At 35.5% G+C, this 144,179-nt stretch overlaps 6 protein-coding genes across 6 annotated transcripts; 5 read left to right on the forward strand and 1 right to left on the reverse strand.

The window, feature by feature from the left end:
• The first annotated feature begins 10,374 nt into the window (after positions 1-10,374).
• On the forward strand, positions 10,375-20,704 carry LOC123530897 (uncharacterized). The gene is made up of 9 exons (XM_053517177.1): positions 10,375-12,945; positions 13,210-16,350; positions 16,538-16,747; positions 17,003-17,230; positions 17,638-17,838; positions 18,215-18,427; positions 18,873-19,079; positions 19,420-19,623; positions 20,034-20,704. Exons 2-9 carry the CDS (start codon positions 13,464-13,466, stop codon positions 20,693-20,695), a joined length of 4,812 nt encoding a protein of 1,603 aa, XP_053373152.1. The 5' UTR covers positions 10,375-12,945; positions 13,210-13,463; the 3' UTR covers positions 20,696-20,704.
• An 8,278-nt stretch (positions 20,705-28,982) lies between these two features.
• LOC123532638 (uncharacterized) lies at positions 28,983-31,707 on the forward strand. Its single transcript, XM_045314109.2, has 2 exons — positions 28,983-30,016; positions 30,910-31,707. The coding sequence occupies exons 1-2, from the start codon at positions 29,809-29,811 to the stop codon at positions 31,548-31,550; spliced, it is 849 nt and encodes a 282-aa protein (XP_045170044.2). The 5' UTR covers positions 28,983-29,808; the 3' UTR covers positions 31,551-31,707.
• A 2,116-nt stretch (positions 31,708-33,823) lies between these two features.
• LOC123531570 (vesicle-trafficking protein SEC22a-like) lies at positions 33,824-59,275 on the reverse strand. The gene is made up of 7 exons (XM_045312649.2): positions 59,106-59,275; positions 53,956-54,161; positions 52,200-52,363; positions 51,399-51,578; positions 50,876-51,009; positions 42,310-42,378; positions 33,824-40,013 (listed from the first exon to the last, which is right to left on the reverse strand). Exons 2-7 carry the CDS (start codon positions 54,138-54,140, stop codon positions 39,813-39,815), a joined length of 933 nt encoding a protein of 310 aa, XP_045168584.2. The 5' UTR covers positions 54,141-54,161; positions 59,106-59,275; the 3' UTR covers positions 33,824-39,812.
• Positions 59,276-59,385: 110 nt separating this feature from the next.
• LOC123531571 (hydroxyacylglutathione hydrolase, mitochondrial-like) lies at positions 59,386-78,964 on the forward strand. Its single transcript, XM_053518036.1, has 5 exons — positions 59,386-59,473; positions 62,660-62,995; positions 70,469-70,533; positions 76,449-76,606; positions 77,958-78,964. Exons 1-5 carry the CDS (start codon positions 59,416-59,418, stop codon positions 78,049-78,051), a joined length of 711 nt encoding a protein of 236 aa, XP_053374011.1. The 5' UTR covers positions 59,386-59,415; the 3' UTR covers positions 78,052-78,964.
• Positions 78,965-94,702: 15,738 nt separating this feature from the next.
• On the forward strand, positions 94,703-134,736 carry LOC123531925 (uncharacterized). The gene is made up of 5 exons (XM_045313230.2): positions 94,703-94,979; positions 129,082-129,638; positions 131,264-131,551; positions 133,544-133,975; positions 134,126-134,736. The coding sequence occupies exons 2-5, from the start codon at positions 129,569-129,571 to the stop codon at positions 134,734-134,736; spliced, it is 1,401 nt and encodes a 466-aa protein (XP_045169165.2). The 5' UTR covers positions 94,703-94,979; positions 129,082-129,568.
• Positions 134,737-134,765: 29 nt separating this feature from the next.
• On the forward strand, positions 134,766-140,917 carry LOC128546531 (uncharacterized). The gene is made up of 3 exons (XM_053517178.1): positions 134,766-135,410; positions 135,987-136,299; positions 136,583-140,917. Exons 1-3 carry the CDS (start codon positions 134,766-134,768, stop codon positions 136,894-136,896), a joined length of 1,272 nt encoding a protein of 423 aa, XP_053373153.1. The 3' UTR covers positions 136,897-140,917.
• The last annotated feature ends 3,262 nt before the right edge of the window (positions 140,918-144,179 follow it).

Below are 144,179 nucleotides of genomic sequence, written 5' to 3' on the forward strand. Positions count from 1 at the left end.
TAAAACATTTACATCAATATTTTCAACATATGATATTAATTAGTTGTTTGCCTAAGCCTGATCTTTGGGGTACTAGTAGCTAGAAACAAGTCTGACTCTTAACATGCAGACTTTGTTCCTTCAAAAATGTTTTGATTTTCTTGTATGCTAAAACCAACCACGGAATTGTTACACATTTAAAACTGGTCACAGAACTAGTCTGATTGTTAAATTGGCCATTGTTAAATGACAATCGTACACATTTATTTCTTACAAACTGTTTTAGTAGGTTTCGTGGAGTTCATCAAATGTATATCAAAAAATAATCTATAGGTCATGTGCTTTTTCCTAGTGTCTTAATTCAGGTATACATGTAGTTCCAAACGTTTGACCAAACAGGAAGTTCGGTTTTTCTCGTCTTTTAATTCACATGTATCAATAACAAAACTCAATACATTTATCATATTACTTTCTACAACCACCAAATAGAATGTCAGATAGTTCCATCTCCTGGACGATGTGGAGAAACGGAAAAGAAACGAATGTGGAGCTACAGTATTAAAATTGGTGCGTGCGCAGAACTCTATGGTTGCTATGGTATCCGGGATCGAAACGTATTCAGAACAAGGATCGGATGTGAACGAAGTTGTTTCATAACTGATACGAATGATCCATCTGCAAATTCGTATCTCGGTAAATAAACGTCATCATGCTTGTAAAAATACAAATTAATTCGTTAAATTTAAATATCTTATCCCTTTGAAAATTTATTATTTATAGCGGCCATTTTCATAATACAGTTTACATTGCTACTGAACGTAAAACTAATTGAATGGAGGAGAGCCGCAACTGATGTCAGAATTGTTTGCCTTAGGTTAGTTAATCACTTCATCTACTTTCAAAACTTTCAGATTGTGAGGTGAACCCTTCCCCCGGGTTGTGCCAGGACAGCGAGAAACGAACTTACTACAGCTACAGCAGTAAAACAAGCAGCTGCATGCAGGTAAAAGTGTAGTTTATGCAGTCCATCAGTATTTATGTATGGTTATATATGTATTTTGACCAGGCAATCTGTACTTACGTTTCATTTTAGTGACAAGTCCGTCTGTTTTTGAATATCGTTAAATTGACGAATTTGTCTGTATCTATATATCATGATATCGGTAGATTGACCAGTCTGTCTGCGAGGTCTTGCAGCAAACATATTTCAGTCGTGCATGTGGAAGGCCGCCTTAAGTTATAAAACAACTGTAATTGTGAATTTGGGAAACAGATTTCTTTAGAATATGTCTTTTTCGTTTTTTTTTCGTTCAGAATCGTCATAATTAATCACTCAGGCCTTCGACCTTCGTGATTAGATTACTACGCATCTGAACCCAAAACCGTGTTTTATTTGCCAACAAAGCACGCAAAACTAAAATCTATTTCCATTCTAACACGTTCGAATTACACCAGGAAGGGATACTAAAATGGAACAAAATGCGGGTTTAAATACGAGGAAGTAAACCGGAATACCCAAAGTAGGTCATTTTGCGAAGCGCGTTCTAGTCGACAAGTCAATACACGGTAAAATCCTTTTTTGTTTATATAAAAGAAAATCTTACAAGTGTTAGAATTATATGGTGGCTGATTTCTGCCATCTCGTTCTGGCGTGTTGGCGCGTTTGCAGGGCGCCAGAACGCCAAGACGCCAGGACGACAAATTATACGCGCCAAGACGACAAACAAGGTATTTGTCGTTCTGGCGGGGGCGCCAACACGCTAAATTGGGAAGTTGTCATCCTGGCGTTCTGGCGTCTTAGCACGTTTGCAGGGAACCAAGACGCCAAGACGCCAGGACGACAATTATAAGCGCCAAGACGACAAAATCCATATTTGTCGTTTTGGCGCGTTCACTTGTCGTCTTGGCGTGTTGGCGCGAACGCGCCAAGACGCCAGAACGCCATGACGACAACTTCCCAATTTAGCGTGTTGGCGCCCCCGCCAGAACGACAAATGCCTTCTTTGTCGTCTTGGCGCGTATAATTGTCGTCCTGGCGTCCTGGCGTTCTGGCGCCCTGCAAACGCGCCAGAACGAGATGGCAGAAATCAGCCACCATAGAATTATGAATAAAACATACGCCTCTAATTAAAGCGCTTAAATTGCTTTACTCATCCGTTAACATGCTGTTAGACTTTACTCACCCCCATTGTCTCATGACTGATTACAGATCAACGGCTGTTACAGTCTAAGTGATAGGAACATATTCTTGACACGTGCTGGTTGTAGAAGAAATTGCATCCTTAATCGGCCTTCGGGAGGATCGCTTCCAAATATTATACTAGGAATACCGGAAACACTACCCGCCAATATTGACAATGCGACTACACTTCCGGCGGAAGTAGGGTATCAGATAGCAACTGGTAAGTAGAGAACATCGTTTAGAGTGAATAAATAGCATACATCTTAAAAAATTACATAATGGTAGTATGTAGATGTCATTTCATATTTTCCCAGACACAAAGATTCGTTTTCTTTTACCTTTCGCGTTTTATTTTTGTTTCTTTTTTTTTTTTTTGCAGGATGCACTGTAAATCCATCTGCTGGTGTTTGTTTGCCTGCGCAGAAACGGAACTACTTCACGTTTTCCAGTAAATCGGGCTCATGTGTACAAATATACGGTTGTTACAGTGTCCGTGATCGTAACGTGTTCCTGTCACGTGACTCGTGTCGTTCCAACTGTCTCATTAGAGACACAACTGGTGATTGGAGGAGAGATTCGCGTAAGTATGTTGGTGTTAATAATGGAATGTTTTATATTTGAATCTTACTTTTGATTGTGCATTGAACATATGATACAAATCGTTTTATATAAATATTAAACACAGTACCAGTGTTAAGGTAGTTCTACGCGTTTGATAAACCGGAAGTAATAGTGTAACATCATTTATCGGGATAACGTAGAATAAACCCTGGACCCGGCATACGGATACGGAAATCATTATATAAATTAATGGCAACCTGGATCCAGTTGTTCGAAACTTAACACCACTGTTAAATTCTGATTAAAAATATTTGTCTTGGTGGGAAAAACTTGCATGATAATTTGTTTTACTGCAAAGACGACTTTTTAGTGTTCATTATCCTCAACTCATACATTTGTTTTTCTTAGTCTTCTTAAATATCGAAATATAACTCTAAAATTTAACCAACGTTAGCTTAATCGCCTGTTAAAGTTTCGAACAGCTGGGTCCTGTATGTAAATGTATTAAAACGGCAACGTTACTATCTTTTTAAAGATAACATATGATACTAAAAAGTCTGACACGTTAAATAATTCCCAAAAAAATCAGCATAAAAAGTGCATATCTATTTAATTATTGGACAATATCTCTCAACCAAGCACATGGACCCATATATTTTATTTCATCATATTAAATACGATGTGTTTATTTACGACTTTGAGAAATTTCATTAAAATCTACACGGTAGAAAAAAAATCTATTCGCGAAAATGTCATTGAAATTCTGATTTTCCTACATATTTCCATTATGAAAACTTGTGTGAGATCCAAATTTTTCAACTCAGTCTAGCAAAAAATCAAGCGCACAATCCTGTCTTTTTAATAGCAGAATTTTCTAAGTACACTGTTAATCAAAATCTACATTGTAGAAAAACATTTGATCCGAACGTGCAGAACTACCTTAAAGTAATACTTACTTATAGAAACAGTGATCCATCTGAAAATGGTCTGTTAGAGTACAACTGCTTTTCTAGCAGTAAATAAAGTATCTTTTAACGCAATTTTCCCACTGCTATTGGCAACCGATATATTTTAGATCACTTGAATTGTGAATTGTGAATTTACTGTGGGTTCCTTATCAGGAAATGAATAAGAAATACTAGGATATTCGGTAAAGTTTGTTAGTTTGTTTTTAGTCTGTTCTAAGCATTCTAGATCAAAGTGTATTTCAATGGAATTTTTGCTTCATACTGAAGAGAGGGCTGTTAAAAATGTAACAGTATCGTAAGGCAGCCTTTAAATACATTCTTTAAGATTTTTAGGAAATAGTTACATTTTGTATATCTAATGACTTCATACAGATAGACATGACACATCGTTTTACAAATAAGTAATTTACTGTAAGCGATAAAATGTACATTAAATCTGCATACCGTTACAGGCAATAAGATTTAATCAACTGACGCCTTATTGTCACGTTTATCATCCGTTTACTGCCAAAGTACGCGTATTTTACGTTCGTTCGCGGACATTCATTGATTGGGAGGATATCGGAATAACAAATAAACACTTTATTTATCGTAAACATATCGTAAGCATATGATTTTGTAACCTATATCAAGTCTTGGATTGTTGGACTTGTAAACACAATAAAAATCTAATTATTTTAAACTTGTTTATGTTCAATGTAGGATTTTTTTCTGGTTTCCGGGGCTTTACGCATGCACGAACACCAGAAAAATACCGTATTCCTTTAAAGTAATCATGTTTCCGCACCTACTTTTATTTTTAAATGATTTCGCTCTCCGCATTAAAACTTTTGAAAACAACTTGTTATCAAATTTTGAAATGAAACCATGGGCATGGCCATCGGATAAGAAATGATGCAAAATGTACAAGAAAAAATACTCTGACTTAGGCCTACGCGTGTTTTTGGTCAGAAATAAGGAAGTTATCGCCGTTTTCCGAATATTAATGCTGTCAGTTTCTGCGTAGACACAACACTGAAATACGCGCATGAATATATAAAAATGACAAACAAGGGGTTCATCAATGTATGAACGTTTCGGCTAAACCAGGCAAATTGCTTGAATAAATAGACATTTGAACCACAGGCAGGTAAACTAAGTTTAAACATACAGTTGAGTGTCGGCAATATTTTCACGTGACTCAACAGTTCCTCTGTTACTTTTAAAGTTACCTTCCCTGGAACTGATTCTCAATTTGCAGTGTCCAAGTAAGACAAAAGCACTTGATTGACCTATGCGTAGCGTTGATATAAGATGATTTTAATCAGACTGGCAGTGTCCGGCGTTATCATGCATAACCCATAATCTATAAAATGCCATTGCTTTGCTTCTGAATTTTAGAATGCTTTATAAATCCATCGCCTGGACGATGCAATGCGAATGAGAGGCAGTCGATGTGGAGCTTCAGTTCAAAAACAAACGACTGTCAGCAAATTTTTGGTTGTTACAGTGTCCGGGATAGGAACGTATTCCGTACTTTAAGCAACTGCCGACAGGAATGCGTTGGCAATGGAGATGCTGTTACACTTCCATCTATTGATCTAAATATAAAAATAGCCTTAGGTAAGTTCGGTTTGGGACTCTGGTAATGGTTCGGTAACTTTTATACATGTCAGCACTGTACAGGCGGTATTTTTCCATCCGGAGAACTCACCACCACAGATCTGTACGGTACAAAATAGTTTAGAATTGAGTGACTTTGGGCGTTAAAAGAAATCGAGTAAAGAAAAATTAGAAATTTATACAAAAAATATACTAAATGTTCGTTGTACTAGCGGTAAAGATAAATTACAATATAGGCGACAAGAATACTAGTAGTCGAAATCCTATCCTGGTCAAATTTAAATCCAATCAGTATCAATTTCCAATTTTCAAATAGAATCCAAACTGAATTTAGTATACCCAAAGAATATAAATCCTCTATTTACAGATAAATGTTAATGTAAACCCATCGAATTTGTATTTTGTTATTAAGAAATACAGGAAAGTTTTTCAGTAAGATCTTACTTAGGTTCTGTCCTGTCCTCAGACAGCTCCCTACTCAAAGCGTCATGGAAGATTACAGGACGTTCATGTATCACCAAGAATAAAAAAGATTCTGAAAAAAAAAGCCAGAATTAATTAAATAATGTTAACACTCTGTTAATGAGTATTCAGTGTGATGGAACATTCTGGAAAACCATAGAATATAAATAAATTATTGACATATATGATGTCTCAAAACTAGGACAGGCTTACAGTAAAAAATTAGACATCATTATATAAAAATAATAAGTGAATCATCTTGCAGTAATTTATCTTATTGATTGTTATATCTCTGCACTTTTGACAGAATGTCGTATCAACCCGTCCCCCGGAGTATGTGCGGACAGAGAAAAGCAGCGATTTTTCAGCTATTCCAGTAAAACCGGAGATTGTGACGAGATATACGGCTGTTATTCTATCCGGGACCGTAACGTGTATCTAACAAAGCCCGGATGTCGCCGTAGCTGCTTCCTCAGTGAAGGCAGTACACAGTCCGGAATAATGGAGTCTCGTATGTGATGCCATATGTTTATAATACAACTGAAAATTTTTAAAAATATCTAAATAAAATCACAGGGGTACAGGGGCCTGTATCGAACTTATTTACCGCCATGTAGAACATTATGTTTTGTGTTGTTTTGAGATGTTATTTGTTAACCTAGATCTAGATCTACATAATGGAGTATAAAATATAGAATTTTGAGTGGAGTTGTAAACAAATGTTGGATTTAAAGATGGGAATAAATTCGAAATGATATAGTATATATCAGACCGTTTTCCCCACAAAAAGAGTTTGTTACTGGCCCGAACGTTTCAAATGCCACCGAACCAGTATATATAAGCATCGAACCATTCAGCGATTTTAATCGCACCAGCGATGGAAATGTCTTTAGACATGGAATCGCCATTTTTGGCATCCAAAGCAATCTCGCGTTAGATATCTGGTCTCAATTTAAGGTTATAACACAAAATTTGGAGACCAGTCTCAAACCCCAGCTTCTGATTGACAGAGTCTGAACTTAGTCTTGAAATTGACTAATGATGACAAGACTGCATTCCAACACTGATCTGCAACCTCAGTTTTAAAAACACAAACCTAGGAACCCTGGAAGTTGTAAATCTGTATATTTCATTGGAATTCGAATGAAATATCTGTGCAATCGAACTAACTCGAGAGTTTGTCTATTCAGAGACCACCTGCATTACGAAACAACTTTTATATGTTCTTTTCGTGTTGTTAAAGAACAAATTGTATTGTATTACGAGACCATATATGTTTAGAGACCACCTTTTGATCCGTTCCCTTAGGTGGGCGCTTAATGCAGGCTGTATCGTACACAACTTCAGTGAAGGAAACGCATGTGTAAATATTTAGCAAGTAAAAATGTTGTAATAATATTTTACAAAAGTTGTTTTTATTTATTCATAGAATGTTACATAGTTCCGTCACAAGGAGTTTGTCGTCCGGAGGAAAGAAGAAATTACTATACGTACACAACAAAAACAAATACATGCGTGCGCATCTTTGGTTGCTACGGGATACGTGACAGAAATGTATTTCTGACACGTGCTGGATGTACGCAGGCATGTTCTGGTGACATACCGGTACAACCAGTCACGCCATCTGTGGATTTTGGATCTGTTGATATAGTTCCTCTGCCAGACAGTGCCGATTATTCCATTGCACTAGGTCAGTTGTCATCCAGAAATTAAGATGAATGGTAAAATTCTTTAGTGTTTCGCTGTACACATGCCAGCGGTTTCAAGAATTCACACAAATTACCATTCGGCTAGAAATTGTATTTATCAGCAAACAGTTTAGTACCGTTTTTGAGGCGGATTGTCCGCCTCAGTGCTAACATAATCTTATACAGACTTTCAAAAAGCAGTAATTCTTTCACGAATGTAAAAAGCCTAACAAAATAGTGCTTAAAAGTAGTCCTACCTCCTTCACCAGACAATCTTTTTGCATAATCACACTGTCATTCTTAACCTAGCTGACATATCTAACAAAGTGTGTATCATATAAATTCAACAATATTTGTTAAAGAGCGCAATAATATATAACCTTTATGTGCTAAAATAAACTTGTGGGCTAAAAATAAACATTACGGAGAATAACGATTCATCGTGTAGGAAAATAGTACGGAACGTAGAGAAGGCTTGCAATGGAAACTACTGCTCTTCTTTTTGACCGAATTACTGTTCTATCATACCTTGAAACTATGTATCATTAGCGTGCATGAGTAACGCAAACTTTGCGTTCAGGCAATACGAATTCAACAAATCCGACTGGAATTGGATAATTATATAGATCTTATTATATGCTGTTGGTGAACCGCTGAAATGTTTCTCTGTACGTATACCCCCACAGGACAAGCCTGAAGAAAGCTGTACTTCAGGAGCGACGTTAAGCCTTAACTATACAATAAATTTGTCTTTAGATAAAAACAATAAGAGATATTTGTAAAATAATAAAGCCATGTAAATTCGCCAGTGTTCAAATCAGGTTGCAAAAAACCACGAATGTAATGTTTATAAAACAATTTCCCCGCCCCATCAATTTTCTGAAAGCTTTGATTTTTTAGTATGAACCAAAGTCTTTCTAACAGCATCGCCCTTCAAACATTTGTTTATTTTAGAATGTAGAATCAACCCATCGCCTGGTGTGTGCCAAGAGAGACAAAAACGTCAGTATTACACATACAGTAGCAAGTCTTCAACCTGTGTTCGAATCTACGGCTGCTATAATATCCGAGACAGAAACGTGTTTCTGCGCAGAGAGGGATGTAGACGTAATTGCTATATTTCCGGCACAGCGACGCCATCTGGTGTCATGGATAGACGTTAGTATGATATATTCACGACTGAACTATATTGTTTCTTAACCCTTGACCTGCTAAACATTTCTATAATGAACGTGTACGGCTTTCACTTTGGACAGTACCATTAACTGTTAAAAAGGTGCTTATCAAAAAGATACTGACTAAATGGCGAACATTGCAGATCATGACCAGACTGCACGGATATACAGGCTGATCATGATCTACACTGGTCGCAAAGGCAGAAACAATCGTGTCCAGCATGATAAGGATTAAAAGTAATATAACAATGTCCAAAGCAATTAAGTTGCTGGGACTGATCGTTAGGCTATTAGGGAGGGAAAAGGGTACAATAAATTAAATGCCGAAGAAATAAAGGCACATACAGTTACGATTCTCTTTAGATCATTTTTCTCTTCATAACATTGCTGTGCATGGGCAACATTACAATACAGCTTGCAAGATATTAAGAGACCCTCTAAGTGGAATCCTTATACAACATTATTTGTTCTTTATCAGCACAAAAAGAACAGAAAAAAGTAGTTCCTCATTGCAGTGGTCTCTTAATGGATGTAGTCCGTCGAGCAAGTTTATATTATATCTCTATATCTCTATGAATTCTCAAACAGGCAATTACTAAACTTAATAATGTCAAATTTTCTTATAAATCTAGGATATGATCTCAGTTGTACATTTGCTGTTACAGAATGTTACCTGAATCCGGCCCCGGGGAGGTGCCGGGACAGCGATAAGCGGACTTACTGGAGTTACAGTTCTAAGACAATGTCATGTAGACAGTTGTATGGTTGCTATAGTATACGGGATAGGAACGTTTTTCTAAGAAAAGACAGCTGTGATAGATCTTGCACTCCCGGGGTGGCCCCTGTAACCTCCACTATGCCCCCAGTTCCTGTCAGAGACGTAAACGTTGGTGAGGGATCAATTACTTGTACAGTGTAACTTCCGAAAACCGGACCTTCTGAAAACTGGAAACCTTTAAAAACCGCACGAAACTCAGGGTCCCGATTTTTTCTGTTCTTATTTATATTTATTTTTAACTTCTGAAAACCGGAACTTCCGAATTCTGAAAACCGGACGATTTTTGAAGGACTGTTTATATCTTAACACTAAAATTGACTTCCGAAAACCGAACAGCAAAATTTTTGCAGGATTAAATATGTCACCTGTTTATCCAAAAACGCTGTCAACATGTTCTTTTGTCTATTGGTCAGCAGCCCCTGTTTATTTTGACACGCTAGATAATCACAATGATCATTTGATGCAAAAGTAAGCAAGTAATCAGTGATTACTTTTATTTGTATTCATATTATGAAAACGTGATAAATTAAATATCTTAGTGTGAAAAACTTTTTTAATGTTTGAACGAAAGAAAGATAGGTGTTTTAGTTCATTTAGTTACATCGATTATACTATGCATTGTCAACATTAATGAAATGTTGACGAACTCCGAACTCCAAAAATGGTAAATGTAAGTGGAAAATATTTGGGTAAATGCTATTAATTAAGATATGTTTTTTTTTTTTTATATTTGTTATTTATGTATTTATCATCCTTAATGTTTGTAATTAATTAATAAATTAATTATTTACTTTTAATTAAACTGTAAAATTAAAAAGGATAATAATCTCCTTCATCCTACGTGTAAGAAAACAGAACTCTTGTGCACCAAGTCCACTTCGCCTACAAACTTTCAAACTTCTGAATTCCGGAAACTTCCAAAAACCGAACTTTTAGGCTGGTCCGGAGGTCGTTCGGTTTTCGGAAGTTACACTGTATATAGATATCTTAATATAATTAATATTATAGGTAAATGTTTTATTAAAACATTTTCAATCATTCTATCTACACCTTCATTCAATTATGGATTGTTTTATAAAAAAAGGGAATAAACAAAAACGAAACTACCTAGAATATCAGATATAGTATACTGGTTTTATTTAACTGTTATATATGTACTTTTATTACATACCTACAAATTTTCTGTCTTATATACTTCATGTATGCCACTAACGAATACAAAACCATGTCACGGTTTCTCTCTCATCGGATACGGAAAACGTTCTATTGGAAATCACGTAATGATGACGTCCCGGCGTTCCATGCGTCAAACTGTTCACCATTTCAAACGAGTTTTTATTCTTATTTATCTAAAACTTATAGAACGTTGATGTCAGTCCTTCATACATAACATAAGAACGATGATGTCAGTCCTTCATACGTAACATAAGAACGATGATGTCAGTCCTTCACACGTAACGTAAGAACGATGATGTCATTCCTTCACACATAACATAGTAAAGATTACGTCATTCCTTCACACATAACAGAAGAACAATGATGTCAGACCTTCATACGTAACATAAGAACGATGATGTTTAGTCCTTCATACGTAACATAAAAATGATCGGATGTCATTCCTTCACACGTAACATAAGAACAATGATGTCATTCATTCAACGTAACATAAGAATGATGATGTCAGTCCTTCACACGTAACGTAAGGACGATGATGACATTCCTTCTCACATAATATAAAATGATATCATTCCTTCAACGTAACATAAGAACGATGATGTCATTCATTCAAGGTAACATAAGAAGGTTGTCATTCCTTCACACATAACATAGTAAAGATTACGTCATTCCTTCACACATAACAGAAGAACAATGATGTCAGTCCTTCATACGTAACATAAGAACGATGATGTTAAGTCCTTCATATGTAACATAAAAATGATCGGATGTCATTCCTTCACACGTAACATAAGAACAATGTTGTCATTCATTCAACGTAACATAAGAATGATGATGTTAGTCCTTCACACGTAACGTAAGGACGATGATGACATTCCTTCTCACATAATATAAAATGATATCATTCCTTCAACGTAACATAAGAACGATGATGTCATTCATTCAAGGTGACATAAGAAGGATGTCATTCCTTCACACATAACATAGTAAAGATTACGTCATTCCTTCACACATAACAGAAGAACAATGATGTCAGTCCTTCATACGTAACATAAGAACGATGATGTTTAGTCCTTCATACGTAACATAAAAATGATCGGATGTCATTCCTTCACACGTAACATAAGAACAATGATGTCATTCATTCAACGTAACATAAGAATGATGATGTCAGTCCTTCACACGTAACGTAAGGACGATGATGACATTCCTTCTCACATTATATAAAACGATATCATTCCTTCAACGTAACATAAGAACGATGATGTCATTCATTCAAGGTAACATAAGAAGGTTGTCATTCCTTCACACATAACATAGTAAAGATTACGTCATTCCTTCACACATAACAGAAGAACAATGATGTCAGTCCTTCATACGTAACATAAGAACGATGATGTTTAGTCCTTCATACGTAACATAAAAATGATCGGATGTCATTCCTTCACACGTAACATAAGAACAATGATGTCATTCATTCAACGTAACATAAGAATGATGATGTCAGTCCTTCACACGTAACGTAAGGACGATGATGACATTCCTTCTCACATAATATAAAATGATATCATTCCTTCAACGTAACATAAGAACGATGATGTCATTCATTCAAGGTAACATAAGAAGGATGTCATTCCTTCACACATAACATAGTAAAGATTACGTCATTCCTTCACACATAACAGAAGAACAATGATGTCAGTCCTTCACACTTACGAAAAGAACGATGATGTCAGTTCTTCATACGTAACATAAGAACGATGATGTTTAGTGCTTCATACGTAACATAAAAATGATAGGATGTCATTCCTTCACACGTAACAGAAGGACGATGATGCCATTACTTCAAACGTAACGTAATAACAGTGATGTCATTCCTTCTCACATAATACAAGAACGATGATATGATTCCTTCACAGTTGTAATTTCTGCGACAGTTTATTCAGCCAGTGTTTAATTCAATGACGGTCTGCACACCCATTCAGACACAGTAATCTCGATATATAGATCAAACAAGTCGTGCCCGTCTTTCACGGTTCTTCATGTTTTTCACTTTTGCTTCTGTATTACCAGAAACTGCAATATAATATAGTCTGTGTGTTTAATTAATTGACGAACAACTCCTCTTAATACTTTTTGTGGCTCTCACTTAGACCATCACTGTACAATGTAATTTCAGAATGCCGTATCAATCCGTCACCAGGCCGTTGCCGGGAACAAGACCGCAGGACTTATTTCACCTACAGCGCAAAGACACATAGATGTACGCAGATCTACGGGTGCTATAGTATTAGAGATCGTAACGTATTCCTGACACGTGACCGGTGCAGACAAGGATGTTTCAAAAGTGACAAACCCCCGGATGTAGATGCCCGTATGTTTTGTTTAACTTTTAAGACTACAAATGGCCATTTCTTTCTTTATAACCCTTCTTTTTGATACGGGAAACTTGGAATAGACATCGCCTGCTCTCTTTGTGTGTCTGCAATGGGTGTTATTCGGTAAGGGTATGGACATAAAGTTACAAAGCATTTACATTTATGTGCATGAATTTCGCTAACCTCGTTCATTCAGTCAATTTATACAAAATTAATGCATTTTAAGAGGATGGTCTATTGTTTATAATCAAATATTTCAGAATGTGCGATAAATCCGTCACCAGGTAATTGTGCCGCGAACCAGCGAAGAAATTACTACAGTTATAGCTCAAAAACTTCAACATGTGTACAAATATACGGCTGTTATAGTGTCCGAGATAGGAATGTATTCTTTACACGAGCTGGTTGTCGGCGTCATTGTGTAACTCCGAGGATTAAGCCACCGGTAGAAACTAATTCTCAGACAAAGACTGAAACCAATTTTGTCGATGTTCGAAATACTGATATAACTAACATGATTGATGTCAGAAATAGCGGGAAAACGAACATGGTCGATGTCAGAAATGGCGGAAGTACGAATATGGTAGATGTTAGAAATGGCGGTAGAACGAATATGGTCGATGTCAGAAATGGAAGAACAAATATGGTCGATGTCAGAAATGGTGGAAGTACAAAGATGGTCGATGTCAGGAATGGCGGAAGAACGAATATGGTCGATGTCAGGAATGGCGGAAGTACGAATATGGTAGATGTTAGAAATGGCGGTAGAACGAATATGGTCGATGTCAGAAATGGAAGAACGAATATGGTTGATGTCAGAAATGGTGGAAGTACAAAGATGGTCGATGTCAGAACGAATATGGTCGATGTCAGGAATGGCGGAAGTACGAATATGGTAGATGTTAGAAATGGCGGTAGAACGAATATGGTCGATGTCAGAAATGGAAGAACGAATATGGTCGATGTCAGAAATGGTGGAAGTACAAAGATGGTCGATGTCAGGAATGGGGGTAGAACAAACATGGTGGATGTTAGAAATGGCGGTAAAACTAACATGGTCGATATCAGAAATGGCGGAAGAACAAATATGGTAGATGTAAGAAATGGCGGGAGAACGAATATGGTCGATGTCAGAAATGGTGGGAAAACTAACATGGTAGATGTAAGAAATAATGGGAGATCAAACATGGTGGATGTCAGAAATGGTGGGAACACTAACATGGTCGATGTCAGAAATGGCGGGAGAACGAATATGGTAGATGTCAGAAATGGAGGGAAAACTAGCATGGTAGATGTAAGAAATAATGGGAGATCAAACATGGTGAATGTCAGAAATGGCGAGAAAACTAACATGGTCGATGTCAGAAATGGCGGGAGAACGAATATGGTAGATGTCAGAAATGGAGGAAAAACTAGCATGGTAGATGTAAGAAATGGTGGGAGAACAAACATGGTCGATGTCAGAAATAACGGGAGAAAGGATATGGTCGATGTCAGAAATGGTGGAAGAACGAAAATGGTAGATGTTAGAAATGGCGGAAGAACGAGTATGGTTGATGTAAGAAATACAGGGAGTAGCGGTAATATGGTTGATATAAGAAGAGGTGGTGGCTTGACAATGACTGATATTAGAAATGGCAAGACGTCCAATATGAATGATATCAGAAATAGCGGACGTACAAATATGGTCGATGTGAGAACCAGCGGTACTTCAAATATGGTAGACGTCAGAAAGCCGGGAACAAACATGGTTGATATTAGAAGTGATGCCCCAATATCTAATATGATTGATATCCGAGGAAAGGGTAATATGGTGGATGTTAGAGGTAATGGTGGCTCTTCCATGGTCGACCTAAGGAATGGTGGTTCTCAAAATATGGTTGACGTGCGAAACTCTCGAACAACGAATATGGTAGATGTTAGAGGCACAGGAGGTTCTAACATGGTAGATGTGAGACAAGGAACGTCTGGATCATCAATGGTTGATGTTAGAAACGTTGCCGGAAGTCAGACTGGTACAAGGTTTGTTGATGTACGTGGCGGTCAGACCGGTACAAATTTAATTGATATCCGAGGAAGGAAGATTAATGCCGGAATGGTCGACATCCGTGGTGGACAAACTAGACCCGGAATGACTGACATTCGAGGTGGACAGGCCAATGGTGGAATGGTTGACATCCGTGGTGGGCAGGTTAGTGGCGGAATGGTTGACATCCGTGGTGGACAGGCTAATGCAGGAATGGTTGACATCCGTGGCGGACAAACGGGTAGTGGAATGGTTGACATCCGTGGCGGACAGGCGGGTAGTGGAATGGTTGACATCCGTGGCGGACAAACGGGTAGTGGAATGGTTGACATCCGTGGCGGACAAACGGGCAGTGGAATGGTTGACATCCGTGGTGGACAGACTAATACTGGGATAGTTGACATACGAGGGGGTCAGACTGGCAACAGAATGGTGGACATCCGTGGGGGACAAACTGGAAGTGGCATGACTGACATACGTGGCACACAGACAAGTAATAGAATGGTTGACATCCGTGGCGGACAGACTGGTAATGGCATGGTTGACATTCGTGGGGGACAGACAAGTAATGGAATGGTTGACATCCGTAGTGGACAGACCGGTAGTGGCATGGTTGACATCCGTGGTGGACAGACTGCTGGCGGCATGGTTGACATTCGTGGTGGACAGACTGGTGGTGGTATGGTTGACATTCGTGGTGGACAAGCTGGTGGCGGCATGGTTGACATCCGTGGTGGACAGACTGGTGGTGGTATGGTTGACATCCGTGGTGGACAGACTGATGGCGGCATGGTTGACATCCGTGGTGGACAGACTGGTGGTGGTATGGTTGACATCCGCGGGAGACAGACTGATGGCGGCATGGTTGACATCCGTGGTGGACAGACTGGTGGTGGTATGGTTGACATCCGCGGGGGACAAACGGGTAGCGGAATGGTTGACATCCGTAGTGGACAGGTTACTACTGGAATGGTTGATATCCGTGGGGGACAGACTGGAATTGGCATGGTTGACATTCGCGGGGGACAGTCCGGAAGTGGCATGGTTGACATCCGAGGCGGACAGACCGGAAGTGGCATGGTTGACATTCGTGGTGGACAGACCGGAAGTGGCATGGTTGACATCCGTGGTGGTCAGACCAGTTCCGGGATGGTCGACATCCGCGGTGGACAGACCGGCAGTGGCATGGTTGACATCCGCGATGGACAGACTGGGACTGGAATGGTTGACGTCAGAGACAAACAGCAAAACATGATTGATATCAGAAAAGGATCTGCTACAACAGACACCCGGCCTCAGGTTAACCCGTTAGATCCGCAGTCATTAACGGATTTACCAATTATCAACATAGAGCCAGGAATTAGAATCGCTAGAGGTATGAACTTCATTATAAAGTTTTTGAACTAAACCTTAACATTTTGTTTTACAGATGAGTGACTTTTTTAACTGTCTAACATAATCTGCGCTGATCAGCAAGTCTAAATTTAATGATATTTGACGGTATTAAATGGACGCCAAGAACAAAAGACTCATGTAGATGATACGTTTATCATTTCTTTCAGAGTGCATGATCAACCCAACTCCAGGATTCTGTCTTGAGAATCAACGAAAGACATTCTGGACATTCAGCACGAAGACAAACAGCTGCACGAGAATCATGGGTTGTTTCGATATTCACGATAGAAACACGTGGTTAACGTTACAGGGATGTAGAAGAAATTGTTTCAAGAATGACAGCGCGGTTGAAGACAACAGCGGAGTACTGCCACTAGGTATTTTTTATATTTTTTTTCATGTTTTGTTTACAGTTCATCTTAGCACCTATTTTGTTTTATTTTAAGCTAATGTCTTTGTAATACAGTAGTATTGACCATACTGTGATGTAAAATCGGTCAACTAAACTTCAAAGAGCTTGAAGCGTTGGTTCTGTCGTCCCAAGAAAATTTTGATAATGCCTCCAAATGAACATGTCGGAATGTCACGACATGGCTGACATAATATAACGATAAAATACATATTTTATTCAGAATGTCAGCTAAATCCTACGCCTGGGCGCTGCCTTCCCAGTGACGAACATACTGTATGGGTATACAACACAAAGCTTGGAGCGTGCACACAGATAACGGGATGTTACGACTTCCACGACCGGAACGTCTGGTCCTCACGTGATAGATGCAGGACCAAATGTCGGGTCAGCTCGTCTATCATTGCACCGGAAATGCCACAAGACCTTGAAGGGCTTCGTATTCATCCAGGTATAAAGATAATCTTAAACAGTTTAGTAATGAATATAAGTGTCCGGCCCTAGCAGCTTGAAAATTAGATAAAACATGAAACAATTAAACCGATTTATTAGATCTATTATATGTGTACACGGACTTACCCTTAACCCTTACCCTGCTGGGGTCAAGTGATTATGCCTTTGAGACCAGTGCAGACCAAGATCAGCCTGCACTTCCGTGCAGGCTGATCATGGTCTGCACTGTTCGCTATTCAGTCAGTAAATTTTCAGTGAACACCCGTTCAAATAATAAGTGGTAATGCCCAAATTGAATGATGGACCAGTCTATTAAAGAAATTTAGCAAGCTAAGGGTTAATGAAACTTATCTACATATGTCTTCACTGTTGTTGCATTGCCGGTTCCATCGTATTAATTTTTAGAATGTCACATAAACCCGTCTCCTGGAAGATGTCTGGAGAATCAGCAGAAGACATTCTGGACGTTCAGTAGTAAAACAAGCGCATGCACGAGAATCACGGGCTGTTACAACATCCGAGACAGGAACACGTGGAGAACTCGTAAAGAATGCAGAGGGAGCTGTTACGTTAACGCAAGTGACGTCTCGTTTGCAAAACCATTAGGTACACACCTTGTCTATAAATATAGCCATTTTCTTTCCCTCTGTACTAGTTTTTAGTTAAAGTTAACAGAGATGCATCTCTGTATAAACATTTCTTAGATTTTAGCAGGATGTTCTCTTCCGAGGTTGTGCTTGTAAAACAAAACCACTAAAACCACGAATCTGTAAAAATATATATATTTCTTTATAGAGAGTTTCTTGACTTTTACATATATCTGAATTATCCGGAAATAGGTGAGACTTTTCACGGATGCGAAATTAGCGAAAATTGGTCTGTTTTGAATACTGGTACTGTTACAGTTTGTAGGTCCAGTATATAATTAAGACAAAAGAAAGCATAGATTTTACAGAAATCAAAATCATGTTTCTATCAACAGAATGCAAACTTGTTCCGTCTCCTGGCCGATGTCTGGACAGTCAGAAGAAATCTGTCTATACATACAGCGATAAACTAGGTGTTTGTGTCGAGATCACAGGTTGCTACGATTTCCACGATAGAAATGTATGGAGGACCGTTGAGGCTTGCAATGAACGATGCCATGTCAATGTTTCTGTGCTTCTAGATCTGTCTAATTACGATATAGCACAGGGTAAGACCTTTTCTTCTTATTTTCCGGCAAGATGTGCAATTTAAATTAGGTTTAGATTTTTTCTCGTTAAAATGCCAGTCGTAAAAATAAGAACGATAAAACATATTTGAAACAGTCGCACTTTTTTTATTTCACTGATAAATTATTGAAAAGAGTTTTCTGGAATATAGAGCGTATTAAGTATTTCTTGTTATAGCAGTTCGTAGTTCGTAATTGCCTAATGGACAAAACAAACTGGTATCTTACAATAATTTTGAAAATACGTGTATCGCCATAACAAAATATTATCAAGAACATGCATCATCTGCATTAGAAATTATGTGCCAAATGAACACAAATTTGCAAAAATTAGTTTAGATATAATATAGCTGAAATACCCATAGACAAATTGACGAACGCAGTCATCACGTGATCGATAATTTTTAACGTCTGATTTTTTTTTCAGGATGCCAGCTAAATCCCACCCCTGGTCGCTGTATGGAGAGTCAGAAAAGGTCGTTTTATACCTTCAGTAAGAAGGCGGGTGGGTGTGTAGAGATATACGGCTGTTACACCATCAATGACCGAAATGTTTGGTATACCAGAAACGGTTGCAGAAATAGTTGCCTTTTACCAAAAACAGGCTCTGGAACACTTCCGGATGTCTCAAGAAGTAAGATTGTCTGGTCTATTTCTTATAGATCATTAGTTAATTTCAGTTGATTCTCGTTTCAGATCAAAAGCAGACGACTAGAGACTTTATTCTGACGTCTAACTGCAGTCAAATCTTTGCCGACGAAATCAGAGCAGTATAAGTTAACTGAACCCTAATGTTGATTTGAGCCTATCTACAAATACGTTGGCTGATGAACACCGTTATCCTAATTTTCATTAATTTTATTCTTGTGACAACTTTGTAATGATGCTAGCACTACTCATTGTTTTAAAATAAAACACTTTTACTAACATGCCAAGTTTGTTTCGATAGAAATATAATTCTGTTCATATTTTAGCGTGTTTGCGACCACCAATTCAAAGACCTTGCTTGCCGAACCAGCGACAGGAATGGTATAGCTATGATATAAACACGGGCGCGTGTGAAAGAATACAAGGTTGCTATCGAATAGCAGACCAGAATGTTTTCATGAGCCGTCGACAGTGCGAGTTGGGCTGTCACAACAGACAACCAGAGTACACCATCGGAGGTATAGCTAGAGGTAGGATAGTAAAGCATTATTAAAAATCTCACTTTCCAGGGAACCGCATACATTGTGACGTCAGGAGTAAACTGCACTGACAAGCATTGCCGTTTTTAAGAGAGTGCATACTGCTTTATTCTCGTTGTTGTTTAATTAAATCCGTTTCACTTATTGTAATTAAGCAAATAATTTAAAAATGAATATGTGCATTAATTATTATTTTCATTATATGAGCAATAAAAAAATGAATGTAGTCAAACCTGCATTAAGCGGCCAGCCGAAGGAGAGCCAAGTTGAAACTAGACCAAAAATTCAATTTGGTAAGTTGCTTAACGTAATTGTTTGTTTAATATAGGTGGTCGCTAAGGCAGGTTCAACTATATTCAGAATCAAAATATTCAAATAAAAAATATTTGTATCTTTTACAGAGTGTCGTCTTAATCCCACACCGGGTGTATGCCGACAAGACGAACGAAGATCGTACTGGAGCTATAGCCAGAAGACCGGAACCTGCGTGGAGTTGACCGGATGTTACACTATTCGCGACAGAAATGTCTGGTTAAGCAGAGAAATGTGTAGAAACAATTGCATAAAGAGGGAAATCGAACCTCGTAGTAATGTAATTCCTAATTTCTTAGCCGGTGGTTCGAATGGAATTAATGGGATTGAAATAAATGGCTTTCGTAGAGGTAGGCGTGGGCGTATTCTTACACGCAACATGAATCGCAACGCTCCACTTCTAAACCAGGTCCGAGACGTAACTGTTTCTGAAGAAAACCAGTCACGTGATATCACAGCTACCGGAAGTGGAACAACATTTGAATCAAACCCGACGACACGTGACTCAACTGCGGCCGGAAGCGGAAATACACCACGTGACGTAACGGTTACACGCGACAGTCAAGGTCGGGAGATTGTTGTGTCGGATGTAGTTGTTACAAAAGTAGACACTTTCGATATCAGTGTACAGAATGCTGGTGCACCGCAGACCCCTCCCTCACCACCGCCTATACCCCCTGCACAAGATGCAGGAAGAATGCCTTCTAGTAGAGTAGTGGCTAACCTGTTCATGCTAAATGCTATAGAATAATAAAACATTTTCATAGGTTTTAGAGTGCAGTAAGTCACATTAATGGCAACAGTAAACAGTACTGAAGTTTTCCAGATTTTTGCGTTGTTGCGTAACTGATAGATTTTTTGTTTGTTTCTAATGTTATTTACTAGACCTGCTTTAACATGTGTGATTATTATAAAATACAACAAAGGGCGAGGAGGTCGGGTGTGCAAATGAACGTTGTAAATACACAAATGTTTAATAAAAATTGGCGAATGTCGACATTTTCAGCTTCTGATAGTGGTATAACTTGCGATGCCTGAAAGTAATGCTTTTAAAACACAAAAATATAAAAATACATTTAAATTCTCCAAACCTCTTACAGTTTTCAAAAGATCAAATCTTAAAGAAAAGTCCCATTATGGAGAGAATTTGCACACATTGTCGGGACAAGAATTTACCGTGTCCGGTTTAGGAGTTATGGTCCTTTGAAATTTTACAAGTGAAAGGCTGGTTTGAACAACTCCTCCGGCAGTTTTCAAGGGATCTGACCCAACCTTACAGCAGTGTATTACTATGAACTCTAAAGTGAACTTTAGTGCATGTTTTCAGAATATACATAAACCATACCCGTTTTAAGAGTTATCGCCCTTTATATGTTTACAAAATGCTATTATCTGCTATACGGACGACTCCTGTAATAGGGTTCTAGGCCAAACAAATTGAATTGCATTGTTATTTAGTTAACTTGCGCATATTTTCATGATGTCCATGTACTACCGTATATCCGAAAATAAACGGCCCATAATAAACGCACACCAATCAATTTTTCTGCAATAATCTTAACCAGCGAATTTCCGCATGTTGTAAGGATTTACACGTTCTACCGTCACGGTGTAACTTATTTTAACAACCAAATAAGCGTACCTCCTTCTAATTACCAAAAATAAATCTTTTAGTTCTGTCATACTCTTTTAAATTTTTGTTTTGTTTTGATAAACGTTAAGATACATTTAAACCATAACTTACCAGTATGACTTGCCAAACTCATCCCCGTTCATTATTTTTGCCACCGGTGTCAAAGTCCTTCAGGCCGTCCGTTACTTCGTCCGTCACACTCTCTTACAGTTTCCATCCAATTCCAATGAAACTTGGTATTCTTCTTCAACATTTTGATGCACGCTCTGTTTCCAGGATATATTCAAGGGGGTTATATTTCAGTTTACTGATAGCTCTTGTATTCATTTGCTAATGGATATACAGGCGATCATGTAAACCGAGAGTAGTGTCTCATATTCAAAGATATGACTTGATTCCAATGATTTCGTTTTCATAACTGTATTGATGTCTGTAAATACAATGTACCCAGCACGTTAATGGTGCTTTAGATTTGTGAAACGTGTTTGTATGTGAATTTATTATAAAAAAAATACGTGCTAACTGGTTTTGTATTTGTATTTATCTGTTCCTTCGTTGCACCTTTTTTCAAAGTTTTAGAACGGGAAGCATTTAGTCACCGCTTCGTCCGCCCATCTGTCCCACCATTCTTGTCCGCACTATTCCTCAGCAACCACTAGCTTGATTTAAACGACACTTCATGGAAAGCTTCACTATCAATACTGCCAGGTCGGATTATTTATATGAAAACTTTTCGCTTCTTGGATCCATGTTACGTTTATGATACTATTCTGAAAAATCGGCGTATCTAAGGAACCTAAAATATTTTCTTGAGCGTTAATATTACGTTACAAAACATTAATTCGGTACGTGGGAGACACCTAGCTAGCTCTGCAATACCTACACGGACCTAGGAAAGCCCTCCTAGAACATATTCGTTAAATGATTAGATGAGGCGTTTTAAATTGCTTTAGTGTATAATAACAATAATTATGATAATAATAATATCTTCAGCCTTATTATCAATATTACATTTTTGTGTTATCATTATAATTTATTTAAAATTATGTTGTTGTTCTTATTATTACTATTATTATTGTCATCATTTTTATTACGAGTCATAATATCATTATCATCATTATTAAGATTATCCTTATAATTTATCATTGTTTTGCTATTATTATTATTATTTTTGCATCATCATCATCGTCATCACTATCATTATTGTTATTATTATCATCATTATAATATTCGTTTATTTATTTATTATTATTATCATTTGCATCATCGTCATCACTATCATTTTTGTTATTATTATCATTATTATAATTATTTTTTATTTATTTGTTATTATGATTGTTATCATTATAATAAAACTCTTAGCAAAACACATATAGATCTATATGCTTCCATAAACGTTGTGTGTAATTCCTATGTTCAAGTGTGCTGTTATCTTAGATCACATTAAGACCTTCAACAATCGTGCTATAAAGTTTGATGATCAACAAGCGATCATTATGTATCGATCGGAAACCACATTTAGTCTCAGGATGACTGTAACCTTGACCTTTAACCTAGGGACCGTAACCAATTTGTATTTTCTTCTGACAGAGTGCAAGCATTCCTATGAAGTTTGATCACTGCCGGCCAATGTGTTCTCAGTTATTTCCAGTATTAAGGTCGTTGTGAACTAGACCATCAACTGTCTGACTTCGAAACGATAGGGTGATGTAAGGATCACAATCATTGGTTAACGGTAAGCCGAAGCGTTCACCAGTTATTGAATGGAAACCATTTCAGACAAACAACATGTTATATGAAGGTATCCTGTTTTGTACCCTCACACTCTCTAGTGATTGGTCGAGTAGAAACCGTGTTCAGTCTCAAAACCAGTCTGTCCGTGATCTTTAACCTTCAGGGTCCTAAAATATTGCGGGTCATCTACATCATCCTATGGAATTAGGCCATTGTATGCCGAAACGTTCTCGAATTATCTAAAGAAGTCTTTGTGACCTTTAACCTACTAACTCAAAATGTACTGAATTAACGTGTTTTTTTTCTTTCTATACAAAACATACAGAGAATGTAAAAATAATATTTTTTAGGGATGGGAACGAATGTTCGAATATTCGAATATTCGAAAATCAGTCGAATATTCGAATATGAAAATCAAATTCGAATATTCGTAAATTATTGTATTTTTTTTTCAAAATAAGTATCATTGATTTTGGACAATATGAGCATGCTAATTTCACAGAATAAAACCATGTCATGTTAGTTTATCACGTATCAAAAGATGTCCAATTAACAAGAAAATAGCAATGCATAATTGGCAGGGGCCATCGTTACTTATTAACAGTTTGCAACAGGCGTCAATGTGTCAGATGCATGTCAAAAGATGTCCAATTAACAAGAAAATTGCAATGCATAATTACTTGGGGTCATCGCTACGGATTAACAGTTTGTGTTAGGCGTAAATGTGATATCTTTTTATCTTTTGTTCATTTTTATTGGCGCCTGTTTTATGTAACAAGTTGTAGAATTTTTTTTTTCGAAAACAATACCAAACGTATAGATATTGTCGATTTTTTTCACAATATTTTGTACGACGTTTCAGGCTATCCGCAGAATCGGTTTTCACCCGCAATCGGCCGTATTCTAATTAAATTTTGAAGTAGTTAATAATAAAATCAAGAAAAACGTATAATTGATGCACAAGTTCATGTTGAAGGAGCTTTTAAGTCTGCCTTACTTGCATTTTACACGACGATTTTTACACGCCGATTGAAATTTTTCAAAATGGCGGCGGTAATACAACAGCGCGTCACGTGTTTAAATGGGACGACCTGCTATTTTTAGATAAAATTGTGACGGTCTAAATTATAATCGTTTTGATTTTTTGTATCATTTTGAAGCTAAAACACTGAATTAGTTAAATATGTTCATGATTATACTGACAGAATCGTGAAGTAAAACGCTAGGATCGGCGGGTTTCCCTATGTAGGATCGGGTTACCCGAAACAAACATTTTTTCGGCCTTATTTACGATGATCCACGCTTTAAACAAATGAATACGTTGTGTATATGCCAATCACTTAATAAGAATTTAAAGCTTCCATTAAAACTAACCGAATATTCGAATATATTCGAATATGGCAAACCGAATATTCGAATATTGATTTCAGTATTCGTTCCCATCCCTAAAAAATATATAACTAAACAAATAAAACGGGAATGGGTGACCTAGCCACTAAATACAATGAAGTAAGAAAAAAATACATAATAACAAATACAATAAAAAGATGAAAAATATCGATAAAAATAATATTTATATGAGCCGTGCCATGAGAAAACCAACATAGTGGCTTTGCGCGGATGCGCAGGCTGGTCTGGATCCATGCTGGTCGCAAAGCCACTATGTTGGTTTTCTCATGGCACGGCTAAATTATGGAAAATTCAATGTGTATAAGTCACGATTATGAAGGATGCACTGTATACGTATTTCAGCAATGGTATTGTGTGTGCTGGTGGACAGGAAACTGAAATGCGTAGATCAGTATATTTTAAAGATGTATCTGCATTAGAAACATATTTCAAACCATTTCACTTCTACTTAAATACTGAATAATAAGAAACAAAAAGCGTCAGTAAAATACGTACTTGTATTTCTGTAAACTACAGTTGTCCTTATCAACGTAACGTTGTTGCACCGATGTTACTAACGTTATAACGCTCATTACGTAAGACGTAACGTTCGACAAGAAAAAAACAGAGTTGAATTTTTCGACACATCTTATAACAGTTTTTAATTTGTATAGATTAAGACATTGTCAGATCATGTTAATAACCTGGTTATCTAGTTGAGTTTCTTATAAGTTATTTGGATAAATGGAGGCGGACATACTCCATCATAGATCAGAGAACGCTTTTATTTTCATTTCATACCATCTTGATAATGGATCTTTTTTTTTGTAGAAAAATAAACCTAAAAGAAACATTCCTGTGAAATTATTTCAGAATCTGTCCAGACGTTTAGGATATCTCACAAGATTGTTTTCTATCTTTAGCTCTGATACCCTTATTGCAGACAAACGAAATTATTTGAATAAGTTTGTCACAGGACCATCCTAGGAGCTTCTATGCTATGGTTCATAAATTTTCTGTAAATGGTTTCAGACGGAATGTTCGAAGAAAAAGGGAATTGTCGGATGAGGCTGAACAATGAGTCATCGAAAAGCTGTTTTGAATTGTAGAGGGACATACCCAATAATTATTTAGATTATAAATAAATGCTATAACTCTTTTTTTTTTATGTAATTTATATTTTCTTTTTCAGTAGAAAATGCACGTTCAAATGATACCGAAATTTATGAGCTTACAAAGCATCAATATTTGATATATTTTGATAGTAATCTGAAATAAAGAACTTGCTTACTTTTCGACCCGATGCAAAGGTTCTGCTTCAAGCAGAGAAGTTCAGGTCTTTTCAAGACCATCCCATGAAAGCCAAGCTAGATGGCTACACAAAAAATCGGCTCAAACGTAGCAGCTTCGTACATGAGGCAAAGAAACTCAACCGAGAGTTCAAAACTGAGCTGAGCATACCAACGACTCCCCTAGGTAGTGAAGACATTATAAACCCCCTAGCGAATGATCTGTCCTCAGTGACTGCGAGACTTGCTGTTCCTCGTCTTGACCGCGGGAAGCAAGAGGATGAAGGCATTCGGAAGAGCCTCACACTTGCTATGACCAATGAAGACTATCCTCCGGAATCATGGACTCATGTCTATACAGACGAATCAGCCACATGCGCCGTCAAAGATGGAGGAGGAGGAGTTTTCATTCAATACCCATCTGGCAAGAGAGAAACACTACATGCAGCCACAGGAAAACACTGCAGCAATTTCAAGGAAGAGATTGAAGCACTCATGAAGGCCGTCTCAATGGTTGAAGACTCGGCCGAAGAAAGCTCCTCAATCGTCTTTCTCACAGATGCGCTGTCTGTCATGGAAGCTCTGATCAACAATAAAGCTCCGCAGCTAGCCAGGAGAATGCAGAGCCTGAGTATAACCTGCAAAGTAGCACTTCAGTGGATTCCATCCCATTGTTGACTTGCAGGCAATGAAGAGGCAGACAAGCTGGCTAAGCTAGGAGCTCAGTCAGAACAACCAACAGAACCTGTGATTTACAAGGAGAAAGTCACCATCATCAAGGCACTAACGAGACCAAGGATGGAGGAAGATGCTTTTCATCTTCTTGATCGGTCTGAACAAGTGATGATGGTCAGGCTCCGCTCAGGGCACAACAAGCTCAATGCTCACATGTACAAGAAATACAGACTGGCATCATCGCCAACTTGTCCATGTGGTGAGGAAGATCAGACTGCGGAGCATATACTTCAGAGATGTAAAAGGCATGACCAGGAGCGAGCTGCGACTTGGTCGATAGATACCTCAATTCACCAGAAACTGTATGGAGGCAGAGGATCTGCGGCAAACCACAAGTTTCATCGAGGCTACTGGTCTGACAGTGTAGTCGCAAACGACAAGAAGAAGAAGGACCCGATACCTTAAAACAAATTGAGCCGCGCCATCAGAAAACCAACATAGTGCGTTTCCGACCAACCGCGCAGTCTGGTCAGGATCCATGCTGTTCGCTAATGCTTTCTTTCATTGTAATAAGCTTTGAAAGCGAACAGTATGGATCCTGACCAGACTGCACGGATGCGCAGGCTGGTCTGGATCCATGCTGGTGGCAAACTTACTATGTTGGTTTTCTCATGGCGCGGCTCAATTAATGAAATAGATCAATCTCACATTTTCCTAAATTAATGATATTACATGTACACATGTTATAAATAATTAACACGTTATATGTAGAACACGAAAGCTTTAAGCAAAACAATCCAAGCTTAATTTTCTTTTTTTTTCAAGTAACAATTCTCCTTTTATAAAAAATGTCCTTTTATAAATTAAAATGATATTTATTGCTATAAACAAAACAAGATAATATTTATTGAATTAGCCATCTCCACAAGATGAGGAAGGTACATTCTCTCAATAAACAATGAAAACAATCAGCGTTGTTACACCTCAGAATGGTAGCATCGCATTTTGGTAGTTACTACCAAATTGGTATCGACAAAATGCAATGCAAGGGTACATATCATGTATTAAGAAATGGAACGTATTTTTGTAGTTTTTTCTACATCAGGGATTGTGCTCATTTTTACATTACGCACAAAAGAACGAGATAAATGGAGGGAATGTCTCCTGTTACACCTCAAAATGGTAGAAACGCATTTTGGTAGTTGCTACCATATTGGTATCGACAAAATGCGTTGCAAGGGTACACATGATGTATTAAGGAATGGAACGTATTTTGTTAGTTTTGTTTTCTACATCAGGGACTGTGCTCATTTCTACATTGCACACACAAGAAAGAGAAAAAAGAAGTAATGTCTCCTGTTACACCTCAAAATGGTAGAAACGCATTTTGGTAGTTGCTATCAAATTGGTATCGACAAAATGCGTTGCAAGGGTACATATGATGTATTAAGGAATGGAACGTATTTTGGTAGTTTTTTCTACATCAGGGATTGTGCTCGTTTAAAAAATACTTCCCTTTAGCTTTGGGATAGATTTAATCAGTGTATTTGTGACGAGCATATTATGTGACAATGTTGCACTCTTTTTTGATTCTGTGAAAACTGACAAGCCTGTTTCATTTGTCCATTCGTCACAAAATATTCTTTTTGTTAATCATGAGATTATTAATAATACCGTTTTGCGTTGCATGTGTACATATCCAACGCATCTTGGTATATACTACATTTTTGTAAACTATCAAATTGCGTTGAGTGTAATGCATTTTGGTAGTGACTGCCAAAAATGCGTTGCTACTATTTTGAGGTGCAACACAACGTAAACAAACTAAAACAAGATATTATGAATGTGGAATATATGTGTTTTGAAAAAAAACCCGGCCATGTGATATGATGAATCTTGGCAATATTCTTAGACTGTATGCGAAAACTTTATCAGATATTATATCAATACTATAGAGAGTTATATATCAATACCATATGTTGCAATTTAATAATGTTGTCTAACTGTCCTAGAGGCAAAACGCTTGTTTTCATTTTACACTACAGCCACGTTTTAATTAAGGAAATGAATATTGTAATATAACTATTCGTGTACAATTATAAATATTATTAGTATGGAAATATATAGAAAAATATATTAGTTTTGGGGGATTATTTCCTGATAATCCGCTTACTTGGATCAATATTCATATATAAGAGAATGCCGTACAGATTTCGTATAGTATCAGGTCAAACTAAGGAGATAATGTTTTATGAGTCTACATCTGCCACCATGAGGTCATATTCTGACAAAAACCTTACAGTCTGTTTCCTTTGACGCATTTATGAAAACCTTGTACAAGTATAAAATATTTCATTACAAATGCACTAGTATATAATTTACAATAAATTTAACACATGTCGTTTTATCAAAAGAAAGAAAGCAGAATGAACGAACGAACGAATGTTGGAACGAAGAAATTAACGTGTGCACAAATCAAATGCTTGGAAACGCACATTCGATACCAAAAGAAATTAACCTTCAGTCTGCTATCGGCAAGTGTTTAATGCCTTTGCGACCAGTGCAGACCAAGACCAGCCTGCATTGTTCGCTATCCAGTCAGTTAAATTTCAGTGAACACCCCTCCGAATAATAAATGGTACTGCCCAAATTGAATGGACAAGTTCATTTTAGAAATATAGCACGGTAAAGGTTAAGCCAGTAATTAAACACTGTTACTGTCTCTGTCATTTTAAATGACCAATTAAATATGCAAATTAACACAAGGCGACAATTGATCGCACTGCAATAGATACGTTTAAAACGAATACATTCAGAAAACGTGTACTTTTATTGATTAATAAACAGATGTTGGAAATATGCGGCATAATTAGATATTGACTTGTAACGGTATTTAAAAATAACTATCAATAGGCCCTACAGTTCTGTTTGTTTAAAATGATATATTATTTTCACGGTCGGGTAATTTAAGGTAATTCGTACTTCATGTTTACAGAATAATTATATACGTGTAATTAATTATTAACTGTTTAAGAGAAAGTGGATACGTTAGAACAATTCAGTCACAACTAAATGGTTAAACAAGTGGAATACAAGTGGTTGAATAAAAACGGACCCTTAACAAATTTCGAACGCACGTGAGAAATGTGCAATGCGACCGTGTACCAGTTTTTATCAGGATTTATTGTGGGAGTGGCGCTCTGTTTCTATATTGTTGGTGTAAAGATGAGAAATGCAGACGACACAAAAGAACTCATCGGCGTTCCGCTGGAAGTGGCAGAAAGCTCAATTTTGTTAAAGGTGTTCCGTAACTGGATTAAATTAAATGAAAAAGATTGGTACAAGTACGAAGGTAAAGTAATCTTTTACTACACAGACAGTATAAATAGGGTGACCTAAATGTATTCTTGCTGACAGTTTATATCTTACAAAAGTCAAATTAAGTTAAATTATTCATTTAAATGCATAACTTTAGGCAATGTTGACATGTAAGTACACTTAAAAGGCATGAAGTAACGTCGTTTGTCTTAATGAAACAGTCTATGTAATGTGCAAATTGTCAATGAACGCTTTCCTACGTTAATATTCAAAACTCAAAAATCGCAGTATTTACTTTGATTTCATTTAAATATTGTATACATGACATATTTTTATAAAAATCTTTGAGTTTTAACATTTTTCATTTTACATAAAACTTATAAAAGATCTTAATTTGTACATTTTGTACTTCATTTATTTCTATTTATCATTCATTAAATTTATCTGTCCCTTATATCCCTGTGGCGTTTAGTCTTATTTTACGATACACTTCCTTATTGCAGTATAGTGTATCTGTACTCTATGTTTTTTCACCACACACCATTATTTCTCCCCATATTATAACTATAGTGATGCATACAAACTGCTTTTAGTTCAAAACGACCAGAGTTCATGAATACATTTCATCTTATCTCATTATGAAATACTTTTGTATTGTGCTTATGTAAAAACCCATATGGGCGCCTCCTCTAGAACACTGTTAGTAATGTTAGTGGGAGGATAGTGCAATATGCACCCACACACACCCATAAACTTCCCCGGTCCTTTAGCATGTTAGGTGTAAAGCACCCATACACAGGACTCTTATCCCAATGTCATTAATTTTTAGTTGGAGGAGCGAGGGCTTGAACTACCGGCCCCTGATTTTGTAGTCAGACATTGTCTGTCTTAAATAGTTTCCAACATCAGTTTTGCTTTAACTTTCAGGTAACAAATTACCGGAAGTCTTCTTGGATTCGAACAACAGAACAGTAATCACGTGCCTGGTACCGTTTCTGGGAGAGCACAAAGAACTCGATCAAACAGAATCTGAAATCATTGTCACGTGGGTTGAAACATGTGATCACGTGGTATTCCTAAGAAATAGACACACACCTGCTATTCAGAAAACATTAGAGAAACTACTGTTCAAAAGACACACGTCGAAGAAAATGTCTGTTGGTTATTTTTATGTTGCTGGAAACATGTCTACAGCAGACGACAACACGACCCAAGCTGAGCAATGGATAAAGTCTCAATACAAAGCTGTCGAATTTGCATATAAGAAATATGCGGACTCAAGTTTATATATCATTACACCCAACACATCAGATACTATAAATTATTTCTCTAAAATTTTAAGCGAAAGCTCAAGGGACGAAGTATTTGGCAGCTTGCAAAATCTTTTGTCAACCAACAGTTCTATAAATAGTAATGCAGTATTGAAACTGGACAAAAGTTTGCTTATTGGGAAAAAGGCCGTCTCTAAATTAATAAAAATGACAAATTCAAATAGATGCACTTTCAAAAGTCAACGTGTGTTCGGCGAGTGGGCATATCAGTGCATAAAAACAAGTAACGAAAAATAATGTTTCGTACCTTGATTTACAAGAAAGCAATCGCTAGGTTTTAGAACAATCCAAGTAAATCTTATATTGTTACATTTTATTGAAATTATATTTATTTTAATAAAACAAAATCACTAGTACATGTAGTACATGTGAACAAAAAATCTCGATTCAACAATACAGTATTCATGGTTGCTAAATGCTCTGTTTCACCATGGTAAAAGGGGAATATCTCAATACACATGTGACACAACACCCAACTTTTTTTAAAACAGACACCAATGCCAATAAGTAACAGAAAAAGAGATCAATTTCTATTGTTAGTTTTTGGGGTATAACGCCCTTTTTCAAGTGTTCCGGAATTTTGAACCAGTGCAGATTTTCTTCCCTGCAAGTAACTGCCAACTTCCCCACATGAATCAGAGGTGGAGGAGAAATGATTTCTGACACAATGTCATTTATCAAATCGTCACGGAGAATATATTCTTCGCTCAAATAACGAATTCACCACCCATCAATCTGTAGATCTGCACTGTCCCTGTGGGCTAGATCAGTTATTTCTATTCGATATTCTACCAATAACAAATGCTCCCAACTACTAACGGTGTAATAAATCAACCCCTTCCCTAATTTTTAAAATACTTTTTGGCTGTCTAAAATGAACTAAATTATAGCATTATTTTAGTAAACATTGTTGAAATTCATTCATAGAAAGGTTCATATATCTTTTTTAACTGGGCCCCTCGGGTTGTTTATTCTCTAATATTTTCAATATTATTCAAGTAAGTGTTTTTTTCAAGCATTTACTGATCAGTGCTATTATTAAACCAAACTAAAAGCTATAGCTATCACAGAAGGTGATTAACACCTTGTAACAGGGGAAGTAAAATGTTGTAATCATAGACCTTGACCTTGCATCCACTGACCTGGGTTGTAAACTGTACATGTTGTCTAGACAAGGTTAGCAATCCATGCTAAATTTATGAATATCTTTCCAGTGGTTAAGACAATATGGAGCAGACAGATTTAAGTTATTTGATCTTTGACCTCTAAGTGTGACCTTGACCTTCAACCTTGTAACTTTGGTTTATACACTGCGCAAGTCTTTTGGATGAGGTTTAAAATTAATGCTTATGTAACAAAAATCTTTTGAGATAAAGAAGACTCGGAGCAAAAATTTAAGCTATTTTGATCTTTGACCTCTTGCGTGTGACCTTGACCTTACAGACATGGGTCATATGTTCCACAGGTTGTCCTGGTAAGGTTAACAATTAATATTAATTTTATGAATTTTTTTCAAGCAGTTTTAACTGTATGGTGCAGACACAAGCTATCTGACCTTTGACCTCCAATATGTCATATGTTGTCAACTCTCTAAACAGAAGTCCATCTTTGGCTTTGCTTAATAGGAGATATAGTTTCTCAGGTTGATGATATAATAATTTTCAGCTTTACTTGTGTTTGATATATAAACTTATAAAGCTTACTTAATTAAAAACAAGAGCTGTCCGTAAGACAGCCAAGCTCGACTATTCAAAATATTGTCCCAGAAGCGGGAAAATATTACCAAAAATGTTAAATATCATAACAGTTTTAAGTTCAAAAGGGGACATAATCTGACCAAAATGCATATCAGAGTTATGGGACTTGATGCTATCAGCTAGTTTTATAACCCCGAAGGCACAAGTGGTTTCAATTCAATATCTGCATTATTTTTGGAGATAGTAACTCGCATGTAAAACTATATGCCTTTTGGTAATAGCTGTATGTACTTGCATGCAAAACTTTAATCAGGATTTTCTAAGTCCTTAAAGGTGGCATAATTTGGCTAAAATGCAGGAGTTATGGGACTTGATGCTATCAACTAGTTTTATAACACCGAAGATGGATATTAAGTTTCAATTCAATATCTGCATTAGTTTTGGAGAAAATAACTTGCATGTAAAACTTAACCAGGATTTTCTAAGTCTAAAAGGGGGCATAATTTGCTCAAAATACATTTCAGAGTTATGGAACTTGATCCAGTGAGGTTGGTTATTAACCTAGGAAAAGAAAAATAAGTTTCAAAGCTATATGCCTTTAAATGATAGCTGTATGTACTTGCATGCAAAAACTTAACCAAGGTGTGATGCCGACGCCGACGCCAACGCCAGATTGAGTAGAATAGCTAGACTATTCTTCAAATAATCGGGCAAAAAATACACAACCACACACAAATGTGGACAGGTGCCCCTTTAAGCTAGCTGAATCACAGCATTCAGCAAAGTTTTGGCATAAAGCAGAACGTAACAACCTTCTTGATTTAGTATCTTATTCAAATTTACAAGCTACAGATTCTCTTTTAACTACAAAAGAACATTTCGTTTCCTTATAACATACAATATAACGATCTTGGTTACACGAAAACAGCTGTCTTGATTTAAGAAAAAACAAACATGTTCCAATTAAAACTCATTTGCACATACATAGAAATAAAATCTGTAAAAAAAAAGTCCCTTGGAAGCACAAAATCCAAGCAAGCAACATAATAGCAGTCTTTGTTTGACTGAGTACATACAATAACCTCTTTGTCTGAATGACGAAAATATCTATCATAGGGTGATTGGCAAGCACTTTAGGCCAAGATAAGCCAATGGTAATGAACCATAAATTCTAACATTTGTTTGCTTAAACCATGTTGTACATGTCTACAACACTTTACTTCTGGACCAGATTAGATCCTCACCCCCTCAAATTCATATTTTGTGAAGAAAAAACAAAAGGCAAATCTATGACAGCTGACTAAAAGTGCCTAACTAAAATATAATATGCCTAACTAAATGAAAACATCTGACTAGATAACACTTCTGCATCAACTCTAGATGCAGCAAAAGCTGAAATAAATACATATTAAATCCTTGTCCAAATTCTCCTGTCAAGGCAGTGAGATTTTAAGAACGTTGTTGCTGTTTTTTTCATGTTCTCAACAAAAGGCTAATTCTACTTTTCATGTATTTTATAAAAAGGCTGTTATTATTTTTAATGTATTATGTAAAAAGGCTGTTATTTTTTTAATGTATTATGTAAAAAGGCTGTAATTATTTTTAATGTATTATGTAAAAAGGCTGTTATTATATTTCATGAATTCTATAAAAAAGACTTTAATGATTTGTTTTTTATAAAAAAAAGCTGTTAAGATTTGTTATATATTCTACAAAAAGGCTGTAAAATTCTGACAGTCAAAAGCCAGAAATCAGGACCTGAAAAATCACAGGCCTGATTTAACAGCAATGGTGTTCATTACATGATCACAAACACTCCTAGGCCTATACTGACACTTGAAGCTACCCAGGTTTTGTCATGCTAATAATCACTGAAGTAACACAACTGTTATTTAGTAAATGTACAGTATTGAACCAAACATTTCAAGATATAACAGATCTGTTAAATAATGCACATGCTGGTATAATCATGCAAAAGGCTGGAATCACTGTAACAAGTCTTATTCGTTGTAAACAAGTGATAAAATTAGAACAAGAGGACCATGATGGTCCTGAATCGCTCACCTCTTCCAACATGACCCAGTTTTGAGTATGACGTCGTTTTTTCTATTATTTGACATAGTGACCTAGTTTTTGAGCTCATGTGACCCAGTTTTGAACTTGACCTAGATATTATCAAGATAAAAATTCTGACCAATTTTCATGAAGATCAATTGAAAAATATGGTCTCTAGAGAGGTCACAAAATTTTTCTATTATCTGACCTATTGACCTATTTTTTATGGCATGTGACCCTGTTTCGAACTTGACCTAGATATCATCAAGATGAACATTCAGACCAATTTTCATACAGATCCCATGAAAAATATGGCCTTTAGAGAGGTCACAAGGTTTTTCTATTATTTGACCGACTGACCTAGTTTTTGACGGCACGTGACTTACTTTCGAACTTGACCTAGATATCATCAAGATGAACATTCAGACCAACTTTCATACAGATCCCATGAAAAATATGGCCTCTAGAGAGGTCACAAGGTTTTTCTATTATTTGACCTACTGACCTAGTTTCGACAACACATGACCCTTTTTCGATCTTGACCTAGATATCATCAAGATGAACATTCAGACCAATTTTCTTACAGATCCCATGAAAAATATGACCTTTAGAGAGGTCACAAGGTTTTTCTATTATTTGACCTACTGACCTAGTTTAGAAGGCAAGTGACCCAGTTTCGAACTTGACCTAGATATCATCAAGATGAACATTCAGACCAACTTTCATACAGATCCAATGAAAAAATATGGCCTCTAGAGAGGACACAAAGGTTTTTCTATTACTTGACCTACTGACCTAGTTTTTGATGGCAAGTGACCCACTTTCGAACCTGACCTAGATATCATCAAGGTGAACATTCTGACCAATTTTCATGAAGATCTCATGAAATATATGGCCTCTAGAGAGGTCACAAGGTTTTTCTATTTTTAGATCTACTGACCTAGTTTTTGATCGCACGTGACCCAGTTTCGAACCTGACCTAGATATATCATCAAGATGAACATTCAGACCAACTTTCATACAGATCCCATGAAAAATATAGCCTTTAGAGAGGTCACAAGGTTTTTCTATTATTTGACCTACTGACCTACTTTTTGAAGACACGTGACCCAGTTTTGAACTTGACCTAGATATCATCAAGGTGAACATTCTGACCAATTTTCATGAAGATCTTTTGAAATATATGGCCTCTAGAGAGGTCACAAGGTTTTTCTATTTTTAGACCTACTGACCTAGTTTTTGATGGCATGTGACCCAGTTTCGAACTTGACCTAGATATCATCAAGGTAAACATTCTGACCAATTTTCATGAAGATCCTGTGAAATATATGGCCTCTAGAGAGGTCACAAGGTTTTTCTATTTTTATACCTACTGACTTAGTTTTTGATTGCATGTGACCCAGTTTTGAACTTGACCTAGATATCATCAAGATGAACATTCTGACCCATTTTCATAAAGATCTCATGAAAAATGTGACCTCTAGAGTGGTCACAAGCAAAAGTTTACAGACGCACGGATGGACGACGGACACCGCGCGATCACAAAAGCTCACCTTGTCACTTTGTGCAAAGTGAGCTAAAAACATTTTCATTTCATATAAAGAAAGACAAAAAATGTGTCACAGACACAAATGCCCCCACAACATGAGAAAGGTCACAGGCATGGTACTACTCACAAACTAAAAGAAGGACCCTTGGTCCTATTTATTTACAAAAAAAGAAATATTGTAGGAAAATCAGAAAATTTAGTAATCTGTATACCGGGTATGTAGTGAAAATTGGCTAAGTTCAACCAAGGATTGTGACCTTGGCCTTTGAGCTAGTGAAATGGTTGTTGTGCATGACAAATTGTCTATCCATACTTATCATTTGTTTCAAATCATTCTGAAATGAAACCATGCATTTCAGAGTTATGGCCTGGACATGAACACCACCCTTTCCCAAACACACACTCGCACAGGGGTAACACTATATGCGCCCACCCCCATTATATAGCGGGGCATAAAAGAACATCTATTACAAAATTCTTTAGATAAAACATAAAAATATCTCATCATTTGTGATTTAAAAAACTCCTTAATATGCAGTTAAAACTAAACATGGTCACAAAACAACATATTAACAAGAAGCTGCATTCAATAAACGCTTGATGCCCCCGGTGGCATCCATGCGATACAAAGCAACCTAAGTCCAAAACGAGGTCAAGGTCAAACTGATGTCAGGTGATGTCTGAAGATGAGGAATGGTTACAGGTTACATCTGCATTAGTATCAAGTCATTCTAGTAAGGGGTATTGATGCTAGACGAAACGGTCCCATTTGGTTAACCAAGAGATGGCCCATATAAAGCAACCAAAGTCCAAAAAGAGGTCATGGTCAAACTGAGGTCAGGTGATGTTTGAAGATGAGGAATGGTCACAGGTTACATCTGCATCAGTATCAAGTCATTCTAGTAAGGGGTACTGATGCTAGACGAAACGGTCCCATTTGGTTAACCTCGTACGGATGGACGAACGAACGGACGGACGGACAGGACAATCACTATATGCCTCCCCATCAGTAGATGCGGGGGGCATAAAACTTTGAAATAACATTCATCACTGAATCATTGTTAAACAGGCATTAATTTATGAACAAAATCACACATTTCTGTACAAATTTGGTTACATGCTCGATACAAATAATATAATGCTGTTTTTTCCCCCCTTTAATCTTGCTGTTAGAAACATTCAAAATTACAGAAATCATAAATAATTTTCTTTTTAAAAGTTAATAGAGAGTGATTAAGAGACTACTCCTGATATAAGAACCATTATTCCAAGCCACTGTAAAATTATTTATATTTGCAGGGGATAATTTTTGTGGATTTTCTGGTTGCTTATATATATGGATGAAATTAAATCTAAAGGGAAATCAAAATTCCCATTCATTTTTTCTCTTTGAAAGATAAAATTTACAAATTCATGTCCTCAAGAAAAAGCCATAAATAATACTGATATACTTTACATATACACCAATATCAAGAGTAACATCATATTTAAGACAAAAAGACATTCCAGTTATCAGCGAACATCTACGATATTATTCCAGATAATAATGATCTCAATAGCATAAAGCCATTTAAAAGTTGATAAATAGTCAAAAATCAAAAGAAGAAAAAATTAATACAGATTCTAACATGATCTGATTCATTTTCCTATTAAACAAAGAAGGCTGAAAACTAGTGAATTATTATTCAACAATTCACTGCTCTGACATCACAATTATTAGGTCATAGTGTCAAACGGCATAGCGGCGCGCTGGAAAAAAACACGATTGAAAACAGGCAAATATTTAATGAATGCCGTCAAGGATGCACTTTAAAATCCTTGGTAACGTGTTAGAAACGAAATAATATATCTCATTTAGTGATTTGCTCTTGAATAAAATCATTGTATGTCGTTCAGATGCGTATTATTATATCACTCGGGCTGCGCCCTCCTGATATAATTCCTTCGCATCTGAACTCCAAACAATGATTTATTCAGCGACAGGTCACTAACTGAGATATATTTCTTAAATAAATCAATGGGATTAAATGCTGCTACAGGGTAATTTTGATACAATGTTTGTAGTTTAGTATTGAGATAATACAGCATATGCGGTTTTAGCGTAGTTGTGGTCTTTCTAGACATAGCACACAGTGAAAGAAATGCATATGGGACATCGTCCCATGAATTAAGACATTGCTTGAAAGCTATGTTATACTGAATGGGGGGAAACAAAGTCCCATATGATACCTGAAAGTAACTTCTTGACCAGTAACAGAAAAAAATCTATAGCAAGACAACTCTGACCTGACTACACAATCTATCTGCAAACAAAAATATTGGTAAAATGATCACTTTCTTGCACTTCCCATCTTATATCACAATGTTTTTGCATTAAAAATGTATAAAATTACTGAAGTTGCGATTTCATACTTGTACGATAAGGCGTGCATGCTTCATTCTGTATTTCTGTAAGCATCCAATTTGTTTGTTTTGGGTTTAACACCCCTTTTCAACAGTATTTTAATCATGTAACGGTGGGCAGTTAACTTAACCAGCGTTCCTGGTTTCTGTACCAGTACAAACCTGTTATCTGCAAGTAACTGCCAACTTCCCCACAGGAATTACCAGAGGTGGAGGACGAATGATGTCAGACACATATCTTTTTTCAAATCGTCACTGCGAACATACGCCCCGCCCCGCGATCGAACTCTTGACCCCGCGATCCGTCTACAGGACGTCAAAATTCAGAACAGTGCAAGTTTTTATACTTTTATACAAACATGTATAACTTAACTTATAGGTTTTAAACATATATCTTTAGATTTAGAGTTACACCAATATAATTTAAGTCATATGGCAACTTTTCCAGCTTTTGACGGTGGATGAAAACCCCAGGTGCTGCCCCAGGCATTTTTTTCAGGCATAAGCAGGCTCCCCGAGCAAAATTGACCTTCCAGAAGTCAGCTGGATGGTTTCCTCAAATAAAAAATTCCACACAAGCCAGCTGGATGGCTTCCTCACATGAAGAAATCTACACCCATACAAAGGTTTCAAACCTACGTCAGTGATGGTAAGTGATCTGGAATCAGTGACCTTAACCACTTGGCTGCAGAATTTTATACAGATTTACTACATGTAGGCTTACAAGTAGAAGTAGCAAATCACAAGCTCTCTATCATTAATGTCGAATCTCTTTCCTCTATTACTAGTACTATATCACAATGTATACTGTGGCAGTTTGTTTCGGACCTGCCGTGTCATTATCACAAATGTTCCGTAACATGCAACAGTTACATGAAAAATCAGACCGAATACACTCCTATGTTCCCACAGATATAGCTGGCATATACACAGACTTCCTAATGTTGCACACGCTAAAGGTTTCCGCCGCTTTAATGGGTAACATATCAAGTAAGCCTGTAATAAATAGTAAAGAGAAAATTACTAATTACTCGTCCAGCAGTCTGAATTTATAAAAGTCAAATAAAAATAACTACAAGATAGACATTGTTAACAATTATCAGTATTGACAATACATCTGTTAACCAAAATATTAAATGATTTGTAAAACAAGAGCTGTCTCCATAGGATGACACATGCCCCCGATGGCACTTTGAATGAATAGTTATGGCCTATGTTAGAGTTTAGGACCTTTGACCTACAGAGCTGGGTCTTGCGCGTGACACGTCGTCTTACTGTGTCACACATTCATGCGTACTTATTTTAAAATCCATGCATGAATGACAAAGATATGGACCGGACACGCCCATCAATGCACTATCCTTTAACGTCTAAGTGTGACCTTGACCTTTGAGCTACGGACCTGGGTCTTGCGCGCGACACGTCGTCTTACTGTGGTACACATTCATGCCAAGTTATTTGAAAATCCATCCATCGATGACAAAGATATGGACCGGACACACCCATCAATGCACTATCCTTTAATGTCTAAGTGTGACCTTGACCTTTGAGCTTTGGACCTGGGTCTTGCGCGCGACACGTCGTCTTACTGTGGTTCACATTCATGCCAAGTTATTTGAAAATCCATCCATCGATGACAAAGATATGGACCGGACACGAAAACTGCGGACAGACTGACAGACGGTTCAAAAACTATATGCCTCCCTTCGGGGGCATAAAAAGAGTAAAAGTTGTTTTTTTAATACTGTGAAATCATTTAATTCAAAGGGCATGAAATTTTGTGGTTTTGGTCAAAATGGCAATTTCGTGGGGATATGAATTTGTGGATTACAACTTTTGAACATAAAGTGAGTGGGAATTTTACTTGTTCGTTGGGATTAAATTTTGTGGATTGACTCATCCACGAATCCATGAAAATTAGTCCCCTACGAATATTAATGATTTCACAATACCTCAGGAGTCAGCAAAATTTAATGCCACTTCACTAGTCTAAGAAAGCTTCCTTACTATGGCTTTGGTCCTGTATGTATCCATTCTTACAATGAACTTTTTTTTGAACAAATACTGTGAAATCATTAATTTTGTAGGCACAAAAGTGTTTCTTGCCAAAAAATTATAATTTTAGGAGGATACACATGTAAATTAATGAATTTTGACGTTTTCAGCACAAAATGAGCCGCGCCATGAGAAAACTAACCATGCTATTTGCTTTCAAAGCCTACTGGAATTAGAGAAACTGTTAGCAAACAGCATGGATCCTGACCAGACTGCACGGATGCGCAGGCTGGTCTGGATCCATGATGGTCTCAAACCCACTATGTTGGTTTTCTCATGGCTGGGCTCATTAATGAATGAAAATTATATTGCTTAGTTGGGATTCAATTTTGTGAACTGACTTAGTCATGAACAATAGTCCCCCACAAAAAATTATGATTTCAGAGTAATTAAATATCTGGTGACAAGCTCATCAAAATGACATTTTCCTAAGAAGTGTAGTCTTAAGCACTATACACAACTAATAGACAAAATTTGGCTACAGTAAAGTCTGCAAACCTTTTTTAAAATTTAAACCAAAGTTCTCATCTTGAAATTCACCAAATGTGAAGGTCACAAAGTTGACACATGTATAAGCAGCATCAAGCCATCCCTACAGAGCTTGCCATACAGCGTATGCAGAAATATATCTATTTAGCATTTATACTGCAGAATTACAGATCTTGTAATATTATGGAAATAGATCTATTAATATTGTAGACATAGATTTGATATTGTGGAAAAAGATCTTTTGATAAAGTAGAAAAGGATCATTGAATACTCATTATACTGTAGAAATTTTGTGACTGACAAAAGTGCCTTTAATCAGCCCGCTCAATAGGGAGAGCACAGATCTACAGATTGCGAGGGTCATGAGTTCGAAGCCCGGGCAGGCCGTATGTTCTTCTTGGCGATTTAATAAAAGACATTGGGTCTGAAATCATTCGTATTCCACCTCTGATTCATGTGGAGAAGTTGGCAGTTACTTGCAGAGAACAGGTTTGTACTGGTACATAATCCAGGAACACTGGTTAAATTAACTGCCCACTGTTGTATAACTGAAATACTGTTGAAAAAACGGCATTAAACCCAAAACAAACAAACAAAACAAGTGCATTTGTTTAGGGCATCGGAAACATTCATTTTTCTCCAGAATCCGATGCCTAACACCCCCTCATCATGGAGCTGCTCATGCCTTACTTTTTTTCAAAGACGAAAGAGACCAAGTTGAATTGGTGAAATCTGTTTGATTACCTACCTGGTATAATGACAGGAAACAACAGACAAAAAATGTAGCACCAGTTTGGTAATGTTCCAAGTCAAATGTCTGAAAACAAACAGAAAATGCAACATTAATTTACACTGTATGTACATGAAGAGCGACATCCTTGCCACCTAGAAACTTAAAAGTTCCATAGGCTTTAAATTTCAAGTGAAAAACAAAGATGAACAAGAGTGCCAGAATGTCACAATATACGCCCGTCACAGCAAATTTCTTCAAGTACCACCTCTCAATCTAAAAATATTTACACAAAAAATGCTATTATCACATACACGTGCTTAATAAAAAAAAAATTCCAAAAAAAAAAAAAAAATTTCCGACCGACCTACCTACTCTAATATTTTTGAGCATGCTACCGGAAACAAAAGAATTTTTAGCTAAAAATAGAATAATAACTATCTTACACTGTATATAGAAACAACGTGTGGTCTAAGCTCACCTTAATACAAGGAAGTACCGTGCATGCTACAACATTAATTGAATAATATATTTAGTACTGCATTGCCTAAGCCTTATATCTGTTACTGTCAAACTGTAATTAGATACTTGTTATTTCTCATTTGTCCATACAAAAAATGTATAATTACAATCATGGAACAATCTGACTGAAGTACTTGATCTTGTAAATGAAGATCCACGAATGACCCATTCTCATTCATCTTCCGTATATTTTTGATTTCCAGAATTGCTATTTTTATTTTCCCAAATCTATTTTTTATTTTAACCAATCACACGACTTGTTCGAATGTCAAAGATTAAGAAAAATGTGCAGACAGTATGCGACTCGAACCTGGAACCCGTCGCTTACAGAGCAAGTGCTCTACCAACAGAGATAACGCTTTACTGACAAAGCTAACCGGCTGTCTGACACTTTACGTCACAAAAATGTAAATATCAAAAACCCAGTCTGAATATAGATTTTCTATTCTTAGAAAATGTTGTAAGTAAGCCTTCTGATTGGCTAGCGGAATGGTCATCAAAATGAGGCTGTCAATAGCATGTCTTCAGATCCTGATTATAGCGTAATAGGAGATGTACTTTAGTCAGATAGCATCATGGAAATACAAACGGTTACAGTTAGTTTGTGGTGTGTCTTTAAGGTAACTTGACAATAGCCTCTACTGACCTTGACATTTTATAGGGAAAATTACAAATATATATAACTCTCAAAGTTAGAATTGAAGCTCAAACATGAGCTGGCACTATCAGTGACAAACGCCCCCGAGGTTTGCCCAAGAATGCTACAGTTCGATGCGCAAAATATGCTAGAATAGTTTAGGTATGGCTCATTTTTTGACCAGAAAAAATAATTTCTCCGAAGGTAACCTTGACCTTAGAGCTAGGGTCTGGGTCTTGAGCATGACACACTAACTCATCATAGGGAAAAATGTGACAAGTAATGTTTGATGATGGCAGTGCTATTGAGTGGACAAGAAACATAAATGTTAGCTTTTGAATCTAAGTTTGACTTTGACTTTGAAGCTAGAGATCTTGGACTTGCATCTGACACGTCATTTCAATATAGGGAACGTTTATTGTAATATGTAATTTTAAAATGTCTTCATCGATGGAATAGTTATGGAACGGACAAGAAACACACAACGTAAACCATTAACCTCTAAATGTGACATCGACCGTGGAGTTAGAGGTCTGTTTGTTATGCATGACACGTTTTCTCGTTATCGGGGACTATTTCTGCTAATTAATTTTGAAATTTCTTGATTAATGACAGAGTTACGAACCGGATATGAAACAGACCCTTTTAACCTTTCACTTGACTTCTTAAATGTAAACTTGATCTTGGAGCTAGGGGTCTGGTTATTGCGCGTAACACATTGTCTCCTTATGGTAAACATTTATGCCAAGTTGTTTCAAAATCCCCTCAGCGATAACAGAGTTATCTATTAAGATATGACTTCTAAATATGACCTTGATCTTAGAGTAAGTGATCTGGGTCTTAAGCTAGAGACATTGTCTGATTATGGTTACCAATTATGCAAAGATATTTCAAAATCCCTCCATGGATGGCATTTGAGCACTATGTCTGACCTTGACCTTGGAGCTAGGGTTCTCATTTTGATAAACATTTAAGCTTAGTACCTTTAAAATCTCTTGATGAATGGCAAAATTATGATCCGGACACGAAACAGACCCTATTTATGTTTGACTTCTAAGTGTGACCTTGGCCTTGTAAATAGGGGTCTGAGTGTTTCACATGAAACGTAGTCTCATTAAGTTAATATTTAAGCCAAACTATTTCAAAATTCCTTCTGACATGGATGACAGAATGAATTTTACAAAGTTACGGTCGGACGGACAGACATTGCGATTTTAGTATAGCCACCTTTGTGGGCATTAAAATCAAAGAACATACTGTAGTGTAAATAAAAAGTTTTTGCTGAAACATATTTAAAGAATGTAAGGATGTTATTATTAAATAAAAACCTAAAATTATCAACTGCTTTTGTAAAATTCTTGGAATAGATATATACTTAATCACTTAATAACAACATAATATATTAGCCCCTAATAAAATCTGAAAAATAGATCCCTCGGAAGCAACGAGGACAAAACAAATAGTAAATATTGCAGACTCTATTTGATTGAGACCGCATTAGACCTTTATCACGGACACGGACATGGAAATGTAAAGGTACATGTACTCTGTACTTCAGTCAAACTTGAGGGGTCATCTCAAAACTGTTTTACTTGTTCAAGTTGTTAAACTTGGTAGACTGAGGATATATAAAAGGCTTAGTGCAAAAAGGAAGCTATTTCACATTTTCATTTTCTATTTTTTTTTAAATCAAAATGTAAGGATTAAAATAGGAATGTTGTAAATTTCTCAAAGGGTTCAATATGGTTTTCTGTACAGAATGGCATAAAACAATGAGTTCAAAATTCTAAAACATTTAATAAAATATTTTGATAGATAATCAATCTTAAATCTGTAAACAAGTGTTTGAACGTCATCGTGAAAATGACGTTATTAGTTTTTTCTAGTTGTGGCGTCACTGATGACGTCATTTATATGTGAAATACTGTATATAGCTAGAAAAACCGTGGGTTTTTTTGTTGTTGTTTTTTGTTGCTTTTTTTTTCTATAAAATCAAGAAATAAACAATATCCACAACTGATAAACTTTTCAGTATTTACATGGTCATGTGGGAGGAAGAATTATCTCTGTCACATAACACAATTTGTAAAGTATACCGCTTGCGAAAATGCTGATATGACATCTTGTCATCGTTGCTTTTTTAAAAGAAGCTCAATATCTTACTAAAGTGAGTTTCTGTGCATGTTACTGTTCTTCTACACGCCATGTACCAGGATAATCTTAACTCTGTTCAGCGACCCTAACTCAGTGCCAACATGGCGGATGTAAAGCCGATACAACTTTGTTTTCTGTGTAATTACGAGGTATAAAGGAATGTTTCTGTTGTTATATCTATCTCCATTGATCAAGTGTATATTTATTTCAACATGTATCATGTTAAATATATCAGCCCTTGTGTTTTCAGGTAGAAAAACGACGAACAAGGCAACTTTTTCAATGAAAACATTTAAAAAATCTTTAAAAATACTTCTTTGCTTTTGATGCCTCGACTATTTTGTTGTTTGAAAGCAAAGATATACTGCTTTATAGGCCCGTTTACACTATGTCATTAACCCACTTCATGTTGACACAATGCACATTCAAATGTACTGACAGCAAGAAAAGGGATAAAAACCTAACTTTGACTTGATAAAATCCGAACTCAGTTTACATGAGGAATGGATAAAAACATGACTTACACGAAACTGTGTGACGGATAAACACCTAACTGACTAGTATACTATAGAAATGAATGAGCTGACATGTACATGGTCTGATTATTGTAAACATTACTTTATTAGCAGTATTGTCCTCAAACTTTGTCATTAATTTTACAAGATGTTATATGTATACCAACTACAGTCAAATATTTTTTTCATTTTTGATAATTTTAATATCATGTAAATAGCAATGTTTGGAAAAATCTGGATAAACCCTCAAAAATAACTCAGTATAAAAGTCAAAACTATTATGTTATCCCCCCCGCCCTTCTCTCTCTCGCTCGCACGCACGCATGCACGCACGCACGCACACACACACTGTTTCAAAAGAGTGTACGAGATTTTTATAGAGGTGCTAATGAAATATTTTTGATATTGTTTAAATGGGATTAGATTTTTAATTAATTATTAAATATGATATATTTCAGACGGTTTGATCTGTAATATTAAACCTTCATGAAAGCGCAAATAGACTGGAGATCGAGTTCTTTATGTAGGACAATAAAAAGAAAAGCATATCACAGTAACTGTGATAAAAAATAAGCTGTTGAAATATTTGCCTTTTAACATTTATAAAAGTCTGAAATTGCGTAAGCAGTGTTCGGAATCTTTTGAGGTCATGCCCGAAACACTGCCCACGCAATGGTACAAAGCCAGATGAATTCAGAGAAAGACTTTTAAAACGTTCCGACTTGTTTTTAGTCATACTTGCGATCTCTGTGTGCTTTTGATTTTAATTTGGCTGACTACTGACTCAAATATTTCCTTTGACAGTGACTTATTATCTCAGCAGTTGGAATTCTACTACTAACTAACTTGTCATAATACTTTTTTAAGTTGTTTATGTTTCTGATGTCTTTAAATGTCCTTTTAGTTCTCTGTGTGTGTGTAACATATTTGCATTTTAATACAGCGGTTTTACTTACGTTGAGCTTATTTACATGTGTTTGTCGGAAAATAGCTTTAAGCTAGTGTTATATGTTTATACTTATCCGACGTTAAATAAATCTTCTTGTATCTAAATCTTCTCTGATATTTTATCATAGTCATAGAGTTACAGTGTGCGCGAGACCTAGTCAAAGAACCCATAATCTTTATCACCTCCATACACTTGAAGCAACACACAATCTTAATGATATTTTATGTTTTCTCATTTTATACCTGAAAAAGTATCCTTGTTCGCGGACACACAGACTGAAAAACGCACTTGTCCGCCGGCAAATAATCACGAGTCGGATAAGTTGGACCTATCAGGTGTTGCTTTCAGATCAACATTAATTAGAAAATATATGCGTGGGTCCCCGTAGTTTGCTAGCTACAGCGATGTTCACCATCGATGTTTCATGAATTACAAGCTTTAATAAAACATGCACTCTAGAGGTTTATAAATTACACTGCTTAAATCACAAACTTTTAAGAATCCTTTGAAACAACCATCTTTTCATTCGATTTATCATTGATTTCACTGAATGGTGTTAATTTCAAATTCTGTATATTCTTTCAACATAATACAGATTTACATAATTTTGATAAATATTCATTTTAGTGAGAAAAATATCGACAGTCTTAATACTTTACGGATGTTTGTGAAATATAAAGGATCTTACGTGAGTGAAATTTGTTACTGAATTTATTCAACTAGTGAATTAACGTAATAAAACCTGAGGTTCGTGACGAGCATTTTATCATTAAATAAATAAGGCAAGTCCTTTTTTCTCGTTCTTGTAAGTGAATCTTTGCTATAGAATTTCCGGCATGTCATTTGTGTATTGAATACAGTTTACAAAGAACGACTGTTATGTTTGTGTCTGTTCAATGTTCAACACCCTGCACGACCCCTGGCAACGGCTCTATCACACAAATATTAAATGAACTTGTATGGCTATAGTCTGTGTAAAGTTAATGTTCTAAACTTAAGCACATAGACACTTATTGAAATGAAGAATGAAATCCTACATGAACGCGTACACGTACAAGTACCAACTCTCAATCTAAAAATATTTACACAAAAAAATGCTATTATCACATATACGTGCTTAATAAAAAAAAATTTTACTTCTTTTGAATGTTCTCTATAAATTTTCGTTTTTTTAAGTGGACTAGAACTGATGACCATTTTACAAAACCCTACATATGAAAGAAAGATATCCTGCAATCTAATCCCATGAGTCCTCCATCTTGAAATGAAATTAGCAAATAACTGTAATGTACAACCGCTTAGAGACTATTGGCTTAGTAATAAATCAGAATGTCAAAACAATTCTAGTTAAATGGACTTTGCTGGCTGTTCTATAATTATTTTTATAGTTTTAGGGCATCATTTTATTTATATCTTTATATATCAATCAACCTTACCACAATCTTCTGCATCTCATACATCTACCTATACAATCAAAAAATAACTTTAAGAAAATATTTTAGGTCAAGTCATCATGTGTTAGATACATGTGTTAAAACATTATTACTGAATTTATATCATTTTTAGTATGAAAGTTTTTACAAACAAAACTATTTGTGTTATTTTTCTATCTACCTATTTTTTCAATCTATTTGTGTGTGTGTGTGTGTGTGTGTTGCTTTTAATATGTTTCAGTAAAAGCCAGAACAGTTATAACTATTCTATTTCTAGAACAATTTGATCAAAAGATATAAAAACTTGTAATAATGCATTGTTTTTCCTTTGCAGTGAAGTAAAACAAATATAATTATGTTATATGTTACATATAATTTATACATTTTCATTATATTAATATTTTTGTTGATATAAATTTTGATTTTGCTTATCTAACTATTTTTCCTTATAATAACCTTTGTAGTAAATGTTGCAGATATTCAAGTACATGACTATATATATACAGTATATATATACATTCTTAAATAATACATTAATTTACATACAACAACATGTAACAACAAAGACAATCATAATGTCAAAGTATCAGAGTGGTGTGTAGAGCAGCTGAGAAAACAGACAAACATTTTACTTTGATGGGGACATTGGGACCTCAAATACAGAAACACAGGAACTGTTACTAAAAATAAAATTAAATATAAAGTTCACTCATGTTTAGCCTAAATTGAAGATCTGGGGACTGGGGACCTGAATCCAGGAGATACAAAGATACTGGCAGTATTCATGTAAAATATTTATGTATAATACACCATATAATTTAAACAATATTACAATGTTAAACATTGAAATAATTCATAGTGAAAGGAATATATAAATATATTATTTAAGTCCAGATAATTTAAATATCTACATAGTGGTTGGGATGTGGATGAAACATATATAGGGTAAGCTTAAATTTGGTGTAGTCTTACAAGAAGTTCTAGCCCATGACACTCTGTCTCATGATGGTGAACAATTGTGCCAAGTTACATCAAAATCCCTCCATACATGAAGATGTGCTCTGGACAAAGTCATTCTTGAATTTAACCTTTGACCTCTAAGTGTGACCTTGACCTTAGACCAAGGATCTGGTTCTTGCGCATGACACTCTGTCTTATGATGATGAACAACTGCGCCAAGTTTCATCAAAATCCCTCCATGCATGAAGAAGATATGCTCTGGACAAAGTCTGTGGACACGCCCGCCCGCCCACCCACCAGGGGCGTTCCCATAATACGTCCCGTTTTTCAAATGGGTGTATAAAAAGCAGTCCAAGTAGATGTTATGCATAACTAAATGATAAGAAAATACTTCTTTTAATATGGAACATGGACTTTTACAGGTAAGCTTTGTAAAGGGAGGTAATCAAAAACAATTTATTCCAGTGTTAATCATAGGCTATATACCTATAAAAGAAACTGTTCTTTGTTTCATATAAAATTCAGCTACTTCAGAAAAATTCTGTTACAGTTTCTAGATTTTCACTCCGTAGTAGACCTATTTTCCACAAGATATCCATACATTTGCTTCAAGAAAACGAAAAGAAAAAGGGGTGTTGAAAAGTATTCAGTGAAATGCAAGTCAGGTACCCTCATATTGCCGCATTTCAGAAAGTGGTCCACAGAATAAACACCATACTTTCGTTTTCAAGTAAACAACTTGAAAACATGTGAATATTAGCATGAAAAGTGTCCTATTTTATGTAAAACTCATTCCAAGTGTGAAATAATGCCCATTTGGACCCTGATTTAAGCGCAAATGCATGAAAAATGGAAAAATTAAGATCTATTTATTAGGGACTTCTTTCGACTACACCACAGAAGCACACTTTTGACCGAATTACTGTATTATAACCTATAAGTATTCACACCTTTGACAAATAGTAGAGAAAACAAATATCAGAAATAGCTAAACAAGAAATTAATATATTTTATGTACATAAAAGAAAATGGGGCCACATTTTTAACAAAGGCATTACGGGGCTTTTAGAAAATTGATTTACTCCTTCATAATCCACTGACTGTTATGTTGTTAATAACATGCTGGTCAGTTATCTGTGTACATGGCCTTTTCACATTTAAAAAATCTTTACAAGTTTAGTTTGCTTTTATAAACAAAATATTTCACTACTGTTTTATTGAGTGTAAAATCATTCTGAAGCTAGTACATTTATCTATTTGGAATCAATTCACCCACAAACCGAAATCTGAAAGCCATTCAGGCCCATACAGGTATCTGAAATGTAGAATATGTGTATATATGAAATGTTACAGCACAAGTATAAAGTGTCACTTTAATATGCTATTTCAAAAAATAAACAAGAACTTGACTTACTGCATCAATATGGCTATGAGTTTCATTTATAACATGTACACCTCGTGAGAAGTTGAGGACAGCACAAAAACAACTAAGGGTAAGAGAGATTACTCCTATCATATGAAGTGGCAAAAACTGGGTGTATGAAGATGCTGAAAAATAAGAAAATACAAAAGTGACTATATTACAGAATTATATCACCAAGATTACTGTCCAATATTATATTTAGTTAAAAATGAGTGGGTTTTGTCTTATAAGTACTAAAATCTGTTTACCTAGCAAACAGGCTTACATTTTGTGCCAAGTTTCTCGAAAATAAAAACAGATCAGAGAGTTGGAGTCTGCAAGGATACAAAGACTGCCTCTCAAATTTGGGGCTGTGGATCTTAAACCAAACAACTGTCACAGTGGTTACAATTGTTCATCTTCAAGACTACATAATAAAGAGCAGAAATGTGAAAAACAACTTTTTGGCTTATTCAAGCAAAACTTTCCTATTATCACAGTAAAAATATCATTTGAAACAAAGTAAGTTACAAACCTGTGGTAGTTTTATATCGGTCTGTTGCAGATTTCTGTCCATATCCTGGCCTTAGTTCCTCCTCACAGAGAACATATGGAGGTCTTAGGCGTAACTCCTGGCTCAAATCTTGTAAATTTACACGTGTACTAAGTGACCGTGGATTGTTATACTTGTGTTTTAGTTTCTGTAAAGGCACATCTGCAGAAGAAGTAAACATTCCTTCAAAATGGACATCATGGCATGCATTAAGATAAATTATAAATAATTGTCCTGATACTCCATAAAATTAATGATTACTATTAATATTTACCAGGGCCTCAATGACTGAGTGATTAAGGTTGCTGACTTTAAATCACCTGCCCCTCATAGATGTTGATAAAGCTTTACTAAATGGGTGTAGAATTTGTCATCTGAGCAAGCTATCTAGCTGGCATTATGTAAGGTCTGTGATTCTTGCCAGATGAGTTGGCTGCTTGTAATTAAATAATTCATGCAGGGACACATGAGGCCTTCCTGGAAAGTCGCCATATGACCTACATATGACTTTTATAAAAAAAAAAAACAAAAAAACCCTAACACTTATTACTGAATCAGGTATGAATAAATTTGACTTTACAAAGCTCATTGGGTGATATGAACTACTAGCGATAAACTTTATTATAAATCTTTTAAACTAGCCAAGACTGAGCCCACATTACTGAAGCTACAACAGTATTTTATTTTAGCATCCTTAACAATGTTCCTGAAGAATAAATAATCATATACTAGCAACTTCAATGGGATGTCAATTAGTTTGCAATGTAATTTATATACTCTCACCAAAATCTATAAGTGCATAAGGTCGCTGTACAGACATCACTCTTGTTTTATCAAAGAACTGTAGAAATTCCTTCTGTAGATCAGTCAGGAATGAAAAAGCCAGAACCTGAGGGTATGTAATATCACACAGCACAAGCAGGGAAAGGTCTAGGGCTGTGATGAAACTGAAAACAAATGTACACAGGAAAAAATACTGATAAGAGATAATAAGAGCTGTCACAGGAGACAGCGCGCTCGACTATTTCGATGCTGGATAGTGAAACTGGGCACATCTCAGGAAACTAGAGTCTTTAATGCCCCAATTGTGGATGGAGATATTGCACAATAGCCTGAGTCTATGTCAAAAATATCAACTTAAAGTAATAACAGAGGTAAAGATAAAATGTATCAAAAAACTATGTAAGTATATCCTAAGCAAAAAGGGGCATAATTCATTAAATATTGGTGTCAGAGTTATGTACCTTGTGTCATATGGTGTGGGTGATGATGTTGAACAACTATTTTAAGTTTGAATCAAATCCATTCAGTAATAACAGAGACAGAGTGAAAGTGCATCAAAACTTTAACCTAAAATTCTAAGTAAAAAGGGGGAATAATTAATGAAAAATTGGTGCCAGATTTATGCACCTTGCATCATATGGTGTGGGTGATGATGTTGAACAACTATTTTAAGTTTGAATCAAATCCATTCAGTAATAACAGAGACAGAGTGAAAGTGCATCAAACCTTTAACCTAAAATTCTAAGTAAAAAGTGGAAATAATTCATGAAAAATTGGTCCCAGTGTTATGCACCTTGTGTCATATGATAAGGGTAATGATGTTGAACAATTGTTTAAGTTTGAATCAGATCCATTCAGTAATAACAGAGACAGAGTGAAAGTGCATAAAACTTTAACCTGAAATTCTAAGTACAAAGGGGAATAATTCATGAAAAATTGTGCCAGAGTTATGCATCTTGTGTCATATGATGTGGGTGATGATGTTGAACAACTATTTTAAGTTTGAATCAAATCCATTCAGTAATAACTGAGGTAGAGTGAAAGTGCACCAAAACTTTAACCAGAAATTCTAAGTAAAAAGGGGGAATAATTAATGAAAAAATGGTGCCAGAGTTATGCACCTTGTGTCATACGATGTGGGTGATGATGTTGAACAACTATTTTAAGTTTGAATCAAATCCATTCAGTAATAACAGAGATAGAGTGAAAGTGCATCAAAACTTTAACCTGAAAATCTAAGTGAAAAGGGGGGATAATTCATGAAATATTGGTGCCAGAGTTATGGCCCTTATGCCAGATGATGTGGATGATGATGAGGAATAAGTATTTCAAGTTTGAATCAAATCCATCAAGTAATTACAGAGATAAGTTGAAAAAAAAGAAAGTGTTATAAAACTTTAACCAAGGTGGGGACGCGGAAAGACGCCGACGCCGGCGCTGGGGCGAGTAGGATAGCTCTCCTTATACTTCGTATAGTCGAGCTAATAAACCATACATGTATATACTATACAATATTATCACAGCATTATCTCCTAGATTCTGGGATCATGCTGACCCATGCTCATAGAGCTAAGAATTTAAGCACCATTTTTCTTAAAGTTGGAAAAAATACTAACATTTTCCATAAATTTGGAACAACTTCAGGTTTAAGTAAATGCGATTAAACACTGAATTATATTTAATCAGAAAAGGTGGATAAACAATTAGAAATACCATAAAATTTGATTTTGATATAATTATGTAAAAAAAATCTTACTGGACAGTGTATGAATCACAAGGCAAAGTGCATCTATCTGGAAACTTTGCAGATATCCGAGACAACAACTTCATTTTTCTGTACGCATCCTCCAGCCCGGGATGTGCCGACATCTGTGGACTATCTGAGTTGGCTGCAAGCGCCAGTCCATCTGTACTGCGACTTACTATGGCAAAGTAAATCATTCTTCTTCATTCATCATCATTCTGAAGAGATATGCATTATAATATATCGAAATTTTGTAAAAAAAAAAAATCTAAATAACATTCTGGCTACAAGTTTGATTGCTTCTTTTCATGTTCTGTCCTTCAAATCATACATGTTGATACTTAATGCTTACACCTGGCACAAAATGGAACCACTAAATTGAAAGATCTTTTGTCAAACAATGTACCTGCATTGTAACTAAGAAGGCACCAGTTAGTTACTTATTTCAGATAACATCAGATATAGGATTATTTTCTTTAAGGGATTCATTTAATAAAGTTACATTTTTGAAAGGTATGTTGTTACTGCCAAATTTTATTACATTAAATGTGACACAAGCAAATAACATAATTATGATGTTACTCTAAGTGAAAGTACAAGAAAAAACAAGAGCTGTCTGTAAGACAGAACACTCGACTTTTCTCAGTGCTTGACTCAAAATTAGAGCTTTGTTAGTTAAAACTTTATAGCTTTAAGCAAACATTCTAAGTTTTAACAAGAGCACCCACTTGCGGGTGCTGACGCTCATCTGATTTTTTTTTGTATAATAGAAATATTGTCCTACCCATGATTTTCTTAAAAGGGCCATCATTCTTGCAAAAAACTGGATAGAGTTATGTTTCTTGACGTACAGCATCCCCTTATGATGGTGAAAAACTGTTGCAAGTTTCAAAGCAATAGCTTTGACAGTTTATGAGAAAAGCTGACTTAAACATAATACTCAACCACGACAACAGATTTTCTAAGTCCAAAAGGAGCAATAATTATTCTTAAATAGTTTTTAAGAGAAAAAGTTGACCTAAACATAAAACTTAACCAAGAAATCTGATATTTTCTAAGTCCAAAAGGGACCATAAATCTCCCAAAAAGCAGGATGGAGTTATGTTTTTTGCTGTACAGGGTCAGCTTATGATGGTGAACAAGTGTTGCAAGTTTCAAAGCAATAACTTTGATAGTTTAGGAGAAAAGCTGACCTAAACATATAACTTATTAGGCAAAGCTGATGCCAATCAAGTGATGACAATAACTCATCATTTTTTTCTTCAAAAAATCAGATGAGCTAAAAATGGGCATAACTCTGACAACATTCAATCAAAGTTATGGGGATTGTTTCTCTAAGTGTACACTTTGATAGTTAATAACAATTTTAAGTTTCATTTTAATAGCTTTGATAGTAACAGAGATATTTGACTTTTATCAGTAACTGTAACAAAAAAATTCTAAGTCAAAAAGGGTCCTAACTCCATCAAAGTTCAAATCAGAGTTATGGGCATTGTTTCTCCTGGTGTAGACATTGATAGTAAATAACTATTTTAAGTTTCAAGTCAATAGCTTTGATAGTAACAGAGATATTTGACTTTACAAAAACTGTAACAGAAAATTCTAGGTTAAAAAGGGGCATAACTCCATCAATATTCAAATAAGAGTTACAGGGATTTTTTCTCCTGGTGTAGACTTTCATAGTTAATAACTATTTTAAGTTTCATGTCAATAGCTTTAACAGTAACAGAGATATTTGACTTTACTGAAAATTCGAAGTTAAAAAGGGGCATACTCTGTCAAAATTCAAATCAAGAGTTATGAGGATTGCTTCTCCTGGTGTAGATTTTGATAGTAAATAACTACTTTAAGTTTCAAGTCAATATCTTTGATAGTACCAGAGATATTTGACTTTATCAAAAACTTTAAGCAACGGTGACACCGAAGTCGGGGCGAATGCAATAGCTCTACTTTTTCTTTGAAAAGTCGAGCTAACAATATAAATTTATTGTTACCGAATTTTCAATCTATGAATTTATAGATTTAGTGTATGAAAACTGTTGAAATTACATTTGAGCTAAAAACTGCAGCTTGAAATAAACTGATTTGACCCACACCATGAGAAAACCAACAAAGTTGCTTTGCGACCAGCATGGATCCAAACCAGCCTGCTCATCCACGCAGTCTGGTCAGGATCCATGCTGTTTGCTTATGGTTTCTCTAATTACAATAGGCTTTGAAAGCAGACAGCATGGATCCTGACCAGACTGCGCGGACGTACAGGCTGATCTGGACCATGCTGGACGCAAACGCACTATGTTGGTTTTCTCATGGCACAGCTCATTTACTCATATAGGTCAGTTGTGAATATCAGTCATTTTTCTTGACCTCTATTTCTCTTAAAATGTGAAAAAGCCAAAATATTACAGTTAGCAAAAAGGGTTGAAACTCACAAATGAACTTAATTTAATAAATAATTTATGCATATTGTATATAAATGAGTTAATTTCAAGCTGTGATTTTGAAGATAAAATTAATGTAATTTCTGGAGTTCTGTAAATTTAAAGATAATCTGCAAATATTCCACTCTCTAATAGACATGGTGGATATAAGTTTTATTGTAACAAAATTTGACCCAAAACTGTCAAATCTGTTTATCCCGAGTTCACTTTGAGGTTCTGTTAATAGAAACTTTAATAACTGGTCAATGCCATATTCAACATTAGGTGGGCTCGATTTATACAGCTTTTTGTCCACAGTCCAGACACTACAATCATCTGACATTTTAGATATTCCATCTACTACAGCTGATTAATAATTCTGATCATTACAAAATTTTTTTTCCCTAGAACAGTTCAGTGGATCACATTACCATGTTGAAACAGCCTCCAAATTCAAATCAGCACTGCCTGGCTACACTAGTACTGATATTAACACCAAAATTCCAGTACAAATCTTTTTGCTTTTATGGCTACTGATTTTAACCCTACTAACATCTTCCTTTCTGCACAACAGTTCCTGAGTATAAATACTTCGCAGTTAAGGGAATTTAAGGTGTTAGGATTCTGCACCATTTTTATCACTAGGTGGACTGAGTAGCCTAGGAAACCTGACAGTCTTTTACCGTCTCTAACCCTCCACACATGGCCATGATGTATCAGTAATGAATGTTACCATTACTATAAAGGAAGTTCTAAGAAACAGAAGCACAGGGCTAGCCATGATCAGTACACAAAAGGCAGTGGACAGGTGTCTGGAAACCAAAGCTCTAGACCCGAAGTCTAAAGGTCCAGTGACCACACCTCTAGATAACTAACACTGAAGCTTTTTATATTTTTCTTGTTTTTTTCACGGGACTGATCAATAGAAATAATAAATTTTTTTTTTGCTTTAGCATATAAGACATGGATTTTATTCAAGACATGAATAATTGTTGAATTTGTTTAGCCTACTGCTTGAGTAATAAATAACTTAACTACCAGAAATCGCTGTTAAAATTTCATATTTAATATGCATCAAACAAGAAAAACAATGGAAACAATTTCTGGAAATCATCTCCCATTTCTAAAAATTAAAATATGGTCTTCTGGCTCTTGTAAATACCATTCTCAGTATTCATATTGATTACCAGACCTCTAGCCTGCCCTTTACGGGTTGTCTAGTGGTCCGGTTGTACTTCTAACGAAACATGCAGCATTATGTTTCTATCTGGTTATTTGGCATGTCCAAAATGTACTGAAATGATGCACTCAAAACTAGCCTACCTAAACAAGTACAAATCGGGCGAATGCGGTGTACCTGGTAAATACGCGGTAGGTCACAGTGAATCAACACACAGGGCCTCCGATTGGTTGAAAATGTATAGGGAATTCTGCAGTATATATATCTATGTAAAGCGGTCTCCAATTGGTGTTATATGTGTTGAACGAGTTTGAAAACTATCTAATTTCATAAATTAAAATTCTAATCCATGATTCCTGGCTAAAATTATTTGGAATGATGCATTTTAGGTGATAGTTATGCATATTTTACTGGTGGGGCATTTTTATGAAAATAAAAAAAACATCACTGCCAAACTAGGGTAACCTAGTTCAAAGAGAAAAAAGTGCCAAAAAGTAATGGTCAACATGTGTATTTCTTGCAGTTTTATGATAGGAAGTGTCTAGGGGTACGGATCCGTACCTCTAGAATCTGATTCTAGAGGTACGGATCCGTACCTCTAGACAAGTCTGTTAGGGGTTTTCTAGGGGTACTGACCTCCTTTTTTCGAGACATTAAGGGTCATTTACATTTCAAATTTTGTTGAAAATGAAATAACAAATAACACTTCATCAAAATTCACCTTAAACTTGGATCTAAATGGTTTACAGATTAACAACTAACAGCCGATTAGTTACATTTTCCTTCAGAACGTAAATAACCGAGGAATTAACCCCAAATAAATCACAAGGATTTTCAAAAACTGGTAGAAAAAAAGATATGAAGATTAAACATATAAATAGGTGCATATTGTTATGCCTAATTAATTATTTTTTTTGCTAAATTTCAAATAGAATTCATTTAAGAGATAGATTCATTCATTAATCTAGCCGTTATCAACAGTTTATTTGAGAACAAACTAATCGGCACGGAACAGTGTATTCATTTGGAATTCCTCGGTTATTTAGGTTTTGAAAGAGAAGGTAAACAATCGGGTGAATGCTCGTACCTGTAAACCAATTAGGTCCAAAGAAACTAAGAATTCTATCTTTAAGAAAACTTGATTTTATCATTTTCCCCAAATTAAACAGGTTATTGTATATAAAATAATAACTGCAGTGGAAAGGTGTTCTTAAATGCTCCTAAAATGCCCCAGAATGCAGAAAATGATGCAGTAAATTTGAAAATTATACGAGGGGGGGTCGGAGAGAAAATAAGCTGGATCCGCGCATGAGATTCTAGAGGTACGGATCCGTAGCCCTAGACACTTCCTTTATGATAGGCCTTGGATAGTTCTTTCATCCCGAGTAAGTGGTATCAAAAGTTTAAATGTTAGGAAAGGTCCATAACACAAAACATTACAATGTGGGCCTATGGGAAAACAGTTGATTCACATTGACCTGTACACATTCGAGTCCACTTAATTTGGTCGAAGCGCGAAAACATATTACAAATGTAAAAAAACGGTACTAGAAATAACTCACATTGATCAAAAAGTAAGACACATGTTGCATTTCAATAGAAACTTCCTTGCAAAGATCTTATTCAAAAGAAAAATATCATATCAGCTTGGAAATTTAACAAAATCTGTTGAAAACTTGCTAAAATTTTGACAACTTACAAATTTTACGACTACTGTAAGTATACGTGCATATTAAAAAATAACAAACTATGATCAGAAAAATTCAAGTGTTGTTTGCAACTTGCCGTAATGTTTCTATTTCTATTACATTTATGTATTGTTTGAAATACTATTTTACGACTTTTGAACGGTGTAGATGTAAATTATTTCTGATGCACTTCCTCCGTAGATCAGTTTCGGTGTTTCATGCATTTGTAGGCCGAAACCTTTGTAAGTTTTAAATTGTCAATAAGACACGTTAAAGAAACATATCTTTTAATATCAATAATGCTGATGTCATGTCGAGTTTATATTGCTACAATAGACAAAGTTGCATAAACTTCAGTGATGGCATTAATTTTACCTCGTGTATTTAGTCCTATGTAAATGTTCTCAGTTCTCAGTCTTGTTCTAATAATTTACCGGTAAGATCCTCAGTGGAAATTTGCAGGTTAGTTACAGTTTCCATATATTGATATATGTGAAGCCAATTTTTATCGCCATTTAAAAATGGAAGCCTTTTACTCAAACCCACAGTGGACTTTTAAAACTTACCTGAGCCTGTAGAGGTTAAATTAAATACTTAAAAGTAGTTAGAATATTGCAAATTAAATTTATCTGTTTGGTTATTTGTAGTCAAGGCATTCTAAACTATATAGACAGTAAATTGTAATGTAAATCTAAGTCCCTTACAGTGTTTTGTGGAGACCAAAATATTGCAGGAATCTTGCTTAAAAATCCCGAATATCGCACAAAAATTTATCTAGAAACATCAGTTGTCGTGTAACAAAAATGCTGCGGATGAATGTTTGTATGGGATGACCAGAACTGAATACAAATCTTTCGTTCAAACTTGATCATCCCCTTCTGAATGGAGGATTTGCTTGTAATGCATTTATACAGTTTATGAAAACTTGCATGTATATCAAAAAGTATTTGAACTATAGAGTCATGAAATTTTGTAGGAATGTTAAGGAAGTTGTGCACCTTGGTTTTTATTTTGGACTTACCCCCTTCTTTTTTTGTCCCCTTTCAAAAAAAAAAGAAGAATAAAATACCATCTTTTAGCTCAACTGAGCTCTAGCAGTCAGGGGTGTAACTGTTTCAAGTTATCGCAGTTTATAACCCATTTGAGTTATTGTTTATACTTTCATAACTTGTTTCAGTTATCATAAAATATTACAAAGCCCTCCTGTGCCAATTCCTCATTTTGAATGAGACTAATGCAATAATTTCCTGAATCCTTGAACTTTTATCTTTCCAACTATATATATATGCAGTATTTTACGCAATAAAATTTACGCAAGGCTGATAAAGCTTTACACAAAAGTTTTAAAGCTATAAAACTCTTAACATCCCATTATGCTTATCAGGTCACGATCAGACTTAAAGAGAATTGGATTAACCACAGTTCACTTTAAAAGTCATATGTGAGAACAGCAAAAAGACTTTTTTTGAATAACTTACCTGAGTTAACAATATTTTATGACTAATACAAGTTATAAAATACTTGAATTGTGTTGAAAAAGTAACTGAAATAGATTACATAACTTACACAGTTACACCCCTGATTGTCTAGGTGCTGAGGGTCGGAAACTTTTAGGATCATTCGATGTACATTGTCCATCATCCACAATTTCTCAAAAGGCAGTGGCTATGATTACGGTACTGTAATCCTAGCCTCCGGTTCTAGGATTACGGAAGTTCCGTATTCCTAGACATCCCTATGAGGATAGGCTAGGATTACGGAAGTATTTAAGAGACATCAAAAATATGTTAGTACATGCAAAAATGATGGTACCGTAATCGTAGCCACTGCCTTCTCAAAAGGACATCTAAACCACATTGCCAATATCAACCAAACTTCACAGGAATGTCCTGTGGGCGGTCCCCTTTCAGGTTTTTTTCTAAATCTTATGTCATCCAAGCAGAATTCTGGTTGCTGTGGCAACAAAAATAAAAAAATAAAAGGTGCTCTCCTCAGAAACCACTGGCCTATTTTGAAATACTTTTACAGAAATACTCCTTTGATGACCCCTCTATCAGGTTCTTTCAAGTCATTTTGTTTCATTAATAAAAAACATGGCCACCAGATGGTGGGTCTAGTTTTCCCTGTATGGCTGTATGGAAAACTTTGAAAATCTTCTTCTGTGAAACTGCAGGCCTGATTTCAAATAATTTCATGGCAATGTTCCTTAAGTGACCCACTACCAAATCATTGAAATAATTCTTTTTCGTTAAATGTCTTGGGCGCTAGGGATCTTAGAGGCTAGTTTAAATCTTCTTGTCAGAAAACACTGACCCTATTTCTAAATAGTTTCACAGTTCCTTGCGTGACGATCAACCAGAACTGTTCAAGCAAGCTGTAAAACTCAGGTGAGCAATCTAAGGCTATCATGGCCCTCTTGTAACTCTTTTAGAAGGGGCCACCTTGCCGAGTGGTTAAGGTCGCCAACTTCAAATACTGATGTGGGTTTGAGCCTCACTTGGGGCATCAAATTTTTCATATGAGGAAGCCATCCAGCTGGCTTATGGAAGGTCGGTGGTTCTACCCAGGTGCCTGTCCGTGATTAATAATGTATGGAGGGGCACCTGGGATCTTCCTGTACCATCAAAACTGGAGAGTCGTCAGATGGCCTATAATTGTGCCAGCATGGTCAGTGAGACGTTATTCAAAACTCAACAAAAAATCTCTTTCAGTTTCTTTTATCTTGTGTTTCTTGATGATGTTTTGATGTATTCATACTCCAACCCACGGATGACCCACCTCCCACCTTAGTTAATATTTATGAAAGTAGACTTCATAATAACTGTCTTGCATTTTCAACAAATAACATGTGACATGTAGGCACTAGTGTCCTATGGACAGGGTCAGGAAGAGGGGGCACCAGTGGTCTATCAACAGGGACAGATAAGTGGGGGAACCAATTTCCCATTTAGAGACAAGAAGTGGAGGCACCAGCGCCCTATGGACATGGACAGGAAGTGTTTGTTCCTGTTTGTGTATTTGATGTTCTTATTATGTGACATGTTTTCAAGCAGTAAAATATTATTAAATCAAAATGTACATATCTCTAGATGAGTAAATAGAGATATTTAAAGAGTCTTATTAAATATACAGCTAAATTCTTTTTTTTTTTTTTAAAACACAATTCTAGTATGTCATTAACACTTTTTTGAATGTTGCTCTGTACATTTTACAGACATGGATTGCTTTTATAAATACACAGTGGCAAAAACGCCCTACTTACTTATGAAAGTACCCTTTATATTTTGAAAGAATTGACATAAATGTACATCAGAAGGTGTGACCCTTTAGAGAAAACTTAAACTAAGTGATGGACATAAATAGGGTAAACAGTAAAAATGGCTTTTAATGTCTGAAGAAAGTTGACTAATTTTTTTTTTTATTTCCAGTGAGCAGGCACCACTGTCGGAGCACTATAACCCAGCTAGACAAGATGAGGATCCGCCTGGAACCAGCCCTAAAGGATAACTACATGTACCTGTTGATTGATGAAACAACAGGACAGTGTGCTGCAGTTGATCCTGTTGAACCAGAAAAGGTTCCGTCACAAGCAGTCTTAAGTAAAATAATAAGAAAGATGAAACAATATTCTTGTATAAAAATATGTTCTGAGGGGAGTAACCAACTAATAAGGAAGGAAAATGGTTTAAGCCTTACCATGCTAATTTTCTATAATGAACTTGTCCATCTTTCAGTTTGGACAGTACCATTAACTGCTAAAAGGGGTGCTATCTAAAAAGCATCTGACTGAATGGCGAAAAGTGCAGATTATGATCAGACTGCACAGATGTGCAGGCTAATCATGAGGTTGAAAAGGCGGGAAACATTCGGGCCCCGCTTGAAAAGGGGTTTAAACAGGGAGGAAATTTGCTTGCTGTTTTTGGAACTTTTCAAGTAACTTTGGCAGGCTGGGCCCCCTTTTAATGATCATTTTAAAGGTCCAATACTAAGGAAAAGTGAACATTTTAATTTCTTTTAAAAAGCACAGAAACTATTTCATTTTATTGGAAAATGAAAGTTGGTATGTAGAAATTCGAAATAAATCGCAGTTTTGGGGAAAATTATTTTTTTTTTAAGTTTTGAAAAAATTTTTAAAAGCCCTGGGGGTTTTTCCTGTCGATTATTGAAATTTCATCAAATAAACTTTACATTCTTTGAGTTCCAAAACCTTCTGTAAATTTTGACCTGCCTTCTTCATTTTTTTGTGTCTTGCGGGAAGTCTAGAAATGGCTATGAAAAAATTCCCCAAATCATTTTCCCCTTAGAAATTGGCCTTTAAGTCTGAAATTGTAAAACAAAATTTTTTCTTTTTTTTTGGGCCCCCCCATGCCTAAAATTGTGGGGCCCAAATATTCAGAAAATTTTGTTTAAAAACTGTCCATCTGCCCCTATATAATAAACCCATCAACTTTTTTTTGTGTTAAAACTTCTCTTAGTACGCCCCCCCTGTTTTTGCTTTGAAAGGGAGAGCATTGGCCCTTGGATTGCGGGGGGGGCTAGTTTTGTCTGTGGGTGGGGCGTATGTTCCCCAAATGTTTGTTTTGAAAAAAGACATCTTGTTGTTTTTTTTTGCCCCCCACCTCTGAAAATTCATATGTGGAATTTGGCAATTACTGCAGAAAACAGGTTTGAAATTTTTTCAGAACCCGGCTTTTTGCTTTAAGGCTCTTTTAATCGCGAACCCCTGCACCCAGGCCCTTAAAAACTTAACTTGCTGTTAGTTACTTATTGAGAAACATGCCCTTTATGTTTTTGGGGTAACCAGGTAAAGGGTTTAAAAGGGCGCTGTGGGGGCTTTTTTAAAATTAGGACAGCTCTTGTTTTACATCTGTCTCGGACAGAGCAGGCTTTTTTCAGTGTAAAACCCTGTGGGGGGTTTGGCGGGTTTGGGTGGGGGGGCAGTCGGCGTCCAAAGCATGTCCACTCTCAAAATAAACAGTTTTCCATCCAATTTTCCCCGGGTTTGCTGAAAAATGGGGCTTTAATATTTTCTTTCAGGTTAGAAAACCTTCCAAAATCCCCCGGCGCATTGTTTTTGGGGCCTTTGAATTATTAAAAAAATTGGCAAAAATTTAAACCTTTGTCTTTTAAAAGCTGTTTTGTTTCAAAGTGTCAATTTCTCCCACAGGGAAACACTCACAAATCCCTTGATTCCAATTTGTTACAAAATTTTTTGGGGAAACAAGGCTTGTATTACAACTTCAACTTTTTTCCCTTAAGTTTATATACTTAAATGAAAAAATTTAGGCGGGCGTTTTTTTTAGGGGACCGAAAGGGCCCACTTTGTTTGGACATGGGAAAATTAAAAGGGCTTTTAAATGAAACTGTAAGGTTAAAAAATCGTTGTTTTTTTAATTTTTGGGGATAAGTTTTTAGAATGAAAAATAATGACATTGGGATTATATTACCATTTTTGAAAAAAATATTAACATGATTGTGCTTTTTATGTCAGATTTGAAAGTTTTTTCCCGGAGGAGGGTGAAATTAAGGGAGTGTTTTTAAATTTCTTCCCCATTTGGGATCACCCCGGGAAAAGGGAAAACGAGAAACTGTTTAAAAGTTTGTTTTGCCAAATATTGGTAAGGGGAAAAAAAAACTGCAAAAAAGGGGTTTTGGGAAGGTGATGTTTGAAAAAAGGAGCCCCCTTCCCAAAACCCAAGGTTTTCCATTTTGAGGAGTTAAAGGGTTTAATTTTAAATTTTTGGGAAAAAGGTTTCTGTGGGGTTTTGAAAGAAAATCGTTGTTTTTATAGTTCATGCAAAAATTCCCCTGCAAATTATCCCTTTGCTCCCATTTTCGTTTGGGGGGGGGCCCAGAAAAATTTTTTATTCGATTTATTGGTAGTTTGAGCCTTAAAACTTTTTCACTTTTATGAGCCGCCCCCATGGGGAAAAACCCAAACAGAGTGTGTTTGGGGACCAGCATGGACCCAAAACCAGCCTGACCTATGCGCGTCGGGGTCGGGTTCTATGCTGTTCGCTCACAGTTTCCCCAATTTCCCAAATGGGTTTTTAAAATTTTACAAAACGCATGGATCCTGACCGATTTGAAGGGAAATGCGCGGGCTGGTTGGATCCTTTGCTGGTAGCAACCCCACTGTGTTGGTTTTCTCAGGGGCGTATTAATACAGAGATTTTGCCCGGATTTTAACAATAAATTGGGGGTGAAGGGGGGTTGTTCGAACCACATGTACCCGATTTGAGTAAACCAGGGTTAGACTGTTTGAAATACTTTTTTAACCTGTTGGGACTTGGGGGAAAAATTTATTTTTTTTTTTTTTATTTTTTGGACCCTGCATGACAGTTTATTCTTCCCAAAGTATTTTTGTTAAAATTTTTTCGTTGTTTTTTATTTTGCAAGAAAATGGAGGTACAAAAATTCATTTGGAGATAAAAATTTTTGATTTGAACCGTTTATTAGATATCATTTCTTTTTTTAATTTTGGTTTTAAAAATTTGATGGGGGAAAAATTTTTTTTCTAGCTGGGTTATTTGTTCATGGTGCAATCTTTACCCCCCGGGCGCTTTTAAAAGCCAATTTGTAACCTGTGTCATTAAGGGTTAAAAAAGTATTTGTAACAAAAAAGGTGATTTTAATTACCATTTTTTTTCCCCTTTTGACAAAAAGATAAAAAAAAAGTGGCTGATAGATAAAATTAAGACTTTTAAAAAGTGAATCTGAAAAATTTTCCGTGAGTTGGGGTTTTTGGGAAAGTTCAAATTTTAAAAAACCCAAAAAGGGTTTTGGAGATTGTTAAAAAGGGAAGTTCTCCCTGGTTTTTGCACATTTGAAACGAAGGTTGGGATTTCCTTATCCGTGACTTGATGGGCATTGTGGAATTATTTTCTCATCATTCAGTCATTTCATGTTTGTTACCTGGGGAAATAAATGGTTTTTTAGCTGCCATTAGGGAATAGGGGAAGCTATTCTATTTCCCCGGGTTTGTTAGGGTCGGGCCGGCCCTTTCGAAAACCCCTTTGCTTTTTTTTATATTTTTTGGTTACTTTTTTTTTTGTTATATTTTTTCTGTAAGTTCACAAAAACCACTGCCCAAAAATACAAAAAAATTTATGTGCAGGGCGGGGGGCCCTTTTACCAAAAAAAAAGGGGCACAAAGTTTTTTTATACTTGGAATTTTTTTTCTTAAAAATTTTTTTTAAAAAAGTTTCTTTTTTAGACTTTTGGTTTTTTTGGTATTTTAAAAAAGATAATGACTTGATTTTAAAAGGGTTTTCTTTAAAATAAATCTCTGCATGTGGGGTTTACAAACCCCTTAACTCTAATTGTTTTTTTTGGACAAAAATTATGCCCCTTTTGTATTTTTTTTTTTTTTGGCATTCTTGTTTTTTGGTTTAATTTTTTAATCCCAATATAAGGTAAAAAATTAAAAATTAAAACATATCTTTATCATTCTCATCTGAAAGGTATTGAAAACAATCCCCATAACTTTTTTTTTGAAATTTTGCCAAAATTTATCCCAACTTTCATATTTAAAATTTTTTTTAACAAACTTTTTTTTTCGGGGAAAAAATTTTGGTCCCTTTTATAAGATAATAAATTTAAAACTAAAAGTATATCTTTACTATCGTCATCGGATGTTTGGTAACTTTTTCCTTTAACCAAAATTTTGTTTTTTTGGGACAGAATTTTCCCCTTGGTTTTTTTTTTCTTCCCTTTTTTTAAATTTTTTTTTTTTACGGGGTCCTTTTTGGACTTATATTTTTTTTTACTGTAAAATTTCCCCAAATTTGTGGAGCGGCTGTCTTATGTCAGCTCTTGTTTAGATATAGTACCCCAAAAACCCTGTGTGGGGAAAATTTTCGGTGTTGGGGGAAATAAATCAATTTCCGGTCATGGAAATTTTTTTTTGCTCTTTTTGATTTTTTAAAAAAAAATGATGATTTTATTGTCATAAATTTAAAGCGGTTTTTCGGCGTCGGCGGGCGTTCCCGGGGTTTAAGTTTTAGGGTTTAGGTCGCTTTTTTTCCTAAACTATAAAAAGCTATTCCCTTTGAAACTTGGAATACTTTTCACCATCTTAAGTGCCCTGTATAGAAAGGGAAAAAAAATAATCCATCTTGCTTTTTGCTAATTTTATGGCCCCTTTTGAAATTAGAAAATTTCAGATTTTTTGGGTTTTAATTTTTATTTTTGGGGTCAACTTTTCTCCTAAACTATAAAAGCTATTGCTTTTGGAATTTGGGAAATTTTTTCCCTTTGTTCACCATCATAAGCGCCCCTTTTCATCAAAAAACAAAAACCCCAAATCTTGCTTTTTGAAAGTTTTATTCCCCCTTTTTGGGACTTAAAAAAATTAAGTTTTTTTTGGTTTTTTTTTTTGGGTTTAGGTTTCAGGCTTTTACCCAAAAACTATCAAAGCTATTCCCTTTAAAAACTTGAAACACTTGTTCACCTTCATAGGTGCCCCTTTTCCCAGAAAGAAAATTTAACCCCATCCTGTTTTTCCCAAGATTTAGGGCCCCCTTTGGGACTTAGAAAAAAATCAGATTTCTTGGTTTAAAGTTTTATGTTTTAGGTTAACTTTTTTCTCTTGGGACTAAAAAGTTTTTGGTTTTTTGAAACTTGAAAACACTTTTTGGGCCCATCATAAGTGACCTTTGTACGGGGCAAGCAAAATAACCCCATCCTGCTTTTTGTTTAATTTTTCCCCCCTTTTTGGACTTAAAAAAATTCATTTTTTTGGGTTTTGAATATTATTTTTTTAAGTCACATTTTCTCATAAACTATCAAAGCTATTGTTTAAAAAACCCTTTGCAACATTTTTTTCCCCCATAATAAGGGGGCACTGTTCATAAAAGAAACTAACTCTATCCTGTTTTTGCAAAAAGGAGGGCCCCTTTTTTTGGCTTAAAAAAATCGGGGTAGGCAAAAATTTCTTTTATACAAAAAATTTTCAAAAGGAGCGTCAGCACCCAAGGCGGGGCTCTTGTTTTTGGGAATTTTTTTGGGTTTCATGCAATAAAAAATGTCTTTAAATTTGTTTTTTTTTAACAAAGGGAGGAGGGCAAAAAACCATTTTTAATTTTTTTTTCTTTTTTAATTTCCTGAGGCCGGGTATTTTGTCACTATAAAATTTTTCCTCATAAAATTTGCTATAAAAGGGGGTTTGGGAAAGTATACTTACACTGGGAAAAACAAATATTTAAATTTAAAATTTCCCGGGGGATAAAATTTGTATTACTAGCTGTGCTTAAATGTTTGCAGTTCAAGGGTTTGCCCCTTTTTTAGTCTTGGGGTTTTTAAAACACTTAGTCCTTTTTCGTGATTTAAAATGTTTGATTACATTTTTAATTTTCTTTTAACAATTTTTTTTTTTTTAAAGATTTCTAGTCAGATGAAAGGGGCCCTTTTTTAAAAAATTCATTTCCAAAAATGAAATAAAAAAAAAAAAAAGAGTACACCCTAGGATGGATCTTAAACCCCGGGGCCCTCATTTTTAATTAATTTCCATTTTTACTTTTCAGAGCTAAAAGGGACATTTACCTTTTTTTTTTTAATAAAGTCCTAGCCCTTGCTTCCCTTTTAAACTTTTTTTTTTGGGAATATTTTTATTTTTTTTTTTTTTTTCCCTTGGGAAAATTTAAACATAAAGGGTTTATTTACCCCCTTGCCACAGTTTTTTGGCCCAAACATTTTATATGAAAATTTGGTGGACTCAGCAAAACCCTTTGCAGTTTTTACGGGTTTAAGTTTTTGGTATTTAAAAATATTCCCCGGCAGTATTTTAATTTATTAAAAAAACCAAGGGTTTTTGGGCATGGTTTAACATATGTTTTCCATGTCTCAGAATTCAGAATTTTAAAAAAAGTTTAAATTCGGGTGAGATTTTGCACGAGTGGGTGTTAAATATCCAAGTTTTGAATGATGTCCCATTTGGGGGCATTTCTTTGGGGTTGAGCCCGAAAACAAATTGTAATGAATATAAATAAAGAAAAAGGGTTACAATATTTTTCGCGCTCGCCCTGGGAAAATTTGGGTTTAATTTTCATTCAAACATTTTTTGTAAAAAATTTAGAAAATAAAAATTTAACCGAATTCAGTTTTTTCGGGTTTGAAATGAATTTGCCGTCATTGTGTGTTTGCCCTTTCCTTTATATTCTCTAATCTTTTCCATGCATAAAAAACTGTTGCTTATTGCGAATTTACAACATTTGATTTTTTTCTTTGTAAAAAACAAGCAAAAACGAGCCATGATAGAAAAGCAGTAGAAATAAAAAAAGGTTTTTAAAAGGTTAAAGGAGTTTTTTTGGGAAGTGGTTCAGGGGGGGGCAAAATTTAAAATTTTCCTATTGCCCGGGGTTTTCCCCGTTGTAAGGGCAAGGTTTTAAAATTTTCCCCGAATTTATTTATAATGTTATACCGACCCGTTTCAAAAAAAACTTTTTACAAAAACAGGAAAAAGCCCGGCAAAAACCCGGGTTTTTTCCCCCCCCTGTAGTTAATTTGGGCTTTATTTTTTAAAAAGGGTTAAGCATTTGGGTTTTCCCCGGTCTTTTCCTTTCGGGCCCCAAATTTTTCCAAAAATATACAATAACTTTTTGCCCCAAAATTTATCATTGAACAAATTCAAAAGTTGAAAACATCCTTTAAAATTAAAATTTTTGGGAATTGGGAAAATTTTGGTTTAAAGAATTTTCAACTTTTTTATTGTGTTTTGAGCCCAAAATTCAAATTTTTTATTAAAAAAACATAAAAAATACTTTTTTATGCAGGAAAAAAAAAATTTAAAAAAATTGAAGTGGGTTTTTTTCAAATTTTTCCTAACAGTTTGATATTTAAATTTTGGATTTTGTTATGCAAAAAAATTCGTTTGAATTTTCCCTGGGCCCGAAAACCTTTTGAATTTTTCCCAGAGTATCAAAAAATTTTTTAAATTGGGATTGGGTTTTATTACAAAAAAACAAATTTGCCCCCTTTCCCTTTGAATGACTGGGAAAGGGCCCAAAAATTTTTTTTTTTTTTAAATGAAAGGGTTTTGGCCCATAGAGTCATGTTCATTTTAAAAAATATTTTGGGTTTTTGATAGCTTTTTATGAAAATTTTTTATGTTTTTTTCAGTTTTTTGGTCAAAAAATACCCATAATTTTTTATAAAAAAAAATTTGATTTCACTTTTTAAATTTCTGCTTTCATTTTAAAATGCACTGGGGATTTTTTTGTGTAGAAATACTTTTTTAGGCCCAAACCCTGAGAAAACCAACATTGTGCCAAATTTTGGTTTGGCATGGACCCCATTTCTGTTCGTTAGTTTCTCTTTTTGCAATAGGCTTTGAAAGCGAACGCATAATTCCCGACCAGGCCGTGAGGATTCACAGGCTGGTTGAACCATTTTGGTCGCAAACGTACTTTGGTTTTGGGTTTTTTATGGGGGGGGGCTATATGTCTTTATGTTTTTTTTAAAAAGGAGGTTTCATTATTTTTGCCCGGGGGTTGGGGAGATTTTTTTTAAGGTTTTTCCACCCCAGATGTTTTACAGCTTTTTAGGGATATATCTTATTTCTGATTTAAATTTTTTAAGGGGTTTTATGTTTTGGTCTAATCTTTTTCCAATTTTTCCCCTTAAAGAAAATGTCTTCCGAAAAATTGATTTTTACAAAAGCGTTTTTGATATCAAAAAAGTTATGAAACCGGTTGGGCATTTAAAAATTTTTAAAGGGGAAACCCAATTCCCATTTCAAAAATATTTGTGCAAATTTTTTTCCTTTTTAAAAAAAATCAGATTTTACAGAACTAAAGGCATTTCCCAAACCCGAAAAATTTAATTTTCAGTACCAAATGCTTTTGTTCCGATGCCGAAGGGCTAAAATGATATGGGACCAAAAAAACCCCAAAAGTCTGTTTTTTTATTTTTGCATTGAATTTAAATCAATTTGAAATTACACACCCGCAGTTTTGGGCTGCCAAATTTGAATACTTTTTCTCCATTATTGGGCTAAAGGGGGGATTCTTACTTTCTTTTAGGGGGTAGGGTTTTATTTTTGGTGCAATTAAGTGTAAAAAAATTTTGCATTTTCTTTTGTGCAATTGGGGAACCCTTTTAAAAGCAGGGTACGGGCATTCTGTGAAAATCATTTTATATGTGTTTCTTTAAATTTGGGGACATGCCCCTGAGAAAAACCCCAAAAAAAGTGCGTTTGCGACCGCATGGGGGCCCGACCAGCCTGGGGATTCTTTCGCAGTTGGTCAGAATTTCCCTGCTGTTCGCTTTCAAAGTGTATTGCAGTTATAGAAAACCCTTTTTAAAAAAACAGCAGGGGGGCCCGACCCGGGGTGGTTCCCCCCCTTTGCGGCTGGTCTGAATCCCTGCTGGTCCCAAAACCCACTCCCTTTTTTTTTCATTTGGGGCAGCTTGTTTTGGGAATTTTTTCTTAAAAAATTTAGCTTTTTTTTAGTTTTGGAAAATGAATGTGTGGTTTTTATTGGGAAGCATGAAAGGCCTGAAAAAATTTTAAGGGGTTAAAAGGATATAAGTATTTTAAACAATTTGTTCTCCCGTAAGGAAAAATTTTAAAAAGGGTTTTTTTATGATGTGGCTTTTACTAAAATTTAAATTTAAAAAAATTTTTTTCTGTAGGGGGAAAATTTTTTTCTAAATTTTAAAAACGGGGTGAAAATTTTTTAGTTTAATGTTACTCTATTTTTTAAATTAGGCCCGAAAAGTTACTACACGAGTTCTTTAATTTTTAAAATATGCTCCTTTAATTTATTTTTCTATGTATGGATAAATTTTTAAAAAAAAAAATTTAAAAAAAATTTTTTTAATTTCTTGTTTTGTTTTTTTTTTCAGCGTGTTTTTGGGGGAAATTTTGGGACCCCGCTGCTAACCCGTTTTTTATGCAATACATGTGAACCGCAATTTTGATATACAAAATTTAAAAAAATTTTGGGGTAAGGTAAATTTTAGTATTTTAGGTACTGTCTTTTATGTTTCAATTTGTTTTTCATTTTCTTTCTTCTCAAATTCCCTTTTTTTCCCCAGGGTTGTTCATGTGGCCCCTAATTGCGGCCCGAGCTAAAATTGGGAAAAATTTTTAAACCCCCCCCCCCCCCTATTTCTCATGAAACGGGTTTTGTAAATTTTTACCAAAATTAGCCGGGGGTTTATTGGGAAAAAGCCTTTATTCAAAAGAAATGGTCCTTTGCTGCAGTTATTCCAGAGCTTTTAAAAAAAAAAAAAAGTTCAAATATTTAATACCTGTGTTTCCAGTTCTTCCCCTCTTTTTTTAGGGGAAATTTTGGGAAAAAAAATTGATTTAAAATTTTAAATTTTTTTCTAAAAAAATTTGGGTTTAAATTCTGTTGGAAAATTTGGGTTTGCTTAATTTGGGAGAGAGGCCCCCTTGGGGAGAAAAGTTGGCCCCCCTAAACTGTGGGCAAACCCAAAAACATTGGAAAAAGGGTTGCTTGGAAATCGGCATTAAAAAAGGGGGCAGGCTTTTTTCTCTCTTTCGTCATGGGGGATTTTTTGCCCCCCCCTTAAAGGGAGGGGTAGAGAGGGCTTTACAATGGACTTTAAAAAAAAATTTTAAAACCTTAGTATGTTTTTAAACTGATTTTTTGGCCAAATTACAGAAAAACCTTTAAAAATATAATTTCTAAATTTTAGTTATCTCAAATTTTACATTTTATTTATGTTGGTCAAGGACCCAAAAATTTTGTTAGCCCCACCTGTCACAAAGTGAAAAAGGGGGGCTTTTGTGATCGCGCCCGGGGTTCCCTCGTCCGGCAGGGCCCTCCGTGCGGCGGTTTTCGGGGGCCGGAAAAATTTTTGCTTTTTTTGAACCCCTTTGAGACCATTTTTTTATGGGATCCCTTTTTGAAAAGTTGGGGGAGTTTTTCACCCTTTATGATATCTAGGTTTAAGTTCGAAAAATGGGTCCGTGCTTCAAAAAAACTTGGTCAGTTGGTCTAAAAATAAAAAAAAAACCTTTTGAAACCCCTCTTTTGGGGGCCCTATATTTTCCAAGATGTTCAGGGAAAATTTGGGCAGAACGTTACCTTGTTAAAAATTAGGTCAGTTCGAAACTGGGTCAGTTGCCCTCAAAAAAAAAGGTCAGTAGGTTCAAATAAAAGAAAAAAAATTTTTGACCCCTCTAAAGGCCCCTATTTTTCATGGGATCTGTATGGGAAAATTGGTTGAATTGGGTTTGTCTTGATGATATCTTGGGCAAGTTCGAAAATGGGTCACGTGGGTTCCCAAAAAACTTTGGGTTTTTGTATTAAAAAAAGAAAAAAACCCGGTGACCCCCTCTAGAGGCCAAAATTTTTCCCTGGGGTCTTAAAGAAAATTGGTCGAATGTTCCTTGAGGTATTAGGTCAGATTTTAAAAAATGGGGCCCGTGCCTTCAAAAACTTTGGTCGTTTGGTCAAATAAAAGAAAAAAATTGTGACCTCTCTTTGAAGGGGATATTTTTTTTTGGGATCTGTATGAAAAATTGGTCTGAATGTTCATCTTGAGGGTTCTAGGTCAAGTTCGAAAGGGGGGTCACGTGCCTTTAGAAAATAGGTCCCGGGAGGTTTAAAAATGAAAAAAACCCTTTTTGACCTTTTCTAAAGGCCATATTTTCATGGGATCTGTATGAAAAAATTTGGGCTGAGTGTTTTCTTTTATGTTTTAAATTGTTCCCAAATTCGAAAAAGGGTTTCCCCCCCTTTCGGTCAAAAAAAATAGGTCAGTAGGTTAAAAAAAGGAAAAAACCTTTTGAACCCCTCTAGGGGGCCATTTCTTTTTGAAAGGTCTCCATAAAATTTTGGGCAGAAAATTTTTCACCTTATTTATATCTTTGATTTAAGTTTTTAAATGGGGCACGTGCTTTAAAAAAAAATGGCCGTAGGTCAAATAATTTAAAAAAAATTTTTGGGGCCCCCCTAGGGCCCTTTCTTTTAAAGGGATCTGTTTTGAAATTGTTGCTCTGAATGTTCATCTTGTTTATATCTAGGTCAAGTTTTAAACTGGGGAAAATGGGTTTAAAAAACCAGGTAGAGGTCTAAAAAAATTTTTTTTAAAAAATTTTTATTTCCCCTAAAGGGGGGGGGGGGGGCCCTTTTTTTTCAAAAGGATCTTCAGAAAGGTTTATTGAATTTCAACCCTTTATTTATTTTTAGGCGTTTCGAAACTGGGTCGGTGCGGTCCAAAAACCCAGGCCCGTAGGTATAAAAATAGGAAAAAAAATTTTTGACCTCTCTAGAGGCCCTATTTTTCATGAGATCTTAAGAAAAAGGAGGGAAAGTTCACCTTTTTATGATATCTAGGTTTAAAATTTTTAAAAAGGGTCCCCGTACCTTGGAAACTAGGTCAAAAAGGTCAAAAAAAAAAAAACCTTGACCTCTTAGGACAATTTTTTCTTTTTAAACTTCATGAAAATTGGTCAGAAATTTTTTTCTTGTTTTAAAATTTTTAAAGGTTTAAAGTTCAAAAAAAAGGGTCACATGAGCTAAAATTTTGGTCCCCTATGTCAAATTTTTAAAAGAAAAAAAGGGCGTTTTATACTCAAAAATGGGTCAGTGGGAAGGGTTGGGCCCATTCGGACCCCTCAGGGTTCCCCTTGTTTAGGTATTTTTTTTCAGGGTCAAAATCAGTTAAATCTTTTTATCTTTGGGTGTCATTTTTTTCAAATGGTTACACTTAGGGGGCTGTACCCTTTTACAGCGAAATTTTTAAAAAAAAACCCAAAATTAAAAAAAACCCTTTTCTTTAACCACAAATGTTTCTGATCTTTTACCAAAATTTTTTCCGAAGGCCCTTCCCGGGATGGACTTTTTTTTGGGGGAAAAAGTAAAAACATTTTAAATTTTGTTTGGGTGAAATTTCTTTGGTTTTTTGGTCAAAACAGCAATTTCTTTGGGGTATGAATTTGTGGATTTTTAGCTTTTGAAATTTAAAAAATTGGGGTTTTAATTTTTCCCTTTTGATTAAATTTTAGGAATTTACTCAACCCCAAAAACCCCCCCCAAAAATTTAATTTTTCCCCCGAAAATTTTAAAGATTTCACAGTATTTTTGTAGAGATTTAAAAGGTTACGGGGTTTATGGCTGTCAGAGGCTACCAGGGGCTAAAAAAAAAAAAGAAAAAAAAAAAAAAATTTTTTTTGTTGTCGAGCCCGCTTGCGAAAAAACATAGTTGCCAAATGGGTGTTTTGGTGTATGTGCGTTATCCCTGCAGTGCGTGGGTCAGGATTTTTTTGGGTTTTGGGCCATAACTTTTTACTTGGGATGGAGCATCTTGTTTATATTTGGCTTGAAAGGGTTTAACCCCAGTGAGGGAAAGTGGGTCATACGCAAATCCCCGATTCCTATCTCAAAGGTCAAGGGCCCCGCTAAAAAGGTCAAAAGATTTAAATTAAAAAAAGACTGGGCCCCGGAAACATTTTTTTTCATTTCATTTGGGGGGATTTTTATTATTTGGCCCCAGTTGTTTAAACCCTTTTGAGACGGAGTGTCATGCGCAAGAAAACCAAAAAAGGGGCCCTTGGTTAAGGTCATGGGGCACACTTTGAGGTCAAAAGAACAAAAAGGGAAAAATTTGCCCGGAGCATTTTTTCTCCCAAAATAAGGGATTTTTTATATAAATTGGCCAAAAATTCACCCCCCATGTTTTGGGGAAATGGGCATTTTCCCAAAAACTAGGTCCTCATTAAGGTCAGGTCCCACTTAGAGGTCAAGTCCCGATACAAAGAATGCTTTGTTGGAGCATTTCTTTTTGATGCATTTGAGGGATTTTGATGTAACATGGCACAATTGTTCATCATCCGATATCGTGAGACGGAGTGTCATGCACAAGATCCTAGAATAACTTCCCTTTGTCGTTACTATGAATAGCTTATATTCGTAACTTTTTTATTACTGGTCATAGGGAAAAATCAAGACCACTTTTCTGTAGTACAACATGCATGTTACATCCAATTTTCAGGTGTATTTTGACCTATCTCTACTGGTGAGGATTTTTTGTGTGGACTTAAGATTTTTTTTCTTTAAGATTTACGTCCGTTTGTTGTTACTTTAAATAACTTATATTGTAACGTTTTGCAATCTCTTTTTTTTTGCATAAACGTTTGCCTCAATGAGACAAGGAGTGTCATGTGCAACTCCCAGTCCTTTTGACAGCTGGCGGGCTCGACATGTTGCCCATGGACATCTAGTTTTATCTTTTCTTTAATAGGACCTTAAAGGTATATGTGTCTTTCATATTTCATTTTTTTTGCTTTATCAACATTCTCTTGTTTTATATTTGAAACAGAAACAGAGGGAGAATGATTTACCAACAATTCCTTCAACAATAGGTGAAGAAAAGAAAATTAATCCTTTTATGAGAGTTAGGTAGGTACACTTTAAACTTTAGCCTGCTGGTGACAAGTGATTCTGCGTTTGTGACCAGTGCAGACCATGATTTGTGCAGACTGATCATAGTCTGCACTGTTCGCTGTTCAGTCAGTACATTTTTAGTGAACACCCCTTTGAATAATAAATGGTATGGCCTAAATTGTATGATGGGTCAGTCCATTTAAGAAATTTAGCAGACCAAGGGTTAAAGATCTTTCTTACACAAATGCACCTGGCTTTTTATATCGTTAGAGGTTAAATAGGTTGATAAGTTTAAATGTAGAAAATGAATTGTAGATCAAACTGTTAAAATGATTTAACAGTAGGAAAATTCAGTGCATAGTACAACCATTTTATATTTGAGCTGCACCATGTGAAAACCAAAAAAGTGCATTTGCGACCAGCATGGATCAAGACCAGCCTGCACATCCGCTTTCGCTTTGAAATAATGTCTCTTTATTTCCATTTTATGTTCCCAGTAGTGCTATAAATGCATCAGTCAGATGTGTGACGTTCACTGGCACTTAACATTATAGTTTGTATTGTTCATTGCACAACTGGTAGAGTATATAGTCAATTTGGCATTGGTTGATTGTTTCAAAGTCTTTTTTTTATTGAGTTTTCCCAACTTCGCATAAATTACTGGTTTTTGATAAAAACAGGATGAGTTAAGTGATGTCTTATATGTCTGTCTGGCAGTCCATCTGTCTGTCATATTTCATGCCAAAAGCATAATTATTATTTACAAATTATTGAAGATATTACTTCAAACTTAGAATATAAGTGGTTGGTGACGAGATGAAGTGCTAAACACTAAAACCAGCTCAGTTGGTCAAAGTTTAATGTCACAAATTTAGGTCAAAGATTAAATCTGGTGTCACATTTGGTGTTAATCAATCAAGTTATTGACTTGGCTTATAGGTAGATGGCAACAAAATGATGCGCAGAGCAAATGAACCAGGTTGCTAGGTCAAAGGTTACAAATTTAGCTCAAAGATCTGTACATGTTGAGAGCAAAGCTACTCAAAGTATTGATTGAAACATAGAAATTAGATAGGGATGAGACAGTGTGTAGAGTTCAACAACACACGTTACTCACATGGGCCATACATCCACCTGCTCCTACTTTAACCCCACTCATCGCTAAATGACCAGCACACAAAAGAAACCTTCTTCAAATCTTACTTCCTCCTCCTTTGATCTAAACTTCAGGTGTATGTTGTCCCACTTTGCTGGTATCTTGTTTAAAAAAAACCCAGAATAGTTCGCAAAAGGCATCGGGATATGATCAAGTTGATTCCAAACAGATTAGCCATTACATGTTGTTAAATATTTTATATATTTGCAGATGTACAAGTGTTCAGAAACATGCAAGCTCCACAGATCCTATTGAAGTGATGGGTTTCTTGAGAAAGGAAAAAGACGATTTTAAACCGAAATGATTTTTTTTGAAGATGTTTGTTTAATTATTTTATTACTTTGTATACAAATGTTAATAAATTATATATTGATGTAAACAGATTCCTTGAGTGCTAATGTGTATCCTTTAGCTTTTAAAGTAGCTTAATCTTGATTCTAATTTGATCGACCAGCAAATAAGCTATATACATGTAGAGGAAAATCTATCTCGGGTTATTCTGCAATAACCTACACGAATGCAATGATGTCATGTGATCTAGGTACGTAGCACCGTCGTAAAAAGTAGTTGCCATTTTCTCTAACACTGTTGATATAAGTATGTCATGTTAGAATCGAAATAACAAGTTCCCAAGTGTGATTTATTGTAAAATAACTCGAGTTTTTCGTTCTTATGCAAAACAATATATCACTCGGGCCTACGACCTTCGTGAAATATTCTTATGTATAAGAACTCAAAACATTGATTATTCTACAATAAACCACACTTTGGAACTTATTATTTCTTAATTAAAGATACACCAAATGTTGTTTTAAAAAAGTCTTTAATTTGTAACAGTGAGTTCATATCTGTTACCGGTAGCTATATTATAATTGCAGCATTTTTATACAGAAGTAAAGTTAACTATTTCATTGTTTATTAGCTGTTTCAATGCTTGCAAAAAGAATCTCCAAGATATAATTGTTGCCATTTGATTCACTCATTCGGCGTTGGTGTTGGCTAAGATTTTTGTTAAGTTTTTTTTTCTTGAAAACTAAAAACTATTGCTTTGAAACTTTGTACACTACTTTATCATCCTTAGGTGTGTAAGTAGGCCAAGATCAATATTTTTGTCAAAAAGTTGGACATTTTCTGTGCGTAGAAAATTGAAATTTCTTGATTAAAAGTTTTGTTAAAAGTTCTCTTATCTTGAATAAAACGGTAACTTTAAAGCTGTGCAGACTTGTTATATCATCATTAATTGACAATGTTTGCCAAGAATCATAACCAACACAATAATTTGTTAGAAGTATTGCCCTATTTATATTATGTTCGAATCTCATGGTCAGTAATTTTGTTTTGGTCCAATTTGAACGTGACAAGAGTTTTAGTTTTGAAACTTTGTACACCTATTTAACATTGCAAGATAAGTACATAGACCAGGAACCATAACACTGACATACATTTTGTCAGAATGATGGCTCCTTATTTGCTTAGAAAATTAAGATTTCTTGGCGAAATGTTTTGTTTAGGTCCATTTCATATGAATGCTCTAAGATTTATAGGCACTTGTTTATCCTCGTTAGATGAGTACATAGACCATAGACCAAAAACTATAACTCTGGCATGCATTTTGGCAGAATTATGATCTAAGTCAAGGTCATCTATTGTCAGCTATGGTCTGAGTGTCAAATGGTCCACTGATGCGTCTAGTGTGGTCTGTTGTGTGCTTGTCACCTTTCGCTTTCAGCCTCTGTCCAGCTGGCTAGCCCTTGGGCAAAAAGGAAGCCGAGTGCATAAGTCTTCCCTGCCAGTACATAGCCTCTCTGTAGACAAGCCCAATGCAGAACTTCTCGTGGCGACACATGTATACTGAGCACCCTGCAGCCTCAGGCAGAACTGTATAGGACTCGGAGGAGGTCTGCCCCCAGACATGCAGCATACAAGGCCCACTGGTGCGTTGTTATGTCCTGCTGCCCATGAATAGATCCCCTGTGATTCCAGGGTAGGTCTTTTGACTGGAATCAAAGGAGAGGTTACCCCAACATAAAACCTAGAGAGCTGAAGACAGATGTACCAGGCCAGTTGGCGCTCTCCAACAAACTTGGTCAAGTTCCATAACTCTGACGTGTATTTTAAGCAAATTATGTCCCCTTTTGGACTTAAAATCCTGGTAAAAGTTTTACATGCAAGTTACTATCTCCAAAACTAATGCAGATATTGAATTGAAACTTCACATGTATCTTTGGGGTTATAAAACTAGTTGATAGCATCAAGTCCCATAACTCTGACCTGCATTTTGGCCAAATTATGCCACCTTTAGGGCTCAGAAAATCCTGGTTAAAGTTTTGCGTGCAAGTACATTCAGCTATTACTAAAAGTTATATAGACTTGAAACTTATTTTTTTCGTTTTCTAGATCAATTACCAACCTCACTGGGTCAAGTCCCATAACTCTGACATGTATTTTGGGGAAATTATGCCTCCTTTTGGATTTAGAAAATTCTGGTTAAAGTTTTGCATGCAAGTTACTGAACAAGTGCAGATATTGAGTTGAAACTTCAAATGTGCCTTAGGGGTTATAAAACTTGTTGATAGCAGCAAGTCTCATAACTCTGACATGTAATTTAGTCAAATTATGTCCCCTTTTGAACTTGAAACTCTTGATATTTTAACATTTTGGGTAATATTTTCCTGCTTCTGGGACAATATTTCGAATAGTTGAGCATTAGCTGTCTTACGGACAGCTCTAGATTAATTACCAGTTGAGATCAATAGCTAGGTTATTAGTCACTGCATTGAAAAATCTTGTTTACATATAGGGACCCCATTTTATATATGGTATTCATGAAATTTTGCCGGAATGTTGTTATGAAATGTACTACATCACAAGGTCAAATGTTTAAAAGTGTTTTCCTAGATTTAAAAAATGCATAGTCATAATATTGTTTTAGAAGTTCTAGTTGGAGTTAAGTCTGATTGGATGCTAGGTTTCCTGGAGTAAGAACTAGGTCAGGTGAGCGAAACGGCCTATGTAGCCCCCCTGTTCTGTTAATGACCACCTTTCTTGAATACTTGTACTTTAGCTTTTGAATTTTTATACATTTTTAGCTCGACTAGTCAAAGAATAGTCTAGCTATTGTACTCACCCAGGCGTCAGCATCGGCATCACACCTTGGTTAAAGTTTTGATTGCAAGTACATATGGCTTTCATATTTATAAAGGCATATAGCTTTGAAACTTACTTTCTCTTTTTCTAGGTCAATTACCAACCTCACTGGGTCAAGTCCCATAACTCTTACATGTATCTTTGGCCAAGTTATGCCATTTTTGTAATCAGAAAATCCTGCTTTCAAGCTACCATCTTCAAAACTAATGCAGATATTGAATGTGTCTTCGGGGTTATAAAGCTATAATTATGATCGCATCAAGTCCCATAACTCTGACACTCAGTTTTGTCTAATTATGCCCTCTTTTGGACTTAAAAAATCCTTGATAAAGTTTTGCATGCAGGAACATATAGCTATTACTTAAAAGCATATAGCTTTGAAACTTATTTTTTCTTTATCTAGGTTAATTTCCAACCTCATTGGATCAAGTCCCAAAACTCTTACTTGTATTTTTAGCAAATTATACCCCCTTTTGGACCACCTTTCTTGAATACTTGTACTTTAGCTTTTGAATTTTTATACATTTTTAGCTCGACTAGTCAAAGAATAGTCTAGCTATTGTACTCACCCAGGCGTCGGCATCGGCATCACACCTTGGTTAAAGTTTTGATTGCAAGTACATATGGCTTTCATATTTATAAAGGCATATAGCTTTGAAACTTACTTTCTCTTTTTCTAGGTCAATAACCAACCTCACTAGGTCAAGTCCCATAATTCTTACATGTATCTTTGGCCAAGTTATGCCATTTTTGTAATCAGAAAATCCTGCTTTCAAGCTACCACCTTCAAAACTAATGCAGATATTGAATGTGTCTTCGGGGTTATAAAGCTATAATTATGATCGCATCAAGTCCCATGACTCTGACACTCAGTTTTGTCTAATTATGCCCTCTTTTGGACTTAAAAAATCCTTGATAAAGTTTTGCTTGTTTGTTTGTTTGTTTTGGGTTTAACGCCGTTTTTCAACAGTATTTCAGTCATGTAACGGCGGGCAGTTAACCTAACCAGTGTTCCTGGGTTCTGTACCAGTACAAACCTGTTCTCCGCAAGTAACTGCCAACTTCCCCACATGAATTATCAGAGGTGGATGACTAATGATTTCAGACACAATGTCGTTTATCAAATAGTCACGGAGAACATACGCCCCGCCCGAGGATCGAACTTGCGACCCCGCGATCCGTAGACCAACGCTCTTACCTACTGAGCTAAGCGGGCGGGCCTGATAAAGTTTTGCATGCAGGAACATATAGCTATTACTTAAAAGCATATAGCTTTGAAACTTATTTTTTCTTTATCTAGGTTAATCTCCAACCTCATTGGATCAAGTCCCAAAACTCTTACTTGTATTTTAGCAAATTATACCCCCTTTTGGACTTAAAAAGACCTGGTTAAAGTTTTGCATGCAAGTTACTGTCTATAAAACTAATGTAAATAACAAACTGAAACTTCACATGTGTCTTCAGGGCTATAAATTTAGGTGAAAGCATCAAGTCCCATAACTGACATGCATTTGAGCCAAATTATGCCCCCTTTTGAACTTAGAAAATCCGGGTTAAAAGTTTTGCATGCAACTAATGCAAAAACTGGATTGAAACTCTATAGATATTTTAACATTTATGGTAGTATTCCTGCTCCTGGGACAGCAATACGAAAAGTTGAGCATTTGCTGTCTTACAGACAGCTCTTGTTTTATCGAAAATAACTGAGTAAGAAGGCCAAGACACTTAATTCATTTCTAGCATATAACTGTATTTAAAGCATCTACAGACAAAGCATTGGCACTGGCAGTTGGTGCTGTTGTACATTATTATCATGAAACCCAGGTCACAACTAGAGTAAGTGCTTTTAACATTGTTAGCCTACCAAGCACAAATTACACGAGGTGGGGTATTTTGATCGTTTGTTTTTGTCAACAAGTTGACTTTTGACGCCCCAGATGTTATAGTTTTGGCTCAGTCTTAATGGAACATGGTCAGAATATTTGCCTCAATCAAGTCGCCTACAGGTTTCATATTGAGATATTTGGAACTATAAACTAGGTCTCTAGGTCAAGTGATAAGAACCTTGTTGAAATATTTACCAGATACCACATTTTCTACCAGATTTTTATGAAACCTTGTCGGAATGTTTGTATACATGTATATAAAATCTATATCATGTTTGAAAATCAAAAGTTTGGTCACTAGGTTACATCTTGGAAAAAGCTTGTAAACAACATTTTCTGTTTTACCTTCTTGAAACCAGTGCTGTGTAGCACGTATCTCAAAAAGTAGTTGGCCTAAAGCTATGAAAATACAGAAAAGACAGCTCAAAATTTTATATTGTTATGCATGAAATGATTTTTCACGTTTTACAATTGATTCATAAATTACATGAACTGTTTTGTAGGCCCAAGAATGATATGTCAGCATCCGACAAGTAGCTAGTAGCTAATTTCCATGACTAAAATTCACGTGTTTTAACCTTCATCCTGCTAAATTTCTAAAATGAACTGGTCCATCATAATTCAGTTTGCTCTGTATCACTACCGGTATTCAAAGGGGCCCAAACAAAAAAAAGGCCCAATAAACACTGTCAATAAACGCCACTAAAACCATGATCTGCAAGCGAGTTGTTAAACCAATAAACACCATTAAAACCATGTTCCAATTTCCCATGCAAATGAGCTAATGGATCGCTAATTAACATAAATGTGTCATTTAACAACACGCTAATGGAGCGCACAATAGATCGCTAAATGGAACGCATAATAGATCGTATAATGGAACGCATAATAGATCGTACAATGGATCGTATAATGGATCGCTTAATGGATCGCTTAACGGAACGCATATATAATAAAGCGCTTAATAGATCACTCAGTGGAATGCGTTTCAACAAATTGATACATTCCTAACTACAGGCTGTATTTAATTGAAACCTGATGCATTCAGTTTTGGCAAATCATTTATGTGACTGGGTTTAGCCTGGATTTGCAGAGATATGCAGTAACTGTTGAAAAGGTCTTTCTGTTAAAACTATTCAAATATTAATTTGTTAAATAATGTGTATATATATATATGATACAAATTAAGCAATCATTCAACATTTTCATGATCATCTGGATGCAGTATTATACAAATCATTTGATAAATCATGCAGCTAACAGAAATTCCATCTTAAATTTTTATGAAATATGGATAGACAAAGAGAAACATACATTTATTAACTAGTTTCCATATAAGAAAGTATACAGGTCATTTGAATCAGCATTTCAAAAACTATACATTATTGTGTTATGCATTTGATAAATCTTTGAATTTTAATACACTTATTTTATTGAAATCTATAAAGAATCACAGTGTAAACATGCATTTATTTATACTGAATTGTAAGTACATGTATTAAGAAAATACCTTTAGTTGTAAGTCATAGAAATTAAATAAAATAACAACCACCATTTTCTCTTCAGTAAATCCATATCATATGTCCAACCTCAACACTTATTACCTACAAAATGCACTAATTTCTGTCCCTCTATATTATACCTTAGATGAGGTTACATAAAATAACCGTAGCAATTAAAAGATCTACTGCTACGGTACACTGAATGGATTAAAACCATATGTTTCCTGATAAAAGAGGAGAAAGCCTTCTGAATGGCTCTGTAAAGTTAATAACTCGCTTCAAAATTGCGATCCATTTAATGGAACACGTTCCGTTAGCGATTCATTGCAACCATTTCTTGATTGTTTCAATGGATACTTAATGGAACGCACTAACAAACACCAAAAAAGCGGTTTTGATGGTGTTTATAAGGTGTTTTTATAGTGTTTATTAGAAAAAAAATTTGTTTGGGGGGGGGGGCGTGTTCACTGAAAATTTCCTGATTGAATAGCATCCAGTGTAGGCTGGTCTTGGTCTCGACTGGTCGCAATGGCAAAATCACTTTCCGCCAGCAGGCTATATGTTAAAAGTGTAAACATTTCTATAAATAATTGTCTAATTTGTACTTAATATTATAACGTTAATCGTATCCTCGTTAGCGTCAGTTGGGGCTCTTCAGGGAGCAAAGATAGACCTGAAATAAAACTTAATACTTTTTCTTCGCGTGAGAAACAAATTAGCAGTGTACTTTTATCTTCTTATGATTTAACGTCTTAATTTATGTGTCTTCCACACGGTGTCCCGTCAGGTCATTGCCATGTAAAATAAAACCGATAAGCACGAAAGCGTGATGATGAAAGTAAAAACTACGATGGTGAAAAAAAGACCCCGATTTTATTTCGAGTTTTCATCATCGTAGTATCGACATTTCGTTGTTTCGACTTTTCATCAACGTGGTTTCGTTGTTTCGACTTTTCATCAACGTGGTTTCGTTGTTTCCACTTTTCATCAACACGGTTTCGTTGTTTCGACTTTTCATCATCGTTGTTTCGACTTTTCATCATCGTGGTTTCGTTGTTTCGACTTTTCATCAACATGGTTTCGTTGTTTTCCACTTTTCATCATCGTTGTTTCGTTGTTTCCACTTTTCATCAACACGGTTTCGTTGTTCCCACTTTTCATCATCGTTGTTTCGTTGTTTCCACTTCTCATCAACACGGTTTCGTTGTTTCCACTTTTCATCATTGTTGTTTCGTTGTTTCGACTTTTCATCAACGTAGTTTCGTTGTTTCGACTTTTCATCAACATGGTTTCTTCTTCTTCCATTAATGTACGGGGCTCACTCTGGAGCATTGTCGTACTTGGTGACTGTAAAAGTAGATGTGAGGTACACGCAATTGATGTGCATGATAAAACCCCTCTTGAAGGGCAGTGGCAAGATGCTCTGGTATCTGGTTTCACAGGCGTACAGCTGAGGGAAAGAAGGAGTGTCTGAGTAGTCTGTCAGATTGAGGCCGAAACGTATGTCCTCTTGTTGTTGTCGATGTATGGTGCAAGTTCTGTGGGACTATAACGCCAATGTGCCCGAGTACTATGCGGTACATCATACATAGCTTTTTCTGTTGCCGCCGATGTTGTAGGGAAGGCCAGCCTAGGTCAACAATCATCTGCGTGGAGCCGCTTGTAGTGTGGTAATCCCCCTTGACGAGCCGAGCGACACGGCGGTACACAGGTTCTAGCTGCTGGATGCAGACTTGTGTCTGTGGATTCCATACAGTTGAGGCATACTCTAAGATTGGACAGACGAGTGACTTGTAGGCCATCCCTTTTGTCTGCATTTGGAAACTAGTGAGGTTCCATCTGAGTAATGCAAGGCTGTTGTCGGCTTTCTTTGTAGATGCTTCCACATGGGGCTTCCAGGAGAGGTCCTCTGATAGTGTTGTACTTAGGTACCTCCCTGTCTTGGCTACAATGAGAGTATGACCATGAATGGTATATGGCGACTGGATGGGAGTCTTCTTTCTCGTGATGTGAAGTACTTCCCACTTGGATGGATTGAAGTTCATCTGCCAGTCCTGTTCCCACTGCTGTAGTTGGTCCAGATCCTCTTTTAGAATTGCGACATCCTCAATAGATTTTATCTTCCTTTAGACGAGACTGTCATCAGAAAATGACGGCTGGTTGATCTTACTCTATCAAGTAGGTCGTTAATGGACAAGAGGAACAAGAGATGACTTAGAACAGTGCATTGAGGGATCCCGGAGGTCACGGACGATGAGGAGGGCACATGGCCTTCAACCAGGACTTTTGGCTTCTTCCTGACAGGAAACTTGTAATCCAGTCAAGCACTGTATCATGGATGCTGTAGTGGTTAAGTCTGTAGATGAGTCTCTTGTGGGGCACTTTATCGAAGGCCTTACTACAGTTAAGTAGGGCAGCATCTATTGGGTCACCTGCATCCAGTCCAGAGGCGAGTTCTTGAAGGGTGGGTATCAGTTGTGACTCGCAAGATCTTGTCTTGCGGAACCCATGTTGTTGGTCTGCCAGTATTCTGTGCCGGTCAAGGTGTGACATAACTTACAAGTGTAGGATGTGCTCCATGGTTTTGCAGCATATCGAGGTCAGGGAGATCGGTCGGTAGTTTGCCGGACTGCTGCGGTCCCCTTTTTTGAAGATAGGGGTGACATGGGCTATTTTCCAGTCGTTTGGAGTCTTCCCTTGCTCTAGTGAGGCTTGGAATAGCAACGTAAGAGCTGGCCTTGTCTCGGATGCTGAAGGTGTGCAACTTCGGTTTGGGATCACCCTGTAAATCGTTGGTCTACGGATCGCGGGGTCGCGAGTTCGATCCCCGGGCGGGGCGTATGTTTTCCGTGACGATTTGATCAAAGACATTGTGTCTGAAGTCATTCGTCCTCCACCTCTGATAATTCATGTAGGGAAGTTGGCAGTTCCTTGCGGAGAACAGGTTTGTACTGGTACAGAATCCAGGGACACTGGTTAGGTTAACTGCCCGCCGTTACATGACTGAAAAACGGCGTTAAACCCAAAACAAACAAAGAAACACCCTGTAAAGCTGAGTGGTCGTCGATTGGTGAATACACTGCAGAACCGGTCGTTTAACATAGATACCTTGACCTTGAGGTCACTACGAGCTAGACCAGATCCTCTGAGTGGAGAAACACCACTGCTGTCGCAACGCTTGCTCTTGATGATCGAGTAGACTTTCTTGGACCTGCTGCCATCTGCGACATATGCATTGTAGGCCTTCCTGCATTCATACTTTGTGTCCCTTTGTAGTTGCTTATGGCGGTTGATGTCTTCTACTCAGCCAGAGCTTTCTTTTGGCGACGGGACAGAGGTTTGACTTTATGGTTAATCCATGGCTGGCTATAGCTAGTAGATGACGACTCGGATGGGATAAAGTAATTGATGGCCTTGGTACAGAAGTCTCTAAATACTGCCAAAAGAGTCTCGACATCTGTAGTTGTGGAGTATTATTCTACGAAGTCTCTGGAAAAGGATTGTACTGCCTACATCTGTTTGTCCGTCGTTCTGGTGGTTTTTGACATGGAACATAAGTTGATGTTTAGGTGGAGACAATGTCATGGTCACTAATGCCAGGCATGGCTTTGCATTTTTCTATCAAGGACGGCCTGTTAGTTAAGAAGATGTCAAGGGTGTTCTGATCTCTAGTGGGAAAGTTAACCACTTGCTCTAGACGAATGTCGTAACTTAGATTTATAAACAGTTTGCTGATTTGGACTGGGTATGAGTTGCCGTGTACAGTACCATCTGTCCATTCAATGTCAGGGAGGTAAATGTCCCCCGAGATCCAGAATGTGGAGCGTGGGTAGTCAGTGTGGCAGAGTTCTTTCATGTATTGTTGTTCACTGCTAGGTGGACGGTATACAGCTCCGACGATGAGAGGTTGTTTGTCATGGCACTGGAAAGGTGCAGTACAAAGTTCTGTGTTTGTAGTACTTAATATTTACTTCTGTAGCTAAGATGTTGTTCTTTGCTGCGATCATGACACCACCATGGTGACTGTATATCCTATCACGTCTGGCCACAAAGTGGTAACCAGCTGGGAGCACTTCTCGTTCATCGGACCCTTGGTGGAGCCATGTTTCGCTGCCTGATGATATCTGGGTTTACCTCCTGAAGTAGGAGCCAGAATGCAGTTTTCTTGGGTCACGTGCTCTGGCAATTCACGGTTAGGATGCGGAAGGATGTTTTTCGTTGTTGTCGGCTCTTTGTAGCTGGCGATGAAGTATGCTGTGGAGACCCAAAGCCAATTGAGATTTCCACGGAGGAAAAACTCTGTGTGTGCTTGGAGGACGGGATGTGAGCTTGACAGGATACTGTACGAGTTTTCAATGGCAATGGAAGTTGCAAAGTTTCAAAAAGTGTCGTTGAAAAGTTTGGTAGGCATCAGCTGCTGCAGATCCAGCTGTAGTTCATAGCAGCACGGAAGATGGATAGTGGCATCTTCATACATTTCACATGGAACCATGTGTCACATGAGTCACAGACAAAGCAGTTATGGTTTGATTTACACTCCTTCGCACATTCACCGCATGGAAACTTAACTTGACGTAGGCCTGGATTAGGGTGACAATCACCAGACCGTATGAGCTTGAGCTCTGGGATGAACGTGTTTGTGTGGTAACACCATACACAACACATTTTTCCATTTTTGGTAATTTCAAGGCCTTGGAAATCGATTTCTCAGTGTTAATGATTTTTTTCTAGCTTGGAAAATTTAAGGAACATAAGTAAGTATGTCTATTTACTATTCGTAACTGTCATATATTTGTGCAAAATAGCAGTTGTTTATGCCCCCGAAGGGAGGCATATAGTTTTTAAAACCGTCTGTCTGTCGGTCTGTCAGTCTGTCGGTCTGTTCGCAATTTTCGTGTCCGGTCTATATCTTTGTCATCTATGGATGGATTTTCAAATAACTTGGCATAAATGTGAACCACAGTAAGACGATGTGTCGCGCGCAAGACCCAGGTCCGTAGCTCAAAGGTCAAGGTCACACTCAGGCGTTAAAGGTCATTTTTCATGATAGTGCATTCGTGTCCGGTCCATATCTTTGTCATCCATGGATGGATTTTCAAATAACTTGGCATGAATGTGTACCACAGTAAGACGACGTGTCGCGCGCAAGACCCAGGTCCGTGGCTCAAAGGTGAAAACTGAAATCAAAAGAATCTACCGTATTTTCCCGAATTAAGCCCCCCCCCTCTAATTAACGCCCCCACCCGTTTTGGAGGGAAAAAAGTCAACAAGAACGAAAAAAATCACCTACCTCATTTTTATAAGTCCACATAATAAGTAATTTACAGTAAGTATCCAGTGTATTAAGAATTAAACACACTTTTAAACAGTACATGTACCGTAAATCCAAAACGTTTATACTAAGTACGGTACGTATCCAATCTTCAAATAGAAAATTAAACGGTAAATCCATTTTTGATTTGTTTTTGCACCACCCGCGCACAAGCTTCCTGTCGACTTTAAACAAATTTGCGGCAAAGTGTTAACCTTTTCTTCGGCAGTTTTAATTTAAAAGCCGGCACATAAGCAGCGTTTCAAACCACTGACATTGTGTATTGCTACCCGCATGTACTAAGGAAAATATTATCGGAGTACACAGCTGTTTGGGTATGATGACGTAATGTGTAATGTCGCGAGCGTGTCACGGAATACATGAGGTACCGTATTTAAATGCATAATTTTAAGACACGCTGCATTAAGGCCTATGCTATTTTGAAATTATGAATTAGGTGGGTGGGGTACATGATATTATTTCTGATTAATTTTGAAGTTACTGTAAAACAAAAGTTATTCCAATGTGACAATACATCAAAACCATGAAGTGCTGAACTCTTACTTTAATTTAAAAAGTAAAGTGGGAAAAGTTATCAGTATGTTCGTGTCACAATTTTCGGGGTAAGTATTCTATGTCATCGTGCATAACTGCAAAAAACTATAACATACATAATAAAGCTAAACTATCCGTGTAAATGAGCTGAGAGCTATTTTTCTATTTCCGTTTATTACTTTTCTAAAAAACACATTACAATTTACCAGGTTTTGGCAAAATTTGTCATTGTTGTGCACATGCCTTTACACATTAAAGAAGTCCGAACTATAGGTATGGTGTGCGAGAGGGGCCTGAGCGCTTACGTAGTGCTCATTTACAGGAATTGTACTGCTCATATATTTATGAATTTTATAGGTAGATAAAATTATTTATGTCATTGTTGTACATTTGGAGCAAATCGGTCCTATTCTGAAATATGTTAATTTATATACTACGGTAAAAGCCAATCAATGAATTCCTTTTATACCATTGAACCAATCGTGAAACGGCATCTTCCTTCTTCGTCAGCATTCAAGAGTGAATAGCACGCTTCTTTCTTTAATTTTATTTTGGCTAATTTCTGGTTTTATCTTACCACCACATGCCATTCCGCCTCCTCTTTCAAGTGACAATTTTCTAATTTTGAAAGATTTCTCTTAATATGCAAATTCATCTACATTTCTTGATATGCTTTCGGCGGTTATATCCGCCCTAATATGTGAATATATATATATTTGTTATGGTATTGGACTGTAACTCCATTCAGATATGAGAACATATCTATTTGTTAAGGACGGTATGTTTCGCCCAGATACGTGAAAATATAAATTTGTTAAGGTATTTTTGGGCGGTATTTTCTGCCCAGACATGTGAAAATACATATATTTTTTTAATGTATTGTTTTGCAATGGCGGTATTTTTCGCCCAGATATGTGAAAATATATATTTGTTAAGCGGTATTTTTCGCCCAGATATGTGAAAATATATCTTTGTTAAGGTATTGTTCGGCAAAATAAATATTGCCCTTTTTCAGTCAACACTTAGTTCACTCTTATATTTTCCCATACATAGTCCTCAGGGTCAGTGCTTCGTTGTGAACAGATGCACATAAATAACTTTATCATAAGTCCGCAAAGTGCAACAAAAGAAATAGCAGTATTAATTTTGTAATAATATTATTTATTTACAAGGTATGTCTGACAAATGACATCGAGAATTCTAACTTTAGAAAGCTGCATTTTCAAGTACCTGAATTTTTCCACTTTGGTTAAAAAGAGTTTTTTTTTTACAATAGATAATGACTGACTACAGAAGGTAATAAAAATACCATTGACCTAGAGAATGCTACAACCTACTAAACTTCAGAGTTTGTTTAAAATTATATTGAACACGTTTGCTTTAATTTAAGGTGAAAAATAAACTAGAACTCTATGATAAAAATCGAATAAATCATTTCGAACATGTTAGACAGTGAGAAAGCAAGCATATCGTACGTATTATTTAGCATGGATGATTTGAACTGTGAATATATACTTTTTACACTTAACATTTAATTCCACGAGTACACACACATATACATATATATTACCTTTACCCTTTATACAATAGGAATATATTTGTTTTATCTGTAAGATTAAAGCATAACCCGTCGTGAACAAATAATGCATGTGGCGTTCACTGTTGATATATAATTGTAATATTATATTTTGACGTTACACTGAAACAACAAACCCTTTTTGCATATTCATTTATATAAAACAAACAAACAAAAACGAGAACAATGTTTATTTTGTTTGATTGTGAGTAACACCGAAACGACACAATGAACTTTTCCCAGGTTTTGTCGGTGGTGAAAGGCTCCAGGGGTCCCTTTTTGAGGCTCAGACTAATACCTAGATCGAGACACTAACCTCAGTTGGATGGCTTCCTTACGTGAAAAGTTTCACACCTCAAGTGGGTATTTGATCCCACGTCGGTGATGGGCGAGGAATTCGAAGCCAGCGGCCATGACCATCAAGTTTTTCTTTTGCAAGTATAAAACATAAATATTCAATTAAATTTCGTAAACATAACTGACAATGACATTTACCATGTCGGAAGTTACAAATGGCTTGCCGAATACACCATACTTTTAAATACAGAAGTTTACACACCATGTGGGTCGGAAAGCACGAAATTTACGTTCTTGAACGTATATGTGAATAGTTACTTTTGAAATGTAAACAAAGGCATAAAAGTAACTGTTTTCATGTTCGTGGTAAGGATCGACTTGTGATTGTCAATGTTCCCGATACGGAATATATATGAATGTATAAACACGAGCCGTTTCATCTTACAGGACTTACAAGAACATAGTAAGCGGTTGTTTATTTATTGTATTTATGTTCTAGTAACCTTTGACACTGATTTCGAGGACAGACCGGGTTTGTGACATATACATGTCTGTTGTTGGGCTGGAAAAAGATAGATCCAAAATTTATACTAAAAGCTATATTGCATAAATGTTTCGTTATTTCTGTGCATACAATTCAGTTGTTTGAAGGTTAGAATATCAGAAAATTACAGGAAATAAAACATGTCTTTGAAAAAGTACAGATCTTTCATCATTTGTTTGGTTGGCGCATGATTACAAATTTAATGTTAGTAGGCCGTGATGTCCATGAAGCCGTGTAAAGTGATAATTTTGATGACACGTTGGTTTTATTTTGTAATTGTGAGTGATCGTTAAGTGATCAGAAAGATCGGACAGTGGGATGTTATAAAAAAGTGATGTTTTATTTAGATTAGAAAGTCAATTGTACTCTACAATAAGGAAATATAAGGTAAAATACTCCTTTTATTTCGTTCACTGAAGAAAACATGGCGGACACAGATTTGTAAAAGAGCGGTGCACGTGTGATTCGTGTAATATAGTTTAACGGCGTTTTCTTAGAAAGCTAACGCTCAGCTCATTTACACTGATATATCCTTGATTGAAGAATATATATATTGTATATATATGAGAGACTTACGAGACAACTGTTCCCGATTATTTTAAGTACAAATGGCAATCATTTTCAAAGGGAAACAACTTTTTCCGATTATTTTAAGTAATCTTTGAGAAAAAGTTGTCTCCCTTTGAAAATGAATGCCATTTGTAAAGAAAAAAAGATAAACAATTGCTGAAAACTATGTTCCACCTTGTTACGTGAAATTTCACCACTCGCACGCTATTGCAAATGCATCAAAACAAACATGCGTAACAGTTCTTTGAAAATGGTGAGTTTTTAAAGGCGTTTAACTGTCCGGAAGTGGAGCCCCTTTAGGCAGCCCTTTTCCGGAATTCAATGTTTATATCAGTATACTGACACTTGTTTCGTAAAGTAATATACATGTTTTACATGATGTTCAATTTTCATGTCAAACAACTCTTTCTTTCTATGATTTGGTGTTGTTTGATTTTTGTTTCTCAAGGCCTCCATCGAAACCTTAAATTGGATGCCAAATAATTATGTTTTGGGGGGATTAAACAACACAGAAACACTTTACAGTTGGTTTGAACGATGTTTTTAAGTTTTGTAAAAGTTTTTATTTTTTATCTTTTAACCTCAAATGAACGCCCCCTCTTTGGAAAATGTAACGCCCCCGGGGGCGTTTATTCGGGAAAATACGGTATAAATGAGAATAGAAGATTCCGTTTCTGTAACTATCAATTAAGGAATACACGTATATCTAGAATAAAAAAAACACAGTAGTAATAAGAAGTAAAATAACATTGATAAACTGTTAATTATGTTAAATAGAAAACTTGAAAAGTCCGATTTTTATCATTTGACAAATGAGAAATTGCTCGGAAATAGATATAACTTTATGTGAGGACTCATAATGCCTTTGCTTAAAAAGTGGCTGCCACATTTTTCGTTATGAACATAAAATACATTTTTTAATTTCTTGTTTAATCATATTTCCAATAATTGTTTTCTCCTATACTTGTCAAAGGTTTGAATATTCACGAACATAGTAGACAGTGTTATTGAATTTATTGTATTTTATAACCTCCCTTTATTACCTCTAACTCTAAAATTACATGTGCAGAACTAGAAGTAGCTTTTTTATAACCATGTAATTATGTATCATTTTAGATAAACTGTTTACTCGTTTTGAATGCATATTTGTAAAGTACTAAAATTACAAAGCCTTTATTTTAAAACATATATCATAGCTACATTGAAATACCAGTGTTTCATTAAATGTAACAACTTTTGTCATTTGAAAATTTATAACCTCGACATGATCAGTTCCGACCTTCCATTTGATACATCAAATAGAAATATGAATAGCTTTTGCCCAATCCCACGTTGCCTTATTACGTATAAAGATCGCCCAGAGAAAAGAATGATCATGGTGATAATCATTCATAATGTTCTCCATACAAGGTTAAGTTCGCCTTGAGAGAGGGGTATAATTTGCTCTAATCAGTATAATCTATATAACATTATATATTTGATGAATCGATCTTAATATAGCTAAATCTTTAATTGCTAAAATCTTGAAATTGTGCAACCAATCAACCAATCAAACAACACTAACACATTACTTTTGAACTACTTAAGTGTAGGCTGACTGTTCTGGGGAGGGCCGTAGACTAATGTTGGAATAACTTTTTGCCCAACCCATTTGTATGTATTTGATTTAATGCTTGTATAAATGTGATGGATACATGTGTGAATATATGTATTATACAATAAAATATGTTTAAACTGAAATATCTAGATAAACTACTCGACACTGCAACGGTCGTTGAAATTGTCATCTAGAACAAGTGTTCAAACGGAAGGAGTATACAGAGAATAAAACATCAGGATGGATGGTATAATTTTTTCTTATATATTAATGGCTATATTTTTAATTTAGCATTATTATAATCAGTCATGCTAAGTTTTTAAAGGCATGTACATGTGGAATATCGGGCAAAATGTTGTAATCTTTAGCGTATATTTCATTTTTGAATTACAGACATCAAAGTTTCGCTCGTACATTATCATCGCATACACAAAAGACATATTAACATTATTTTTTTCATTTTGATGACCATAAAAACCTCACATGAAAAAGAATTGTACAAATATTTATCAGTTTTTTTACTATTTCTTTTTGTTTTTTTGTTACATAATAGGTAATAAAACCATTTTTCTGTGGTCAGATTTTATTAAGAGATTATCTCAAATAGAACGATTTGGTTTTATTTTTTTAGTCAATGAAGTAAAATTGAATCTCAACATTTAAAAGATGTTATGTATTTAAACAACTTGACATAAAAATATTTAAGCATTTCGTTTATTTGGATTAAATATAAAATGTTACTGATATAGGATAGGTTTATGGTAATTTTAACGCACCCTTTTCATTCGAACGTGCTTTATTGGAAATATTTCTAAAATACAATTATAAATCTAACAGAAATATCTACCAATATTTTGGCACTGATAACGTGATTACAGTTGTAATAGGTGGAAGCGCCCTGGGTTGCAAGTATGAACCTATTCAAGATTTAGGGACATCGAATCTCGAGTATTTCGAGAACAAGTTTGTTTATTTATAATAATCTAACAACGATTGTCACAAACAGAAATTGCTATTTAACGTTACATACTATTGTCTGTAAGTATCCATCTGGCACTTATTAATCTTCGCCAGTATTTTCGGGCGTTTTCGTTAATTTACTCAGTATTCATATCCTAAAAATATCTATACATGTATTACTAAAATAACCTATATAGTTAACCGTGACACGGTGGCGTAGTGGTAAGATGTCTGACTTCCACGCACGTTATCAAGGGTTCCAAACTTCCTTAGATCATTTCTAAATGTTAAGCAAATTAAAATTGAATGGTATCGATATTGCTTTTAGTCTTACATTATTTTATGTATCATATTTCATAAATTTTACTTGTTTTCTCTTGTAGTGTTGTAGTGGAAACACTGACGACAAGAAATTTGTCTTATTGTCTAAGATATTTTGAAATAATTTCATTTGGCTTTTCTACAATGGTTAAATTGGATAACTTTAAAAAAATAAAACATAAAAATCACGATAAGTTTGATAAGATAAGTGGAAAGTTTGCAACTAAAATTTGGAAACAAAAAGAATATAAAATATATTATGGTCAGACGTAAGACTCGAACCCACAATCCTGAGATTCGCAGCAAACGCTTTGTCCGCACAGCTATCTGCGCATTATATCAATTACGAAATATATATGCAATAGTCATATTGCTATTTAGCTTCGGACGCAGAAAAAAATTAATTTACGGATTTTAACGGAATATTCGAGAGTGCCAGGTCAATAATTACGGACAATATAAACCTGTTAAATATCCCGTACACCGCATCGTTAAAAAACAAAACGAGCTTAATACCTTTCGGGAACAAGGTCCTGGCAAAAATAGCAAATACGTGTTCTGGTCTTTAATATAAACAATCTGGCCTTAATTCCAGGATGGATCCTATAGAATCGCACAAAAAACTTAATTCGCCCGAGCTAACGATTCAAATGATTTACAAGCCGTACATACTCCTCACCAGAACATATCTAAATATGGCTTTAATGAAGTTCTAAAATGTTCAAGAAAACGTTTTTCTTGCTACGGTCACAATAAAACTATCCCATTATTTTTTGAAATCCTACATTTTCGTAGTAAAAACTCAATCAAAATCACTGCATATACAGATGAGAGCACACAGTATACCGTTAAATCCGCATAAGGTTAAAAGAATACAGCATACACACGCCTGGTAAACAACAGAGCTACCTCTTTCAGAGGTGTATACGGTAAATCGCTCTATCGCAACTTCCGAGCTAGTGCATGTCGCGATAAAAGAACGTCAACAAAGGTGAGTGTGATCATTTTTTTTTGAATTTTTACAAGCATTGTATCGAATATCTAAAATCGGGGAATAGTAGAAGATGTAACTTTACAGACGATTTATTAACAAGCGTTTGTCCTACTCGGTTTGCTTTATGATATAGTTAAAATGCAAATATGTGACAATCAAACTGCTTTCATGACGAAAAGACCCAGTTTACCGCTAGATCAGTTTGCTGGTAAACATCGCCACGACCACAAATTAAAAATAAATTAGCGAACTTTAAGTTATCTGTAAAGTTAAATCAAATCTACATCGCCTACCATTCCCCGATTTTAGATATTCAATACAACGCTTGTAAAAATACGAAAAAATATGATGACACTCACCTTTGTTGACGTTCTTTTATCGCGACATGCACTAGCTCGGGTGTTGCGACAGGGCGATTTACCGTATACCTCTGAAAGAGGTAGCTCTGTTGTTTACCAGGCGTGATACAGTTAAAGGCGACGTATGTAATGTTAAAAGCATAATATCAAGTTATCTACAATTTAACAGGACATTTTTCATGTTATTCATTCGTTTTAGTAATACACAGGTTCATTCGTTCATTATATACATTGGAAAATGCAATATATGAACCCGTTTTGTCTTTGTATAGAACAACTTTCTTTTATTATATTATGTTCATTCGTTTGAACAATACATAGGTTCATTCGCTCATTATATCAGTTGGAAAATGCAATATATGGATCCGTTTCGTCTATATTGTGCCTGCTTTTTAATTTTGTCTTTTGACAGTTCTTGTGACATGCAGGCTCCATAACCTCAGATCCCCTTTCTAAATTCTAGTTTGTTTAGTTCTGCCCATTGTTTTCTCGTTTGTGGCAAACCCATTACTTCATCTGAGGTCCAAACGCCACTTTTCATGGAATTACACGCCACAACCCGTGTATCATAGAAGGTTCCTTGTTCACCGGCGTTTGAATATATCTGCGGATGTCTCTAAATTGCTTTTTGTACTTTTAGCATGTGTAAATGTTGAGTTCTGCTCAACCCAGGGCTAGAGGGCGTGGATGGTAGCATGTATTTCCACTAGCGTCCATGAACAGGCTCAATCAAATCGAGCCTGCAACATTTTCGTATTTGTCGTGTTGAGCGGCCTGTGAAGTTTCCACTTTTTCTATTTTTTTTATCACAACTGCGTTGTTTGTGCCATGTGGCGGCCGTAAAATGTCTCCCCGTACATTCAATCAGGGCTGATATATTTCGATCTTCTCAGATCGTTCAGCACGACTTTTATGTTGTGTTATTGGTACTGTTTAGTGTCTCAGCATGAACGTTTCGGCCTGGATGGTTCCAATACTCCCGCTTTCATAGCTTTGGGTATTGTATAATCACCCCATGGATATGGTGCCTGCTTTTTAATTTATTTTGTCTTTTGACAGTTCCTGTGATATTCAGGCTCCATAACCTCAGATCCCCTTTCTAAATTCTAGTTTGTTTAGTTCTGCCCATTGTTTTCTCGTTTGGGGCAAACCTATTACTTCATCTGGGGACCAAACGCCGCTTTTCATGGAATTACACGCCACAACCCGTGTATTATCGAAGGTTCCATGTTCACCGGCGTTTCAATACATCTGCGGATGTCTCTAAATTGCTTTTTGTACTTTTAGCATGTGTAAATGTTGAGTTCTGCTCAACCCGGGGCTAGAGGGCGTGAACGGTAGCATGCGTTTCCACTAGCGTCCATGAACAGGCTCAATCAAACCGAGCCTGCAACATTTTCGTATTTGTCGTGTTGAGCGACCTGTAAAGTTTCCACTTTTTCTATTTCATATGCAACCAACTTTTCATTATATGATAGCAAAACATTTTAAAATTTATAAAATTCGATTTCCCTTTATATTTCCTTCAAAATGTAGTATTTGGAACCGTTTTGTCTTTATATGGAACCAATTTTTCAATATATCATATCAAAACATTATTATATAGTCCATTTGGTCATATGTTGGTTCCATATCAAGACGAAACGGTTCCATATATTGCATTTTCCAATTTATATAATGAGCAAATGAACCTATTCTTAAAACGAATGAATAACACGACAAATGTCCATATAAGACAGCCACGGCGTTACATTCAATCAAATGAAAGCATGGCCTATATATCTGAAGGACCTCATATGAGCACCCAATATATGCAGTGTTAAACGCATCGCACTTAACATAGAGACGCTTTATATACTGATATAAAAAGTACAGCATAAAGTGATGTATCATCGTCGCTTTCCATATAACATTATATGAGTGGTTTTACCTCCTATTTGACAGCATGGTCCAATGCAACTTTTATAGTAAAAATGACATTGATGCTGATTAAAGAAGTCGAAAAAATGATGCCTTACATTCCTTCTAGTACATTTTAAAATTGAAGACACATACATTTATTTTGTGTGGCCTCTAACGTTGTTGTTTCTGTCTAATAAACACAATATGAGCCGTGCCATGGGAAAACCAACATAGTGGCTTTGCGACCAGCATGGATCCAGACCAGCCTGCGCATCCGCGCAGTCTGGTCAGGATCCATGCTGTTCGCTAACAGTTTCTCCAATTCCAATAGGCTTTAAAAGCGAACAGCATGGAGCCTGACCAGACTGCGCGGATGCGCAGGCTGGTCTGGATCCATGCTGGTCGCAAACCCACTATGTTGATTTTCTCATGGCACGGCTCATATAACTAACAAATAAATTAACCCTTCTCATGCTGGATACGACTGATTCTGCCTTTGCGACCAGTGTAGATCATGATCAGCCTGCACATCCGTTTTCATAAAAAAGAGCACCTTTGCATGACCCGTGCAATTAAACATTTACCATTATATTACCAATATTTACAATATTTCTGAAACTGAACAACCATGGATACTTGTCAACAAGAAATCGTTATGCTCCCTTAATCAAAAGAGGTAAGTTGGTTCAGACAATATCATTCCTCGGTATATTTATCCTGTTTGTTTCCCATCAGTACTTATTAATGCCCTGCCTTTTATCACTTTGTTTTGCATTCTGAAGTGAAGGTTGTATTCAGTATTATATATATTAACTAAATCGTTTGTATCATATATTATACTTATAAGGGTGTATTCATAGGTTTAGTTTACTTTGATGGCAATTTATACATTATTTAACACTTTGAAGACCCGAACAAATGTATGTGGCTCCGTATATGATTGATATCTACTTAAACTTCTTATGATTTCGTACACTGTTATTTCATTACCATGATGTTTAGCAACTAATCGGGATGAATTCCATCTGCTATTTTATACTATAGCTAAAATAATCTATATTGTCGTCGTTAGCACCTCCCTAAACTCCCGTTTTGCTGTTTGGCTACCTCCTTAATGTGCTTGACGTCATAATGTTGGGTTTAATGATATTTTATTGTTTATATATAAATGCAAGTAGATACATAAAATTACAACAATTCAAAAGCAAATGAGTTGGGCAACAAGTTCTATCAATATTACATTAAGCCCTCCCAGGTCCCAATTAAATAGCGTAGGAACATCATCACAAGCGCTCATACAGAGCACGCGTTCCTTTCTTTATTGGTCTTCGGAAACTGACTGAATTGCAGACTGCTACAATTACTGTATGTATTTGAGGTTCCTATTTTCCCATTAAGGTGGACAGAAGACGAGTTGACCCAATCAATCTGGTGTAGAAACTCGTTTGTTGATTTATTTTAAAAGAATCAAAGATGAGTTACCTACCGGTCTATAAATAACTTATGGACCGAATAAGACGCCTATAATAACAAACATTGTAAAAGAATTACCAACGTCCCGTGACAAGGGACATTTTTCACCAAATACATCTCATACCTATGATGGCCGGTTGCGGCCATTTTAAACCCGCGACAAATTTTATCGTTTCTGTATAAAATGTGGCGGGCAACTTACAAATCCGCGAGATTTTCTGTCAAAATCTTACAAAATGTCGAGAGGAACATATAAACCGCGATATTTTATGATAGTTGCTGGAAGCAACAAGGAAAAACTTGACCGGTAGCGTCCGTAGTTTGACTCTATATTTTATCCCTTGAAAATCTATAATAAGTCGAGGAACAGAAAATAATCTGCGACATTTTTTTTTTGCAGTTTTGATAGAAATTCTACAATAAGTCGAGGGTAAAAATGAAGCCTGGACTTTTTCTTTCTCTATAACGGTCTCATAAAATGTCGCGGTGAAAAAATAGCGAGTATTTTAGACGCAAAATTTTATGCAGACGGATCGATTTAAATACACCTGTTCTTTTCAAAATTGATATGAAGTTGGTAGTAGCAGTATCAGCAAAAACGTGAAACTAGCAGCAGCAGTAGTAGCAGTAGCAGTAGCAGTACCAGTAGCACAACTGTGAAATTGGCAGTAGAAGTCGCAGCAGCAGATGTAGCAAACAAACAAAGAAAACCAACAAAAAACAAAAGGGCACGTGAAACTGGCAGTAGCAGTAGCAGTAGTAGCAGTAGCAACAGTAGTAGCAGCAGTAGCAGTAGCAGTAGCATGACATAAGCAGCAGTAGTAGTAGCAGCAGTATCAATAGATGTAGCAGCAGTAGCAGTAGTACTACTACTAGCAGTAGCAGTAGCAGAATTAGCATTAGCAGCAGCAGCAGCAGCAGCAGCAGCAGCAGCAGTAAGAGTAGCGGTAGCTGTAGTAGCAGTAGCAGAAATAGCACTAGCAGCAGTAACAAAAATGTGAAATTGGCAGTAGCAGTAGCAGCAGTATCAGCACCAGTAGCAGCTGTTGCATTAGCAGTAAAATTGCAGGAATGTAGTAGATGAAGCGGTAGCAGCAGCGGTAGTAGTAGTAGCGGTAGCAGCAGAAGCAGTAAAAACAGTAGCAGCAAATACAGCAGTAGCAAAAACGTGAAAAGGGTAGTTGCAGCAGTAGCTGTAGCTGCGGTAGCATTAGTAGTAGCAGGAGCAGCAGTATCATCTGCATCAGTAGCAGTAGTAGCAGCAGCAGAAGCAAGAGTAACAGCAGCAGCAGTAGCGGTAGTAGCAGTGGCAGTAGCACCAGTATCAGAAGCAGCAGTAGCAGTACCAGGAGTAGCAACAGCGGTCGCAACATTTTCAGTAGCATTAACCGTAGCTTCAGTAGCAGAAAAGTGAAGTTGGCAGTAGCAGTAGTAGCTGTAGCAGTAGCAAAAACGTGAATCGACAGTAGCACTAGCAGTAGTAGAGAAAAAAAATCTAAAAATTGCAACAGAAGTAGCAGCAGTTTGTGAAACAGGCAGTAGCAATAGCAGCAGTAGTAGTAGCAAAAACGTGTGCTATTACTTCTGCTACTACTGGAATTACTTTTACTGCTACTGCTGCTGCTACTGCTACTGCTGCTATTGCTGTTACTGCTACTTCTGCTGCTGCTACCGCTGCTACAGCTACTGCTGCAATTGCTACTGCTGCTACTGCTTTTGCAGCTGCTGCTACCGCTACTGCTGCTATTGCTTCTTCTGCAACTGCTGCTACTGCTACTGCTGTTACTGATACTATTGCTACTGCTTCTGCAGCTGCTGTAACCACTACTGCTGCTACTGCCACTGATACTGCTGCTACCGATACTGATATTACTGCTGGTGCTACTGCTGCAATTGCTATTTTTACTGCTGCTACTGCTACAGCTGCTACTGGTACTGCTGCTACTGTTTCTTCTGTTATTGCTACTGTGCTAATTCTGCTACTGCTGCTCTGTTGCTGCTACTACTACTTCTAGTACTGCCACCACTGCTATTGCTATTGCTGCTTCTGTTGTTAATGCTACTGCCGATTTCACTTTTTTGCTACTGTTACTGCTGCCACTGCTACTGCCAATTTCTCATTTTCTAAGTTTGCTACTGCTACTTCGAACTTCTTACACATCTTTTAAATCCCGTTTTACTTCCGGGTGAATCACGCTTTGCATTTGCATTTTCCTAAAAAGTCTTGGGTAAGAAATCGACGACTTTTTTTTAAAGAAGCCGCGACTTTTTATGACATAAAAACTCGAGGCTTAGATGTTTAAACTCGACATTTTATAAGGTATGCATCAAAACAAAATTATCGCGGATTAAAATGGCCGCAATCGGCGACGTAAAATAAGAATAGGTTTGCATGGCTTATTCTACTATGTAGACAGAAAATGTCGCGGTTTTGTCCGTAATTCGCGACATTTTACGACAAAAGTCTGACAGAATATATTGAGAGTTTCTCTTGGCCGCGATATTTTATACAATTTCGACATAAAATCTCGCTGATCTGAAAGTTGCCCGCGACAATTTATAAACTGACAGTAAATTTCCAATGGCTTTTAAATGGACGCTACCGGCCACCATACATACCGACACAAAATCTTCGGCAATATATTTAAAATGTTTATAAATCATAGCCATATATCATATAACTCATGAAGAAGTTTGAAAATGTCCTAAAATCTATAATTGATGAATAATCTGAAATGTTTATACCTGTATTTTAAAATTTTACTGCGATTTTATTTTTAAATTGGTAAATATAAAGAAATTAGAATCTATGAAAGGGTGGTAATTAAAAAACAAATAAAATACTGACTTTTGCACGGTACTAATGAAACTTGTTTGACACCAGAATGTTGGTTAATGCAGAGCTTCACTACATATATTAAATCAAATGTATCACATAAATAATAATGCTTTATTTACAAATATATATAATAAAGTACTTGTGCCTGGGTGTCTGTACTTTGGTGCACTTGACATCGACGTTTGCACATGACATATTGCCTTGTAATTGTGAATGTCATTTAAATAGAAAAATTAGACCAAAATAAATTGCCAAACTGAATGTCTTATCTCGAAGTATGACACTGACCTAAAGCTAGAAGTTTAGGTCTTACATACGACACATCAAGTTGTTATGTTGACTTTTTGTTCCACCATCCATGAAAAGTACAGTTATTGGCCAGACCAAAAAATTGTGGCGTTGAGCTTTTGAACAGAGGCATGGGTCTGTATGCACATTTCGTTTCATTATGGGGGACATTGCTGCCAAGTGATTTTGAAATCCCTTGATGAATACATGTATGTAATTTGTAGCACATTTGAACGTGATAAAGTTGTCTTTTTTTATCTTACTTACAACGAACACGTTGAAAACAAATTTGCGGTTACCAGAAACATCTTAATAGATTCCAATTTTAGCTCTTCTCTAACAATATGGGTTCCATTTCCGGTCCTGGCTGATATCCTGATTAGTGTTCAGGGATAGGTGATTTACTTAAACTGGCACTGTGCCTAGGCTGGCTGCTGGGGAGGTAAATATGACACCTATTGTGCGCTTGACTAGAAATAAATAGTTCCATCCATTCAAGATAGGGACTTTCGTCGACACGAAATTTTTACCTTTTATGGTACATGTATAGCGAATTACACATTTCCCTGTCCCAATGTTAAACATACATTGAAATAACATACTAGGTTAAAGGAACCCCAAAATGTCATTTTATTGGGTAGACATCTGTTTGACAAAGTTGCGTCCAAGTTATGTCTAAGTTGCAACAGGTATTCTGATACTGAAAGAAATGCTTCTTCTGTCAAATGAAAATATCGTTAAATACATTGCCAAATCCTTTTCAGAAATTTTAAAACTTTATACCACTAATATAGTTTGTTTTATATTTTATTGTATAATGTTAAGTTAAAAAAAGGAAAAATATGCGGTAAATGTAAAAAAGTATGCTTTACTGCTTTAATAAAAAAGTTGAAATACATTGATTGAAAATTTACTAAATTGCTTCAATTGTATTTGGTTTTCATAGGCTTTGGCCATAAATGAGGTTTAGAAAAGGTTCTCTTTGAAAATGTAAATACCTTAAATTTAAGTGCCTTAGTAGTATGATAACCTTTTGGAATTTTGTGATCAAATTGTAGGGTCATTAAACTATTATATTATATTTAAATATAATTTTAGATTCTTAAAATGTTCTTAATATGTTTTAATGTGTATATGGTCTCTTACAAATCAAATTTGATTGGTACTATACTGTATTATTTGTGTTTGTATTGTTTGACAGCAAGACCGGGACTCGAACCCCCATTTTTGAAATTCGTCCTCGAATTCCAGTGGGTACTTTATATATAAGCAATTACAGGCGTCGTAGACTAACCAGTGTAATGCCGTCACGGCCCACGTTGGGCGCTGAGAACACACTTTCTGCCTGTTTTAACATTTAAGTCCTATACCGCGACATAGTAATGAGACTCTAATACAGATATAGAGGATATTTGTTTGTTTCAGTGAAATAGCAATTTTATTTCACAAGTGAGCATCAAAAACTGATATTTTCACAAGTGGCGTAGCCAAGAGTGAAAATGACAATTTTTTGGTGCTCACGAGTGAAATAAAATTGATATTTTACTGACACAAACAAACTTTCTGTTTATTTCATGTGTAAAACTCTACTTTTGTTGCGTAGTTTATAAAATGTCGAAAATCGCGGGAAAGATCAACAGAAAGCTTAACACAAATGACGTCATTTTAACGACGTCATCGTCTTTATGGTCCCCGGTATTCATAACGCTCGGCATATAATTTGACTTCAATCGCGACGGATGACCGGAACTAGGTCGGCAAAAACAATGAAAAATAAAAATGATAATCTACTGTTTCAAAACTGTGGATTATCACTTTTATTTCACCGAGAACACTCTATAATTCACTGAAAAACATAAAATAAATATAATTAAAAAAGGTAACAATTTTGAATAATAATTTTTAAATATAGCGTGACTGTTGATATAACTTAATGACATTAAAAAGCAAGTGTAACACTGAAATCGTGATTTGATAATAAAGGTCTTCTGAAATATGATACCTGTAATTAGGTTTCTATGTAGGTCCTCTTGCAAATAGTCCCAGCTATTACTAGGCCACTGAAAAGCAGGCCTATGTAATCGTCACTTAAAAGAAAGAACATAATTATTCTTTTCAAATTTGTCAAATAGATCTACTTGCCTACCGTATGACTTTGTGCTGGTGTCATATCTGTGATATTAGGATTTAATTTGGTGTAATTATTTGATCTGTAGTACTAGTCCTTCGTTTTATTTTATCAGCTACAACCTTATGACCATGGGATAAGTTATAATTCTGTACATTTAAGTACAATTATAAAATATACCTTTATCTCAAAATAGCATAATGACAATTATGCGAGACAAATTAATTACGCCAGCAGTCAAAATATCATATTCAAAAGCATTTAGTCGTGAATGTGTATGTTTGCCAACTTTCTCAACCAACAATTTGTCATTTTTTTTTATTTAAATAAAAGTACCAATTCCTCTCCCCACTCATAACTTTTACCGTTGGTCGAAATAACAGATAAGATTACCCTCTTTTTAATTCCATAATCTGACTGTTATAGTGAATTTTTTTTCTCTTATCGTCAAATACTCTAAAATATCTAACTTTCTTCTCCGAACTAATTCGTGATAATTCGTATTGTTCTTAAACCCCATGGTCGTATTTTCCTAAAAGTGTGGGAATAAATTAAAGCTCTGTTCTGTTCTGTTCTTATCTATCTAATCTGGGGCCGTATTCATAAAGCATCTTATGTATAAGTATAAGAAATTGATTATTTACTTAAGTATTATTTAGGTTAGAAATTTATTTTACTTTATTTGTTATTCATAAAACAACTTAATAAGTAATTCTTGTTTCTTATTGTGGACGAAAACATTTAAAAAAAACATTAATACATGCACAGTTATGTTTAAAGTGATTTGTTCAGAAAACAACACTGTAATCGTACTCACCACGCTATTTTATTTTCTGACTTAAGTAGTTTCTTACGTATCTTAAGTTTTAGCTGTTTTATGACTTAAACTTAAGTTTTACTTAGACTTAAGTTGAAATCACCTCAAACTTAAGTAAAATCCTAAACTTAAGTCAAAACTTATACTTAAGATGCTTTATGAATACGGCCCCTGATCTGATATGTTACATTCTGTTCCCTTTCCTCATTATTTATAATTATGAAATGAACGTTATCATTTCATATCCCTGTGTGCTGGTATTTGTAGTTCTGTAGTTACAATAGAGCTACAGGAAAACCACCCGTTTAGTTTCTTGCTTAATTTTAACGTTAAATGGAAGCAAGAAGCTTTTATCTTCTTAAACTTGTAAAACAAATAGAGTCACTGGACCTATGCTCGCCCAGGCACATGCTCGCCCATTTTTTAATTTGATGCCAGATTGTGTAATAAAGATGCAAATTTTCATCAGATGTGTTGTTTATTTTTTGTACCCTTTGTGTCCCACTTTCTGTCCTCACTTTTGAAGAGTTTCCGGTTCCGGTCAAGGTCGATAGCAGACGAAAATAAAAGGGAAAGTGAAACCAAAAGTGAAAGTGGCCAAAAAGAAACATGACTTAAAATAAATATTTTCAAAAACACTGGTTAAAAACTGTTGCAAAACTAAAGGTTAAACATAGTATGAACTTTTTATGCAGTTTATTTCAAACTATCAGACCAAATAATGATTTTATATCAGCAAATATTCGTCGACTCCGGGCTGTCAAAATTGTTTTTGAAATGCTGCCTCCAGGGCAAAAACAATTACAGACAATTTTACCATCATCTTTCACATCTGGTTTATTTAAATGTAATAAAAGTTTGTTGTTTATGCAATTTTGTGATTCGTCTTCACCCTACCCATAACTTCTAGGCAAGAATGCTGCATCATTAGTTTTTACAGTAAGTACGTTTTGATAACTTCTATTGTATAACTATCATGCTTTTTGCGGGAGTAAATATGTTGTTGAGAATACTGATAGATTAGACTAAATGTTTATCTTGTCATTTAATACATAAATGGTTTTCTTTTAAAAATATACCACTGGGCGAGCATTGGTCTTGGCCACCTGGAAAAACGATGGAAACAGTATAGTGGTGTTATGCCAGATTTTCAAAGTCCCGGATGTAAGTGTTTACTAAAAATTGGGTCATTTGAATGGGGCAATGCCTGGGTAGAACTGACGAGGCAAAGAAGTTGATATATAGTATTACAATAAAAATATTGCAATTTAAATGCCTTTTCTGGGCGAGGGCTGGTCCAGTCAGTCTATGCCATCATAATATTCATAAAGTCAAGAACACCTACTTTTTAGCCAAGTTGTCATATTTGAAAAAAACATGATTTATTTGCCTCTAAAGTAAACGAAGTTGTAAATTTTAGTGCTCAATGTAAGTGATGGTGACACTTTTAAAACATAATTGTATATTCAATTAGAATAAATATTTTTACATCAAATTGAAGAGGAGAAATTTATATATAATGCCATATCTGCTAAAACATTCACAAAGGTAAAGAAATATTTAAAATTAACCATCGTCTTATTCTTGGACATTGTTAAAGATATTGATGGTGTAGGAAGGCCCAAGGTACCCCATCGGGACATTATTTCATTTATGAACAGGTACTTGAGTAGTCTGGATTACATGTCCCTTACCTGCTACACAGTACCTTTGATTTGACCGGGTGACCTAATTTTTGACCAACGTGACCCAGATTCGAACTTGACCTAGAGGTCATCAAGACAAACATTCTGAAAAATTCTCATCAGTTTCAAACTTAAACTGCGGACTCTAGAGTGTTAATAAAACTTTCCTTTGATCTGGCCTAGTGACCTAATTTTTGATTCCACATGACCCAGTTTCAAACTTGACCTAGAAATCATCAAGATAAACATTCTGACCAAGTTTCATAAAGATTGCGTCACAAATGTGGCCTCTAGAGTGTTAGCAAGATTTCCCTTTGATCTGGCCTAGTGCCCTAATTTTTAACCCCACATGACCCAGTTTCAAATTTGACCTAGAGATCACCAAGACAAACATTCTTACCAAGTTTCATAAAGATTTGGTCACAAATGTGGTCTCTAGAATATTAAGAAGTTTTTTCTTTCATTTGACCGGGTGACCTTGTTTTTGACCCCACATAACAAGACAAATATTCTGACCAATTCTCATCAGTTTCAAACTTAAACTGTGGACTCTAGAGTATTAACGAGATTTTCCTTTGATCTGGCCTAGTGACCTTACTTTTGACCCCACTTAACCCAGTTTCGAATTTGACTTAGAATTTATCAAGACAAATATTCTGACCAAGTTTCATAAAGATTGGGTCACAAATGTGGCTTCTAGAGTGTTAACAAGGCAAATGTTGACGCACGACGCACACCGCACGACGCTTGCCGACGGACGCCGGACAATGACCGGTCACAATAGTGTCTCTGGTGAGCTAAAAATGACATAATAACTGAAGAAACAAATGATCAAATTTGATAGTCCTGACAATATGCGCATGTCCACTTCATGCTGATGTTGTGTACCAAGTTTCATTTGAACTGATAATTAGTAATTACATGAAAGAATTTAATAAATGCAGCTCTAAACTATCCCCTACCTTTTTGATGTCTACTGTTCATGGTCTAACCAAAGCTCAATAAGGCTGCATTGAGGGCTTTGTGTTCACCATATCATTCTGTAACTGAAATAAAAGACCAACATGCACATTTATATATACATAAATTTTTCTTTCACAATAAACTGTGATTTCTTTATAAATTTCAATTGCTGACACTTCATATTAAAAACAATTTAGAAGTACATAAATCAATTATTATAGTTCGTAAAACAAGTGCTGAATGCCACATCTATTTTCAAAACACTTTTTAAACACCTACCTGTATAAAATGGTATATAAATATGGCAGTCTTCTTCTTGGCAATTATAGCATTCATTGTCCCATTATTTCTTTGGATCAATTTATATCTTCATCTGAAATAAGTACAGTATAGAAAGCTATGATGAAAAATATTGGTAGTTTTCAAAATAATGAAGCAAAAGTGTGACATGGGGGTTGAAAATTCAAAACTATTTCTTTTGGTGGTCAACTACTTTTTATGATAGCAAATAATGCAAAATTCAAGGGAAAAACTTTGGTAAAGTGTTGAGAAATACCAACCAGATAATATTTCAGTCTTTAATTCAAATGTTCAGAGAATTTCCAGCAAGATGGGTGATAAATGTAATGTTGCAGTGTTTTATGACAAGGAAATATGTATAACAGTATTTTTTTCAACATATATGAGTAGGTGTTTGTGTATAGTTTGAAACTTATTTAATAAATGTTTGTGGACATTGGAACTCACCCTTTCTGCACAAATCTGACATGAAAATAAAATTTTACCTAGAAAAGTTGTTGCTGAATGAAAAGTAATTAACATATTATTATAAAACCTTTTTTTTCTCACATTTTGCAGGTTTATAAACCACATGCCAAATTTCAATAATGTCCAGTGATTTTAATTTCTAAAATTGTCAACTCAAAATTGAGTTATTTATGAGATGCACAGGGGACACATACTGACAATCTGTGAAATGTGCATTAATTATTAGTTTTCTGTTCATAAAAAGACTTATGGTGATCATCTTAAGACAAAGTCTATCGAACAGTTAGATTATTCCACAAAATAACTACAAAACTGAACATTTTCACAACAAAAACATGAAAATTCAAAAGCATATGAATTATGATGCTTTAAATGAAAAATAAGTGACTTTAAACATAACTAACACACTAATGAAATCATTTAGTTTACATGCACAGCTTATTTCAGAGTAAAAAATAACAAAATGCCATGCATGGTAAAATGAAATAGTAAAATTCATACATACTTTATAATGCTACTAAGAAGATGCATAGGGGACAAATTGCAGCAAAATATATGTTCATAGAATATGTTCATAGTATATTAAGTAAAATTCTTTCAAATACACAATATTCACTAGTGAACATTTACATATGTAGGTAAACTTAAGAGCTTAAGAAGCAAATAAACCTGAAAATTGGCAACTTGGGAAAAAAATCAAACAATGAAATTCAAATTGTCTTGGGTTTCTTATATAATGCTTAATTATCAAGTAATGCCTGCATTTAGCTTACACACTGCTAAGAATATAGAACTGCCTCAACATATTACAGTAATGCTATGATAATTGATGAATGTCAAAAAAAGGTGCATAGGGGACATCACTTCTTGCTTAAAATTTATGGATGTTTAGCAGTCCTTAATATGTGAATTTGAAAGCTGCTTTTGTATCCACTGTAACTCCCTTTCAAGGCAAATAAAGTAAAAACCCATTTCATTTAAAGAATAAAAGAAAGCTGACACTTAGGAGCTGAAAGGGTGCACAGGGGACATTTTTGGGAGTATTGACATATATCAAAATTCTGAGAAAGTTGATTTATAAGACAAAAAATTCATAAGGTGTCTTCACAGCTGAAAGGATAAAGTTCTTAGAAAAACATTAGGACTTAAGAAAATTAATGGGGTTATGAAGTTGTAGTTTTCAACATTTAAATTTAGTATTTTTTCACTATTTTTTTGTGAAGTGGGTTCCATCACAAGACAGGAACTATTGGTAAGAATAAAATGTAATTAATAATGAAAAAAAGTATTTTGCATTAAATATGCAGAATTTAGGTTACATAAAAAAACCCCAAAGCTGTGACAATAAAGCTTGGTTTGAAAAAGTAAAACACACTATCCTTCATGCAAAATGTCACACTTTCTTGGGTGCACAGGGCACAAAATTAGTATATAACTTAACATAACTTTAAAAATCCTTGCGCCATTCAGCTGAAATTGCACACATTTATCGAGTACATTGATTTGGATATAATTTGCCCAAAACACATTCTAAAACTGAACTGAATTAAAGTATGGTGAAAAAGAAGGAAAAGCTTCATTGTTTTGAAAACCACCCATAGATTTATAAGGAAATTAGCATTATATGGAATCTTGACAAGTGTAGGTTCATGTATTTTAAAACTACTCATGTAGCTTCACTTCTTTAAGTTTATTCTGTAGGTCTACAGCACAGTTGATGTACAAATGTAGTTGAACACTTCATGCATGCCATGAAAAATCATTATTGTACATACTATTTATTAAATAAATCTTGGTGTAATATAGGCCTACTGTATGTTATTTCATTCAACTTGTATAAATTTGTTGATATTTTAGTGCATGATCATGCTTCATTCAGACCCTTGACCTTGTCAGCTATGCAGAGGTGTCCTTTCTTTGGCTTACTTACAGACATCGTTCATTTCTTTACAAAATTATTGTAGATTATATATAGAATATTGACATTTACCTGTCCATACTGTTGGTCGCCATCATGTATTCCTGTTGAATAAGAAATGTTAATGTGCACGAACAGCACAGGTTCAAACAGTTAACAAATGACATTATTTCCATGGTGCAGGTATTCATTCATCTGAAACAAACACAAGACGGATAAAATGCACAGTAGGCCTAATCAAAACATGTTTTATGGCATAATGCAGAGGGTTTCTGGCCGTCTAAGTTCAATTTATGTCAATTCGAATGCAAAAAGTACATCAACGTTTTTTTTTGCTACGACAACAATCTATTCTGATCGATTCACTATCTATGAAACAATGCGTTAATTCTGCATCTACCAGTATAGTCAGGTGGTTTTAGTGACAAAAGTGCTCTAGAAATCAAAGAATAACTCTAATTTAACTAATTATTTTTGTTGAAATTTCACACATTGATAAAGACCATTAAAATAAACTGAAATGTATAAAAGCATGAGTCTATCTCGCTCATTTTTTTTTTAAATTATCTCCATTTATAGAATTTAGTTGTCTGAACCATATCGTTAAACACTAAACGACATTACTTTCTATTCAGTGGTCTAAATAGTACTTACGTTACTGGCATCAGTTGATCGTTACAAGGCTTTTGTTAAAAGGTCTGTGGTACCCTAAATGCTTAAGGGATTGTTTAATTATATAGAAAACATATCAGCAAATGGTCACAATCAATACTATAGACATAAAGATTAATATTTTCCGTATTATGTACTTGTTAAATCATACCTCAGCTCCTTCACACTTACGTTATCATCAATTATATATCATGTTCAGTACATCGGCGTCGGAGTCTGCGTGGGCGTTGCCTGGCTAAGTTTTATGTTTAGGTCAGCTTTTCTCCTAAACTATCAAAGCTATAACTTTAAAACTTGCAACACTTGTTCACTATCAATAGCTGACTCTGCATAGCAAGAAACATAACTTTATCCTGCTTTTTGCAAGAATTATGGCCCCTTTTGGATTGAAAAATATCATATTTCTTAATTAAGTTTTATGTTTAGGTCAATTTTCTCCTAAACTATCATAGCTTTTGCTTTAAAACTTGTAACACTTTTTAACCATCAAAAGCTGACTCTGTATAACAAGAAACATAACCCCATCCTGCTTTTTGCAAGAATTATGGCCCCTTTTAGACTAAACAAATATCAGATTTCTTTGTTAAGTTTAGTATTTTGGTCAGCTTTTCTCTTAAACTATTAAAACTATTGCTTTAAAACTTGCAACGCTTATCAACCATCAAAAACTGAGTGGAACCATTGACCTTCAGTTAGCCAGATGGATGGCTTCCTCACATAAAGAATTCAACGCCCCAACTCACGGAGGCTCGAACTTACATCGGTTAGGGGCAAATGATTATAAGTCAGCAACTTTAACCACTCGATCACGGAGTGTCTTACCTATCAGAAACCATACACTGCGATACTGTTGCTTTTTCATATATTTCTTGTAAACATTAATCCTTCTTGTATCCTATTTGTTTCATTAATCTAGTCTATGAATGACAATCCCAGGGCAAAATGAATCTACGGTATTCACGTGCAAAGTGATTAACTCTCCAAACCTATTTATAATTAAATGCTTAAAGTTTACTGAGATTAAATGGGTTAGGATAAATGGGTTAGGGGAATTGAATTGATCGGTACTGCATGTGATTATCGGGTATTTCCTGCGTAGAACCCCAATTGTATTGTCGGAGGGGCTCGGTGCTTTACCATTATTCAAACGTCGAGAAATATCTCCCTTAACTATCGATTTTGTTAAAGCAAATTGGATTGTCTCCCTTACATTAGCTATGGTCGCGCTATTCATGGCCCAAATCAATAACTCTATGTCATATTTTTGCATTGATCTTGATATTGCCTTGGGCAATACATTGAAATAAAGCTCACGCATTACTTTATAAAAAGCAACAAAACATTTAGGCCGTTTCGATATAAATTATTTTGACTTTTGACTTCATATAAAAATATCATTTCTGTAAAGATGTAAAACATTTTTGTAAAAAATGAACAATCATGTCAGCTAATATTACGGAATTTTAGCTTTTCATTACCTTTCATAACACTGAACGAGTTTTGAAAATCATACTACTGTTAAAACAAGAGGACCATGATGGTCCTGAATCGCTCACCTGTCTCCACATGACCCAATTTTCATGAAGATCCATTGAAAAATATGGCTTCTAGAGAGGTCACAAGGTTTTTCTATTATTTGACCTAATGACCTAGTTTTTGAAGGCACATGACCCAGTTTTGAACTTGACCTAGATATTATCAAGGTGAACATTCTCACCAATTTTCATGAAGATCTCATGAAGAGTATGGCCTCTAGAGAGGTCACAAGGTTTTTCTATTTTTATATCTACTGACCTAGTTTTGACCACACGTAACCCAGTTTCAAACATTATCTAGATTTCATCAAGGTGAACATTCAGACAAATTTTCATGAAGATCCATTGAAAAATATGGCCTCTAGAGTGGTCAAAATGTTTTTTCTATTTTTAGACCTATTGACCTAGTTTCTGACCGCAGTTGACCCAGTTTCGAACTTGACTTAGATATCATCAAGATAAATATTCAGACCAACTTTCATACAGATCCCATGAAAAATATGGCCTCTAGAGAGGTCACAAGGTTTTTCTATTATTTCACCTACTGACCTAGTTTTTGATGGCACGTGAACCAGTTCCAAATTTGACATAGATATCATCAAGATGAACATTCTGACCAATTTTCATGAAGATCCATTGAAAAGTACGGCCTCTAGAGAGATCACAAGGTTTTTTATTTTTAGACCTACTGACCTAGTTTTTAACCACAGCTAACCCAGTTTCAAACTTGATTTAGATATCATTAAGATGAACATTCAAGCCAACTTTCATACAGATCCCATGAAAAATATGGCCTCTAGAGAGGTCACAAGGTTTTTCTATTATTTCACCTACTGACCTAGTTTTTGACGGCACGTAACCCAGTTTCAAACTTATCCTAGATATCATCAAGGTAAACATTTTGACTAATTTTTATGAAGATTCATTGAAAAGTATGGCCTCTAGAGAGGTCTCAAGATTTTCCTATTTTTAGACCTACTGACCTAGTTTTCGACCGCACATGACCCAGTTCCGAACTTAACCTAGATATCATCAAGATAAACATTCTGACCAATATTCATAAAGATCCCATGAAAAATATGGCCTCTAGAGAGGTCACAAGGTTTTTCTATTATTTGACCTACTGACCTATTTTATTAATGGCACGTAACTTAGTTTCAAACTTGACCTAGATATCATTAAGATGAACATTCTGACCAATTTTCATGAAGATCCATTGAAAAGTACGGCCTCTAGAGAGATCATAAGGTTTTTCTATTTTTAGACCTACTGACCTAGTTTTTGACCGCAGCTAACCCAGTTTCAAACTTGACCTAGATATCATTAGGATAAACATTCAAACCAACTTTCATACAGATCCCATAAAAAATATGGCCTCTAGAGAGGTCACAAGGTTTTTCTATTATTTCACCTACTGACCTAGTTTTTAATGGCATGTGACCCATTTTCGAACTTGACATAGATATCATCACGATAAACATTCTGACTAATTTTTATGAAGATTTATTGAAAAGTATGGCCTCTAGAGAGGTCACAAGGTTTTTCTTTTTTTAGACCTACTGACCTAGTTTTCGAACGCACGTGACCCAGTTTCAAACTTGACCTAGATATCATCAAGATAAACATTCTGACCAACTTTCATAAAGATTCCATGAAAAATGTGACCTCTAGAATGGTCACAAGCAAAAGTTTATGGACGACGGACGGACGGACGACGGACGACGGACGCCACGCGATCACAAAAGCTCACCTTGTCACTTTGTGACAGGTGAGCTAAAAAGATATGGCAGTTTCAAATTTGAGGAAATGGCTGATCATAGAGACAGCCATTTAAGTGTGTTTATGACGTCATTTACCATGTTTACACACTGTAAATGCTTTGTTTAACCTTTTTAATAGATGAAGTACTTACGTTTCTTGAATTTAAGAAGTAAAAGATGGTAATTTCTTTCATAATAACTGGAAAACGTAGAGAATTTTTTTTACAGAATTATGTGAGTCAGTTCAAATATATACAAACAGACCCTCCGACAAGTCCAAGAGAAAACAAATTCTAAAATAATTCCATTTATAAGCACACACAACCCTAGACATTTTTAATTTTACAGTGCAATTAAAAATAATTTATCTGTTCTACAGGCAGACCCAAAAATGACAAAGATTGTACAGAATTATACCATCATTAAAAGTAAACGCCAACCTGCAAATCTGAAGAAAATGCTAACAAGGGCCAAATTTGATGAAAACGTATCAGTTGCAAAAGTAACGAAATGTGGTAGATCAAACTGTGGACTTTGTCAACATCTTTTGGAGGGAAACACATTTAATTTCAGAAGCGGATAATCATTCACAATCAAAAACACATTATCCTGTGATGTTCAAAATTTAATATACGTTATTAGATGTTGTGGCTGCCAGAAAGAATATATTGGTGAGACAGGGGATTTTTTACGCAAACGAATAACTGTTCACCGACAACAGATAAGAGACAAAAATACACGAATGCTGTATGTCAGTGAACATATCGACACATGTGCTGGACAAAGACAACCACCATTTATGATCTTTCCATTGTATAAATTACAATCTACAAATGCGATTTTAAGAAAAGAAAAAGAACAATTCTTTAACAATATATTTAAACCAGAGCTTAACTCAAGACATAACTAACAAATGCAAATAACTAGTCAAGAGTAACGTCCCTTTATTTTGACGTCATTTGACGTCGTTCCTATGCAACGTTATTGACGTTATTTTCACTTCTGAAGATCTGCACAAGCAGTGAAACCGGTTGAATTCTTTTATATTTATTATTGGACAGAATCTAAATAAACCGCATATGTAATATTAGTGGATCTCCTTCACTTTCTTCTTTTTCCCTGTATTTATATCCGTATTGTTGAATTACAATACATTTGATTTGAGAGAGAGAGAGAGAGAGAGAGAGGTGAAAATTTGATAAATCCGCTATGGAAACAAAATGGCCGCCATTTTGATAAAATATTTAAATGCTCATTACTTACTCATTTTTTGCCGATTTAGAAAATTCTTTCACTTCTTTTAATGATTTATAATAACAACGTTGCCTTTCCCGTTAAATTCCGCCATAAAACATTTAAATCCGATGATTATTTTATTTACAAAGAGGTATAGCAATTTCCCTGAGGAAAACTAGACTTATATGAAGATTCTTGTATTCCCATTTTGTTTAAATGCTGTTGTCCATGTAACAGTACTTTCGTTTAACTTTACATGCCTAGAGGTGTGCTAATTAAAACATGATAAAATGTGCTTTCCACAACTCACAAGCTTTCACCGTTCGCCCCAATATTTTTGACGTTTATCTCGTGTTGTCAAATGTTTCGTCAGTCCAAAAAATTAACTTTCAGTCGGAACTAATGCAATTTATGTTGATTCGTATTGTTGTCATTTTTTTCCTAATTTTGTCTGATGAGACAATTATGAACGTTATTATTTCAAACATCTTTATTTAATCGTCCACTGTCGGTATATGCAGTTCTGTAAATTAACACCGTAAAATTTACATCAGCGCTTAAAGAACTCCAACAGTTGTTTAAAATAATTTTTGATGTTAAACGGAAGCAATAAGCTTTTGCCCTATTTCAATTTTAAATATGCTATCGTATTGTTCATAAAGTCAAGAACACCGATATATGCGATAATAGGTTGTCATGATTGGTAAAATATGATTTATTTGTCTCTAAAGTGAAAGCAACTGAACAGGTAAGTGATTTTCACTATATGCTTCATATCATAAGTGATGGTGATAATTTTAAAACAAAAATAGAATCAAGAATATGTTCAGTTATATATTCAGGTCAAATTGAAGAGTGGATTAATTGAGGTATACTGTCACACCTGCTAAGATATTCACAAATAAAAATACATATTTGAAATTAATCATTGAAAATAGTTTTCCTATATGAACCGCGCCATGAGAAAACCAACAGTCTGGTCAGGATCCATACTGTTCGTTAAAAGATTCTCTAATTGCAATTGGCTTTGAAAGCGAACAGCATGCGCGAATGCGCAGGCTGGTCTGGATCCATGCTGGTCGCAAAGCCACTATGTTGGTTTTCTCATGGCACGGCTCATATAATAATTTGCTCAAAATTTTATCAGCCAGGAAATCAATATTGACTATCGGATTATTTTCAAGGGTGACAACCTACAATGATAATGCCAGTTCAAATAAAAATGCTAGGGATGGATTTAAGTATTGCTGCAATGGTAATTTATGAATTTAATTGAATATTAGAGTTTTAGGAAGGATAAATATTTTCGTCAAACTTAAACGTGTTTTGGCCTGGGATCGTTTTTATATTTACCTTTTTAAATGGTAATAAAAGTCATAAATATTCGGGGATTTTAGGTTTTAGGCCGTAAAGGAACCTACGGTGCCCCTAAAGTGACATGTTACGCACTTTTTTTCCACTTAGGTAATGTGAGACAATCATTTCGTTTAAACGAATTAGTTATTTCGTTTAAACGAATTAGTTATTTCGTTTAAACGAAATAGTTATTTCGTTTAAACGAAATAGTTATTTCGTTAAAACGAAATGATTTCGTTTAAACGAAATAAAAAAAGTCTCACATTACCTAAGTGGAAAAAAAGTGCGTAACATGTCACTTTAGGGGCACCGTAGGAACCTCTACATTTTTTTTGGATTTTTTCGTAGCCTCGTAGAATTACTTTGTTTCTCTTTTTAATATAAAAATCCACAATTATTGGAAAAGTTTTGTTCACCGAGCTCTAAAAATGTCTTCGAGCTTTGTCGTTTTGTTTTCGATACTATCTTCAAAATGAGGACAATTTTGTAACTGGTAATGCAGTATTTCTAAGTTTTCAAGATTGATATTTTTTATAAATGCTTTTTCGAGATTACTATTCCAGTGCACTTTATTGTTTTGAGCGTATTTGGAGTGGTTTTGTTCTGGGATTGAATTACCCTTTATCTCCAGCTCCCAATGAAGTACAATATTGCCATCCAAAAATGTGCGTTTGTTTGAATTGCTTAAAATGCTTTACCTATTTAAAACATTCCGCCGTGGCTATAACATAATCTACAACTTAGCGTCCTCTGAATGTAGCAGTATTGGGCAATTAATGCTATAAAGCATCTTGCAACCAAATTTGATATTTTTCTGATGGAATTTAGCCTGCAAAGTGTTTATTTTAGATTCTATAGTCTTCCTGTCTTTGTAAAGACACTATAATTTAAACACCATTATTGCTGTTAAGACTCGGAGGTTGGAGAATATATATAAATAATCTAGAGCAAGGACCCACAATTCTAAGAATTAACATAATTTGCAATCTGTTTAGAGAAAATGTAAAAGCAAAATTACATTATAATAACAATGCATTAATCTTTACAGCCCCATTATTTTACATATTTGATAGATATTTTAATTTGGCCTCTCATAAACCGGTGAAACAATGGCCTAACCACCGGAACAGGCTTCAGCTTAGGTTAACAATTTAACTTTAATAATGATTTTTTTTCCTTTTTAGCTCAGGTGAATTTTTCTGATCTCTCCATGTCCGGCGTCCGTAGTCTGTCTGTCGTCTGTCGTCTATCTTTCTGTCAACATTTAGCTTGTGTATGCGATAGAGGCTGTATTTTTCAACTGATCTTCATGGAATTTTGGTCAGAATGATAACCTTGATAAAATCTAGGCCGAGTTTTAAAATGGGTCATTTCGGGTTAAATCTAGGTCACTAGGTCAAATCAAAGAAAAACCTTGTGTATGCGATAGAGGCTGTATTTTTAACTGATCTTCATGAAATTTTGTAAGAATGGTAGTCGTGATGAAATCTAGGTCAAATTTGAATATGGGTCATCTGGGTTTAAAAACTAGGTCACTAGGTCAAATCAAGGAAAAACCTTGTGTATGCAATAGGGGCTGCATTTTACACTGGATTTTCATTCAAATTGGTCAGAATGGTTACCTTGATAAAGTCTAGGTCAAAATCGAATATGGGTCATCTGGGTTTAAATTAAAACATTGTGTATGCGATAGAGGCTGTATTTTTTTCAATTGATCTTCATGAAATTTGGTCAGAATGATAGCCTTGATAAAATCTAGGTCAAGTTTGAATATGGGTCATCTGGGGTCATAAACCAGGTCACTAGGTCAAATAAAAAAAAAACCTTGTGTATGCGATAGAGGATGATTTTTTTCAATTGATCTTCATGAAATTTGTTCAGAATGACATCCTTGATGAAATCTTGGTCAAGTTCGAATATGGGTCATCTGGGTTCGAAAACTAGGTCACTAGGTCAAATAAAAAATACTTATTCATACTCAAGACTTTTTGCTCCAATTTTAATGATAATTGGTCAGAATATTTTTTCTATGAAATCACTAGGTCAAACATGTTTACACTGTTATGGTGTGTTATGGTGTGTTATTCAGGTAAGCGTCCTAGGGCCAACTTGGCCCTCTTGTTTTTCATTGAAGTAAAGTTACATAGAGAATGTGTGCATGACCAGATCTAGAAGCCAGAGAAGTGTTGCTGTTCGTGTCCTCTCGAGATATTCTCAAATTCTACTAGTTTAAAGCTGTCACAAACTGACATACGGGTCTCAATGTATCTGTAGTTTAAATGCATGTATTGCATCATCTTTCTGTAAATTTATTGAGTTATTGAGGTACATGTAAATGTCAGATTTTACGCATAAAAAACTCTGATGTTTTTATTTTGTTTTTCATAACTTAAATTTCCAAGTAAATTTTATTAAATTCGGTTCAGTAATAAGGAAGTTGATATTTTAAAAAAGTTCAGTATCCCCTAAACCACTATAACGGGCCTTAAATTGGCCAATTCACGTCCGCGCCAAAGTAATCGGATTTCACGGCTATGTCGTGATTCCCGTGAAAATCGAAATAGCATGAGTTCACGGCTATGTCGTGAGTCCCGTGAAAATCCAAACATTTTTGACAGTCAGACGAAATTATGTCACTTTCATATTCTTGGGTAGAAATTTTGCTCGATCGAGGTAAGAATTTATTCGTTAGATTTTTGTATAATTTTTTAATTACGATTTTTGTTTAGTAAATTTTTGTTCATTCTACAGAATTTTGTAAAACGTTTACTTTTCGGCAAGAGATTAGCTGGTTTCGGTATGTTAGGCTAATTTATTAATAAAATTTCAGACTTTTGTAAATTATTTCGAAAGAGGGATCTAAAATGTTTCGTTGGTATAATTTGTACAATTTATATTGAAAATTGTGTAACATGAATTTGAAAGTTATCTTTGTCATAAATCGTGTATGTCAATCTTTTCGTGGTAATTATGGAACGCCGGTACAGCATTGCATTGTAATATATAAATGTATGTGTTGGCATCTATAGTACCGTGTATTTAATATGTAATTACAATTTAAAATTATTGTGTGCCAGTCTATAGCATATCGATAAAATGTCCGTTTTGTTGTATGGTAGGCAATATTACATTCATACCAGCTATCGTATAACGTTTAATTTACATTGCATTTTGTTAATTTGTGGTTGTAAAAATAGCTGCAGTTCATCATTTCCTTATCTATAATTTTTCATCATAATCTTTTTATATCTTTTCATACACTAGTAACTAATTAATTTGAGAAATAATGAAAGTAATAAGTGACGTATTGTAATCACGTGACGTATGAACTTAGTAGCATGTATATTTTGTATAAGTAGCACGTAATATTTATGGGAGCCTACGGAGGTATGGTGTACCTAAAGGAGCAGTTTTATCAAGGGGTCGAACGTAAACTCTTGTTGTGGGAGCCTTTATGTGAGGAGCTGTTGTTATGGAAGTCAAAATGGCGGAAAATGACGTTTTTTAATCGATAATGTTTTGAAAACTTCGGAAGTGTAACTTTGTTTATTTCAATATGGCCAGTTCAGAGAACTATATTTTTGCTTTAATTGGCACCAATCATTAGTTTAATAGATATAAGAACAAAAAAAGTTATTGAAGGCACCAGTTGACTGATTGGAGTAATATTTTAAAAGACCTTTACTTTTTTATCCATTTTAACGCATCTAAACCCTACTCATACCATTATGTTGATATTACTATGATTAATCACTTGCTAATTAAGAAATTCATCCAATTTTTCACGCTCATAAATACATTCATCGCCGGTTATTTTCACTGTATGCATGTTATGTTGTTGTGGGTATGACTTTATGACAAGTTTTTGTTGTGGGTAAACATTGATGGGAAGATCCTGGGTTCAGGTCTGGCCATATTGAGTCTGGGTATCACTGAAAAGTGTAAGCTGATTCAAAATTAAGCAGTGTTATGCACATAACATACATGATAATGTACTTTTACAGACTGTGAAGATTTCTACACTGACAGTACTAGGACTATGGGAAGGGACTGGAGTGTACATGTAATTCATTGAGATTGAAACATCTTGTTTTAGCTCACCTGTGCGAAAGGCTCATGGTGAGCTTTTGTGACCGCTCAATGCCCGTCGTCCGACGTGCGTCGTCCGTCCTGTGTCGTGTGTCGTGTGTCGCGTGTCCGTCAACATTTTCTAAAAAAATCTCCTTGAAAACAACTGGGCAGAATTACACTAAACTTCACAGAAATGATTCTTTGGTAGTTCTCTTTCAAATCTGTTCAAAGAATTGAATTCCATGCAGAACACTGGTTGCCATGGCATCCGAAAGGAAACATTTTTAATTATTTTTGTCCAAATCCTAAAGGCATAGAGCCTTGATATTTGGCTTGTGACATCATCTAATAGTCCTCTATGAAGAACATTCAAATTGTGCCCCTGGGGTGAAAAGAGGCACCGCCACGGGGGTCCCAAGTTTTACACAGACTTATATAGAAGAAATCTTTAAAAATCTTCTTGTCTACAACCACAAGACCTAGGCCTTTGACATTTAGTATTTTGCATTGCCTTGTGGTCCTGTACCAAAATTTTTCAAAATATTACCCTGGGATGAAAAGAGGCCTTGCCCCGGGGGTCTGAAATTTTACATAGACTTATATAGGAAAAGAACTAGAAAATTTTCTTGTCTGAAGTTGCAAGGCATAGGCTTTTGGTATTTGGTATGTAGCATTGCCTAGTGGACCTCTAACAAGATTGTTAAAATTATGCCCCTGGAGTGAAAAGAGGTCCTGCCCTGGGGGTCACTTGTTATATGACTTATATAGGAAGAATTACTTCGAAAATTATCAGATCGTATTTTCTAGACTATTTAAGTATAATTACCTGATGACCCCAAGTGATTAGGGGTCACCTTACTGTGACCTTGACCTACGGACCTACTTTCGTGTCTTTTATGATACAACCATGAAATTTGGATGACAACTACAGTTTTGCACACCGACCATAAACTGACTTTCAGTGACCATGAATGTGACTTCTTAATATTTTAGCATCAGTTTGTTATTTGAAACATGTGGCTCATATTACTCAGGTGAGCGATTCAGGGTCATCATGGCCCTCTTGTTTGTCTTTTAATATGCACAGTGTAAACAGTACAAACAAAGAGATAATGAATGTATATATTTTAAAAGGGGATATGTCATTATTTTCTTCAAGATGTGCAAAATGTTTAATCAGCCTAGAACAGGTAAAATCTGTTCAGGCATGAAAGAATCTTTGTTTCCAGCAACATGCTTAAAAAAAACTAGGGTAGGCAGGTTGATTTTCTTTTTTTTTGGAATTTTTAGCTCACCCGAGCACAAAACCGCTGAATGGGTTTTGATAAAACTGGGTATGGATGTCTTCTACTAAAGTTGTTCAAAAGGTTCCACTTAGTTGCACATAGGGGCGCCAAATCTAAAAATAGAAAAATCTTCAAGCGACATCTTCTACTAAACCGATGATCTGATTTTGAAATAATTCCACACAAATGGTCCTTATTTCCCCCTCTACCAAGATTGTTCAAATTGTACTCCTTATAGTGGATTTTTTGTTTATCATGCTCATATCTCAAAATGTTTATGGCCTAGAATAATTAATCCTTTTCATGAAATGTTTGTTGAGGGTATACCTCATTAAGACTCATTTGAATTATTGCCCCTTATTTGTGACAAATGTACCAGTGGGGGCACACCCTGTGTCCTACAGACACATTCTAGTTTTAATTTTTTTTAATTATGTTGTTTATTACAATGCTTGCTTTTTATGTAATTAAGTTGTTACACAATTGAATGCATTTCCACAATAGCGGGAAACATCAGCAGTATGATAACATATACTTATATACAAAATGCGTAAGGGAAAACGGCTATATTACATTAACAAGATAATATACAAAATGCATATAAACCGAAACAAACATATTTTTAAACTTAAAACTTTCTATCATCTTAAGTACTTCAACATGTTACACGTATCAGTATTAAATAACAAGATTTTTTCAAGTTTCTTCATATTATTCGATGTTATTCGATGTTAATGAATTGATAAATTTAAACATACTTGGTCTATACCTGCAGTAATTATTTATATATTTTCTTTTCACTGTATGTTTATATATTTCCATTCTGAAAAAAGGTAAATAAAAAAATATCACGGGGTGGGGGGTGGGATTTTGTCCAACTTGATATTTTCTTAAGCGGGATTTTGTCCACCTTGAGAATTTCACAGGGGGGATTTTGTCCGGGTAAATCAAAAACAGCAGGCGGGGGGGGAGGGATTTTGTCTAGAGGGGATTTTGTCTTACATTCCCCAGGACCTTCCCATCAATGTTAACCCACAACAAAAAATTGTCATAAAGTCATACCCACAACAACATAACATGCATAAAGTAAAAATAATCGGCAATTAATGTATTTATTGTATTTATGAGCGTGAAATTTAGATGAATTTCTTAATTAGCAAGTGATTAATCATAGTTGACAAAATAAAGGCCTGAGTAGGATTTAGATACGTTAAAATGGAGAAAAAAAAGTGAAGGTCTTTCAAAATATTACTCCAATCAGCCAACTGGTGCCTTCAATAACATTTTTGTTCTTAAATCTTTTTAACTAATGATTGGTGCCGATTAAAGCAAAAACATAGCTCTCTGGACGGGCTATATTGAAATTAAAAGAAAACTGCAAACAGAGTTACACTTACGAACTTTTCAGAAAATTCTCGACAAAAAAGCGTCATTTTCCGCCATTTTGACTCCCACAACAACAGCTCTTCACATAAAGGCTTCCACAACAACACTTTATGTTCGACCCCCTGTTTATGCCCATATTTGTATTTGCTATGGTGCTTACCGTATGTTATATTTTTTAGCTTCTTCCACCAGACGACTTTTTACCTGGTGATGTCACGACTCGGAAGTATTTTACCCGAGGTTTGCTGAATTTTACTCGCCTGGATGTGATTTCCCAGCGCAGAGATCTTTCGTCCCATGGTTTTGCCTTAACCGCCAAGACGCTGATTTTTGTAGTCAACTGAGACAGCTCAGGGATACAAACACTACAAACACTGAACATGGGGAGCCAAAAAGGAGTTAACGTTTTCGCGATTTAGCAGGACATTATTTTACTAAAGTTTAGTTCTTAGTGCTACTTAAAGTTTAAGAGAAAGTAACCATCTGTTTAATCGTCACATGAACAATCAACTGTAATTGATAGAAATGAACATCTTTTAGAAATCGGATTTTGAGCTCAGTTTTTTTTCTTTTCTTATATTTAGTTTTTTTCTCATTCATTGTACATAATCATTTTCCTGTGAATAAACTTGTAAATATTGTAATGAGTGTTAAATTGTTCCGATAGGTTCTGTCCCCGGTTCGTCCATCCTGTCACAAAAGACATTTAAGACTTAAACTCTGGGCAAACAAGGTAATAAAGTACACGTTGCAATCTTGGAAAATTAAACTTCGGGCAAGGTTCAAAGGTTCGCTCCGAGATAATTGAAATTCTACAACATAGCCCCTGTAAGTACATTGTATGTCAAAACCAGACTCAATTCTTTGCTTTTAAGGCCAGAGTCACACCTAGGGATCAGACTTTCATACTATTCTTGTCTAAAAATCTGTCTTTCTTAATAGTTTTGCATAGATGTTGACCATTAAAGGAAGACATTGTCACAAAATATTTTCATGAAATATAAATTTACAATAAAGTCTAATTTAGTACCATAAAGCATAATAAAATATTAAATAATTGACTTTGATTGTCTCTCTACATATTCTCCTCGCTTTTCTACAATAAGAGAACCTATTTTTTCAGCTCCGAACCCGTCAAATCTATCCCGTATTTCTTTCAATAGCTTATGTCACCATGATACAAGGGGAAGTCAACAAGCAGTATATACTATAACAATATATATGCTTACACTGTTGCAGAAATCACCCATTACATCTTTATCTTTTGTTTGTTTATGTTTTGTAAATATATTGCAATTGATCAGTGATGTTATTCATCATTTTCTCATAGCTGTGCCGCTGATACGAAAAATTTTATGGATGATCTATATTAATCATGCACACCCGTCCGTCGGTCCGAGGCACGCTTAACTTAAAACCATGCTGACACTTACATAACTTGCTTCTTTATGAATTACCATGATGAATGCCCATCTCCGTACACCTAATTTTTAACCATGCTGACACTAGCACTACTTGCCTACTTATAACTGACCATGTTGTTTGACCATCTAAGTACACTTTACTTAGAACCGTGCTAACACTAACACAACTTGCTCCCTCATAACTGGTCATGGTTTCCGACCATGTCAGTACGCTTAACTTAGAACCATGTTGACATTTACATAACTTGCCTCTTTTTCCCGTCCGTGTTTTTTTACCATTCTTGTACAGTTAACTTAGAAATATGCTGACACAAATACAACTTGCCGCCTTATAACTGACTATGATTTTTGTACCATCTTGGCACGCTTAACTTAGAACCATGCTGACACTAACACAACTTCCTCCCTTACATTTTGTAAAACTGACACGTTTTCTTTACCATCTTGGAACGCTTAACGTAGAACCATGCTAACACTAACACAACTTGCCCCCTCATAATTGATCATTGTTTTCGACCATGTTGGTACACTTAACTTAAAACCATGCTGACACTAACACAACTTGCCGCCTTATAACTGACTTTGGTGTTTTACCATCTTGGTACACTTAACCTAGAACCATGCTGACACTTACACAACTTGCCGTCTTATAACTGAATATGGTAACTGCCCATCTAAATATCATGCTGACACAAGCACAGCTTGCTTCCTTAGTACCTACTTTGTCACTTTAATTTAGTTTTGTTTACATATTTGCATTTGTTTGTTCTTGACATTTTTCAAATTTACAAACCTAGTTAAAGTAATAATAAGCGGAGCGGTGGTCTTCTGCTTAAGGTGTCGGCCGTTCAACCTAGGGGTTCGTGAGTTCGAGCCGTACCGTGGTCACGATCACGCTGTACTGGTTTTTCAAGGAAGCGGACTCGAGAGTGGTTTTAAATACGCTTGAGCTTTCATCACAATCCAGCTAAAATAAAGAAGTGTCAAATAAAGTGTTAACAAGCTCATAATATGCCATACTGGTATACAACATAAATTGTTTTTATTTTCTCTAGTATTACCAAGAGAAGATTTACAACAGATCGACAGATAATTAAGACAATGCGTTTTTAGCAGAAAACATGTTGTTTTTTTATTAAAACTGAAAGAGTAAAAGAAAATAATGTTAATATCATAGTATTTAATAATATTTCTTTGGTAATCACCTACCAAATTGTCTCAAATGAAGCGGGTTTTTTTTTTGTAGAGGTATGGTTGCCATTGCAACAAAACAGTTGCCTCCTCTGAAACTGCTGCTTAAATCAAAAATAATTTTAAGGATATATCATCTATTAATTATTTACTTAAATAAAAAAGAAACTCAATCGGCCTAAAACATGGATTTGATATTAAAACATTTTATTTTACTAGAACAGTGAAATCGATGATCAGAATTCATAGTTTTATTTGAATGATCATCTGGTTTAAATTGCTAACCTGAAATTCATCTTTAAAAACATAGCGGCCGAGGATGAAACATGTCCTAATATGAAAAGTTAAAACGTCTTTTTCTCTAAAGCCAATTATCAGATTCAAAATAAATGTAATTGGAATCAATATTTGGCTTCATGCTTACAAACAATTTCCAAATTAGCCTAGTTTGGTAATGAAATTTTATTTTCTATTCATAATATACATTGCATATGCAGTAAATTACAATTTTCACGTGACTATTCGGTATTTACGGCCAGTCTCAACTGGAATTTAATTTTGAAGTTCTAGTAAAATCTGTTATCAAAATTTAAATCTTTAGCTTAGCAGAGACCGAGATATGTTTTGTGAACATGGGGTAGGAGACTTCACAAAACAACTCGAGCTGACTCTGCCTTTTAAAGGTTAAGTTTTTAAAATGTCTTCCAAAATGAAATGCAGACTTTGTTCCTGCCTTTTAATAGATATTTTCTTAGTGTATAAACACGTCTTTGCAATGAAATATATATATTTCTGTGAATATGATTTATGTTAAAACATTGAAAACGTGCAATAGTAAAGCGTAACAATAAAGCATTTTGATATGATGAGTTAATGTTAGAAAATTATACACAAAACTCGTATGTCGTAATCTCCAATATTTTCTTTTTAGTTACTTCAGTAAAATCGTCGTAACAATTTTAAGACCTAACAACCATATTATCACAGAATTATGCATAACCTTATACTGTTTTACAGATCAATCAGATCCATTGCATATTTTAATTGTTGGGCACAACCTTCAAGCAAAATGCGATGTTGCTAACGCTTTTATTAAACAAGCGAACAGATTTAAACAGTTCAAATGTCGTTCGAAGTTGATTGTAAAGAATATAGACAGGGCAAAATCAAAAGAGACAGTTGCAGGTCGACAGCTAAATATCATTCTCACGCCAAATCTCAACACGTCTAGATGGACTCATTTGAGTGCTGATATCATTAGTGGGTACGAAAATAGAGTTTTTGTTTATGTGAAAGCTCCAGGTCTGGTTAGAGTGGACGATGATACATCTATTAAAAACCTACAGGCCAAATTTAAAGCGCCAGCTTTTCAAGTACATGTCATTACGTACTACGAAAGTGATGAAGAAACTGATTCGGCTATACGAGGAGGTTTGTTTCTACGTGCAAAAATGCCATTTAAAGAAAAATATCGAGAGTGAATGGTATCTTAGAGGCAATAGAAATGCAATTGGGAGGTTCTGTCAAAATTCATTACGCAGAAGAAAAAGTGGAAGAACCTGATACCAAATTAGGTAGGAACAATCTTATTTGCTATTTATTATTACTTTTATTAACTGCCTCGGTAGCCTTGTGGTAGAGCGTCCACTTCGTGTGCGGAAGGTGATGTGTTCGATCTCTGGCCACATCACACCAAAGACATAAAATGGTACAAGTAGCTTATATAAGAACCATGATCATGAACAGGAAATTATACTAACCCATTTCAATCGCGCATTTCCAACCTAAAAACGCGCAGTTCGGTAAATATTTTCTATTGATAATTTTTCTTCCATCGTCACCGTTTGTGTACCGGTCATAGCCCTCTCAGAGACATGTATCAACGCGTACTTTATAGTTTCATCAAAGTTACAGAAAAAATCTTCGATGAACTTTACAATTAAGTTCCGATCTAGAATACAAAATAACTCTGACTGGATAAATGTGAAAATGTATGTCAGTTGACGTTTAACTATTTAATGTACGCTAAAATGTGCAATGTGAAACAAACAATAAAAATGTGGTCAAATGTATGGCTTCAGATTCAGAATTATTTCTAAGATGGTTTTTATTCATCAGTTCGAGTTTTATTGTAATTATTAGGGTGATTATTTTTGCATTCAGACTTTGTTTGTGTGCATTTGTTTGGTTGTTTAAAGACCCACCACAACATGCAATTGAAAATGAACTAAATGTACTGATTTATGTACATATTACTACATTAATTCAATGAAATATTAAGACATTAAACACATTGTCTTGGTCTAATATATACCACTGTCCATTTGAAACTAAATTACATGCAAACCATGTATAATTACCATCATGCAAATACAAAACAATACTGTTATGTTGTGGTGTCTCTCTAATATGTGCACACTGCTGTGACCTCTAGACCGGATGTTCATTAGGAAAGTTCACGCAAGTTGTTTTTTTCTGTAACGTTGACGAAAGCATAAAATATGTGGAGTATCTCTGAAATATTGACACAATGTGCCTGTTGCAGATGGAAGATAAATTACCGCCTCTTCGGTATGCTTGGTATGCATTTATCGAACTGCGTGTTTTAGGTGAGAAATGTTGGTTAGTACACTTTCCCGTTTATGACCATGGTTCTTGTATTAAACTATGGGGTAGGGTATAACATGTACAGTGGCATTTTCTTCCTGGTCTGGTACCTGTGGTAAACACCGCCGTTTATATGACTGGAAAAAGGTTGAAAAAAACATAAAACTATTAAACCCGAACACACAAGCATATTACCTTTATCATTTGATTACGGTACCTTAGATTGTTTGTTTTGTTTGTTCTACTTTGAATAGTTTAGTCCTGAAATTTTTGATTTTGCATTATGATTTTCAAATTGTAGATTAGCTTTTAGGTGAGGTGTACCATAAACCGGTTTAAGCTCCCCATTGGTGGTTTAGCTACTGACCGTTCGAAGGCAGTATCCCACTGTGTTCCTTAATTTGTTTGTTTTGACCTTATGTGCTTGCTTTGTGTGTGTCGGTTATGTGCGTGTCTATGTGTTTGGTTTATGTTTGAGGAGCCTGCGTTTTCAGAACGTGACTTTCATTGCTGGATATTTAAACTTGTTGTTTTTATCTATGACATTAAATTCTTTAGAATAAATGTTTATAAAAAGTTATGAATGCTTCAGACCGAGAAGGTACGGATCAACTCCCTCTGCAAGAAAAGATAGAAACAAAGGATTGGGATTTGCTTTGTCAAACTCTGAGGTGTGGAAGAGCAAAATCAAACCACGTACGAGTTAACATAATTGGAAATCAACAAGCTGGAAAAACGACTTTAGTTAAAAGGCTTCATAACATGGATGTGCAATGCCCTGATAAACATCAAATTCCTACAGAAGTATTTGAAATAAATGAGGTATCTTCACGGTGTAAAGAGATTGACGGCGAGAAACACTGGGATACAAAACGTGAAGGTCTATATCTTGTTACTACGAAAGACCTGTGGTGACATTTCAACTTCATTATTTCACGCTTTCTGTTTAATGATTTCACGATTTCCACTTCATGAATTCACGAATTCGCGATTTGTGTTCCTGATTTCCCGATTTTCACTTCACGAATACGATTTCATGAATTAACGATTGCACGATCAAACTTCACGATTTCTTCGTTTCACGATTTCACGATTTCCACTTCACGATTTCACGATTAAACTTCACGATTTCTTGATTTCACGATTTGCATTTCACGAATTCATGAATTCACGATTTTACGAATTCACCATTTAGACTAGACGGCGTTGAAATGCACTGCACTGACTGACTTGTTTATGAATGGATTGTATATTTACTAATTTTGGCGGTAACCGCCGCCCATAACCATTTAACTTCACGATTTCACAGCTTTTAACATTACATGTAGAGCTGAAACGAGTACCCTGGTACCAACGGGTAGGTAGAAAATCGTTAGTACCGGGGTAGATATTCGCTACCCGTTATCCGATGTAAACATTTGTTATAATGGTATATTAGATAATGTAACTGGATAACAAACATGAAAATTTGTTCGTTGTTATGGCTGATTAATTTACATGGATGAGGTCTGCATCCTGCTTCCCCCTGAATAATTTTATGCCATCTTAGTTGACATTTTTATGTTGTTTGTTTTTGAAGAAATATAAACTACTCCCAAACATGGCTGTCTGTTCCATATATCCTCATATAAATAAGGATGACAATCAATAATCATAAGGCACGTATGTCGTATTTTCAGTATTAGCCCGGGTACCCGAGTGTAATTGTTCAACGGGTACCCGGGTACAAACTTTGTACTCGTTTCGGCCCTTATTACATGGAGTTGACCTAGAAAACTTTGACAATAAGGCCTTATTTTTAGACATTTGAAAGACTTGATTTTTCAAAAGTGTCGAGGTGTTAATTTGCGATAAAATCAAGGATTAGATATTGGTAAAGAAGTGGAGTTCTTTTTTTTGTGCAGCTGAAGTTTAGTTTTTTTTTAGTGCATGACATATTCATTAAGTACATCGGTACCTTGGGGATCCAGGCTACACTGAAAAGCATCCCAGAAATATCTGGTACGGGCATGATTAGAACCCGCATCACCAGATTGCTTGTCCTAGGCATTTCCACTGCACCAGTGTGCCATGCTGGAGAGTTTAATAACAAAACAAAAGAAGGTGTGAAATGTATAAAGCTTCCATGATAATTTTACCTCCAGACCCACTTTAATAATATTCATAACCTAGCAACTTCAAGAATTACAAAAAATCAGGGTAGCTGTAGTTTTTAGCCACATTGACTAAAATTCTGCTTCTTTCCTACATTTGAACATATTCTGCACCCTGCCTTCTCCATCTGAAAATGCCCCTCCATTCTCCAATTTGAAATCGTGAAATCGTGAATTCGTGGAAATCGTGAAATTAAGAAATCGTTAAATCGTGAAGTTTAATCGTGAACTCGTGAAATCGTGAAATCAAGAAATAATGAAGTTTAATCATGAAATTGTGAATTCGTGAAATTGTGAATTCGTGAAATCGTGAATTCGTCAATACGTGAAGTGGAAATCGTAAAATCAGGAAGCAGAAATCGTGAATTCGTGAATTCATGGTGTGGAAATCGTGAAATCAGGAAGCAGAAATCGTGAATTCATGAAGTAGAAATCGTGAAATCAGGATACAGAAAGCGTGAAATAATGAAGTTGAAATGTCACCACGGGTCTTTCGTATGTTACAATATATATTCGAGCTTTCCTGAGATGTTTTTAAATATTTTTTTTCAATATAATCCATGCGAAATTAAAAAGTTCAATTATTGCAGGTTTCATTAACAATATATTTCAAACGGTTCGCAAACAATACTTACTAAGATTTCAAAAGTTTTTGATTTTGTTTTTGTTTTTGATGCTGTACAAGTATTTATTATGACTTATCCCATTACCATTTTAAGGCTATATGGAAGACCTCAATGTGCAAAGAATGGCCCAAGCCATGAAAAGCGTAGAGAGAAATCAGGCAGATGATACGAGTACTGCTGATATAAAGGAAGAAAATTTAGACGCCGATATTATGCTTATAGTTAATGCTGATGAAAATATTAGAGGTAAAAAGCAAAAACCGCTCAACGCAGATAAAGCAGAAAAATCAAGAGTCCAGTATATGAAGAAAATCCTCCGCAAAAAATATCACACAAGAGGAGAAAGAATATATTTTTCATACTGGGACTTTGCTGGCCAATCGACATATTATTCCACGCATCAAATTTTTATGTCCCCATCAGCTGTCTACGTTCTTGTGGTTGACCTCAGCTTAAACTTCAAAGAAAAGGTTTCAGACAAGTTACAATTTCGTGCAGGAATAATTAAAGAATGTACCGTAGAAGGTAGCGTATTTTTTATTATATTGTACGACTACAAATATATATTTTCCGATTATTTGTAAAACTATTTCATTGATATAATAACTTAAAAATTGTATTACAGCAAACTTTATGATATTATTATGGCTCAAGTTTGCTTTTGATTGTTTTTAGAATCGCTGAAGTTTTGGATTTCGTCAATTGGTGCGTTTGCAACAGATTCAAAAGGCGGAATGGCACCTGTTGTTATTGTTGGTACACATATAGATAAATTAAGACAGGCAGCAAAGGCAAATGCAGAAGAAGAAATTAATAGGAAGTTCGATGAAGTTCGGGAGATCTTGCAGATGTCCGAGGTAGAATGTATAGCAGTTGACAACACCATACAAAACAATTCAGATATGATTGCCCTGAGAAACCGAATCTTGGAATTGGGACTTGGTGTAATGGATGAAGAAATTCCAGCTCAATGGATAGACTTGAAACGAAGACTTAGAGAGATAAAATCAAGTGGGAAAGCTATCATGACATTTGCCGATCTACAATGTCTTGATGAAAGTATGGATGCACCTATGAGAGATAAAGAAAAACTAGAAGCATTCTTAGGTCATCAGCATAACCGAGGACATGTGATTTGTTTTTTGCACGAGGATCTTAAAAATTTGATAATACTGGAGCCAAACATATTAGCAAAGTTTCTAAACAATTTGATGAGAAGAAGAGACGACAAAGAACAAAGAGAGATGAAACTCGCACGAGTATGTACAACCACAATGGCATTATAAACCGAAACTATGTGATTGAAACAGTCAAAATGATGAATGAGCACAAAACGTTGTTGCATAATGTAGACAAACTGTTGAACATGTTGGTTCATCTATTTATTATCCGGCCTTACAAATCTGACAAAACGCATATAAAATACATATTGCCTTGCTTGCTTCCAGACAGGACAGAGTATGATTTGAAAAGAATGAATGAATCGGTTAAAACAAAACGTTTCCAGATAGTATTTCCTGACAACCATATGCCCCCAACTTTCTACTATGTTCTTGTCGGCGGACTCTTAAAGGAATGGAAACTGATTGAAAAAAATCCCGACATGCCCGAGATCTACAACCTGTATGCCTGCTTTCGACTTGACTCGGAGACACAACAACTGGAAATCTTCTGGAAAGAATCACAAGTGTATATCAACTTAAAAAACTACTCGAGAGATAAAGAATGGGAAAGAAACAAGATAGTTGAGATTCTAGAAATTGTCAAGAAAAGGATACAAAAAGTGTTTCTAGTTTACAGACATACAAATGAAGATTACGAGATCAGGGTGCAGTGTCCAGAACACAAAACGTCTTTTGTTTCGCTTGCAGCCATTATGAGAGATGGAGAGGCCATGTGTAATGACGACACATTAAAACACGGTCTGACCTACGAAGATGTCTTCCATAGTAAACTGCTGGTAAAAGCGTGTTATGTTTTATATTGTTTTGATAAAATTTAATACACACCATTCATGTAAATTGCAGCATTGTCTAAAACGAAGAGTCTTATGAATTTCAACGCTGCTCCATGCCATGATTTTCAGTTATATTTATAACGTTAGTATACATTGACTTGTGAACTATTTCAAAACAGGGAGTGTATGAGCTTATAAAAGTGGATGGTATTCATGGATTTATTCGTTGAATATATTACATTCGGTTTTAAGTTGATAAAATGGTTTTCATTGTTTTCATTACAGCTTGTGTAAAGTGGACAAAAGGGTTTTCATTGTTTTCCATTTTTCTTTTCATTGTGCTAAGTATGGCTGTCATGTAACGAGGTAATTATTGAAATTAGACGGTGTAAAATTAGAACTTGTTTCCATCTTTCTAACCAGATGAACTATTTCCAAGTGCCACGTGAGAGATTTGAATAGTTGGAAAGAGGTTGATTTGTTGTGATAAATTTATCTTTTCTTTTTTATCCTAAAGAATAGACCATTTATATTGATTTTATGTAGTTCAAGTGAATATATATTTATTTGTTGTTGCAGGAGACGAACCCTTTGTTAAAAGAAAAACCAACGGACAAACATCTCGGTCGGCTCGCAATCTACTTAGTTAGAGAAGAAGCTATCAGTCTCGCTGCTCGTCTAAGACTGCATCTTAGTCTTATTGAAGTTGACCGAGCTGCTCAAAAGACTTCTGACACAAATATGAGAAGGTTGTACATTTTGTATAAATGGAGGAGCAGCAATGGCTTTGCTACACTAGGTGATTTGATAGAGTTGTTGACGGTGACCAAAGACTATCATACTGATGAACTGCTCAAACAGCTTGAGACATCGCCAGAAAGACAAAAATATGGTTTGTTAATTGTTAATGTGCATTTACTATTGTACACAGTTTGAAACGCTAACATATGTTTTAAAATCAGATAGGGTTTTCATAAAAAGTGTTTTGTAAATAGTCGGAAGTAAAAATAAACATGGTCTTTCTGTATCACATTCATTGCAAAATGATATATGTAATAAGAGCACATACACAAGTTTTCATGTTAAACATAATATTAATGTCCCCAGTGATTTCACTAGACGATATTTATCTAGATTGGTTGTCAACTTTCACAGATGCGTTGTGTACTTTATAGCTATACCCAGTAAGAGGCTAGATTGTATCCCGGAGAACAACGTTGATATAAAGATTGCTTCCAAGTATATTGGCGCTCTCTTCCAGTTCTTGATGCTGGAACTTGGACTACATGTCGTAGAAATAGAAGCAGATATTGCCAACAACCGAGGCGACATGTACAATACTATCTTTTGCTTGCTAGATAAATGGCGGAAAAAACATGCAGAAAACTCTACGACGAGAACACTACTAGACACGGCAAGTTTTGTTGGAATAGACACAATTGAAATGCAGAAAGAGATCATTAAGAAATCACAGCAATTAAGATATTAGACTGGATATATATAAAGGCTAGAAACAATGAAGATATTTGAAAGACATTTTTTTTCTGTCTGTCTCATTTATATACCCGTTTCAGTAGTTTAGAACTGCGTTGTTTGTTTGTTGTTTTTTCAAATGATAGGGAAATGTGTGTCCACTACTTTACAGTTCTTTACTAATTACATTAGGTTTGTTTAAAATATGTTGATGCCGAAACTGTTGAAAAGTATTTTAACACACCCATTATGTTTTGCATGTAAATGCAAAGGAATTATATGGGTAGTTTTTGCCTTTTCACCATAAAGGTTAGATAGAAAGTACTGAAAAGGGTTTTGGATTAAATGGTACTTGAAATGGGTTTTTGTATGGAAGGTAGGATATTGAAAAGGCATTTTTGTGCGGGAAAAGAGGAGAAATGGATTATAAAAAGATATTAGGATATTCGTGCATTTTCATGCGCACTTGTGGCATTCAAATGTGAGTGCTATGACTCACACGATAATAATAAAAACATGCTACAGGGAAATAATTTAGATCAGTACATATACTTCGAAACAAACAACATGCAAATGATGTTATGAGACAGCTGGAATCAGCGTGTGTAGTCTTGGCGTAGACATTAAACTAAACAAGAACCTGATTGTAGCATGAACTTAATTACCAGTGCTTGAGACATTTGTATGTGTTTTAATTGAGCATTTCTTTGATTTTATATTGTAGATGAATCAAAATGAGTTTTCTTACATGGATATGTATAGTCTCGGAGATCCTTTTTTGATGGAGAGATCTTCAGCATTTTATTGAACACTGTAAAATTCAACTTTCTTAAAGACAGGCACGAGATGTTTGAAATTCGTTTGAAATTCGTACATTCCGCCTTTCTCATTATCACAATTTCAATAGATATATGTTCTTTGATTTAAAATATTTAAAAAATAGGTGAAACATTTGAGAGCACAATGCTTGGGCAGCTTCATACTAACCATCCACATAAGAGTAATACAAGGTGATAATAAGAGCTTGGGCACAATATTTCCTTCACATGGTAACAGATATTTGTCATAAAATTTGGTTAAAGTGCAATAAAAGTAGTATTCATGTAATACAGGAGACGTTTCGAAAACGACCTACTACGGCAACACCGATTGTTATTAAGTCTACCGCCTGTATGATCTCAACAGTCGGTATATTGACATAAAGACAGTATGATGTAACTCTCGTAACGTTTAATCATGTTTTAAAAATTCAAAAGCAGTACAATAAAAGCAATGCTCATTAGCTCAAATATACGCACATTATCAAGGGGCAAGTTTCTGATGGCTGTATAAGAAAATGAGAAAATTGTGTTATCTCTGAAAAGGCTATGTCCCACTAGAGAGGAACGGCATAAGCGGTTGTGTTGTATTAGATAAGGTGACAGTAATCGTGAGGAACGTATGATTGTTAAGCGTGATTCTTTTGATACACGAGTTATTGCTTGAACTGGAGTATCGTTTTAAGACAGTACTGAGATTCGAATTGTCAACTGTTTTACAAGTGAACTAATGCGGGCTCTAAACTCTACATAGAATGTTTTAACAAAATTAAAAATTTTATGAGTCATCGACAAAAATGTATCCAATCTGTTTCCAGAAGATTTCGTACCATATTTAATATTTCGCTGATACACCGCTTCTAGCCATATAGCCCATCATACATTGAACAATTTTAAAACTAAGTAAACTAATTTCATACCTGCATTGAACTCTGTTCGAACGATTGCAGAAGCGCACTGTAAGAGCGGTTTAATGACAAAAAAAAAACAGAAATAAAAACTTTAAAAATAAACTATTAATACAATTTTGCCGTCTTGATCTAAGCAAATGCAAAATGATTTGATGCTGTACCGGATTTCAAATTTACTTTTTTGCACTGAAGTACTGATCATTTAACATACGCCTATATGTCTGTTTGTGATATAAGTTAAACACCCTTGTATGAAGAAATTCTTGATCGTTGAGAACGTATTAATCAGGAGTCAAAGCTAGAAAGGGATTTGTAAGAGCATAGATATTGTAATTCATATTCTGATTATTTCAAACAAAGGGAGGCAATTTTCTATCTTTGTAGAGTATTAAGGTATGCATACACAAGATATATAAATTAATAACTTTGGTTTATTGATATATTATATTGGATCTACTGAATACCTTCGATTTACTTTATACATATTGTAATCATTGGATACTTTACACTTTGTAAATAAAAATGTTTTGCTGGAAAAAAGACTGTCCGTTATCATAGACATGGTCATAATTATATGACAGAAATCCTATTGAAGCTGTAGATAATTTGAACTCTGGCAAATTTACCAACTGCACTGGCAAATTTGGCATTCAACGTAGAGCATTTGATCGGAAAATAAAGGCGCATTAGTTGTTGATGTACAACTGTAGAAATTTTGATCTAGGGCCAAAGCTATTATGTCAGTTTTTTACTCATTTGTATGCTCAATTTAGTACACTCCAAAGAAGTATAGGGCTGAACAAAATTCAAAAGAAAATACATTTTTACGTTTAAAAATTCTGTAACAGAAATTAACACATGAATGCTATGCAAGTATATTCTGCGTTGTTACGTAAACTGGATGGTCGCTTGATCTGCAGCTCCTCGTCGGCCTTTTTTCCGGTCCCATGCAACATGCTTTCTAGTCGTCGGTGTTGGTTTGGATAAAATAATTATATAGTTAAAAACTGGACGAAACAGTGCGTCATCAATTTGGAGAAGTCCACTGCATGTGCACGATGGGAACTGGTGTCCCAGGAGGAAAGGATCGAGCTCTATCATCCATGTAAGACGTTATACAAGTCTCCTTGCACGGATACTGAAGTTTGTTATTTTAATTATCGTGGTAAGCTTTCTTCTTCGCATGTTAGTGTCAATCCCAGGCAAAACATACTAGAGTAAGGATCAGTATAAATAGGCAGAGTTGCGAATAGTTATAGCCAGCATGAACTTTTGAACATTTTTTTCTGTTATATTATTGTACATTTTAACTGATATATAGTTCAAGAAATGTTCTTAAAGGCGCTTAGTTTTTCCGGACGAGTCGATATTTACCCCAACACCGTGCTAATTTGGTTGTGTTTCTAATCGATATAGCTCATTGCAGAGTTGGAGAGGTCTTCTGCGCATGCCCGGAAGTGATTATCTAATGTCGCGTACGGCAAAAATTCGCAAATTATTGCATGTTCGCATGCATTTAATGAATAATATGTATAATATATGACTAGAGGTTAGGGTAAGTATCACCATGGTTACAAAAATATATACATTTTAAAAGTACTTTTAGTTCAAATTGCTTCAATCCAACATATACTGGAGTCTGTAATTTATACCGGCGCTTCAACTCTGCATTGAGTCACAGCTGTTTCTAATCCCGTACCGTACCCATACCGTACATCCGTATTCGTAAACTATAGGTTTTGTTCGTAGAAAGGCGGAAACTTTCATCGTTCTATGACATCAAAATGCTTCAGAAACACTTTAAAATTCGCTTATTAAGAAATCTGCCGTTTGATAATTTGATATATCTCTAAGTCATTTGCTCAAACACTGAAAGAGTATTTCGTACCAACCTGCGTTGTATAAGTGCCCGCCACACCCCACCTCGTTGTAATTTGATTTAAGGGAAATCTAATATAGTGACCTATCAATTTTCTTTTTGTTTTAGATTAGGTAGACATAACCGAAGGTATGTGCAGAGTTTGATTAAATTCTATTATGTGAAACTCGATAAAATAGCAGAAGTACCAACTTAAAATTGACAAACATTTGCAAAAATAGCCATTGGGTCTGCTGAACAAGTATTCCTTTCTTCACAAAATCATTTTCTTTTGATTTCTCTGAGCATGTTTCAAATAGATATATTGTTTTCCGTTATAAAAATGCTTAGATATCAAATTTATGCTGATTATTGTACTTTACTGAAATATATTTTAGGGTTATAGAAAGTTTGAAAAATGTTAAAAATAATACCATATCTAGGGGCAAATTAAATTGAAACAAAGCTGGAGACCTAGTATTTTTATTTCATTTTTCAATACATCATAACATGATCTTGAATACAAAACATTTCATCAAAATCTATTATTGAGAAAAAAATTACGAAACTGTAGCGAGTGTCCTTAAATGAAGACAACACTACAGTTAACGTACATTTCCTAAGAAAACCTCTAACAAAGACATACGTTAAGCGAAATTCTATCATATAAATAAAAGAATGTTCTCTATGGTTCCGATGGAGCAACATAATATAAAATACTGTGTCAAAGTACAGGGAATTTACACCGCCTCGATAGCCTAGTGGTAGAGCGTCCGCTTCGAGTGCGGGAGGTCGTGGGTCGCGTCGTACCAAAGACGTGAAAATGGTACCAGTAGTTCCCTTGCTTGGCGCTCAGCTTAAAAGAGAAACTGGCCTCTTCTCTCTTACCCTCGTGGCGATGGATTCCATCAGGAATGAGATATCGAAAGTGATTGATATAAGTTGTAGAACTTCCTTCACAATCGACCTAAAATAAATTATGTATAAACTAAAGTACAGGGAGACTTGTACGGCCGCAACATGAGGCTTAAATATAGTGCTGCTGTGATAGATAATAAATTCTATAAGATTATTCTTTTGAAACATAGAACATAACCAAGCAAATGAATAGGAAAATCGGTTTGCTTGAGTCTGTTCGTGAGAGCTAATGAAATATGCTACAAATACATGTTCCTAAGCACTGGCTTAATCGGAAATCTGCTATTGTTTGAAATGACACCAACGGACACGTTAAAAGGTTCCTGAATGTAGAGATAACACAAGCTTTTTCGTGTTATAGCATATGCAGAACTCGGGTGGTTGGTTGGTACCTGAGCTAGGTAGGGTGAGGTTACCGACGTATCCAGAGGGTTACTGCTGACGATATATTAACATGAAACAAACACGTGTTAACGCTATGCTTGCATAAAACGCGTAAGAAAAGCAAACAATGAATACATTATCTATCAAGTAATTAATTGGGGAATGTTGGTGTTGTTTGATCACGTTTGAGTCATTTCCTGTTTATTTATCCGTTATAGGGCAGTAATACGTTTACGCTTGGTCACGGAACGCGTACTTGTTAACGACGCGAGAATGGAAATCTCTCTGTTAACGCGTGTCCTCTCAAGGTTAAACATACCCTGAAAATAATAAAAATAAAACCCAGCAGTTTTATGCTATAATAAGTAGTATAAACATGAGTGAATTTCGACAGAAAGGATTCCACGAGGCGAGTAAGCCGAATACAAAATCCCAAATATAGCTACTGTTATAATGACCCTTTTATTATATACCTCCACCTTTTTGATGCCCCCACACATATTTATGTGTGTTTGTGTGTCGGGGATGGGGGCGTATATAGCGTTGCTGCTGTCCGTACATCAGTCCGTACGTCTGTCCGTACATCGTCCCGAAATCTTGTGTGTCCAACTCCTTTCACACTATTAACCTGATTTGCTTTCGCAGATGAACAAGATTGATGTGCAGATAACCGTACAGGAAGGATTTTTTCTGCGACTGTTTCTACAGAAGTTATGGTCCTTTGACAGTTTAGCTAAATAGAATATAGAGAAAAATGGTGTGTGTCCAACACCTCACTACTGAAAAGATATGTTTGAAAGTTTCAGAGAAGAAGGACCTACATGTGAAGATGACCATAAAGATGGTCTGTACAAAAAACTTTGCTATTAGAGGATGGCATAATATGTAGGGGGCATCCGTGTCCAATGGGCACAATTCTAGTTGTTTGTTGTTTTGTTATTGAATGAATGTTTATCGATGTTTTTTTAACTGGGTGTATTTTTTGTGCGCTATTTATATAACTTTGTCAGGTCATGGATATTAAATTTTGTCCGGAAAAACACAAAACAAAAGGTACAATACGGATTTTTTTCTGCCTGTTCATATTTTTTTTTACTTTTGAAATACAAGCCGTTTCCATGACAGACTTAATATAAGTATATAATAAACGCCGGTATTTCTAAACATCTTCTCTTTTTGGCCACGTTTGTTTCGGCGGGTGTCGGTCATGTCAAACACAGCTCTTCTATAACTTACAGTAGGTTGACGCGTAAATATTACATTTACAAGAGACATGTCCAGACCAGCTAAAACCACTTTTGTGTCATTTCTTTTTACCAAATTTCTTCCAAAATTGCCATTTGAAGTTGAACTTTGACGTAAGTTAACTTTGTTAAACGTTGCCAGTTCTCTAGTACCTGAAGTAGATTGTATGATCAAGTACTGAATGTTTATATCAGGTTTGATAATAAAGTCAACACTTTAAAACTGCTCGATGTCAGAATTATCATAATTTACAACGGCAATGCCGGTGACATAGCACTTCATTGTTATGAGATCAATAAAATATGCGATTGCCTAAGTCGTTAATCTTTTGTTTGATATGAATGTATCGTTTAAGTACACACATAAAGCAAAGCAAAATTGTATTTTACAATATGGTTTATTTTACAAATGCACAAGTTCAACAATAGCAGACAAGTAAAATTTTGATGCAGAGCATCAAATCGCCGGAGAACTAAATTTACAACAAAGTAAACAAGAAGCTGCGTTCAAAAAACGCTTGATACCCCCGGTGGCATCCTTGTCGATACAAAGCAACCGAAGTCCAAAACGAGGTCAAGTTCAAGGTCAAACTGAGGTCAGGTGATGTCTGAAGATGAGGAATGGTCACAGGTTACATCTGCATTAGTATCAAGTCATTCATGTAAGAGGTATTGATGCTAGACGAAACGGTCCCATTTGGTTAACCAAAAGATGGCCCATATAAAGCAACCTAAGTCCAAAATGAGGTCAAGGTCAAGGTCAAACTGAGGTCAGGTGATGTCTGAAGATGAGGAATGGTCACAAATTACATCTGCATTAGTATCAAGTCATTCATGTAAGAGGTATTGATGCTAGACGAAACGGTCCCATTTGGTTAACCAAAAGATGGCCCATATAAAGCAACCTAAGTCCAAAATGAGGTCAAGGTCAAGGTCAAACTGAGGTCAGGTGATGTCTGAAGATGAGGAATGGTCACAAATTACATCTGCATTAGTACCAAGTCATTCCTGTAAGGCGTATTGATGCTAGACGAAACGAGCCATTTGGTTAACCAAGAGATGACCCATATAAAGCAACCTAAGTCCAAAATGAGGTCAAGGTCAAGTTCAAACTGAAGTCAGGTGATTTCTGAAGATGAGGAATGGTCACAGGTTACATCTGCATT

The sequence above is a fragment of the Mercenaria mercenaria genome, chromosome 11, assembly GCF_021730395.1.
Source record: "Mercenaria mercenaria strain notata chromosome 11, MADL_Memer_1, whole genome shotgun sequence".
NCBI lineage: Eukaryota > Metazoa > Mollusca > Bivalvia > Venerida > Veneridae > Mercenaria > Mercenaria mercenaria.

Coding starts and splice junctions, on each gene's coding strand:
- LOC123531571 (XM_053518036.1), top strand. CDS start 59,416: ATGCACTTCCTCCGTAGATCAGTTTCGGTGTTTCATGCATTTGTAGGC. Junction 62,996..70,468: donor ACCATTAACTGCTAAAAGGG/GTGCTATCTAAA, acceptor ATACTTTTTTAG/GCCCAAACCCTGAGAAAACC. Junction 76,607..77,957: donor AATCCTTTTATGAGAGTTAG/GTAGGTACACTT, acceptor ATATATTTGCAG/ATGTACAAGTGTTCAGAAAC.
- LOC123532638 (XM_045314109.2), top strand. CDS start 29,809: ATGTGCAATGCGACCGTGTACCAGTTTTTATCAGGATTTATTGTGGGA. Junction 30,017..30,909: donor AGATTGGTACAAGTACGAAG/GTAAAGTAATCT, acceptor TTTAACTTTCAG/GTAACAAATTACCGGAAGTC.
- LOC123530897 (XM_053517177.1), top strand. CDS start 13,464: ATGATTGATGTCAGAAATAGCGGGAAAACGAACATGGTCGATGTCAGA. Junction 16,748..17,002: donor CAGCGGAGTACTGCCACTAG/GTATTTTTTATA, acceptor TATTTTATTCAG/AATGTCAGCTAAATCCTACG. Junction 17,231..17,637: donor AGGGCTTCGTATTCATCCAG/GTATAAAGATAA, acceptor ATTAATTTTTAG/AATGTCACATAAACCCGTCT.
- LOC128546531 (XM_053517178.1), top strand. CDS start 134,766: ATGATGAATGAGCACAAAACGTTGTTGCATAATGTAGACAAACTGTTG. Junction 135,411..135,986: donor TCTTCCATAGTAAACTGCTG/GTAAAAGCGTGT, acceptor TTGTTGTTGCAG/GAGACGAACCCTTTGTTAAA. Junction 136,300..136,582: donor GCCAGAAAGACAAAAATATG/GTTTGTTAATTG, acceptor TGTACTTTATAG/CTATACCCAGTAAGAGGCTA.
- LOC123531570 (XM_045312649.2), bottom strand. CDS start 54,140: ATGATTTACTTTGCCATAGTAAGTCGCAGTACAGATGGACTGGCGCTT. Junction 51,010..51,398: donor CCGATATAAAACTACCACAG/GTTTGTAACTTA, acceptor CTTATTTTTCAG/CATCTTCATACACCCAGTTT. Junction 40,014..42,309: donor GTTTCCTGTCATTATACCAG/GTAGGTAATCAA, acceptor TATTTATTACAG/GCTTACTTGATATGTTACCC.
- LOC123531925 (XM_045313230.2), top strand. CDS start 129,569: ATGCAATTGGGAGGTTCTGTCAAAATTCATTACGCAGAAGAAAAAGTG. Junction 129,639..131,263: donor AGAACCTGATACCAAATTAG/GTAGGAACAATC, acceptor TGAATGCTTCAG/ACCGAGAAGGTACGGATCAA. Junction 131,552..133,543: donor CTGGGATACAAAACGTGAAG/GTCTATATCTTG, acceptor TACCATTTTAAG/GCTATATGGAAGACCTCAAT.